Source organism: Triturus cristatus, chromosome 1_1 (genome assembly GCF_964204655.1).
Source record: "Triturus cristatus chromosome 1_1, aTriCri1.1, whole genome shotgun sequence".
Classification (NCBI taxonomy): Eukaryota; Metazoa; Chordata; class Amphibia; order Caudata; family Salamandridae; genus Triturus; species Triturus cristatus.
In genome coordinates, this window is record NC_140579.1 from 112,627,344 (window position 1) to 112,771,522 (window position 144,179).

General features: G+C 50.1%; 1 protein-coding gene across 1 annotated transcript; it reads right to left on the bottom strand.

Moving 5' to 3' along the window:
• Window positions 1–24,385: 24,385 nt before the first annotated feature.
• On the bottom strand, window positions 24,386–111,937 carry LOC146869694 (uncharacterized). The gene is made up of 8 exons (XM_085611998.1): window positions 111,567–111,937; window positions 85,981–86,037; window positions 83,984–84,241; window positions 57,335–58,042; window positions 46,776–46,832; window positions 44,323–44,379; window positions 31,362–31,486; window positions 24,386–27,832 (listed from the first exon to the last, which is right to left on the bottom strand). Exons 1-8 carry the CDS (start codon window positions 111,643–111,645, stop codon window positions 27,827–27,829), a joined length of 1,347 nt encoding a protein of 448 aa, XP_085468124.1. The 5' UTR covers window positions 111,646–111,937; the 3' UTR covers window positions 24,386–27,826.
• Between the last annotated feature and the right edge of the window lie 32,242 nt (window positions 111,938–144,179).

A 144,179-nucleotide genomic window follows, 5' to 3' on the forward strand; every position in this document is an offset into this window, starting at 1 on the left:
TCAGAAGTGTACACTTGTGGTTGATTGGGACATAAAGGACTAAGGTAATGTCTTTGACAATGACGAGCCTCGTCTGTGTATCTGACACCTGCTTTATTGTAGTCAGCGTCAAATTGCGCCTTACGTCCCAATCTACTGCGACCATTGTCTATCATTTGGACATTGTACGTCTTGGTGCTATTTTTACTTAAATCTCAAAAGAATCCTTTCTCCAGTTCCCCTAATTGGATTTTTGTCATATTAGAGAAATTTTGTTTATTGCATCTTTACTCTATTTTTCAAATTCGGTTTGAGATTGTTATTGTTTTGCTTTTCGACATTATTATTGTTTTAGTACTGCATAAACACTGTACACGTTGCCTCTTAAGTTAAGCCTGCACGCTCTGTGCCACAGTTTGCGCTCGGGTTTATTTAGTAACTTTAGTGGTCCACCCTGATGAGGGCTGTGATTATTATTTGAGGGTGGGTGCTCACCCGCGTCAGCTGATAGCCCAGTTTCTTGCAGAGACAGATTGTGGTTTACCGAGATCAAACACAGGCTTTGAGCTCATCCTTTGCTTACCATTGAGATCCTTTCCTGTCACTCTCACTTGCCTGCTTCCTATTAATGTCCCAGCTTGCCAATCTTGTGTTTGCCCCTTCCATGGAGCATTGGCTCTTTACCACCTCTTCGATCGGCTGGAATCGCTGCTTCCACAGCTTACTTTTGAAGCACTACTATTTTAGGTCTCGCCTGAGATAGCACATGCACTGTCACTTGTCAGTCTCATGTTACTAAAAAAACATAAAAAGGACTTGGAGCTTGCCCATTACTTACCATTTGCTGGCTTCTACATCACTCTCATTCCCTTGCTTCTCATTGGTCAGCGGCTCCTGCTTTCCCATTCTCTTTTTTGTTTGTCTGGTTCCATGGAGTGAGGCCCAAGTACAGCTTCCTGTCTGCAGCTATTCTCCTCTCACTGGCTGTGCACTTGCAGAGATACTTTAAAAAATTCTCTACCACTCCATAAAAGAGGATCACCTTGTAGGCTCTCTTTACTCACCACTCCCACCCCGCCTGCATTCTGTTGTTGCTTGCCCTGTCCTTTCTACCAGCTCCCTCCTGTCGCTGCTTGCTCCCTCCCCCCCTTTGCTTGCGCCGTCCACGGACCCCTTCTCCTCTGACCCCCATTGCAACCTGCCCCATTGCTGCTTGTCTCTCCCTGTTCCCCATCATAACTTGAATCCAGCTGTAGAATCTTTATCTACTGAAATTCCATTCACAACTCCAGAGCCCCAGAGCTGTTGTCTTTCCTTTTCTTGTGCACCTTGATGGTGCTAAGTCTTTCTTCCATGGGTTCATTCACACTGATACCAGTACTGAGGTAACACAGAGTATGCTGTCTCTACTGAGCCAAGCAGGAGCTGCCTGGCAGAGCTGGCAGAGAGAAGGGACGTGTGGTGGTGTGAGTGAGTGGGTAGAGCGTCTCACTAAAGCAAACCGAAGTATTAGAGCAGAGTGGGAGACAGAGCAAGAAAATAACACATTCACTGCCAAGAGGGAAACCACCTGAACAACGCCGGCAGAGCCACGCATGCCGTTCTTGCCTCAACCATTCTGTCCTTAACCACGCATGTGCCTTAACCACGCATGTGCATGGTTAAGGCAATGGGTGGTGTAGATGCTGAGATGGGCAGGCCCGGGAACAGACAAGATCGGGAGAGGACGCGGCGAGGTAAGTGGGACTGGGGCCTCGTTTTGGAAGCATGAGGGGTAGTTTTTAAGGGTTGGTTGTAGTTTTTAGAGCTCAAGATTATGGCTGGGGGTGGTTTTTCTTTAGGACCAGCAGGGTCGGGTTAATTTCATGACTCATGGGTGTGTCAGAGTACTTTGTAGGGCTTGGGTGGTCAGGGACGTTTTCAGGGCTTAGTGAGGTTGGGTAGTTTTTAGGGCTCATGGGGTTGGGTAATTTTTAGGGCTAAGGGTGGGGTCAGCACACATTTAGGGCTTGGGGGTGCTTGGTAGGTGTTAGGGCTTGGGGATCGTGTATTTTTTAGTGCGCAGGGTGAGGTCAGGGTACTTTTTAGGGCTCAAGGGGTTGGGGTAATTGTTAGGGCTTGGGGGGTAGTTTTTATGGCTATGGGGGTTATAGACGTTTTAAGGGCTCTGGGGGGTTGTGTTAGTTTTAAGGGCTCAGGGTGGGGTTGGGGTACTTTTTAGGGCTCTGGGGGGGAGGGTCAGGGTAGTTGTTAGGGCTGAGGGCAGGTGGCATAGAGTGTGCTCTTTGCCACACATCCCTATACCAGTCATGCCTTTACCACAGAATTGCATGTTACAGGCATGTGTGATGAAGAAATGCGTTGTTCGGATGCATTCGTGGTTTAGGCAGCTTAGTAGAGGCATGCGTGGTTTAGCCAGGCGTGCCTCTATCATACAACACTGCCAAGAAGTTCTGAATGCAAAAATAAACAAGCATTGGCAAATTTACTGGGTCCCACCTATGCATGATCTATTCTATTGACCTTTGTAATGTATTTTAGCCATATTAGTTAGGGAAAAAGTGCTTTGACATAGTTAGAGCTGGCCTCTTTATAGCACGTTTTTTCCAAACTCCCAGGCATGTTACTGTACAACATGGTTAAAAGCCAATAGCTTTCATACAGACGAAACCTGTTGGCTTTGCCAATGCTTGTTTTTTGTGTGAAGCACTCCATTAATGTGTGTGTGCTTTTGAGACATCTCCCTCCAGTGTACATCTCTCCCTCTGCACTCTGTGTTGCTGTCTTTTTCCCGACTGCTTCTCCCCACCCCCTCCCTTCTGCACTCGCCCATGTGCTTCACCCTACACCCTCCGTCCTGCACTCACCCATATGCTTCTCCCCACCCCTCACTCCTGCACTCACACATGTGCTTCTCCCCACCCCCTCCCTCCTGCACTCACCCATATGCTTCACCTCACCCCCTCCCTCCTGCACTTGCCCATGTGCTTCTCCCTACACCCTCCCTCCTGCACTCGCCCATTTGCTTCTCCCTACACCATCCCTCCTGCACTCGGACCATGGGCTTCTCCCCATCCTCTCCCTCCTGCACTCGCCCATGTGCCTTTCCCCACCCCCTCCCTCCTGGACTCGCCTATGTGCTTCTCCCTACCCCCTCCAGTACTTGCCAATGTGCTTCTCTCTACCCCCTCCCTCCTGCACTTGCCCATTTGCTTTTGCCTACCCCTACCTCCTGCACTTATCCATGTGCTTCTCCCTACCCCCTCCCTCCTGCACTTGCCCATGTGCTTCTCCCTACCCCCTCCCTCCTGCACTCGCCCATGTGCCTCTCCCCACCCCTCCCTCTTGTACTCACATATGTGCTTCTTCCCACCCCTACCTCCTGCACTCGCCCATGGGCTTCTCCCCATCCTCTCCCTCCTGCACTCGCCCATGTGCCTTTCCCCACTCCCTCCCTCCTGGACTCGCCTATGTGCTTCTCCCTACCCCCTCCAGTACTTGCCAATGTGCTTCTCTTTACCCCCTCCCTCCTGCACTTGCCCATTTGCTTCTGCCTACCCCTACCTCCTGCACTTATCCATGTGCTTCTCTCTACCCCCTCCCTCCTGCACTTGCCCATGTGCTTCTCCCTACCCCCTCCCTCCTGCACTCGCCCATGTGCCTCTCCCCACCCCTCCCTCTTGCACTCACATATGTGCTTCTTCCCACCCCTACCTCCTGCACTCGCCCATGTGCTTCTCCCCACCCCCTCCCTCCTGCACTCGCCCATGTGCTTCTCCCTACCCCCTCCCTCCTGCACTCGCCCATGTGCTTCTCCCTACCTCCTCCCTCCTGAACTCACCCATGTGCTTCTCCCTACCCCCTTCCCCCTCCCTCCTGCACTCGCCCATTTGCTTCTCCCCACCGCCTCCCACCTGCACTCACCCATGTGCTTCTGCCTACCCCCTCCCTCCTGCACTCGCCCATGTGCTTCTCGCCACCCCCTCCCTCCTGCACTCACCCATGTGCTTCTCCCCACCCCCTCCCTCCAGCACTCACCCATGTGCTTCTCCCTACCCCTCCCTCCTGCACCCGCCCATGTGCTTCCCACCCCCTCCCTCCAGCACTCACCCATGTGCTTCTCCCTACCCCCTCCCTCCTGCACTCGCCCATGTGCTTCTCCCCACCCCCTCCCTCCATCACTCACCCATGTGCTTCTCCCCACCCCCTCCCTCCATCACTCACCCATGTGCTTCTCCCTACCCCCTCCCTCCTGCACTCGCCCATGTGCCTTTCCCCACCCCCTCCCTCCTGGACTCGCCTATGTGCTTCTCCCTACCCCCTCCATGCCAATGTGCTTCTCTCTACCCCCTCCCTCCTGCACTTGCCCATTTGCTTCTGCCTACCCCTACCTCCTGCACTTATCCATGTGCTTCTCCCTACCCCCTCCCTCCTGCACTTGCCCATGTGCTTCTCCCTACCCCCTCCCTCCTGCACTCGCCCATGTGCCTCTCCCCACCCCTACCTCTTGTACTCACATATGTGCTTCTTCCCACCCCTACCTCCTGCACTCGCCCATGGGCTTCTCCCCATCCTCTCCCTCCTGCACTCGCCCATGTGCCTTTCCCCACCCCCCTCCCTCCTGGACTCGCCTATGTGCTTCTCCCTACCCCCTCCAGTACTTGCCAATGTGCTTCTCTCTACCCCCTCCCTCCTGCACTTGCCCATTTGCTTCTGCCTACCCCTACCTCCTGCACTTATCCATGTGCTTCTCTCTACCCCCTCCCTCCTGCACTTGCCCATGTGCTTCTCCCTACCCCCTCCCTCCTGCACTCGCCCATGTGCCTCTCCCCACCCCTCCCTCTTGTACTCACATATGTGCTTCTTCCCACCCCTACCTCCTGCACTCGCCCATGTGCTTCTCCCCACCCCCTCCCTCCTGCACTCGCCCATGTGCTTCTCCCTACCCCCTCCCTCCTGCACTCGCCCATGTGCTTCTCCCTACCTCCTCCCTCCTGTACTCACCCATGTGCTTCTCCCTACCCCCTTCCCCCTCCCTCCTGCACTCGCCCATTTGCTTCTCCCCACCGCCTCCCACCTGCACTCACCCATGTGCTTCTGCCTACCCCCTCCCTCCTGCACTCGCCCATGTGCTTCTCGCCACCCCCTCCCTCCTGCACTCACCCATGTGCTTCTCCCCACCCCCTCCCTCCAGCACTCACCCATGTGCTTCTCCCTACCCCCTCCCTCCTGCACTCGCCCATGTGCTTCCCACCCCCTCCCTCCTGCACTCGCCCATGTGCTTCTCCCCACCCCCTCCCTCCAGCACTTACCCATGTGCTTCTCCCTACCCCCTCCCTCCTGCACTCACACATGTGCTTCTCCCTACCCCCTCCCTCCTGCACTCTCACCCATGTGCTTCTCCCCACCCCCTCCCTCCTGCACTCGCCCATGTGCTTCTCCCCACCTCCTCCCTCCTGTACTCTCCCATGTGCTTCTCCCCATTGCTTCCCCCACCTCTGCCCTCCGTGTTACTTTACCCAGTGCATTAAATGGGCCGGTATTGTATGTTACTGAGTACCAGCACTTTTTTATTTTGAGAGGGCGAGCACTTGCACTTCTCAAGAGTGAGGTAATACTTTTAGTTGGAGAGTACTGGCATGTCTCAGAAATAAGCAGGTACTCTGGTACAGGGTACCTGCACTTCTCAGAAACAAGCAGGTACTCTGGTGCAGTGTACCTGCACTTTTAAGAAACAAGGAGGTACTCCGGTGCAGGGTACCTGCACTTCTCAGAAACAAGGAGGTACTCCGGTGCAGGGTACCTGCACTTCTCTGGAACAAGCAGGTACACTGGTGCAGGGTACCTGCACTTCTCAGAAACAAGCAGGTACTCTGGTGCAGTGTACCTGCACTTCTCAGAAACAAGGAGGTACTCTGGTGCAGGGTACCTGCACTTCTCTGGAACAAGCAGGTACTCTGGTGCAGTGTACCTGCACTTCTCAAAAACAAGCAGGTACTCCGGTGCAGTGTACCTGCACTTCTCAGAAACAAGCAGGTACACTGGTGCAGGTTACCTGCACTTCTATTTTTCCATTTCAAGCACTGACTTTACCCCAACCTAATGTTGCTTTCGCTCCTGCCCTCCCCCATTTTGGCTTTGCATCTCCTCCTATGGTTTCGCACTGCCGCCTGTGCCGCTTCAACGTTCCCTCTATCTACCCCTATGTTACTTTGCTGTTTGACCCCCCCACTCGCCGCCGCTGTGTTGCTCCGCTTTCCCCTCCAGCCACCCGGTGTTGTTTCACCCTTCCCCCGACTCTCCCTCATGTTGCTTCCGTACCTGTCGCATACCCGGTTAACTTTCTTTTTTGTTACCGATCCATCTCAGGTAGGTAACTAAAAAGAAAGCAACACCTGTGTTATTTTGTCGGCAAGGGCCATGGCGGGACTGGGAACAGAGCTTGCTTCTTTTAGTGTACACACTCCAGGAGAGTGCATCTCTCTCCCTCGTGTTTTCTGTTACAAAGATGAATTGTAGGAACTCCGGACGTAGCCATGAGGTATACAAATAAGTAAAGGTTTATTTAAGCTTGGATGGAAGTTGGTAGTGACAGGATGGTGATTAAGATAATCCAAGGCAGATCAAGGCCAGCCCCACCAGGAGCAGCATTCTTGCTGCTCAGCCCACAGTCTCCACCTGTCTCTCTCACACAACCAGGCACTCCCGCATTCTGCTCTCTCATCAGCATCCCCACATTCCACATCCCCATCACACCCATACTGGCTGAGCAGCAGGGAAGGAAATCAAGGTACAACATTTTCCTTTCCCTAAATTAGACACACATCTTTAACGGTACTCTGAGTTTCCGCTCTTATGTAAATATTCTTGTGCTCTGTGATGCTTTCATTTAACGCCGCCTTGACTACATTCTTTCTCTGTTGTCATCTGCATTTATAACAGTATTTTGTCAGTACACACACGCCTGTGAGCTCTGTTACTTCCTTTTTAACGAATCCACGCTGCTTTGCATTTCACAAGGCTTTACTCTTACTATCATAACCACGCTTGCTTTCCACAAACTCCTGAGATGTGCGCCTTTACTCGTCTCGCTGGGATATTTCAAGCCTTTTGCTCTCTTCTATTACTTATTTGGATTCCTACTGCCACCTACTGTCCACTTTTCTAATTGCATGACTGGATGTCTCCATTTACTGATACTATTGGCAAGTTATTCTTTTTCTTTATTAATCTTTTGCTTTCTCTTTTGTGTATAATTCCTCACCTTGCACCTCTATTAATTGACAATGCACATTCTTTATTTACTCTTTCTTTATCCTGCCTGTTCATTCTTCTCTTACCTGTTACATTACGTTTCACGCTTGCAGCCAGAGGCCGCTCCTCTGTAGCGGAGGAGCTTCACCCCCCCCCCCCCCACCAGCACCCTCTAAAGCAAGAAAAATTAAACAAGCAGAATTAAACAATAATGAAACAGGTTTAAAACCTGTTTTTTCATCGTTTTATTTTCCTTGTGCTGAGTCTTGAGGGCGGGGCCACAGTGACGACAGGCACTGAGGTGAGTTATAGTGCACTCCCTTCACTGCGCATGAGGGTTTGGCTGGCCGGCCCTATCAGGCGAGCCAAACCCTCATGCGCAGTAAAAGCTCTCTCCAACCCAGCAACGCAGCTGAGATGGAGAGAGCAGGTACAGACTCCCTGTCTGTCCCGGAGCGCACCTCAAGGGCGATCCGGCCAGTCCTGAAGCTGCATGAGCGCAGCGTCAGGATAGGCTGCAGGGCAGGCTGGGAACCTCTACCTTCCTGCCATGAAGAGCAGAGCAGCAGAAGAGTGTGACACAATGGTGGAAGGTAGCAGGTATGTTTTTTTGTTATTTTTTACATTGTCTCCTTGTCCCCTGTTCTCCCACCCCACTGCTTTTGCCTGATATGAGTCGCTCCTGCTTGCAGCCTTCTGTTACCTTTGGCCCACACACTTTCTCAAGCAGTCAATGAAGATTTATAAAGCAAATCACTCCTGAGGGTCTCAAGGCTCTGGAGTTGCTGGCTGCTCCACAGGGAAAGCAATGAAAAACGAGGGAAAAGCAGGATAAAGCATTCATTGAAAGGGGGACAGGAAGGAGAAAGCAGTACAAAATGAGGGAAACACTGGAGAAAGCACTCAGAAAAACAGGGGAAAGAAAGGAGAAAACAGTAACAAATGAGGGAAAAGCAGGAGAAAGCGCTCAGAAATCAGGGGAAAGAAAGGAGAAAACAGTACCAAATGAGGGAAACACTGGAGAAAGCACTCAGAAAAACAGGAGAAAGAAAGGAGAAAACAGTAACAAACGAGGGAAAAGCAGGAGAAAGCGCTCAGAAAAACAGGGACAGGAAGGAGAAAGCAGTAAAAAAACTACAAGAAAGCAGGAGAAGGTTCTCAAAAAAGTGGGGAGAGGATGGAGAAAGCAGTAATAAAATGAGGCAAAGGAAGGAAAAGGCACTCAGAAAAACAGGGGAGAGGAACGAGAATTCATTAAGAAACTAGGAGAAAGCACTAAACAACTGAGGGAAAAGCAGATAAGGCAGTTAGAAAAATAGGAGAGAGGAAGGAGAAAGCAGTGAAAATTAAGGAAAAAGCACGAGAAAGCACTCTGAAAAACAAAGGAGAGGAAGGAGAAAGCAGCAAGAAATAAGGGAAAAGCAGGAGAAAACACTCAGAAAAACAAGGGAGAGGAAGGAGAAAGCAGAAGGAAATGAGGGAAAAGCAGGAGATAGCACTCAGAAAAACGGGGTAAAAGAAAAGAGAATGCAGAAAAAACAAGGCAAAAGCAGGAGAGAGCGATGCAGCAGTACGGGGAGCTGGGTCTGGAGCTCACTGTAGTATTGTTTTTTTGTTTGCAGATGTCTTCAATTGGTTTTTGCACACCTTCTTCATTTCTTCCTTAGCCATCACATATAATTTTAGAACATATTTTAATAGTTTCCTTCCACACTTGCCTCCCTCTCATTTTCCCTTTTTATAACCCTGGGCGTAGTTCGCGAATGGCACTACGCGTAGTTACGCGAAGTGCACTTCGCACTACGCAAGATATGCGTAGCGCTACACGAACTGCACAGTACATTGTTCGTTTTCTGCCGCTCGAGTAGATTTTTACTCGAGCGGCAGCTTTCTCAACGCGGACTGGTAGTTTCTCATTGTGAGCGGTCGCGAGCATACGCGACCACTAGCAATGAGAAACCTGATCTCCCCGCGTTGAGAATCTCGCCGGGAGGTTTATTTTCCATGCTCGCGATCGGTAACTTGATGTTGCTGATCGCGAACGAGGAAACAGTCTCGCCGGGATGTCATTTTGCTCGCTCGCGGTCGCCAACTTGACGTTGAGGACCGCAAGCGAGCACAAAATGCCAACTACGCTACTCGATTTTGCACTGTGCTACGTGCAATTTGCGTAGCGCGAAGTAGCACAAACTATGCAAACTTCGCTAGCGTAGTTGTCCACCCAGGGTTACTTTTTTACCCTGCATTTTCACCTCACTTTTTAGGTACAGCGTCTTAAATGCTTTTTTTATTTTTTAGCTGTGCACTCCGTTTCCTTACTTATTTTTCTATATTTCCTCTATCCTTCCTGGCTACTTTTATTTACCCGCAGATTCCAATTTTCAGTGCTCGGATGGAAACCTCGAATGTAATTCCATGCACTTTACTTTTGTCCTCAATCTCCATTCGCCTTAACATTCACAAATCTTCACATTACTTCTTTTAATTAAAACAAAAAAAATGTTTCCTATTCACGGCTCCCAATTGCTTTTCTCCCACGCCTCTGTATTTTCATTTTCTTCCCTTCAGTTACTGATAACCGCTCCTCCATAAGTTTCATTCGAGGGCACATCCCAGTTTTATTTAACTTTTACTTGCCCAGCACACCATATTTTTATTTACCTAGTGAAATTGCTTTCCACTCACTGCTCTCAATTATTTTTCCCTCCCAGACTCCTACTGTAATTTCATTAACTTCTCTTGTGATCCCAGCCTTTGCTCTTCCCAAACTTACACTCGCCTGCACATCCCCATTTAAATAAATTGCTTCGGACTCACGGCTCACAATTGTTTTTTGACTTGCACACCTCCACTGTGTTTTCATTCATTTGTTTCTATTTGACCATCTTGCTCCTCCTTACATTTTACTTGCCCTCACATGATGGTTTCACGTCAAGAAATTGCTTTCCAATCATTCTTCCCACTTGTTTGTGGCAACAAACTTCCACTTTATTTGTATTTACTTCTCTTTGGGTCCCGATCCTCTCCCCACACATTCCACTTTTATTCACATGTATTCCCGCACGCTGCCCCAAGAAGTTCTGGTTGTGGCATTTTAGGCACTTTTGGCAAAGTGAGTCGCAAAAGAAAGGAGAATGTTGTCAATCCAGTTACTGACGAAATAAACTCTAAACGTGAAGAAGATGACACTCACACCTGTTTTGAGTGTGATTGTCATCACAGGTGTACTGGACATTCACAATTCTAGAAATAAGCTCACGTGTGAAATGTCTTTTGAAGGTGTGAAATGTTAATTTTTGTTGACTCAGGTTCTCTCTACACAATTGTCAATAAGAAAGTTTAGTTGGACGGATTGACAACATTACTAGGAGATTATGTGGAGCCACGAGACATTTCGCTGAAAAGTTTCACAGGTGAAGTGATAGATATTATTGGTCTTAGGAAACAAGTTTTCAAATTTAAAAACAGGGAAGCAGAATATAAAGAACATGTTTCAGAAAAGGGGCCGTCATTTTTGGGGTGGAGAGACCAAGGCGACTTAGACATGTTCTTGAACCCAAATAGTCCTGAACCAGTCTGTCAGGCCATGCTCCGCAGGGGTCAGTCGTGTAGAAAGAGCGTCCACCTCCTGATATTACCAAGTCCCTGAAGTGTCAACAAAACAGGGCATTCGAATTATCAGGCGAGGGAAAGGAAAGGGAAGGGACAGCGGGGAAAGGGAAACCTGAAACGACAAAGGCAACAGTGTTAAATATGGGAACTGCTGACTACTCTACACCCCTCTCACTAGTGCTGCAATGCCTCTACCTGCAAATGAATAGCTGAGGTCCTGGGGTAGAAACATGCCCTCCCAGCAAACATACATCCTTCTCCGAGCAGCGGTAGGAAAGGATTGATAGTCACGGAAATCTTTAGGCTCTTTCCCCCATAAGGTTAACTCCACCCTATTCAGAGCCAATTCGCCGGCAATCCTGGCATAGTTCCAGAGATATGTGGGTACCTAGAAGGCAGGAGACTTCTATAGTTCGGCACCCCTCGCACCGGGCTTAGGATGCAGGAGAACAGAGTAAAGCAAAATGAACGGGCGATCAGAATACGCGGTTGGGACCGCCTCGGTATTCTGCCGCCTACACAGTCACGGTTCGATACCTGTTTGGTGAAAATAGAGGGTCCCCATTCGTATCGTGCAGCGCTCGGAATATCCTTCTTCCGACCTGCTGTTGACGCGGAGCGAAGGGTGGCAGGGCTGCCCCTCGGGATCAAGAGGTCCGGCACTTCCCGGGATGCTGCCACCGAACGCACTCGCAGACTCACCGTCTGCTCCTGAATGCGGGACGAGCGGTTGAATCCTCCGCCTCGACCCCCTGTATACTGGACGTTCGCCTAGGAGCCGTTAACGTATCGTTCGACTCCTGGACGCTTAGGAATCAGTTTCTTCGTTCTCGCCACTGCGAGAGATCCGGGTGACGTCAATTACGCGCGCCGTCTCGGGCGCCATTGGCGCTTAAATCCTGTCATCGGAACTCCGGCCTTCTGGGAGTTGTAGTCCGCTGACGGCTAGGAAGGCGCCTCGGTGCCACGGAGGTGATCCTGACAGTAGGTCCCTCCCCCTAGCGCCTCCTAGGCCCGGGTTTGTGGGGGAAGCGGCGATGAAATGACCGGACAGCGGCCGGTGCATGCACATTGGTAGAGGGCTCCCAGGAGTCTTCCTCAGCTGAATAGCCCTTCCAGGAAACCAGATACCAGAGCACTCCTCTCCGGATCTTAGAGTCCAAAAGCCTACGGACCTCATACTCCAGGCCATCATCGGTCACCACCGGAGGCGGGGTTCTTCTGCGTGCCCCGATGGCTGGTTTCAACAGGTTGCAATGAAATACAGGGTGGATGCGAAGAGTACCGGGTAGTTTCAATTTATAAGTCACCGGATTCACTTGTCGCAGCACGGTGTAGGGTCCGATAAACTTCGGATGGAAGATGCTGCGAAGTTTAAAACGTATGTTTTTCGTGGAGAGCCACACCTTGTCTCCCACCTGATACCTCGGCCCCTCTCTACGGTGACGATCCTCCCACCGTTTATACGTCTGTTTGGCCTGGCTGAGATGTCTTTGTATCTTGCGTTGTAGCCTGTGAAGTCTTTTAACGTGATTTTCAACCACGGGTTGGGAGTCGATGTCCTTAGGAATTGTAAGGGGTAGGATTCGGGCGTCATACCCATACGTTGCATAAAAAGGGGACTGTCCGATAGACGTGTGCCAAGCGTTGTTATAGGCCAGTTCGGCCATCCATAACAAGTCTGTCCAAGAGTTCTGGGCGTCTTCAGCGTAGCATCGGAGATAGGTCTTTAAGGTTTGATTTAACCTTTCAGATTGACCATCGGTCTGAGGGTGAAAACTCGTCGACAAGGCGGGTTCTATGTGCAATGCCTTGCACCATACTTTCCAGAATCGGGCCACAAACTGGGGACCCCTATCTGATACAATGACTTCTAGCAATCCATGGATTCGTACTACGTTCGTTAATAGCAACTGGGCGGTTTGACTAGCTGTTGGTAGATTGCTACAGGGGATGAAGTGTCCCATCTTCGTGAGTCCATCGATAACTACTAGGACTGCGGAGTTGCCTTTTTCCATCGGAAACCCTGTGATAAAGTCCAGGCTTATGTTTTGCCAGGGGTACTGCGGTGTGGGCAACGGGATGAGTTTGCCTTTCTTTTTTCCTGTTTCATGTTTAGCTCGGGCGCATTCCTCACATCTAGACACCCACGCGGTGACATCCGAGCGTAACGAGGGCCACCAGAAGTGCCGCTGTACGAGGTGGATCGATTTCCGTGATCCCGGATGTCCAGCCAGCGGGGCTTCGTGGCACCAAGTAAAGGCCTTCCTTCTCAACGCCACTGTGGGAAGGAACAACTTTCCCCCATAGAAAGGTAGTCCTTGTTTCAAGGAGCGCTCCACCTCCATACTGGCCCATCTTTCCCAGACTGCCCGGGGAGAGTGGTTCTTTACCTCTTTCAAAAAAGCCTCTGCTCTGAGGACACACACCACTTTCTTAGGACTGATGATGGCCTCGGCTTTGGTTTCTTGGCCAGGGAAGTCACTTACTCCCAGACGAGACAAGGAATCCGCCTTGCGGTTCTCTGTTCCGGGTCTATAGGTGACAACAAAATCATATTCGGCAAAAAATAACATCCACCTCATTTGTCTTTGGGTTAAATGTCTGGCTTCCTTCATGTATTGCAGATTTCGGTGGTCGGTGTAAACGGTGATGGAGTGTCGGGCCCCCCACAGGTAGTGTCTCCACTCCTCAAAGGCTTTCTTTATTGCCAAAAGTTCTTTTTCGGCCACGGTGTAGTTCTTTTCCGCGGAGTTTAACTTTCTCGAGAGGTAAGCCACCGGGTGCAGTTGGCCAGTCCCCGCGTTTCTTTGGGATAAGATGGCCCCAATAGCCTCATCCGAGGCATCGGCTTCTACGATAAAGGGGTGCTCCGGCCGGGGATGTGCCAGTACCGGAGAGGCCGTAAAGGCGGTTTTCAGAATTTCAAAGGCCTCCTCCGCCTCTGGGGTCCACAGAAAGATATGTCCCTTTCGGAGCAGTCGAGTGAGTGGTACTGCGATTTGTGAGAAATGGAGGATGAATCGCCTGTAGTAATTTGCGAAGCCCAGAAAACACTGCACTTCTTTCACGTTGGTAGGGGTTGGCCACTGTTGAACGGCCAATACCTTGCGGTCGGCCATTTGCAACCCCTCAGGACAAAGCATGACCCCCAGGAACTCCACGCTTCTCACCCCAAATTCACATTTGCTTAATTTGCAAAAAAGCTTGTGAGTACGCAACCTGGCCAGTACCTGGAGAACGTGACTGTCGTGTTCCTCTCTGGAGCCGGAATAGATGAGGATATCATCTATATAGACGACCACAAAGATGTCCACAAAGTCACGCAACACGTCGTTGAGAAAATACTGGAATGCCGCTGGGGCGTTGCAGAGGCCGAACGGCATTACAGTATACTCAAAGAGGCCATACCGCGTTTTAAAGGCGGTCTTCCACTCATCTCCACTCCTGACCCGCACCAAGTGGTAAGCCCCCCTCAAATCCAACCGTGTGTATATTTGGGCTTCTCGCACTTGGTCGAGCAGTACAGAGATAAGGGGCAAAGGATACCTATTTCTGACGGTGTTTTTATTCAGTATCCTATAATCCACACAAGCCCTCAGATCTCCATTGGCTTTAGCTATGAAAAAGAGGGGGGAGGCAGCGGGTGATCTCGATGGCCTAATGAACCCTATGGCCACATAGTGATCAAGATATTCCCTTAAGTGCTTCGTCTCGGGCTCGGACAGCGCATACACCCTACAGGCTGGTATGGTGGCTCCCTCCACTAGATCTATGCGGCAATCATATTCCCTATGAGGGGGTAGTTGCTCCGCTTGTTTCTCGCTGAACACATCCTTAAAGTGTGCGTATTGTCGGGGTAAGGCTACTTCCTTTTCGGCGGCCGTGGCCACAACATACGAGGGCCTCAGGGCCACTTCCTGTGAAGGGGGGCGAGGTTCTAGATGTCCTTGACATTCTTCCAAAGGGAAGCTGACTGTCCGAGCCCGCCAATCTATGACGGGATTGTGGTAACTTAACCAGGGCATACCCAATATCACATCGTATTGGGGTGCTTCAATAATGTTAAGAGACAACCTTTCTCTGTGCTGTCCCCTTGCTAGCTGATATGTCAACTCTATGTACTCTGTCTGTTCCACCACCCGCCCTGACTTCAAAGGCTTCCCGTCCACAGTTAACACCTCTTCGGCTACGGGTTTACGGACTCGTTGCAGTCCTAATCGTTTCACCAGGCCGTGGTCTATAAAATTACCCGTCGCACCCGAATCCAACATGACTTGGACGGGGTTTAGCTGTAAATTGCGACCAAGGTGCATGGGTAGCATCAGCTGGGTTTCAGTGTCCTTCAGAGGTGACGTGGCTAACGAAGGGAGCTGTAAACCCTTTTTCTCCTCACTACCTTCTTGAGTTAGGCCCTGGGGTTCAGGAGTATGCGCGACAGACACCGCCACCCGCTTCGACCGGGGCCAGGCGTCTGTTGCCTTGGGTTTAGCCGGGCATTCTCGTACATAGTGCCCCTTCTTGCCACAATACATGCATAACCCCTGGATTCGTCGGGTTTCTCGTTCGTCTTTGGATAATGGGGGGCGAACAGCCCCTAGCTCCATGGGTTCTGCTGCGGTGTCCGGACCGGGAAGGGGTCTACGGGGTGGTCTATCGGCTCTTAGGCTCCCCCTCTCCCACTTCTTCTTCTCCCCCCCACGCTCCAACATTCTCCCATCTAAACGCAAGGTCAAACTAATCATGTCGGCACAAGAGGTAGGCTGGGGGTCTATTTGCGCCACCACATCCTTCAGTTCGTCTCGTAAACCCTGATAATAGAGGGACATCCTCTTTTCCTCTGGCCAGGAGGTTTCGGCCACGAGACGATTGAAAGAGGTCAAATAGGTGACCAAATCCCCTCTCCCTTGTTTGAGTTCCAGAAGCTCTCTATCAGCGCTAAATGTCGTGGCTCTTCGGTCAAACACCTTCTCGAATTCTGTTCGAAAAGCCATCCAATCGGATAGCACTGCATCGTTGTTTCGAACCAGCGGGACCGCCCAACTGGCCGCGTCCCCTATCAAGTACGAAATGGCGAACGCCACACGGGAGTGGTTGGTGGGAAAGGAGGCAGGCCTGCACGAAAAGTGCAACATCACTTGCGTTAAGAAGATCTGCACTTTGGAGGGATCCCCGGCATATCTTTCAGGGCTAGCCAACGGTATCGGTGGGGGCACGGTGACCTGTATTTGGGATGGCCCTGGGCTGGCATCAAAAGGGTTTCGTGCTAGTCTCTCTACCTTTTCTCTTAAGGTGGCGGTCTCCGCCCTAGATGAGGCCAGTTCTTGTTGCACCAAATGGAGTGCCTGAAGAACGTCTTCCATGGACGCCATTCTTCCCACCCCGTCTGACCCAGGCGGAGCCAAATACTTGGGCGCGTAATTCTGTCAGGCCAGGCTCCGCAGGGGTCAGTCGTGTAGAAAGAGCGTCCACCTCCTGATATTACCAAGTCCCTGAAGTGTCAACAAAACAGGGCATTCGAATTATCAGGCGAGGGAAAGGAAAGGGAAGGGACAGCGGGGAAAGGGAAACCTGAAACGACAAAGGCAACAGTGTTAAATATGGGAACTGCTGACTACTCTACACCCCTCTCACTAGTGCTGCAATGCCTCTACCTGCAAATGAATAGCTGAGGTCCTGGGGTAGAAACATGCCCTCCCAGCAAACATACATCCTTCTCCGAGCAGCGGTAGGAAAGGATTGATAGTCACGGAAATCTTTAGGCTCTTTCCCCCATAAGGTTAACTCCACCCTATTCAGAGCCAATTCGCCGGCAATCCTGGCATAGTTCCAGAGATATGTGGGTACCTAGAAGGCAGGAGACTTCTATAGTTCGGCACCCCTCGCACCGGGCTTAGGATGCAGGAGAACAGAGTAAAGCAAAATGAACGGGCGATCAGAATACGCGGTTGGGACCGCCTCGGTATTCTGCCGCCTACACAGTCACGGTTCGATACCTGTTTGGTGAAAATAGAGGGTCCCCATTCGTATCGTGCAGCGCTCGGAATATCCTTCTTCCGACCTGCTGTTGACGCGGAGCGAAGGGTGGCAGGGCTGCCCCTCGGGATCAAGAGGTCCGGCACTTCCCGGGATGCTGCCACCGAACGCACTCGCAGACTCACCGTCTGCTCCTGAATGCGGGACGAGCGGTTGAATCCTCCGCCTCGACCCCCTGTATACTGGACGTTCGCCTAGGAGCCGTTAACGTATCGTTCGACTCCTGGACGCTTAGGAATCAGTTTCTTCGTTCTCGCCACTGCGAGAGATCCGGGTGACGTCAATTACGCGCGCCGTCTCGGGCGCCATTGGCGCTTAAATCCTGTCATCGGAACTCCGGCCTTCTGGGAGTTGTAGTCCGCTGACGGCTAGGAAGGCGCCTCGGTGCCACGGAGGTGATCCTGACACAGTCTTTGTTGTTCTACCCAAAAATGAATTGATTCACAGATTTTGAGATCGGACCCAAAGGTCTTTTTGGGAAAAATCTGGAATCTCGAGGGATTCCAGCATAGAGTAATATTATATGAAGGCGCCTTGAGTCCATAAAGAAAGGAATATTCCCACCAACCTTAGGGGTGAGGTTTCTAAGGAGCTTGACAAATTGCAGTCTTCTGGCATCAATGAATCGGTAGAGTCCTAACTGGGTAGCCCCATTACTTGTAGCACAGTGCGCTAATGGGAAACTGAGGCTATGAGTCGACTTAAGATACTTAAATAAAAATATACTAATGGATCAGTTTTGATTACTTAAAAGAAACGGAATGTTGGCATTAACTAGAGGGAAAATGGTTCACGCCAGTTGATTTGACTGCTGTTTACCCCCAAGTTCCACTGCACCCGGATAGTAGAAGGTTAGCTGCCTTTATCACTCTATTTGGATGTTTTCAATTTATTAGAGTACCTTTGGGATTTGCATCAGCGGCAGTCATGCTCCAGAGGTTAGTGTGTGAATTTTTCAAGCGTATCAAAGTGTGATAATTATTCAGAGTGGTCCTCTCTCTCGTGATAAAAAGGGTAAAGTATGATAGTGATGCAAAACTCATGCACTTGGAATTCTGGAAAAGAAGTGTCTTACTGCAGAGGACAGCAAGTGTAGGTTTGCGAAAAAAGAGGATATGTATCTTGGCCAGGGGGTTACTGGGAGGGAAATGAACCCTAAAATGGAGTCGGTAGAGGCCAGAAGGAATTCACTCTCCCAAAAAGCAAAGATGACGTAAGGGCATTCCTGGGACTCGCACAGGTTCATTATAAATATGTTGACAATTTCTCTAGTAAACTTCTCTTATAGGGCAGTTGCTAAAGGTTAAAATTAAATTTGAATAGTCCAAGGAGTGTCAAGAAGCCTTCCAGGCAGTGAAGGGAAATCTTTGTAAACTCCACCATTCCATGCTTCTCATCACACACTACAGAGCATTACAACTACTGGCGCAAGTGGATAACGCTCGGGTGAGATTGTAACACAAATGAGCACCTCAGGTCATGGAAGTGATGTCACTATTGCCTCCTGCTGACTATCTCCCACAGAAGGAAACACCCCGTTATTGGACGGGAAGCAGTTCCTTGTGTCTGGGGTATGGAACATCTTAGCACGTGTAGTGTTGCGTACTGACCCCAAACCCCGGACAAAGGAACTCACAACCAAGGTCTGTCCAATGATCCCCACACCTCGCCTGCGTGTTGATCACATTGTTGGATTCTTATCATGATGTATAATAATTTCCAGGAGTAAACAACAGAATTTCAGATTTTCTTAGTCATTTGTCTTTACCTTTATAAAATGCACCCGTGGATGAATGTAAGAAATTGAGTGTGTGAGGAGGCGTGTAGTATTTCCGATGAGAAATGCAAGAATGCGCAATGTAAGGATCCAGTATTGCAAAGTCTCCATAGGATAAGAATGAAGGATGGGCAGAGAAAAAAATGGCAGGTAAGAATCTAGGCGTTTATTGGGAATTGAGGCAGGAATTTTCCCACGGTCAATGGTAAATTTATGAGGAGTTGCAGCATAATTCTAACACAAATTCTGAAGGAAAGGTGGTTAGAGATTTACCTTGAAGGACATCTGGGTATCATTAAAACTAAATGCAGATTTAAAAATCCATATTGGTGACCCGGATCAGATATGGCTATAGAAAGAATATCAAGGGAATGTATGATTTGCTATTTTCCCAAAAAAGGCTCTAATCTTATGTAATCCTTCTTTGCGCCCCTTAACACCCCAACCTGGCATGCGAGGGAACAGGCAGAGACATCACAGGATGTAGGAGAAGGTGAGTGAAGATACATCATGTTAGCATGGATTAGTTTTCAAAGTGGCCAGAAATTGAAACAGTTTCTAAAGCTGACTAAATGCCGTGGTGAGGATTTTAGATAAGGTACTATTAAAGGAAGGGTTACCAAAGCCTATAGTTACTGACAATAGTCTACAATTTATTGGTGCTGTTTTCAAGGGTTTTTGAAAAGAAATAAGACAATATCCACATTTCTCTACACCTCAACAATTTCCGCCAGCTCTCAGTCCAGGAAAGATGTGAGTTCAAGCCACTCACCCAAGCCTACGAAGCTCTGCACAGCACTGGTCCAGTTTACCTCAACCACCACCTCAACTTCTACCAACCCATCAGACACCTTTTATCTGCATCCCAGGCAAGGGCACATCTCCCTCGCATCAATAAGACCGGAAGCTGAGGACACTCCTACTCATACCTCACAGCCAAGACCTGGAACGGCCTCCAGAAACACCTCAGAACCTCCCCCTCCCATATGGACTTCAGAAGGTACCTCAAGACATGATGCTTCCAGACGAACTGGCAGGATCTCCTCCTCCCCCCTCAGGGCTGTCCCACTCAACGCCTGGATACCCTGGATGCGCTCTAAAAATTCACATAACATATCTGTGTGCTATCCTGCAGGTGATGGCACTGTTGAGTGGTTCAGTAGGGTGGTGAAAGGGACTAACATCTTTACAACAATGCAAAGCATCCCTTGATGGCTGGCGCTGCTGGGAGTAGGTTGCTCTGCTGTATGCTGCACCAGGGCTTCTACTCCAGAATAAGTTATAACATAGCGTGCTGTCTCAGACGTGATCTTTACAGGTGGCGGTGACCATGGCCACCTGAAGGCTGCTGGAGGGAGAGAGAGGAGCTTTGGCTGGATCTTGAGAGAGAAGCTAGAAGAGATTGAGATGTTGTTGGTCGCAGCTGTATTGGAGTTCGATACATGGAGCGGCCACCACGATTCATCCGGGCAGTCTAGGTGACTTTTTCAATGTGACCACTGAAGAGATCCAGGAGTTGGTCCACCTTGGTCAACCGTGGCTTAGAGAGATGTTTCTGCTAGTTCATGGTGTAGGTGGTTTGGCTTCCAGATGGGACTTCAGCGGGACTCCAGGTGCTGCAGGGTGGTCTCCCTGCGTCAGAAGGAGGCTGTGACCACTCAGTCAGAATAACATGAAGCCTTAAATGAACAACAGCAGACGCGTCCTTGGTTCTCTGAGCCGAAGAGGAGCTGAGAAGAAACAGCAGCATGTAGGACCATTCACCGATGGGCCAGGAGCCAATGGCTAGCATAAATTGAATGGGCCCTCCTACAGCATGTGGTAAGGGGGCCCTTGAGAACCACATATTTCACCGAGATCCATAGCCCTTTTCCACAATGGGGCGTCTTTGAAAGATGGAGGCCCCCTGCAGTGGAGAGGCCTGCATTACACCCCTGTTAGGAGCAGGCCGACTTGAAGAATAACTGTGTGAGCCTCTGTAATAATGCTCTTCTGCTGCCACCAACCAATAAAGACTGGTAAGTGGATGACAGGTGTACTTTAAAGGCGCGGGCTGGGATAAGAGAGGATCAGCCTAAAAGTGCCACTTGCTCAGTCAGCCATGTTGTTCATCAGAAGTTGGTTGTCCTGCAGTGATGCTAAGCAACAACAAAACAAGGCACTAGACCTGCTGAAATCAGCGAGCCGAAACATGTTGTTCGTCTCTCTTGTAGACTAAGAAGCAGAAGACCCACCAGCAGTGTGCTAAGACTGGTCTCTGAAGAGTGGTGAGTATCCATAGAGCTGCTTATGCCAATGTGTCATAAGATATCCATTCCCTTGGCACAGGCTAGTCATCAGAATTTACCAGGTGCACTTGAAGTGTAAGCCAAAAATGTATACAAGGAATGCAATTCTGTTGTAGGAGAGGTGAGAGGTCATTTGGGGAGAAGTGATCAGTCGCGGCTGACATGACTCGTGGGTGGAGGGGTAGGTGTGTCTCGCCGGGGGTGGGGGGGTTAATTTAATAAACTGCTTTGAGTCCCAGGAAGCAGGCAGCCTCCCTCTTCTCCCTTAAACCGTGATTGGCTGGGACGCCGACCACACAGGCGTCTATGGGGAGGCCGTTTTCTCCATGCAGCCTACATGGAGAAAATGGGAGCGTGCGTATGACTGGTATGGGCGGCCCTGGGGCTGACCAAACAGTCAGCGCCCACACAGTGGGTAAGCCACTCCTCCCTCGCCCTAGAGCAGGAACGCCCACTAGCCCGCCCCCAACCAGGCAATTCTGCTTTCTCGCAGTGTGAGAAGCAGAGACATAAAATGGTATTTATAATACCATTTTGTTTCTCCTTCTCGCACTGCGAGAAAGCAGTGGGGTGACGCTCCTCCACCCACATGGAGGAGCCGCCCCTTGAATTGATCCTTTCAAGATGACAGTACTACAAGCTCATGGGAGGTAGGCCAGGCCAGATGACGTTTGGTCTCTGGGTATTACGTTACAGAAAGTCAGCACCACCTGGTTCTCCTGAAAAACGTTCTCTCCAGTGCCTCGTGGTGAGAAATAAAATACATTTTCAGAACTATTGACTCTTAGATTTATTTATACAACTGACTCTGAAATGTGTCAACAGCATTAAATTGTCATTTTTTTATATTAGGCAATGAAGCTTTTCCTGTTAAATGTATTACTGAATAAAGTGCAACTTTTTATCTTTTTAAATAAATAATTATTAACTTGCCCCTTTTTATTGTTGGTGTGTGATTGTGGTGTGTGTTTAAATTAACTTGTGGCCTTGCAGTCCCAAATACTGTACAACGTGAGGTCTTGTTTCGCTCTTTCCAAGCTAGATTTCACTCTCACTGCACTTGAGACCTCTCCCTGCATCCCTAGAAGAGATCCTCTGGCCACCAGGCACCACCTATGGTCAGAAGGCACCAAGCACCACCTATGGTCAGAAGACACCAGGCACCACCTATGGTTAGAAGGCACCAGGCACCACCTATGGTTAGAAGGCACCAGGCACCACCTATGGTCAGAAGACACCAGGCACCACCTATGGTCAGAAGACACCAGGCACCACCTATAGTTAGAAGGCACCAGGCACCACCTATGGTCAGAAGGCACCAGGCACCACCTATGGTCAGAAGGCACCACCTATGGTTAGAAGGCACCAGGCACCACCTATGGTCAGAAGGCACCAGGCACCACCTACGGTCAGAAGGCAACAGGTACCACCTATGGTTAGAAGGCACCAGGCACCACCTATGGTTAGAAAGCACCAGGCACCACCTATGGTCAGAAGGCACCAAGCGCCACATATGGTCAGAAGACACCAGGCACCACCTATGGTTAGAAGGCACCAGGCACCACCTATGGTCAGAAGGCACCAGGCACCACCTATGGTCAGAAGGCACCAGGCACCACCTATGGTCAGAAGGCACCATGCACCACCTATGGTCAAAAGGCACCAGGTACCACCTATGGTCAGAAGGCAACAGGCACCACTTATGGTCAGAAGGCACCAGGCACCACCTATGGTTAGAAGGCACCAGGCACCACCTATGGTCAAAGGCACCAGGCACCACCTATGGTTAGAAGGCACCACCTATGGTCAGAAGGCACTAGACACCACCTATGGTTAGAAGGCACCAGGCACCACCTATGGTCAGAAGGCACCAGGCACTACCTATGGTTAGAAGGCACCAGGCACCACCTATGGTTAGAAGGCACCACCTATGGTCAGAAGGCATCAGGCACCACCTATGGTCAGAAGGCAACAGGCACCACTTATGGTCAGAAGGCACCAGGCACCACCTATGGTCAGAAGGCACCAGGCACCACCTATGGTTAGAAGGCACCAGGCACCACCTATGGTCAAAGGCACCAGGCACCACCCATCGTTAGAAGGCACCACCTATGGTCAGAAGGCACTAGACACCACCTATGGTTAGAAGGCACCAGGCACACCTATGGTCAGAAGGAACCAGGCACTACCTATGGTCAGAAGCCACCAGGCACCACCTATGGTCTGAAGGCACCAGGCACCACCTATGGTTAGAAGGCACCACCTATGGTCAGAAGGCACAGGCACCACCTATGGTCAGAAGGCAACAGGCACCACTTATGGTCAGAAGGCATCAGGCACCACCTATGGTCAGAAGGCAACAGGCACCACTTATGGTCAGAAGGCAACAGGCACCACCTATGGTCAGAAGGCACCAGGCACCACCTATGGTTAAAGGCACCAGGCACCACCTATGGTTAGAAGCCACCACCTATGGTCAGAAGGCACTAGACACCACCTATGGTTAGAAGGCACCACCTATGGTCAGAAGGCTGGTGTTTAACACTGCATTCTGCATCGCCTCCAGGGGGCGACAGCATCGCTCCCCATGTGTATGGAAAGTCTGCATTGTTTGTAGCCTCACTACCCCTATGTGAGGCCCTGAAGCGCTTGCCTACATCGGGAGCACACAGCAGCGTGTAGGGTGTGTGGTTTGAAGTGCCCTGTCCTTGCTTTGATCCTATGTGGGAAGAGTTTCCATGTTGGGCTGGCAGCGCTTAACAGCATGACGTAAGAAGAGATGTGGGAGACAGATCCGCGGCTTGAAATATGTAATATGCGTCATCCTCTGCGGCTGTGCAGCCCTCTCTGAGGTAGTTTGCGTCTAAACTCTACTGGATGGGTCCGCACATATGGCAGTTGTACAGACCTGCGTAGGCATGAGTCCAGGTGCTGGGTAAGTAAGGTACCTGGTAGAGTACAGGATCACAGCATGGCCTGTAATGGCTCTTCCACAGTAGGCATGGCTTGCAGCATCGCTGGTCACTTGATCAGCTGTGCCGTGCCCGGTATCCATCAGCGCCTTGCCCCTGCACCAGTGGTTTCCGCAGCCTGCTCGTCAGTCAGTTGGTTAAGCTTGTTATTTTAATAGCCCAAATAGTTCCAAGAATAAAGGGACACTGAGAACTATCTGAGGATTCTTAATCTTTAAGACCCCAGGCTATATATCATAAGAGCTCCCTGAAATATGGTTGAACCCACCCTGACCTATAGGAGTCAGGGTGACCCGATGATGAAGCATGACACCACTAGGGTGTGTGAGGGTAATTAAAACAAAAGGAACTCTTTCCTTTCCCACAAACCGCATCATCATCACCTTCATCATCATCACAGTCACCATCACTCAACTCACCCCCCCTCCTAACCACCCCGCCCATGAGCTGCACAAGGACTCTGAGGACACAGTTTATTCTTTTATTCCACTTGCAATTTGGCAAATTTAGGGACGTCTCGAAAATAACATAAATACAAATGACAAAGTGATGTGAGTGTGTGCACGTGGCGTGAGAAGGGAAACCGCTTTACAGGTGATTACCGCATGCCCAAGGGGGCACAGCTTTCACTGGTGCAGCCGGAGCAGTGACACCGGGGCCCAGATGCTTGTGGAGTCCACCGAACGCTGATCACTGCTGCATTTTACAAATAAAAGATCAGCCAGAGGGTCCACCCTCCCTTGCACCAGGGCCCGTGACACACTGGCGATGCGAGTACGCTTGTCAACAGTTATGGTTTACGGGGAGTCATCCGGGAGCTCACCATGGGCGCCGCCTTACATGTGACTGGCTCTTCCCCAGACCTACCAGCCTTTCGAAGACTCCGGCATACCTGGACATCCCATGATTTTGCCATAGACTGACAAACCCGCCCATTCTGAGGGTGGAAATGCACATGGTTCAAGACTGTGGTTTCACCATCTCTTCACCACTTAAACAAAAGCAAACAATTCTATGCATTTTAAAATAATGTAGTAACAGCGTCTGTACAATTTTAAATATTTTTATCCATGTTTTAAATAGGATTGCACATTTTTAAAACAATACTATTTTTTCCCAAAAAAATCAAGGCATTTAAATATTATTTTTACTCTCTTTTACAATACAAATAAACGTCTCTGTATTGTGTGGACAATAATTCTGTCAGTTGACAAAATAAAATCAGATTTTTGTTTCCAGTGTTGTATTTCTTTTTGCTGAAGTTTCTTAGAGATCTAATCCTAGCCTATAGGATTGTCTCTAATCCTGTCTTTTTTTTATAGACGATTCTTCATTTGTGTTCGTAGAATTCACATTTCAAGTAAGAGTCACAAAGTCTTCTTTGTGCAGAGATGTAGCTAGATCCACCTTAGTGGTTGACGATGAGTGTGAGCGAGGCGTTAGTGACCCCGTCTCAAGGGCCTCGCCTGCAGTTTAATACCCTGCCACGTAAACTCAACTCTGCCCAGCAATAACAGTGAAACAAGGTATGTTTAGAAATTACTACAAACCTTTCTTCTTTGTTTCAGTGAAGGCCAGTCATTAACTGGCAGAGAATGACCTGGGTACTTAGGTGTCAAGGAGGTGGACTCTGACCAATCAGAATTCATAAACTCCTTCCCTAGGCCAATGCCCCGTCTCCCGTTAGGACATGGCTGCCACAGTTTAAAGCTGATGCTCCTGCTTAAAGTTGGCTGGCACAGCTTAAAGATGGCTGCTACATCATACACATGGCTGCAAGGCTTAAAGATGGCTGCCATGTCTTAAAGCTGATACCAGAGCTTAAAGATGCATGCTATAGCTTAAAGATATCTGTCACTTATTAAAGATGTGTGCAACACTTAAAGATGGCTGCCCTGGTTTAAGGATGGGTGTGACACAGATTAAAGATGGCTGCTACACCATACATATGACTGTAACGCTTAAAGATGGATGCCACAGCTTATTAACGGCTGCTACAGCATACAGATGGCTGACACAGTTTAATTATGGCTGCTATGGTTTACAGATGTCTGCCACAGCTTTAAGATGGCTGCCACAGCATCAAAATGGCTGCCATGGTTTACAGATGGCTTTTACAGATTAAATGTGGCTCCCAGGTGCTCACTCCGAGTGAGCTCTTCCCTGCCTCTGATGCTTTGTGTGTAGGGTTGCCACCTGACCGGTTTTCTAACAGCACCACTGGTATTTTAATGGCCCTGCAGGTGCAAAATCATCTAAAGACGAAATTCTTAGCTTTTATCTGTACTTACTTCTTACAGCCAATATAAATATTAAGCACTTTTAAATCTGTTTTAGAGATGTTTTAATGATCCCTGACTAATAATTAAAGTAAACAAAGGCAGAAAAGTCATGTTACAAATTATTATATACGTTTTTTTTCTAGAATCCTATTTAATATTATGTCCGCGCCTTTGCAGACTCCTAAAACAACAACAAATGACTGGTATATTTCTCTTGGAAAGGTTGTGTGCTGTCATGACTTTCTTCACGGCCCATTCCACATTTTAAACGATAAAAAATTGGTAATAATAAATACATCTTAATATATTTTAACATCTATGTAACAGTTTATCTACATCACATAAGTGGAGATTGCCCCCTCTTAGCTTCATCCCAGTTTGGACGCCTTGATTCAGGAGACACAGGACTTTGGTGAACACACAGGGTGGTGCCCTAGAGAAGGTGTGGGTGCAGTGTGCCCTGCGTCAATCAGGGCCCAATAATGGGGTGGGAGTTGTCTGAGCTTCTAGGATACTTTTTTGTGGCTCACGTGGCACATCTCTCACCCCAAAATCATACATTTACGCCCTTGCCCTACATCTCGACCTGTGACTTTTGTCCTCTACCTAGGAAATACTGACAAATACCTGCACTTTCCCACCCCATCACTTTCGCTGTCCCGCCCACCATTGCTTGTCTCCCAATTCCATTGGCTACTGGGGGGAGGACGAAGGTCAGCAAAGATTCACAGTCTGCTGGCGTGAGGACCCCCAGGTGTGGTGGTGTGGTACGCATAGGGGGCCTAGGACACCTCTATTAAGGCCTAGTGTCGACGGATCTACCATAGGAGGGACATGCCCCCTACACCGTGGACACACCCCTGGAACCCGGACCTGGCTAAGGAGAGTCTGTGAGAGAAGGAGGGTCTGTGGTATCATTCCCCAGACTCAAAGCGCTTTGATATCCCAGCGTTAGATAAATATACCTCATATAAAATAATACTTATTAGGAGAAGCAATGATTTTGTCTAAAACAAGTATAGAAAGTCCAGTTCTACCAAAAATACCTCTTTTGGTTCAATCCATTTGGTTTGAAGGGGAAACAATACAAAAAACAGCATCTAAACCCAGGGAAGAGAGTGCGTGTGATGTTCTTTAGACAACAGCGTCATCAGCAGTGAGACGAGGTGGCCTTTGATGGCCTCAACAGTGAGACAAGGTGGCCTCTGATGGCCTCAACAGTGAGACAAGGTGGCCTTTGATGGCCTCAACAGTGAGACAAGGTGGCCTTTGATGGCCTCAACAGTGAGACAATGTTCCCGGCATGGTCAACAGGTGGGGTGACCTTTGATGTCTTGTGGAGTGGCGTTATTGCACCCTGTGATGTCATCACTAGGGAGGCATGGTTCCATGTGAAGTCATCAGCAGGCTGGTGCAGTGGTCTGTGACGTCAGCTGCAGAGAGGTGAGGTTTCATGTGACGTTAGCAGCACAGGCAGAGGGGCTTCCTCCCAGCATGCCTCACTTCTTGACCTCTGCCCAGAGATTAGGGGAAGATCCAGGACATAGGGCAAGTGGAGAGTGTTGTGACGCTTCAAGGTTGTGTCAAGGACGGGAACCAGAAGGAGGGCTGTGGTTAGAATCAGGCTTAGAACTGCAAGAAAAAACACAACATTATCACATCAGGAATCATCAGTAAAGTGATAACCAGGCATCACGTCAACCCCCGCCTGCCCTCCCCTCCACCTCCAGCAGTCCACCTCACTGAGGCACTCGGAGGGCGGTAGTGACATGAGGTCACCCTTCACCCCGCCATAGCACCACACTAGGGGTGGGCGGAACTCACTGAGTTTTACTCCACGGAATTCCGCTGAGTTACCAAAAAGCTCTGCGAGATTCCGTGGAGTTCCGCCAGCGGTGAAATTTCAGTCTGTCGTGCTGCTCATGCTTATTTTTATTGCAGGGAGCTTGTCCTGGGCTGTAAAATCAGCACGAATAGCACCACGCAGCGCGCCAGAGGGTGGTGCTTCTTTCTGCTTCTGTTCAAGTGGCAGCTTATGCAACGTGACCGACAACTTTCTCAACATGAGGGGTTGCGACCTGCCACAACCGCCCATGTTGAGAAATCTCACCAGGAGGCGGTCTAGCGCTCCTTGTTTCTCACTCGCTGTTGTGAGCTTCACGTTGACGAGCTGCGCGTGAATGGCTGGTGTTTAAGGGCCCTGAGAGGTTTGTAGGGTTCAGGGAGGGGTAGAGTTGGGTGTGCTGATGTGTTTTAAGGAGTATGGGATGGGTGGGGTTAGTCGTAGAAAGTGGTTTTTAGGTTCAGGAATGGATGGAGTTAGTGGTAGTGAGTGAATTTATGGTTCAGAGAGGGTGGGTTTTTGTGGTAAAAAGGGCTTTTACGCTTCAGGGAAGAGTGTAGTGTAGGTGTGGTGGGGGGCATTAGGGGACAGGGATTGATGGTTGTGAAGGGTCAGCATTGGATGGTGTAAACAGGTGGTGATGGGTCAGCGATTTAAAAGCATCCAAAGTAATTGTTTGACAATGTGAAACGTATAACTGTGAAATAATGCCCTGAAGTAAAGCACCGAAATAAATATCTCCAACAAAACTATTTCTGAAGGTAAGACCTGCAATCATTGCATTTACACATAAAAAATAACCATTCAAAGGCCAATTTCAATCAAAAGGACATTCTATGAATCAGTTTCTATGAAAGGTGAATGCCATTCATTCTGAAAATTTCCATTAACATTTTAGATGAGATGGTTTCTCAGTAATGGTATCCCATGTTATCGTTTTGCTATGAAATCCCATACAACCGCCCCACAATAGCACCACACCTCCCCGAGGTGCTGCAAGGGCTGTGGTGGCGTGAGGTCACTCCTCCCTCAGCCCCACCAAAGCACCACACCTCCCCGAGGCGCTGCGATGTCTGCAGTGACATGAACTCACCCTTCACCCCGCGATAGCACCACTCCTCACTGAGACATTCAGAGGACTGCAGTGATATGAGATCACCCTTCACCCCACCATAGCACCACACCTCACCGAGGCACTCGGATGGCCACAGCAGCGCTTTGAACAGTGGTTTCGGGATAGACATGTTGCCTCAAGGGGACTACTGAGCTACAGGAGGCGTGGGTATCGACGTTACCCCCTGGGATTGGGTGGGGCGTTATTACAAACACAGTAGTCCAGGCATAGCTTGAAGTGAGCCGGGTCCCTCCTGAACTCAGACCCGGTAGTATTTAAAAACGGACGTTGAAGCGGGTTCCTTTCGGGCCCTGTATTCATTCCCTTAACCTTTCTTGCAAAAACACTGATCGCTCTCTCAATAATAATGCTGAGGTAATCCATGTCGTTCCTGCTTATGTTTCACACACTTTACTTTGTCTTTCATTCCCCATGAGTGTTTGCTTTTTCCAGGATGTTGTGTTATTTTTTGTTTTTTAAAACAGGCAGCATGTTACTCTCCTCTGTGCATAATTTGAATTCAGTCGCATCCAGGTGTTTATAGAGGGACACAGCTGTGTTGCAGCTGAAGCAGTGCGAATTTCTCTCAGTGCCTATCAGGGGCACAAAGGAGTTCAGAATATGTGATCATCCGATCCTTGGCCTCTAAGCAACTCGTCAGCACAATGGTCATGTATACCAGTTGCAAATGTGTGGTTAAGGTGGAACTCTACGCACATTCTCGGGTTGTGAACTTTCATGAAACATCGTTTGATTTCTCTCATTGGACTCATTTTTAGAGAAATGTTTGGTGACTTAAGCATTTTAAAGCCTATGGAATCAGTAAGATTCGTGAAACAAGAAGCGCTGCATTTTGGCCAGGTGAGTGAGGTTAAATAAAATGGCCCAATACTTGATCTGGTTAGGGTTGTTTTTCTACCAACATGACCTGTATTTTAATATCCAGCCCAGTGTGAAAATGAAGAAAAACGCGAATGTCTCTATTTTTTCCCTCTGATCAGTATGTAAACAGTCAACTTAAGTTGAAAGCACTTTAAAATATGTCCTCAAGCTGCTTTACTCAACCGTGACTAATAGTTAAACAAAAAAAAGACAGAAAAGCCATGTTCATGTTAAAAATGACTATGGATATTTTTATATAAAGAGTGCTCCCTAGTCTGGCCCTTGCAGAATCTTATAACATAAATACATTTCCGTTTTTTTGTAATTACTAGAGCACTGGAGCAATTTACATGCTCACCAGTTACACTACACAAGATCACATTTATTTTTACTTTATGCGTTGGGAGATTAAGTGATATCACAGGATGACGCTGGGACTAGAACCTGGTCTCCGACTGCCAAAGTCGGCAGCTTTGGCCACAACGCCACATCCTCTCGAGTTTAATAAAAGCCTAATAAATGGTTGCCTCACAGTGAGGCCTATGCACCCTCCAGGAAGGCCTCTCTTAGTTCACTCCATTCCCAGCCCTCCATAGCCTCAGGGTGATGGCCTTGAAGAGGAGGGGTCAAGTGAAAGGACACCGCTACTGCTGCTCCAGTGGGGGCTGAGGTGTAGATGGCCCATAGCCAGAATCCCCCCCAGCAAAACCCTATGCATAGTCCCACCCTCCCCCACCCTCCATTGCCTGAATGTAATGGCCTGGCAGGGGAGGGGTCAAGGGCAAGACACTGCTTCGGGGCCCATTGGGGGGGCTGAGGTAAGATTGACCCAACATGGGCTGATTCACAAATGTAATCTTAGACAAAATCCTAAACTTACTACTGTTGGTATTCACAGAAGGCATTTAGTAGGAGTAAATATAGGAATCCTAACGTTACTACTACTAAATGCCTTCTGTGAATACCGAAAGTCGTAAAGTTAGGATTTTGTCTCAGTTTAGTAGTAGTAAACTTAGCAGTCCTAACTTTACTATTACTAAATGCCTTCTGTGAATACCAAAAGTGGTTAGTTTAGGTTTTTGCCTCAGATTAGTTCTGTGAATCGGCCCCAAATAGAGCAACACCTGGTCACCATTAAGGCAGATTGTCACACTTAACACCTTAGCCCTGTCCACCGTAGCCTGAAGAGCGATGGCCTGGGAGGGCAGGAATGATACGGCGGCCCTGTAAAAACTGGCCCACGTCACCCTTAGGCACCGGCCCATCGGCCAATGCCCGGCTGCCAGCGTCCCCAATCCAACCCTGGTTCTCTTGCCACTTACCCTGCCGATGCAGAAGAAGCAGCCTGCCCCCATCAGAAGCACAGCTGCCACCGCCACTGCGATGCTGATGCCGATGATGCCCCCAAAACCGAGCCCCGGCTGTTCCTGGGGCCTCAGGGGGACTCCTGCAGGGAAAGAGAGAGAGAAGTGAGCTAGAAACAGGACTAGTGACGTCAGCACCTTCACATGAGCTGCCGGGGCCTCTCTCAGCATCACCTACCATTGCCCCCCCCCAGCACCTACAAGTGCCCCCATCAGCTAACAGTCCTCCCCTCCCCATCAAACAGCACTCCCCTCCCCATCAAAGAGCGCCCCTCCCCCATCAAAAAGCACTCCACCCCCATCAAAGAGCGCCCCCTCCCCATCAAAGAGCGCCCCCTCCCCATCAAACAGCCCTCCCCTCCTCCATCAAAGAGCGCCCCTCCCCCATCAAACAGCACTCCCCTCTCCATCAAAGAGCGCCCCCTCCCCCATAAACAGCACTCCACCCCCATCAAAGAGCACCCCCTCCCCCATCAAACAGCCCTCCCCTCTCCATCAAACAGCACTCCCCTCCCCATCAAAGAGCACCACCTCCACCATCAAACAGCACTCCCCTCCCCATCAAAGAGCACCCCCTCCACCATCAAACAGCACTCCCCTCTCAATCAAAGAGCGCCCCCCCATCAAACAGCACTCCACCCCCATCAAAGAGCGCCCCTCCCCATCAAACAGCACTCCCCTCTCTATCTAACAGCACTCCCCTCCCCATCAAAGAGCGCCCCCTCCCCATCAAACAGCACTCCCCTCTCCATCAAAGAGCACCCCCTCCCCATCAAACAGCACTCCACCCCATCAAAGAGCGCCCCCTCCCCATCAAACAGCACTCCCCTCTCTATCTAACAGCCCTCCCCTCCCCATAAAACAGCCCTCCCCTCCCCATCAAACAGCACTCCCCTCCCCATCAAACAGCACTTCCCTCGCCATCAAACAGCCCTCCCCTCCTCCATCAAACAGCACTCCCCTCCCCATCAAAGAGCACCCTTCCCCCATCAAACAGCACTCCACCCCATCAAAGAGCGCCCCCTCCCCATCAAAGAGCGCCCCCTCCCCATCAAAGAGCGCCCCCTCCCCATCAAACAGCCCTCCCCTCCCCATCAAACAGCCCTCCCCTCCCCATCAAACAGCACTTCCCTCGCCATCAAACAGCCCTCCCCTCCCCATCAAACAGCACTCCCCTCCCCATCAAAGAGCGCTCCCCTCCCCCATCAGACAGCCCTCCCCAATCAAACAGCACTCCCCTCCCCATCAAAGACCACCCCCTCCCCCATCAAACAGCCCTCCCCATCCCATAAAACAGCACTCCCCTCCCCATCAAAAAGCACTCCAACCCCATCAAAGAGCCCCCTCTCCCCATCAAAGAGCGCCCCCTCCCCCATCAAACAGCACACCCCTCCCCATCAAACAGCACTCCACCGCCATCAAATGGCGCCCCCTCCCCCATCAAACAGCCCTTCCCTCCCCATCAAACAGCACTTCCTGCCCCATCAAACAGCACTTCCCGCCCCATCAAACAGCCCTTCCCTCCCCCATCAAACATCACTCCCCTCCCTATCAAACAGCCCTCCTCTCCCCCATCAAACAGCACTCCCCTCCCCAATCAAACAGCCCTTCCTCCCCCCTCAAACAGCACTTCCTGCCCCCTCAAACAACTCTCCCCTTCCCGTCAAACAGCACTCTCCTCCCCATCAAACAGCCCTCCTCTCCCCCATCAAACAGCGCTCCCCTCCCATCAAAGAGCCCTCCCCTCCCCCATCAAACAGCACTCCCCTCTCCATCAAACAGCACTCCCCTCCCCCATCAAACAGCTCCCCCCCCTCATCAAACAGCCCTCCCCAACCCCATTAAACAGCCCTCCCCTCCTCATCAAACAGCCCCCCTCCCCATCAAAAAGCACTCCCCGCCCCATCAAACAGCACTCCCCTCCCCTCTTCATCAAACAACACTCCCCTCCCCCATTAAACAGCCCTCCCCTCCCCATCAACCAACCCTCCCCTCCCCCATCAAACAGCCCTTCCATCCCCCATCAAACAACACTTCCTGCCCCATCAAGTAGCGCTCCCCTCCCTCTTCAAACAGCAGTGCCCTCCCCTCCAAAACAAGCAGTGCTGCCCTCCCCATCAAACAGCCCTCCCCTCCCCATCAAACAGCCCTCCCCTCCCCATCAAACAGCCCTCCCCTCCCCATCAAACAGCCCTCCCCTCCCCATCATACAGCATTACCCTCCCCATCAAACAGCCCTCCCCTCCCCATCAAACAGCCCTCCCCTCCCCATCAAAGAGCCCTCCCCTCCCCATCATACAGCCCTCCCCTCCCCATCATACAGCACCCCCCCATCAAACAGCCCTCCCCTCCCCATCATACAGCACTCCCCATCAAACAGCTCTCCCCTCCCCATCATACAGCACTCCCCCATCAAACAGCCCTCCCCTCCCCTTCATACAGCACTCCCCCATCAAACAGCTCTCCCCTCCCCATCATACAGCACTCCCCCCCCATCAAATGCACTCCTATCCCCTTCGAAGAGGCAAATGCACCTCCCAGAAATAACACAGAAAATCCCACTGTTTGTAAAATGAAAAAAGATTCAACGCAGAAACTATTCTCAAATAAAAGCTATACTGAATAACAACAACAGGTGGTAACAAGAATAACTGAAGCAATAGAAGAACTTTAGTAACTGAGGAATTATATTTGTTAAAATATTTTTTTTTTAAACAACCTTAGACATTACAAAAAAAATGGTGAGCCCAAAAAAAAGATTATCCTTAAACATAAGCAGAACAAGATAATTCTGTGAAGCAGTGGACACTGAAAAAAAATCCCTGTCAGCAGTGAGATAATAGTAAACTTTGGACGAAAAAAATACTGTTATAAAAAACAATAAAATCTCACATGAAAGCCACAAATATTGAGACATAAATTAAAATAATACTGTACAAACAAAAGTATAGAGAATATACAGACTGAAAATAAGAGTAAAACAAAAATGTAAGATCCATATTTTCAAAGAGCCGAACAACTCCAAAAATCTAACTATAATCTGTGCATAAAAAACGAGATACGCACATAAACTATAATAAATAGCAGTGAAACATAAAACAAATGCATCATGATGACATAGTCGATAGCAACATTTCTCATTTTACATTCATATCTTCTAAGATAAAAATGAGCATTGATGTACTAAAATAGATATTAAATACCAGAGATAATATTTACATCCAGTTTCAGTAAATGTTTTTGCCTCACAGATGTGTAAGTGTGGTTAGGATTCTGCCTGGCGCAGGTGAGTCACAACCCTAGAATCTTATGACACAATAGCAGACGTAAAGTTTACTCTCCTGGGCTCATTCTGCATCATCATGTGTGCTGGTAGATGATGACGTAACCGAGAGTCGGGTGTACCTGTGTAAATGCTGCATAGGAGACAAAAGTGCCTACAGCGCGTACTCTAAGGAGTAGTGAAAATAGTTCTGAGCTCTATAAACTAGTGAAAATAGTTCTGAGCTCTATAAACTAGTGAAAATAGTTTTGAGCTCCGTGAACTAGTGAAAATAGTACTGAGCTCTATCAAGTGGAGAAAATAGTACTGAGCTCTATGAACTAGTGAAAATAGTACTGAGCTCTACAAGACAGTGAAAATAGTACTGAGCTCTGTGAACTAGTGAAAATAGTTTTGAGCTCCATGAACTAGTGAAAATAGTACTGAGATCTATAAACTGGTGAAAATACTACTGAGCTCCATGAACTAGTGAAAATAGTACTGAGCTCTATAAACTGGTGAAAATACTACTGAGCTCCATGAACTAGTGAAAATAGTACTGAGCTCTATGAACCAGTGAAAACAGTACTGAGCGCTATGAACTAGAGAAAACAGTACTGAGCTCTATGAACTAGTGAACATAGTTAAGAGCTCTATGAACTAGTGAAAATAGTTAAGAGCTCTAAAAACCAGTGGAAATGATACTAATCTCTATGACCTAGTGAAAATAGTAATGAGCTCTATAAAATAGTGCAAACAGTTAAGAGCTCTATGAACTAGTGAAAATAGTAAGGAGCTTCATAAACTAGTGAAAATAGTACTGAGCTCTATGACCAAGTGAAAATAGTACTGAGCTCTATGAACTAGTGAACATAGTACTGAGCTCTATGAACTAGTGAAAATAATACTGAGCTCTATAAACTAGTGAAAATAGTTCTGGGCTCCATGAACTAGTGAAAATAATACTGAACTCTATAAGCTAGTGAAAATAGTACTGAGCTCTATCAACTGGTGAAAATAGTACTAAGCTCCATGAACTAGTCAAAATAGGTCTGAGCTCTATTAACCATTGAAAACAGTACTGAGCTCTAGGAACTAGTGAAAATAGTACTGAGCTCTATCCACTAGTGAAAATAGTACTGAGCTCCATGAACTTACTAATGAAAATAGTACTGAGTTCAATAAACTAGTGAAAATAGTTCTGAGCTCCATGAACTAACTAAGAAAATAGTACTGAGTTCAATAAACTAGTGAAAATAGTTCTGAGCTCTATGAACTAGTGAAAATAGTTCTGAGCTCTATAAACTAGTGAAAATAATTCTGGGCTCTAGGAACTATTGAACATAGTACTGAGCTCTATCAACTAGTAAAAATAGTACTGAGCTCTATGAACTAGAGAAAATAGTACTGAGCTCCATGAACTTACTAATGAAAATAGTACTGAGTTCAATAAACTAGTGAAAATAGTTCTGAGCTCCATGAACTAACTAAGAAAATAGTACTGAGTTCAATAAACTAGTGAAAATAGTTCTGAGCTCTATGAACTAGTGAAAATAGTTCTGAGCTCTATAAACTAGTGAAAATAATTCTGGGCTCTAGGAACTAGTGAACATAGTACTGAGCTCTATCAACTAGTAAAAACAGTACTGAGCTCTATGAACTAGAGAAAATAGCACTGAGCTCTATGAAGTATTGAAAATAGTACTGAGCTGTATGAACTAGTGAAAACAGTGCTGAGCTCTATAACCTGGTGAAAATACTACTGAGCTCTATGAACTAGTGAAAATAGTACTGAGCTCTATAAGCTAGTGAAAATAGTACTGTGCTCGGTGAACAAGTGAAATTAGTACTGAGCTTTATAAACTAGTAAAAATAGTTCTGAGCTCTATAAACTAGTGAAAATAGTTCTGAGCTCTATGAACTAGTGAAAATAGTTATGAGCTCTATAAACTAGTAAAAATAGTTCTGGGCTCTAGGAACTAGTGAACATAGTACTGAGCTCTATCAACTAGTAAAAATAGTACTGAGCTCTATGAACTAGAGAAAATAGTACTGAGCTCTATGAAGTATTGAACATAGTACTGAGCTGTATGAACTAGTGAAAACAGTGCTGAGCACTATAACCTGGTGAAAATACTACTGAGCTCCATGAACTAGTGAAAATAGTACTGAGCTCTATAAGCTAGTGAAAATAGTACCGTGCTCGGTGAACAAGTGAAATTAGTACCGAGCTTTATAAACTAGTAAAAATAGTTCTGAGCTGTATAAACTAGTGAAAATAGTTCTGAGCTCTATGAACTAGTGAAAATAGTTCTGAGCTCTATAAACTAGTGAAAATAATTCTGGGCTCTAGGAACTATTGAACATAGTACTGAGCTCTATCAACTAGTAAAAATAGTACTGAGCTCTATGAACTAGAGAAAATAGTACTGAGCTCCATGAACTTACTAATGAAAATAGTACTGAGTTCAATAAACTAGTGAAAATAGTTCTGAGCTCCATGAACTAACTAAGAAAATAGTACTGAGTTCAATAAACTAGTGAAAATAGTTCTGAGCTCTATGAACTAGTGAAAATAGTTCTGAGCTCTATAAACTAGTGAAAATAATTCTGGGCTCTAGGAACTAGTGAACATAGTACTGAGCTCTATCAACTAGTAAAAACAGTACTGAGCTCTATGAACTAGAGAAAATAGCACTGAGCTCTATGAAGTATTGAAAATAGTACTGAGCTGTATGAACTAGTGAAAACAGTGCTGAGCTCTATAACCTGGTGAAAATACTACTGAGCTCTATGAACTAGTGAAAATAGTACTGAGCTCTATAAGCTAGTGAAAATAGTACTGTGCTCGGTGAACAAGTGAAATTAGTACTGAGCTTTATAAACTAGTAAAAATAGTTCTGAGCTCTATAAACTAGTGAAAATAGTTCTGAGCTCTATGAACTAGTGAAAATAGTTATGAGCTCTATAAACTAGTAAAAATAGTTCTGGGCTCTAGGAACTAGTGAACATAGTACTGAGCTCTATCAACTAGTAAAAATAGTACTGAGCTCTATGAACTAGAGAAAATAGTACTGAGCTCTATGAAGTATTGAACATAGTACTGAGCTGTATGAACTAGTGAAAACAGTGCTGAGCACTATAACCTGGTGAAAATACTACTGAGCTCCATGAACTAGTGAAAATAGTACTGAGCTCTATAAGCTAGTGAAAATAGTACCGTGCTCGGTGAACAAGTGAAATTAGTACCGAGCTTTATAAACTAGTAAAAATAGTTCTGAGCTGTATAAACTAGTGAAAATAGTTCTGAGCTCTATAAACTAGTGAAAATAGTTCTGGGCTCTAGGAACTAGTGAACATAGTACTGAGCTCTATCAACTAGTAAAAATAGTACTGAGCTCTATGAACTAGAGAAAATAGTACTGAGCTCTATGAAGTATTGAAAATAGTACTGAGCTGTATGAACTAGTGAAAACAGTGCTGAGCTCTATAACCTGGTGAAAATACTACTGAGCTCCATGAACTAGTGAAAATAGTACTGAGCTCTATAAGCTAGTGAAAATAGTACTGTGCTCAGTGAACAAGTGAAATTAGTACTGCGCTTTATAAATTAGTAAAAATAGTTCTGAGCTCTATAACCTAGTGAAAATAGTTCTGGGCTCTAGGAACTAGTGAAAATAGTACTGGGCTCTATCAACTAGTAAAATTAGTACTGAGCTCTATAAACTAGTGAAAATAGTACTGAGCTCTATGAACTAGTGAAAACAGTACTGAGCTCTATGAACTAGTGAAAATAGTTAGCTCTATAAGCAGTGAAAATGGTACTAAGCACTATGAACTAGTGAAAATGGTACTGAGCTCTATAAGCTAGTGCAAATAGTTAAGAGCTCTATGAACTAGTTAAAATAGTAAAGAGCTCCATAAACTATTGAAAATAGTACTGAGCTCTATGAACTAGTGAAAGTAATATGGAGCTCTATAAACTAGTGAAAATAGTTCTGGGTTCTATGAACTAGTGAAAATATTACTGAACTCTATAATCTAGTGAAAATAGTTATGAGCTCTATCAACTGGTGAAAATAGTACTGAGCTCCATGAACTAGTCAAAATAGTTCTGAGCTCTATTAACCATTGAAAACCGTACTGAGCTCTAGGAACTAGTGAAAATAGTACTGAGCTCTATGCACTAGTGAAAATAGTACTGAGCTCCATGAACTAACTAATGAAAATAGTACTGAGTTCAATAAACTAGTGAAAATAGTTCTGGGCTCTATGAACTAGTGAAAATAGTACTGAACTCTATAAGCTAGTGAAAATAGTACTGCACTCTATGATAATGAAAATAGTACTGTGCTGTATGAACTAGTGAAAATAGTACTGTGCTCTATGAAGTAGTGAAAATAGTACTGAGCCATATGACCTAGTGACAATAGTACTGAGATCTATGAACTAGTCAACATAGTACTGTGCTGTATGAACTAGTGAAAATAGTACTGAGCCATATGGCCTAGTGGTAAACACATTGTGCCCGATTCACAAAGGTAAAGTTTGACGAAAGTCTAACTTTACGCATTTGGGAATTCACAAAGGGCATTTACTACACTTCAATTCCCTCACGTCTGAAGCTGAGGGAATCAGACTCTGAGGGTGGGGAGCTGCTCCCTCTAAAGGGGAGGAAATCAGACTCTCTGAGGGTGGGGGAGCTGGCCACTCTGAAGATGAGTGAGCTCATTCCTCTGAAGGTGAGGGATTCAGACCCTCTGAGGGTAGGGAGCCAGCCCCTCTAGGGCAGTCAGCCCCTCTGCGGGTGCGGGATCTCATCCCTCTGAAGGTGAGGGAATCAGACTCTCTGAGGGTGGTGGGGGGAGTCGGCTCCTCTGAGAGTGAGGGAATCAGACTCTCTGAGGGTTTGGAGCGGTTCCCTCCGAGGGTGAGGGAATCAGACTCTCTGAGGGTGGGGGAGCTCATCCCTCTGAAGGTGAGGGAATCAGACTCTCTGAGGGAATCAGACTCTCTAAGGGTGGGGGAGCTCGTCCCTCTGAAGGTGAGGGAATCAGACTCTCTGAGGGTGGTGGGGGGAGTCGGCTCCTCTGAGAGTGAGGGAATCAGACTCTCTGAGGGTTGGGAGCTGTTCCCTCTGAGGGTGAGGGACTCAGTCTCTCTGAGGGTGGGGGAGCTCGTCACTCTGAAGGTGAGGTAATCAGACTCTCTGAGGGGAATCAGACTCTCTGAGGGTGGGGGAGCTCGTCCCTCTGAAGGTGAGGGAATCAGACTCTCTGAGGGTGGGGAGCCAGCCCCTCTGAGGGCGAGGCAGTCAGACCCTCTAAGGCTGTCAGCCCCTCTGTGGGTGGGGGAGCTCGTCCCTCTGAATCAGACTCTCTGAGGATGGGGGAGCTCTTCCCTCTGAAGGTGAGGGAATCAGACTCTCTGAGGATGGGGGAGATGGTCGCCCCTCTGAAGGTGAGGGAATCAGACTTTCTGAGGGTGGGGAGCTGTTCCCTCTGAGGGTGAGGGAATCAGACTCTCTGAGTGTGGGGAGAGTCGGCTCCTCTGCGGTTGGGGGAGCTGTTCCCTCTAAAGGGGAGGAAATCAGACTCTCTGAGGGTGGGGGAGCTGGCCATTCTGAAGATGAGTGAGCTCATTCCTCTGAAGGTGAGGGAATAAAACCCTCTGAGGGTAGGGAGCCAGCACCTTTAGGGCAGTCAGCCCCTCTGCGGGTGTGGGATCTCATCCCTCTGAAGGTGAGAGAATCAGACTCTCTGAGGGTTGGGAGCTGTTCCCTCTGAGGGTGAGGGAATCAGACTCTCTGAGGGTGGGGTGAGTTGGTCCTCTGAGGGTGGGGGAACTGGTCAAGCTGAAGGGGAGAGAATCAGACTCACTGAGGGTGGAGGGGGGTCGACTCCTCCGAGGGTGGGGGAACTGGTCCCTCTAAAGGGGAGGAAATCAGACTCCCTTAGGGTGGGGGAACTGGTCCTTCTGAAGGTGAGGGAATCAGACACTCTGAGTGTGGGGGGAGTCGGCTACTCTGAGGGTGGGGGGGCTCGTCCGTCTGAAGGTGAGGGAATCAGGCTGGTGGAGGGGTCAGCCTCTCTGAGGGTGAGGGAGTGAGCCCCTCTGAGGGTGAGTGATCTCGCCCCTCTGAAGGTGAGGGAATCAGGCTCTTTGAGGGTGGGGGAGTCGGCCCCTCTGAGGGTGAGGGAGTGAGCCCCTCTGAGGGTGAGGGAATCAGGCTCTTTGAGGGTGGGGGAGTCGGCCCCTCTGAGGGTGAGGGAGTGAGCCCCTCTGAGTAATAGAAAGAAGCAGCGCCCTCTCACACTGTGCAAGGTGCCGTTCGCACTGATTTTTCAGCACAGGACAAGAAACCTGTACTAAAAATCTAACACCCAGGTCTAGTAATGTCACAGGCTGACCCCTGGTGCCGGTCAGTGTCCAGGCCCAGTGCAAGAGGAGGGCTCTCTATGTCCCTGCTGGGAGAGAGTGATCCAAGCCGGACAGCTGCACTTGGCTGCAGGAAGAATTCTAGAGGGAGGGGGCAGCATAGGGAGAAGGTGAGGGACCAGACATGCCTAGCCCTAGACACCAGAAAACACCCTACCAACATACGAGCTGCAGGCATGGGCATGGCGGTTCTAACATGGGAACCCCACCTCACATGTATCACATCACTTGTATGCACACATTACATACAAGAAGAGTGAACGAGAGGGCCCATTGATGACATGCTGCATGGATGTCCTAGGATCAGCCAATAGGCAGTTCTGCCATGTACCCCACTACTGTACACATTAATAGCGGTGTTTCCTGTTCTGGTCACACGGGTGATGGACACTTGCTTTAATACCAGGGCGTGGACCAAGAGATCAAGCCATCACTATTGAATCGACTCATCTGACTTAATCCTACCTGACCACTTGACTGGCACACCACCACGTGACACCACACACCACCACAAGCAACAACACAACACCACGTGGCACCACACACCACCACATGCCATCACACACCCCCACATGACACCACACACCACCACGTGCCACCACAAACAATCATGTGCCATCACACACCACCACATACCACTACACACCACCACATTCCACCACACACCACCACGTGCCACCACGTGCCACCACACACCACCACGTGACACACCCACGTGGCACCAACACACCACCACATACCACCACACACCACCACGTGCCACCACACACCACCACGTGCCACCACACACCGAATGTATGTCATTCCATCGCATGCGGTATTACAACAACAATATTGTTACAACGCGAACCATTACAACGCAAGTTGTTTCAACGACTTGCTGTAGGGAGCGCGCTAGACTTAGGAATAGTATAATTTACTATTTCATCTCCAGTGTGCACAACAGTAGGGAAGGTTTTGGAATGGTAAATTATACTATTCCTTAGTTAAGCGTGCGCCCTACAGCAAGTCGTTGAAATGGCTTGCGTTGTAATGGTTCACGTTGTAACAACGCAGTCGTTGTAATGACTGTGTTGTAATTGCATGCATTGTACCGCATGCTTTGTAACTGCTTTTCCCCCCCACACACACCACGTGACACCACACACCACCACATGACACCACACACCACCACATGCCACCACATACCACTACATGCCATTTCACACCACCATGTGCCACCACACACCACCACATGCCACCGTACACCACCATGTGGTAAATGGCTAGAACGCAACTGGGGGCACTTAAATAAATTGCAGATCCTGCAAAATGCGGCAGCAAGACTTGTGACAGGCACCCCCAAATTTGTATCTGTAGCCAAGGAAATCAAAAGACTTCACTGGCTGCCCATAAGGAAACGGATGCACTTTAAGTCACTGTGTATTGTCTTTAAGGCACTACATGGTCAGGGTCCTGAATTCCTGATTCGCCAGTTTCAATGGTACACACCCACAAGAACCTTACGGTCACTAGGAGCCAAACTAGTGAGCGTCCCACCCACAAAGAAAGCCTCGTGGCGGGGAGACGTTTTATTAAAGGTGCAGCCAAAGTGTAGAATGCACTCCAGTAGGGTTTGAGGCACTCCACTGACCTCCTCGCATTCAGGAAAGAACTTAAAACTTGGCTTTTTAGCTTAAAGTTTCCTTCAGCTACACTTCCTGTGCTACCCTGGCTCAGTAGAGTTGAGCTATCAGCGCCAGGACACTCCCAGGTAACCGCACACTCTATACATATAATTAACATAACAGAACATGTGACACCACCATGTGACACCACACACCACCACATGCCACCACACACTACAACGTGCCATCATACACCACCACGTGCCACCACACACCACCATGTGCCACCATACACCACCACATGCCATCGCACACCACCACATGCCACCACACACCCACATATGCCACCACATGCCACCACACACCACAACATGCCACCACACACCACATGCCATCACACACCACCATGTGCCACCATACACCACCACATGCCATCGCACACCACCACATGCCACCACACAACACCATATGCCACCACACCCCCACACATGCTACCACACACCACTATGCCCCATCATACACCACCATGTGCCACCACACACCAACATGTGCCACCATACACCACCACATGCCATCACACCACTACATGTCATCACACACCACCACATGCCACCACACAACACCATATGCCACCACACACCCACATATGCCACCACATGCCACCACACACCACAACATGCCAACACACACCACAATGTGCCACCACACACCACCATGTGACATCATACACAATCACATGCCATTACACACCACAACATGTCACCACACATGACCACATGCCGTCAAACACCACCACATGCCACCACACACCACCACATGCCAGTACACAGTACTACATGCCACCACACACCACCATGTGCCATCACACACCCCCACATGCCACCAGACACACCACCACGTGCCACCACACACAACCACATGCCACCACACACCACCACATACCACCATGCACCACCACATGCGACCACACACCATCACATGCCACCACACACCATCACATGCCATCACACACCACCACATGCCACCACACATGATCACATGCCATCAAACACCACCACATGCCGCCACACACCACCACATGCCCCCACACAGCACCATATGCCACCACACACCACCACATACCATCACACCCCCCACATGCCACCACACATCACCACGTTCCACCACTCTCAACCACATGCCACCACATACCACCACGCACCACCACATATGACCACACCCCACCAGATGCCACCACACACCATCACATGCCATCACGCACCCCCATATGCCACCACACACCACTACACACTGCCTCTTATACCAGCTCTTCTTCCAAACAGGCTTTCTCACTTCAGGCCTCCATGTTGTACCTGAAAACAAAACTACATGAAGGTGGTGTGGGAATACTGCCCTGGAAATCGAGACCGGAACTACTAGTTCACCACTTCCGGGCCGAGGGAATATCAGCCCAATTGCAATATGGCCCCTTGGAAAGTATGAATAACAATGCAGGAATCTTTGCTTCTGCATCAACGCTCACATATTGACACAAGCGTCTAGAGGCGCGTCCCTTCCTAGGGGGTGCACTGGAAGAGATGCACTAGGTCGGGCAGCGGCACTAATCACTTACCTAGTGTGGTAAGGATGGCTTGTGTGGTGCTGCCGGTGGTGGCGTTGGTTGCAGTGACTGTGGAGAAATAATAAGTTATAGCATCACTAGTCATTGAGTAACCACCCACCTTACCTTATGTTGCCCACCCCACACTTGTTCTACCCACACACCTTACATCACCCTACTCACAACACACCTGCTCTAACTACTCACATTACATCATGCTGCCCACCCCACATCTGCTCTAACCACCCGCCTTACCATATGCTGCCCACCCCTCACTTGCTCTACCCACACACCTTACTTCATCCTACTCACCTCTCACACCTGCTCTAACCACACATGCTGCTCACCCCACAACAGCTCTAACCACCCACCTTACCATATGCTGCCCACCCCACATCTGCTCTAACTACTCACCTTACATCATGCTGCCCACGCCACACCTGCTCTAACCACCCACCTTACCTCATGCTGCCCACCCCACAACTGCACCCCATGCTCTCAGTGTGCACCCTGCTCTCTCAATGTGCACCACTGTTATGTGTGCAGTCACCCTCTGAGTGTGCATTCCACACTCTCAGTGTGCACTCGCTCCTTCAGTGTGCACCCTGCTCCCTCAGTGTGCAACCCACACTCTCAGTGTGCACCCACTCCCTCATTCAACACCCTGTTCCCTCAGACTTGGCCTCTCTTCCTCAGTTTATGCCCTTTGCCCCCAGTCCACACCAGATTCCCTAAGTATGTGATCTGCCCCCTCGCTCTCTGCCCCTCTCCCTCACTGCGCGCTCCGACTCCTTGTTCTCTGCCCCGATCCCTCAGTGCGGGCTCCGCCCCCTCGCTCTCTGCCCCATCGCTCAGAGTGCGCTCCACCCCCTCGCTCTCTGCCCCTCTCTCTCAGTGCGCGCTCCGCCCCCTGGCTCTCTGCACCTCTCTCTCAGTGCGCGCACCGCCCCCTCGCTCTCTGCCCCGATCCCTCACTGTGCGCCCCGCCTCCTCGCTCTCTGCCCCATCCCTCAGAGTGTGCTCCGCCCACTCGCTCTCTGCCCCTCTCTCTCCGTGCGCTCTCCGCCCCCTCGCTCTCTGCACCTCTCCCTCACTGCGCGCTCCGCCCCTCGCTCTCTGCCCCTCTCCCTCACTGCACGCTCCGACTCCTTGCTCTCTGCCCCGGACCCTCAGTGCGTGCTCCACCCCCTCGCTCTCTGCCCCTCTCTCTCAGTGCGCGCTCCGCCCCCTCACTCTCTGCCCCTCTCCCTCACTGCGCGCTCCGCCCCCTCGCTCTCTGCCCCTCCCCTCAGTGTATGATCCGCCCCCTCGCTCTCTGCCCCGCTCCCTCACTGCGCGCTCCGCCCCCTCGCTCTCTGCCCCACTCCCTCACTGCGCGCTCCACCCCCTCGCTCTCTGCCCCTCTCCCTCACTGCATGCTCCGACTCCTTGCTCTCTGCCCCGATCCCTCAGTACGCGCTCCGCTTCTCGCTCTCTGCCCCGATCCCTCAGTGCACGCTCTGCCCCCTCGCTCTCTGCCCCTCTCCCTCAATGTGAGCTCCACCCCTTCGCTCTCTGCCCCGATCCCTCACTGCGCGCTCCGCCCCTCGCTCTCTGCCCCTCCCCCTCAGTGCGTGCTCCGCCCCCTCGCTCTTTGCCCCTCTCCCTCACTGCGTGCTCCGCCCCCTCGCTCTCTGCCCCTCCCCTCAGTGTACGATTCACCCCCTCGCTCTCTGCCCCGCTCCCTCACTGCGCGCTCCGCCCCTCGCTCTCTGCCCCACTCCCTCATTGCACGCTCTGCCCCCTCGCTCTCTGCCCCTCTCCCTCACTGCGCGCTCTGCCCCTCGCTCTCTGCCCCTCTCCCTCACTGCGCGCTCCGCCCCCTCGCTCTCTGCCCCTCTCCCTCACTGCACGCTCCGACTCCTTGCTCTCTGCCCCATCCCTCAGTGCGCGCTCCGCCCCCTCGCTCTCTGCCCCTCTCTCTCAGTGCGCGCTCCGCCCCCTCGCTCTCTGCTCCTCTCCCTCACTGCACTCTCCGACTCTTTGCTCTCTGCCCCGATCCCTCAGTGCACGATCCGCCCCCTCGCTCTCTGCCCCTCTCTCTCAGTGCGCGCTCCGCCCCCTCGCTCTCTGCCCCTTCCCCTCAGTGTACGATCCGCCCCCTCGCTCTCTGCCCCTCCCCCTCAGTGCGCGCTCCGTCCCCTCGCTCTCTGCCGCTCCCCCTCATTGCGCGCTCCGCCCCCTCGCTCTCTGCCCCGCCCCCTCAGTGCGCGCTCCACCCCCTCGCTCTCTGCCCGTCCCCTCAGTGTACGATCCACCCCCTCGCTCTCTGCCCCGCCCCCTCAGTGCGCGCTCCACCCCCTCGCTCTCTGCCCGTCCCCTCAGTGTACGATCCACCCCCTCGCTCTCTGCCCCGCCCCCTCAGTGCGCGCTCCACCTCCTCGCTCTCTGCCCCTCTCCCTGGGTCTTGTGGTTCAAGCCCTCACCTGGGGTGAAGTTGGAGGTGATGGTCGTGTTGTTGGTCGTTGTTTGAGTGGTTCCACCTGTAAGAAGAAGGTCAGTCTTAGCATGCGAGGTGATATTCAGGGCTCCTCACACTTAAAGCTGCGACACAGTCACGCGGCACGCCCCATCACTTATCCGCACACAGGGGGTAGATATCAGTGGTGCAGCAGGTGCAGTGGCACTGGGGTCACCGATGTGCTTTCTTGTACTGGGATCCAAGACAGACTTGCTACACCACTGCCTACGCCAAGGGTCTTGAACCTGCCCCCCCCCCCCCCCCACTCCCCCCGGATCCCAGGGGGGCCAAGCTCTGGCCAGAGGAAGCATTATGCTGACAGCAGGGCATTGTTTTGGGGGGGGGGGGGGTAGGGGGTGAGGGGCAGTAAGCCGCTCTGTAATGGGCCATCAGTAACATCTTTTGTCATTTACATCCTGGCTGGGAGAAGGTGTCACAAGGGAAGGGACTCCGAATATGCTTCACACCCACCTTCATTTCTAATGCCCACACTGGCACACTTGCACGCGTTAGTGAGGCCTGCCCGACCAGGATAGTAGGTTTGTCGATCATGTATTTGATTGCATTTTTAAAACGGTAACAGAACTTACCTGCGATGTAACTTTAAATAAATCGAAACAATGCCAATTTATTGAAATAATTGTGAACAGTTATGATGGGGGGTCCGATTTTTTGTTTTCACTGGGGGCGGGGGTTGGGGGGGGGCACAGCATAAAAAAGTTCGGAGACCACTGGCCCACACTGCGGGACAGGCGCACTCGGGGCTCAGCTCGCCCCCCTCTCTTGTGCCCCCTCCCACTCTTCCACCCTAAGATATACAGGGACAGGCGCACCCTGGGCTCAGCTCTCACTCCCCCCCCCTCTTGTGCAGCCCCCCACTCTTCCTCCCGAAGGGATACAGGGACAGGTGCACCCTGGGCTCAGCTCGCCCTCCGTGCCAACCCCCACTCTTCCACCCTATGGGTTCAAGGGACAGGCGCACCCTGGGATCAGCTCGCCATCCCCCACTCTTCCACCCTAAGGGATACAGGAGCTGGGGCACCCTGGGATCAGTTTGCCCCCTGTCTTGTGCTACCCTCACTCCTCCACCCTAAGGGATTCAGGGGTAGGCGCACCCTGGGCTCAGCTCGCCCCTCCACTGTGCCACCCCCCACTCTTCCACCTTAAGGGATGCAGGGACAGGCGCACCCTGGGCTCAGCTCACCCCCCTCTTGTGCCACCCCCAGTTCTCCACCCTAAGGGATACAGGGGTAGGAGCACCCTGGGCTCAGCTCGCCCCTCCACTGTGCCGCCCCCACTCTTCCACCTTAAGTGATGCAGGGACAGGCGCACCCTGGGCTCAGCTCACCCTCCTCTTGTGCCACCCCCAGATCTCCACCCAAAGGGATACAGGTGCAGGCGCACCCTGGGCTCAGCTCACCCCGCTCTTGTGCCACCCCCAGATCTCCACCCTAAGGGATACAGGTGCAGGCGCACCCTGGGCTCAGCTCGCCCCCCCTCTTGTGCCACCCCCAGTTCTCCACCCTAAGGGATACAGGTGCAGGCGCACCCTGGGCTCAGCTCGCCCCCCTCTTGTGCCACCCCCAGTTGTCTACCCTAAGGGATACAGGTGCAGGCGCACCCTGGGCTCAGCTCACCCCCCTCTTGTACCACCCCCAGTTCTCCACCCTAAGGGATGCAGGGACAGGCGCACCCTGGGCTCAGCTCGCCCCCCTCTTGTGCCACCCCCAGTTCTCCACCCTAAGGGATACAGGTGCAGGCGCACTCTGGGCTCAGCTCGCCCCCCTCTTGTGCCACCCCCAGTTCTCCACCCTAAGGGATACAGGTGCAGGCGCACCCTGGGCTCACCTTACCCCCCTCTTGTACCACCCCCAGTTCTCCACCCTAAGGGATGCAGGGACAGGCGCACCCTGGGCTCAGCTCGCCCCCTTCTTGTGCCACCCCCAGTTCTCCACCCTAAGGGATACAGGTGCAGGCGCACCCTGGGCTCAGCTCGCCCCCCTCTTGTGCCACCCCCAGTTCTCCACCCTAAGGGATACAGGTGCAGGTGCACCCTGGGCTCAGCTCACCCCCCTCTTTTGCCACCCCCAGTTCTCCACCCTAAGGGATACAGGTGCAGGCGCACCCTGGGCTCAGCTCGCCCCCCTCTTGTGCCACCCCCAGTTGTCCACCCTAAGGGATACAGGGACAGGCGCACCCTGGGCTCAGCTCGCCCCTCTTATGCCACCCCCACTCTTCCACCCTAAGGGATACAGGTGCAGGCGCACCCTGGGCTCAGCTCGCCCCGCCCCGCCCCCATGCCACCCCCCACTCTTCCACCCTAAGGGATACAGGGGCAGGTGCACCCTGGGCTCAGTTCGCTCCTCCTCTTGTGCCACCCCCCACTCTTCCACCCTAGGGGATACAGGGACAGGCGCACCATGGGTTCAGCTCGCCCCGCCCCCCCATGCCACCCCCCACTCTTCCACCCTAGGGGATAAAGGGACAGGCGCACCATGGGCTCAGCTCGCCCCTCAGTGCCACCCCCTACTCTTCAAAGGGATACAGCGATAGGCGCACGCATCCAAGACAGCAGGAGAGTGGTCTCACCTGGCATCCATCCAAGACAGCAGGAGAGTGGTCTCACCCGGCACCCTTCCAAGACAGCAGGAGAGTGGTCTCACCCGGCACCCACCCAAGACAGCAGGAGAGTTTCTCACCTGGCACCCACCCTAGACAGCACAAGAGTTGCCCCTCCAGGCACCCACCCAAGACAGCAGGAGAGTGTCTGACCCGGCACCCACCCAAGACAGGAGGAGAGTGTCTCACCCGGCACCCACCCAAGACAGCAGAAGAGTGGTCTCACCCGGCACCCACCCAAGACAGCAGGAAAGTGTCTCACCCGGCACCCACCCAAGACAGCAGGAGAGTGGTCTCACCCGGCACCCACCCAAGACAGCACAAGAGTGGTCTCACCCAGCACCCACCCTAGACAGCAGGAGAGTGGTCTCACCCAGCACCCATCCAAGACAGCAGGAGAGTGGTCTCACCCAGCACCCACCCAAGACAGCACAAGAGTGGTCTCACTCAGCACCCACCCAAGTCAGCAGGAGAGTGTTTCACCCGGCACCCACGCAAGACAGCACATGAGTGGTCTCACCCGGCACACACCCAAGACAGCACAAGAGTTGTCTCACCCAGCAGCCACCCAAGACAGCAGGAGAGTGTCTCACCCGGCACCCACCCAAGACAGGAGGAGAGTGTCTCCCCGCACTCACCCAAGACAGCAGAAGAGTGGTCTCACCTGGCGCCCACCCTAGACAGCAGGAGAGTGTCTCACCTGGCACCCACACTAGACAGCACAAGAGTGGTCTCACCCGGCACCCACCCTAGACAGCAGGAGAGTGGTCTCACCCAGCACCCATCCAAGACAGCAGGAGAGTGGTCTCACCCGGCACCCACCCAAGACAGCACAAGAGTGGTCTCACCCGGCACCCACCCAAGACAGCACAAGAGTGGTCTCACCCAGCACCCACCCAAGTCAGCAGGAGAGTGTCTCACATGGCACCCACCCAAGACAGGAGGAGAGTGTCGCTCCCCGCACCCACCCAAGACAGCAGAAGAGTGGTCTCACCTGGCACCCACCCTAGACAGCAGGAGAGTGTCTTACCTGGCACCCACACTAGACAGCACATGAGTGGTCTCACCCGGCACCCACTCTAGACAGCAGGAGAGTGGTCTCACCCAGCACCCATCCAAGACAGCAGGAGAGTGGTCTCACCCGGCACCCACCCAAGACAGCACAAGAGTGGTCTCAACTGGCACCCACCCAAGACAGCACAAATGTGGTCTCACCCTGCACCCACCCAAGACAGCAGGAGAGTGTATCACCTGGCACCCACCCTAGACAGCACAAGAGTGGTCTCACCCGGCACCTACCCAAGACAGCACAAGAGTGGTCTCACCCGGCACCCACCCTGACAGCAGGAGAGTGGTCTCACCCAGCACCCACCCGAGATAGCAGGAGAGTGGTCTCACCCGGCACCCACCCAAGACAGCACTAGAGTGGTCTCACCTGGCACCCAACCTAGACAGCACAAGAGTGGCCCCTCCAGGCACCCACCCAAGACAGCAGGAGAGTGTCTCACCCGGCACCCACCCAAGACAGGAGGAGAGTGTTTCACCCCGCACCCACCCAAAGACAGCAGGAGAATGGTCTCACCTGGCACCACCCTAGACAGAAGGAGACTGGTCTCACCTGACACCCACCCAAGACAGAGCAAGAGTGGTCTCACCTGGCACCCATGTAAGACAGACCGAGAGTGGTCTCACCCAGCACCCACCCAAGACAGCACAAGAGTGGTCTCACCTGGCACCCATGTAAGACCGACCGAGAGTGGTCTCACCTGGCACCCATATAAGACAGACCGAGAGTGGTCTCACCCAGCACCCACCCAAGACAGCACAAGAGTGGTCTCACCCAGCACCCATTTAAAACAGACCGAGAATGTTCTCACCCGGCACCCACCCAAAACAGCACAAGAGTGGTCTCACCTGGCACCTGCAGGAAGAGGATGAAGAGCCCCACGCTCAGAGCCGCGGTCACCTGTGCCACCTTCATGGCTGGGCGGGGGGTTAATACGTGTGGGGGGGGTCTGAGTGTCTTTCAAAGAATGCTGCCCGCTGCCCCCCTGAAGAGAAGCTCTGGGGCGGGGTGTCTGCTGGACGGGGGTCCCACCTGTCACCTGGAGGATGGTTGAGGGGGTGCTGTGTCTGGCAGAGAGTTGTCCCCACCTGACGCCTGGAGTTTGGTTGAGGGGGTGGCTCCTCCTGCTGAAGATGTGTCCCTCTTGTCACCCGCAGCTGGTCTCTGGGGTCGGGATTCTGAACTTCCAACCAGCAGGCTCGGGGGGGCTTCACTCCCGCCAACAACCTCAAAATGGTCGAGGCTGGCAAATGCAGAGGTTCCTCAGCTGGACACGTCTGCTGCTTGGATGCTGGAGGGTGTAAACTATCTTCCACACGGATGCAAGCGGAGGCGTCAAAGGATACAAAGTATCTCCTGCTCTGGTGCCACAGGGTACAAAGTATCTCCTGCTCTGGCGTCACAGGTTAGAAAGTATCTCTTAATCTGGCGCCACAGAATACAAAGTATCTCCTGCTCTGGTGCCACAATGTACAAGGTATCTCCCGCACTGGTGCTACAGGATACAAAGTATCTCCCGCTGTGGTGCTACAGGATACAAAGTATCTCCTGCTCTGGTACCACAAGATACAAGGTATCTCCCGCTGTGGTGCCACAGGTTACAAAGTATCTCCTGCTCTGGGGATACAAAGTATCTCCTGCTCTGGTGCCACAATGTACAAGGTATCTCCCGCTGTGGTGCTACAGGATACAAAGTATCTCCCGCTGTGGTGCTACAGGATACAAAGTATCTCCTGCTCTGGTACCACATGATACAAGGTATCTCCTGCTGTGGTGCCACAGGGTACAACGTATCTCCCGCTCTGGTGCTACAAGATACAAAGTATCTCCCGCTCTGGTGCTACAGGATACAACGCATCTCCCGCTCTGGTGCTACAGGATACAAAGTATCTACTGCTCTGGTGCCACAGGTTGCAAAGAGCCTCCTGCTCTGCTGTCACAGGATACAAAGTGTCTCTTGCTCTAGTGCCACAGGTTACAAAGTATGTCCTACTCTGGTGCCACAGGTTACAAAGTGTCGCCTCCTCAGGCGCCACAGAATACAAAGTATCTCCGGGTCTGGTGCTACGGGATACAAAGTATCTCCTGTTCTGGTGTCACAGCTTGTGAAGAATGAACAGCTCAGGTGCCAGCGGTTACAAAGTATCTCCTGTTCTGGTGCCACAGGTTTCTGCTCTGCTGCCACAGCTGGTGATGTCCACGGGCCCCTGGCACCTTTTCTTCTGTGCTTCTCCAGGTGTTCCGTGAGTCAGCCCCACCCCAACGATCCCTCCCTCCAATCAGCACTAAGGCCGGGTTTCTTTGCATGTTTGTCTTTCGCTGGGAAGGGCCTGAACATCAACATGCTGCTGGGTGACGTCACGGGGTGACCCAGATAGGTGTCCGAGGAGGAAAGCAAGGGGCAGCGGAAGGGTCGGAGGCTGAGAGCCCACCGTTCACTGCTCCGAGGTGGAGGAGCATAGAGTCCATGGGACCAGCCCACTGGGAGCAGGGCATTGTGGGACAGCCTTCCTTCCACAGAGATGCTCTATTCTCGCCTCCGGGTGCAGTGCAACTTGTAGTGTAACAGAACTAGGGGCAATGTTGGAGATGCACCAGCATAGCTTTCGGAATAAGCCTTTGCCCAGCCACACCGGTCCCTCATTGGCTCCTTGATGGCCAGAGCTCAGCCCACTTCATGGTAAAAGCGCACCCTTGTGCAGACCGGTGACCTGCGGAAGGCCGAGCAAGACTCCCATCGTTGCCGCCACTGGATACACAGTGGACTTTCCACCTTTTCCTTTGGGAAGAAGCTGGTGCTATTAGGTTCAGCGTATTTCAAAAGCGTCACTGCAGAGTTGTGCTTCTAGGCACTTGCTTCCTGAATTATTTCAATACAGCTCTGGTATTGCAGGAGCGCCTGTCGTGACGTGGAGCCCCAGTTGCTAGTAGTGGTGGAGCGCAGTAGTTGGTTGAAATTGTCAACGTGTGATAAGGGATGTTCTCTGGGGGAAGTGAGAACCTGTCAGACCGCTGGGCGGGTTCCTGCTCAGAACCTCCAGATGTTCCTGAGGAGAGTGTCCTGTTTGCTGGAATGTTGTTATCTTTGGTGAACGCCTTCTGAGACTGGCTCTTACGCTCCAGGTACCCAGGGTGGCCTTGGTACATCACAGCTTTCTTGTTTATTTTTGTGAACACCCTAAAGAAACAGCTGCTCTCTACTTGTGTGTCCACATATGAACCTTCATGGGTGTACTGACGCACAGCTGACTGCGTGTGCCGGGGTTCCAAAGGTAAGGGGGGAGCCTGCGGTCAGACCTCCTTAACATTAACTTCTCTGTACTCGCTGATAGCCCACCTCAGACCCAGATCGTCCACGACCCTTAGCAACCTCCAGCAACGGAGTCAAATACAGCCTTGTCACAGAACTCACATGGGCCAATCCCTCCATCATCCACGTCAACATCTACAGCCCCTGCATCGCCACCCACCCCCAAGAAGACCAGTGCCCACCACCAGAGGTGGAACAAAATCTCAGTGACCAGCTGGACGGACGCCCTCAACACCTCCAACCCCGTTACTACCCCCCCCCCCCCTCGAACAGGGAGTGAAGAACTTCAATGCAGGGATCACCAGTTGCGTCAACAGTATTGCCCCCATCAAGAGAAACATCCAGAGAAAATCCTTCAAAAAGGCCAGCTGAAACACCTAAGAATTCAGAACAGCGAAACCAGACAGCAAACAGCTGGAGAGGAGATGGTGCACCAGCAGGGACACCACCAACAGGACAGCCTTCAAGACCTCCCTCAACCTCTACCACTGCCTGCTGAGGGCCACAAAGAAGACAGCCCTTGCTGTATGCATCAAAACCAGCAAAAAACAACACTAAGGAACTTTTCAAAATCGTTAAGGAATTCTCCAACCCGGCTGCCAGCAAAAACAACATCACACCCTCACAAGAGCTGTGCAACAACCTCGCCGACTTCTTCCACAACAAGATGGCAACCATATACAGAAACCTCGAACCCAACCCACACCTACGGCTTTCCTCAACAGATGCGTCACCACCAAAATTCACAGAAACCACAGAATGACTAACTGGAACCTCCTCTCCACCCAGGACACCACCTTCACCAGTAAATCCATCGACTGAGGAGAACCCTCATGACACACCTGGAGCAGAACCAGCTACTTAATGCCTCCCAATATGGCTTGCACAGCAATCACAGCGCCGAAACCGTCCTGATCGCAGCCACCGACAACATTCGAGCCCTCCTTGACCAAGCAGAAACTGCAGCTCTGATCCTCCTCAACCTCTCGGCAGCATTTACACCCTATCCCACCACACAGGGCTGGCTTTAGGGCAGTGCGACTGGTGTGGCCTCACTGAGCACTGACCTGTGAAGGGGGGCATTGACCTGAGAGGGGTGCTGTGTTTACTAATAACATATGATTGGATAGAGGAGGGGCACTTTTGCCCGGTGGTAGTGAGAGAATTCGAGGAGGCAGGCATGGAGTGTGGGGGCCCAAAAATGATTGTCGCACGGGGTGCCACGAGCGCTAAGGCCGTCCCTGCCACCACATGCTGAACAAAAGACTCCTCCACGTCAGCATCCAAGGGAATGCGCTCAGACGGATCACCTCCTTCCTCACCAGAAGATCCGAGATGATCCACCTCCCACCTTTCACCTCTGAACCCAAGAAGATCACCTGAAGTGTACCCCAGGGCTCAGCCCCAACTCTTCAATGCATATGACCCCGCTGGCCAACATCGTCAGATCCCACAGTTTCAACATAAGTTCCTATATTGATGACACCCAACTCATCCTCTCATTCACCAACGACCCCACAACGACCCCACAACCACCAGAACCAACTTCCACAGATGCATGACAAGAGTTGCCGACTAGATGGAGAACAACTGCCTGCAGCTGAACACAGACAAGATGGAAGTACTGATCTTCGGCAACAGCAGCAACACATGGAACAACTCCTGGTGGCCATCAGACCTAGGACTTGCACCCACACCCTCTGACCATGCCAGACACCTCAAAATCATCATTGACAACAAGCTCACCATGAAATCACAGATCAACATCGTCTCTTCTGCCCGCTTCCTGAACTCTGTGCATGCTACGCAAGATCTTCAAATGGCTATCCCTACACACGAGATGCACAGTGACACAAGCCCTCATCACCAGCTGATTGGACTACGGCAACACATTCTATGCAGGAATTGCCGCACACCTTCTACAGGGACTTCAGATGATGCAGAACATCGCAGCCAGACTCAACCTCAGCCTTCCCTGACGAACCCACATCACACCCCACCTCAAGCAACTCCTCTGGATCCCCATACAGAAGTGATCCCAATTCAAGCTGCTGACCCACACACACAAGCCTCTACAGAACCAAGGAGCCACCTACCAAAACCGCCACGTGAACTTCCACCAACCATCGAGAGGACTGCACTCTGCCTCCCTTTCACTTGCCCATAATCCCTGTATCCACCGAAGCAGAAGTGAGGGAAGCTCTTTCTCCCACAACACAGTAAAGACCTGGAACAGCCTCCCCACACACCTCCAGACCATCACCTCACTTCCGGAATTCTGAATGGCCCTCAAGACTTGGCTGTTTGTAAAGTGCCTCGATTCCCAATCGGGTGATTAGCTGCGATTTATAAATCCGGATTGATTTAACCTTTTAAAACTCTCCTTCTGCCCACCTTAGCTTTAGCCTCTCAGTACTCTCTGTCAGCCCACGTTAGTGTTATCCTATCAGTACTCTCTGTCAGCCCACCTTAGCGTTAACCTATCAGTACTCCCCATCAGCCCACAGAAAATCACACTCTTTGGGCCTGTATTAAAGGGTTCACAACCTAGCAAGAAGAAATGAATGCATTAAAGTCTGAAAACACTGCATTGCCTGAAATGTTTGAGACGTGGCATAAAGAACTCGTCATTATTCCATCTGGCAGGGTATGTCCAAGGCACCTGCCCACTACTAGCACGGTGCACTTATTATGCATGCCAGGGAGAGCTGCCATTCTCACAACCTGCATTGTACTCCCACTATGATGGGCACCAAGACTAGCATCTGAAAACCCCTAGAGAGCACCCCCCCACAGAGTGACACAAGGGAGCACTACCAGGCCATGTACCACAGCTCACCGACCTTCACTTCCCTTATGAGGATATCACAATCTCTAGTGACCGATGCGTTCCTGCACCAACAGCATCGTCAGGTGCAAGACAAAGAAGGACAAGAAGGAGAAGACCAGGCAGGAAGCCTTCTCCTGAGATGCACCTGGGACAGGGTCTTACATCCCACCGTAGACCTGGCCAGAGCCTTCCATCCACATTTACAGAAGGAGCTAATGACTCCTCTCTTTTGGGAACCGGTCTTTCATATGGAAAACCATCTATTACTCTTTGGACTCGGATGATGATGAAGACCCTGCCTATACAATTGGGAGGCCTCGTCTTCGACATTGCATCCTTCCTCTACATTCTACAGCTCTGTTTTGCTTTGATGAATATAGGCTTGGGCCCTATTTACAAAGAGCTTCCGAAATCGTGGCAGAGGCCCGCAGTCATGTCGGGTCCTCCGTACCACACTTACCCATTGCGGGGCCCCGTCACGGGTGCAGCCCCCTTGCCATGACTGTGGGGCCTCTGCCATGAGTGCAGAGTCCCTTTGTGAATCGGCCCCTGGGTCTATACTAACACATACATATATACAAGTTGAGGTGACAAATAATGCAATGAAAACACATTAAATAAGCTCCCTAAAATACAAACAAATTCATCAGTGTCATGAGGGTTCTCATTGATTGCTTCTTCTGAACTGCATTTACGTACCTCTGGTGTCGTTTACAGTGCCTGTCATTGGTGTAGTTGCGTTTGTCGTTCCTGTCATTGGTGTGGTGGTGTTCATTGTGTTGCTCAATGGTGTGGTTGCGTTGGTCGTTCCTGTCATTGGTGTTGTGGTGTTCATTGTGCTGCTCATTGGTGTGGTTGCGTTGGTCGTTCCTGTCATTGGTGTGGTGGTGTTCATTGTGTTGCTCATTGGTGTGGTTGCGTTGGTCGTTCCTGTCATTGGTGTGGTGGTGTTCATTGTGTTGCTCAATGGTGTGGTTGCGTTGGTCGTTCCTGTCATTGGTGTGGTGGTGTTCATTGTGTTGCTCAATGGTGTGGTTGCGTTGGTCGTTCCTGTCATTGGTGTGGTGGTGTTCATTGTGTTGCTCATTGGTGTGGTTGCGTTGGTCGTTCCTGTCATTGGTGTGGTGGTGTTCATTGTGTTGCTCAATGGTGTGGTTGCGTTGGTCGTTCCTGTCATTGGTGTGGTGGTGTTCATTGTGTTGCTCAATGGTGTGGTTGCGTTGGTCGTTCCTGTCATTGGTGTGGTGGTGTTCATTGTGTTGCTCATTGGTGTGGTTGTGTTGGTCGTTCCTGTCATTGTTGTGGTGGTGCCGGTCATGGCAGACATTCCTGTGGTTGAGTTGGTACTGCCACTTGTCACTGTAGTTATCACGGTGCCAGGTACGGTGGTGTTTGCCAGTGTAGAACCTGCAGTGAAAAATGGAAAATATAGCGAAAGATTTGTAAATATTCAAGTTCCCTCCAAAATGTGAGAGCGTTTCATTAAATGATTTCCACAAGTGACTACCCACCTAGCCCATCTGCCTCTGGAACACTTGATGCCCCTAACGCCTAAAAACTGACACAAACCAAAGTTCCACCCATGGAGAATAAGCAGCCATTTATTTTCAGCATCATTACAATTATTATTAATTTGATCAATTAATTGACATTTGAAATGAAATCAGAAACACATTTAAGACAAAAACGAAACCATATGCACTTTGCAAACTACTTTAGTACTAAAATCAAACAAAGGTACACAATGGAAGGAAGCATTTTTTACAGTTTCATAGTGAATTTGTTGAACATGGTAGTACAAACCCTATCTACCTCACCCTGAGGTAGTGAGGCACTGCCGTCCGGTGTCCATTGCGTAAGCCCCACCCCTCATATCACCCACAGGGCATATCCAAGGACCAGTGTAAATGTGTTCCCTGAGAGTCTCTTACTGGGACTTATCGACACAATACAGTGTGGGATCTCAAAACACTGGTCTTCGCATGGCTGTGCTTCACCTCTCAAAGGATAGCTTGTCTGCATCCCATACACAACTTGGAACTTGACTTACTCAAACCTGGTCTGAGGATTCCTCATCCCTCCAAGGCCTGGACCTCAGGCAAACACAGATTTAAAGCCCTTTATATCTGGACAATTTCAATAACTTGATGTTTGTTATGATGCTCCCTCTCATTGGCAATATGTCAGAATATCGAACACAAAAATACTGTGCTGTAAAGATATCTTAGGGCAAATACCGAGAACCAAAATATAGTGGAGGTAGATACGTATAGGCACGTATAGACTTATGATTGCGCTACTCAAATCGACTCCCGGAGTATCGTGGTAGAAGAATATTGAGGACAGAATATCGAACACAAAACATACGGTGCTGTAAAGATATTTTAGGGAGAATATCGAGAACCAAAATATGGTGGTGGTAGATACATATAGGCACGTATAGACCTACGATTGTAATACTCAATATTGACTCCTGGGGAATCGTGGTAGAAGAATATTGAGGAAAGAACATTGAGCACAAAAATACTGTGCTGTAAAGATATCTTAGAGCAGATATCGAGAACCAAAATATAGTGGAGGTAGATACATATAGTCAAGTGTAGGCTTACGATTGCACTACTCAATATCGACTTCCAGAGTATCGTGGTAGAAGAATATTGAGGACAGAATATCGCACACATAAATACTGTGCTGGACAGATATCTTAGGGCGAATATCGAGAACCAAAATATAGTGGAGGCAGATACATACAGGCACGAATAGACTTAGGATTGTACTACTCAATATCGACTCCTGAAGAAGAATATTGAAGACAGAATATCGACGAAACATACTATGAAATGTAAATACATACAGGGAAATATAGATTTACCTTTCCAAACTTCACATCGACGTCACTTTAAGATATATGTACCGCATAGTTACATATATGTGAGTTAGGTATAGAAAATCTAGACAAACTCACCTGTCGACATTATTTTTCCATATTCTGTCCTCAATAATGTGTCCCATCGATATAGGGTCGATATTTAGGGTGATCTTCTAGACATACTATTGTTAACTCCACATCTTCGTACCTTTAAGACATATCTATACACTTAGTAGTAATGGTATGCCTAGGTGTGCACTCCGATAAGCACATGAAAATGTGCACGTAAATGGAGTTAACTATAGTAAACCCATACTTACCTATATATATTTACCTTCGCTATATTTTAGTAGCAAGATTTTTAAAACTTGATATTCTGGTAGTAGACCCATCTCTGTGTAATGTTGCCTTCTACATTAGTTATTTGACAAAATAGGAACTAAAATGCAAAACTACAATAGTTATCAAAACCAGATGCGTTCCTTTATCAGGAGTTATTTTTTACTGTTCATCCTACTCGACGTTTGCAGGGGGTTGTAGCTTCGGGTGCCCATAGTGCATTTGTATGTAATCCACAAACTCATTTAAGAGCTCAACTCCGGCCCCTAGTGCTCACATAGTACCTGATACTACCTGCCCCTGGTAGTCACAGGGATTTCCATACCCCATACTGTTCTAGTTCTGTCCTTACCCCTAGCACTCACATATTGACTGATATTACATACCTCTTCTTCCTCGTAGACATTTGCATACCTCATGCTGTTCTAGCACTCCTCCGACCCCTAACATTCACATAGTAACTGATATCACATACCCCATCTCCCTTATAGTGGCTTGCACACTTCATCATTCTCTAGCGTTGCTCCCATGCTTGACACTGACATAGTAACAATGCTATCTGCCCCTTCTCCCTCGTAAGTATGTGCGTACGTCATACTACCCTAGAATAGCTCCGGCCCCTAGCACTCACATAGTAACAATTCTACCTGCCCCTCCTTCCTCGTAAGTATTTGCGTACGTCATACTACCCTAGCGTAGCTCCGGCCCCTAGCACTCACATAGTAACAATACTACCTGCCCCTCCTTCCTCGTAAGTATTTGCGTACGTTATGTTATGTTATGTTAAAATAAACTTATATAGCGCACAGCTACTCTAAAAGAGTGTCCCGGCGCTTTCCACAGGCGGCTCCGTGTGCGATAACATAACAAGAAAAGAAAACGAATGCTGAAAGAAAAGAAAAGAGACAGACCCCGCAAAGAAAAACAGTTAAACATTAAAAAGCCAAGTCTTCAGGCTCTTCCTGAATTGGAGTAGATTCGAGGTGCTGCGTAGCGCCAGTGGCAGAGAGTTCCACAACTGGGGTGCCTTAAAGCTGAAGGAACGGCCCCCAGTCCGCGCCTTCCGCACACGTGGCACCACGGCAGTAAAATGAGATTCGGACCGCAGTGAGCGGGCAGGACGATAAAGGTTCAATCTACGCCGAAGATACCCAGCCCCTAAGCCAAACAGGGCTTTATGCATCAACGTAAGGGATTTGAACATAATCCGCTTACGGATAGGCAGCCAATGAAGCCTCTGCAGCAGCCCAGAGGCTCGTGACCGCCTATGCAAGCCAAAGATGGCAGTTGGACCAGGTAGTCCGGGAGGCCAAGAAAGAGGGCATTGGCATAGTCGAGCCGGGACCCGATGAGCGCCTGTACTGTAATCCGCCTATGCTCCGCAGAAAGCAATGGAAGAAACTTGCGGAGCATCTTCAGAATACCAAAGCAGGTTCCGGCCAGACCCAGGATGTGCGCTTTCAGTGATAACTTATTATCAAGTTTGACGCCCAGATTTTTAGCGACCACAGATGATTGAGCCGGAGGGCACATTTCAGATGGCCACCATTGCCGCCACTCAGGGTCGGTGACACAGCCGAAAAAAAGGACCTCCGACTTACTAGAATTGGCCTTCAGGTTGTTATGCTGAAACCAGTCGAATACCCTGCCCAAACAACCCCGAATACTCTCTCCATCAAATGGTTGATCTTTACCACAGGTGAAGAGAAGTTGCGTGTCGTCGGCGTAGGACACAATCTGGGCCCCGAAAGCCTCCACCGCCGCCGCCAGGGGGGACATAAAGATGTTAAACAGTGATGGGCTCAGCACAGAGCCCTGTGGAACCCCAACCCCCAGAGGCGGCATCTCGGCGGAGCTCTGGGAGACCCAGATCGTCTGGCGGCGGCCTTCCAGGAAAGACGTAAACCATTTGAGCACCGTCCCCCTAATGCCGATGTCGTGGAGCCTAGCGAGGAGCGCAACATGGGGGACGGTATCAAAGGCCGCCGACAGGTCCAACATGACTAACATGGCCTTGCCACCAACATCCAAGGTCTCTCTGATAATCTCGGAGACCTCCAACAATGCCGTTTCCGTGCTGAAATTGGGACGGAAGCCGGATTGGGAAGGATGGAGCAGATGGTTAGACTCAAGAAAGCTCGACAAGACGCCATGAACATGTTTCTCGGTAATCTTGGCCAGTGCCGGGAGAAGTGAAATTGGCCTATAATTGGCCAAAACCTCGGCATCAAGGCCCGGCTTTTTCAAGAGGGGGATCACCATCGCCCTCTTCCAGGTGGCAGGCACCCTTCCCTCCCTCAGGGAGGCATTGAGGATGGGGTTAACCAGGGGATTCACCACCGCCGCCATCCCGGCCAAGAATTTGGCAGGGCATGGGTCAAGTGGCGAGCCGGATTTAAGGCTGGTAAGCAGCGCCCGTGACGCCTCGCAGGTGACTGCTGGAAAATCTGTCAGCATTGCGGTAGGCATGGGCGGTAGCTCACGTTCCGCTCCGGGGCCACATCCACCATCACCGTACGTCATACTACCCTAGCGTAGCTCCATCCCGTAGCACTCAAATAGGCCTGTTTCTAGAGTCTTAGAACTTCTGTGAACCATGGTTCCGAAGGCGAGGTCCTTGGACTTTTATTGGGTTTAATGGTGCTAGCTGATTATGGGCAGAGTGGATCCATTGATGATAGGAGTTGGCTGCCAAGTTAGGGTCATTAGAGGCACCCAGAAGAGTCAGGGCTAAGACAGTTTTTAATGCAGCAGTATTAATAGTACGCAGGGGGCGGGAGGGCCTCGATGTAATGACCGTGTAGTAATGGAAATGTCCGCAATAAATTTAAGGCTAAACATGGCCGCCAGATGGTCTGACCAGACCAGATGGAGGGTTGGGAAAATGCGAAGATGAGGGTTGTCGGATAAGATTGTGACAACCAGGGGACCTGCCGAATGTGTGGGTTCCTTGACTAGCTGTTCTAAGCCCATGCTATCCATCACACCCGTGAGGGGAACAGAATCATGATTTGAAAGATTTTATAAGTGAATTCACCTAAAATAGTTACGTCGGAAGAGCCAATCCGGATGTCCAGTAGATGGGAGAGATTGATGGAGGCGGCTGCGCTAGGCCTTGGGGGGGGGGGGGGAAGGGGTGGTATATGAGTAAACAATTGAAGGAGTAGCGCTTGGTAAGCTGGACTCTAAATGATAGCACTTCGAGCTCCAAGGAACAGTAATGACTGACGAATGAGGTTTTGAACGTGCTGCGGCAGATGAAAGCTAAACCCCGTCTCTTTTCCCAATGCGATCTTGCCGGAAGACTGGATATCCTACTGGGACCGCCACTGAAACCTCAGGTCCAGAGGAGGCGTCGGCCCAGGTCTCTGTAACAAACACGATATCTAAGGATTGCGTCTCTAGGAAGTCAGCAAATAACGAGGGAGCGAGCGTTGATGAGAGTGCAGTGATAGGAACAGTGTGATGGGATGGCTTGAGGCTTATGGTCTTAATGGTTTTAAGGTTAGAGAGGGTAAGCTTACAACTAGGGCAAGCGAGAGAGTCTGAAAGACCAGTTGGACACATAATAACAACCGCGAAGGACCTGGAGCAAAGTCTCTGAGGAGCACCTCAACTCCACCCTCAACTGCGATGCCCCCTCCAACTCGACTGACGTCAACCTCCCAACCAAAGAACTACACAGATGGATCTCCGATTGCGCGAACGAACTTGCACCCATTCGCAACCCTGACAGACAGCGCCCCAGAAAGACCACCTGGTTCACTGCCAACCTCCAAGAATCCAGACGCACCTGCAGATGTCTCGAGAAGAATTGGCAAAACAGCAATACTTCAGAAGACCGCACCACATACAAGAACGCCATGACAGAATACCACCAACTCATCAGATCAACCAAACAAACATTCCTCCAGTGCAAGATCACTGACAACTCCAGCAACTCGAGGGAACTCTTCAGCATCATCCAAGAATTCTCCAAACCGACCAGTGAGACCACGGACATCACCCCCTCCCAGGACCTCTGCAACAAGCTCTGCTCCTACTTCCATCTGAAATCAAGTCTTTCTACGCCAACTTCAACGAAAAGACACCGAACTCTGAATCCACTGCCCCCTCCAACAACGCCAGCCAACCCACCATCTCCACCTGGATCCCAGCCACCACAGAAGACACCAAATCGACCATGAAAGGCATCCACTCAGGAACACCCCTGCCCTCCGCACATCTTCCACAGAGCCGCCGCCGCCATCACACCAGAACTACGCGCACCATCAACACCAACTTCGAAACCGGCACCTTCCTGTCACCTGGAAACGCGCAGAAGTCAAGCCCCTGCTCAAGAAGCCCTCAGCAGACCCTTCAAACCTTAAGAACTATGACCCATCTCCCTCCTCCCCTTTGCAGCCAAAGTCACTGAGAAGACCATCAACGCCCAACTAACGAAATTCATCGAAGAGAACTCAATCCTCGACCCCTCCCAATCCGGATTCTGCAGCAACCACAGCACCGAGACCGCTCTACTCGCCGCCACAGATGACATTCGAGACCTCCTCGACCAAGGCCACACCGCGGCCCTGATCCTACTCAACCTCTCCACATCCTTCGGCATCGTCCCCCACCGCCCACTCGCCGCCAGACTCCATGACGCCGGCATACAGGAAACTGCCCTCAAATGGCTCTGCTCCTTCCTCACCAGCAGAACCCAAAGAATCAGACTGCCACCCTTCCTCTCCAAACCCCCAAGATCAACTGTGGAGTACCCCAAGGATCGTCACCAAGCCCAACGCTCTTCAACATCTACATGGCCCCCCTCGCCACCATCGTCAGACAGCAGGGACTCAACATAGTCTCCTACACCCACGACACCCAGCTCATCCTCTCCCTTACCAAGGATCCCGTCACCACCAGACTCAACTTCCAGGAAGGAATGAAGGGCGTCGTATCTTAGATGAGGAGCAGCTGCCCGAAGCTCAACTAGGAGAAGACGGAGGTCCTCGTCCTTAGACCTTTTTCCACCACATGGGACAACTCCTGGTGGCTCACCACCCTAGGAAACCCCCCACCCCCAGAGACCACGCCCTGAACCTCGGCATCATACTCGACTCCTCCCTCTCCATGACCCGACAGATCAATGCTGTCACCTCCACCTGCTTCAACACCCTCTGCATCCTTCGCAAGACCTTCAAATGGATCCCCCCCCGAATCAAGAAAGATCATCACCCACACACTCATAACCAGCAGACTGGACTACGGAAATGGCCTCTACACCGGGATCAACAAGTCTCTGCTCCGCAAACTCCAGACCAGACAGAATACCGCAACCAGACTCGTCCTCGGCATCCCTCGACGCAAACACATCACCCAACTCCTTTGAGACCTCCACTGGCTCCCCGCTGAGAAGAGGGTAACCTTCAAGGTACTCACCAACGCCTACAAATGCCTTCACAACACCGGGCCCCAATACCTCAACAAGAGAATCTCCTTCCACGTACCCAAGAGAAACCTCTGATCCGCTGACCTCACCCTCACCAAAACCCCGCGCATCCACAAAGCCAGAACGGATGGAAGAGCCTTCTCCTACATCTCGGCCAAGACCTGGAACCAGCTCCCGATCAACATAAGGCATGCCCGCTCCATGAACATCTTCAGGAAGACCCTCAAGACCTGGCTCTTCGACTGAACGGAGCTGCTTATCCCCCCCGCCCCCAGCACCTTGAGACCCTCACGGGTGAGTAGCGCTCTTGACAATTCCCTGATTGATGGATTGATTGAATAGGGCCTTGGCATCGCTTACCAGATGGTTCATGCTGAGCAACTTGTCCTTGAATAACGAAGAGTGGCTTTGGACTGAGGCATAATGGCTGGCACTGAGCGTGGTCCAAGTGCGGACTGGTGCAGACGGACTTGCCACATGCACGCCTTAGGGGTGCTAGCAATGCGCCCGCTGCACTGACACGCTATGGAGATCAATTTGAAGGTCGGCATCAGAGGAGGCATGTCTGGGGGCATGATGACACGGCGCTTGGCAGCGCGAGCTAAAAGAAGGATTGGGTGAAACTAAAAGCCAAATATGGGTTCAGCAACCCCTTGTGTCCTGCCGCAAGCCTCCTTGCGGCCAGTGACGTAGCAAGGTCAGGCAGTACCCAGTGCGGAAAATTTCTTGTCACCATGTTTCCTTGTCTTTGTTGACTGAACTAAAAAGTTTCAATACGTACATATTTTTGCCATGTTGTCACCCCCCGTCAGTGATGACAACCAGCGCGGCCTGCCCCCACCGCACCCCCCTTCCTATGCCGCTGCTAGTAACAGACACTACTGGTAATTCCAATAAAACTAAAGTAAAACTGTGAAATCTAGTGAAAGTATAAAACAAAAATAACACGCATCACAGTACAGGACTTGAGAGCCCGTTGAAAGATGGCGCTACTAATGCGCTGAGGGGTCAGGCAACTCCAAAACGGCACTATGCGCTTTCTAGCAAAAACCACAGTTCAGTGTCAGCTACACCTCCGGCTCGGCTCTGGCTCGCATTTGTTGCTCGCCCGCCTCTCGTCTACTGCTGTCAAGGCCCCGCATGACTCCACGCCTCCACGCCCACACTACCCCTACAGTCATCGCTCGTGTTTTTGGGGTGCGTGAGGGCTCGGTTTCTGGGGCGTGATGCAATATGTCCTACTTAAGTTCGCGGCATCGCCTCACCTGAAGGACAACGCCGAGCTTCACGGCCCCGGAAGGTGACTCATGGAGGGTGGGGCTAAAGCTGGGACAGGTGGGCATCTCTGCACAGCTGGTAGATGCATAGGTCAGCGGGTTCATGCGCCTGCTGCAGACGTGTATCTGTGACCTGCAGGTCACAGGGCTGGGCTGTCTGTACTGGGATTTAATAGCACAGAGCGCACAAGGAGTCCATAAGAAGGTAACAGTCATTAGAGATGACGCGAGTTAATGTTGCAACTCCGAGCTTTCTCTGTAACCCGCCGGCCACTGCGTCTAAACATGGCTGACCCACGTCTGGGATCGGCTTGGAGTTGGGTGATGACATCACACGTTTGTAGAGCTTAGAGGCGGTCCAGGTTTCCAAGTGCCTTGTTACTGCTAAGGGAGCACCTGAACTACTTTGTCTCAAGGTATATTCCGTTTGTGCACCAGGTGGCGCTCAAACCCTACAAAAGATTCTTTCTTTGACGCTCCCAGCATCTCCAGCTCCCTGGGGTTCAACCGGCCCTGGGTCGTGGAAAGGCCACCAGGTAAAAGGGTCGATCCCTTTCCCTTGGCAGAAGCCCCTGTCTCACACCCGATGCCCCTCTGTCCTGGGGCACTTTGTCCAAGTACCCATCTTCAAGGTTTGAGTGTATTCAGGGCTGGACTGACCCAAAGCAGCCCTGGCAGATGTCAGACCAGCATAAGGGAGCCTGACCGCTACAATGGGGCTTGGGGGGTAGGAGGGTGTTGGGGGGTTCTCCCCCCAAAACAATTTGGGGGGGAAATGTGAAAATGTTGCATTCTACAACGTGTTTGTCATTATATATTCAATCGTATTATCTTCTAAAGCGTAGCAAATGATGCCCTTAATGTGCACCAGGACACGACACTCTTTGTTGTGCCTCTGCAATGATTCCCCCACTATCACCTTACAACAGTTCCTCTCATCTCCCCACAGCCCCTCTCTCTCATGTATTTCAGTTGTTTTATAGCGCCTCTCATACCAGTGAAGGCAGGGCTCGAGTCGGGGGAACACGCAGGTACACATCGTCTGCCCACTATTTTCACAGGGTGGACGCCGTCACCAGTGCCAAGAAGTTGGGCCCCACAGAAATATGCTGAACTTGTCCCGGTGTAATTTTCAGACAGCGGGACACGTTCAGCAGCGCCTGTACGTTGCCTGCTTTCCTTTCCCAGCAGCAACTTGCAGGCAGCGAGGGAGCCTTTTTTCACCTCCAGCTGGGCCGAAGTTAAGGGGCCAGCCGGCCTCCTTCTGTTTGTATTTGCTGAGTGGGGGCCGCCTGGAACCTTACATTTAAATGTAAATGCCACAGAGGTAAACAAAGGCACCCAGCTTGCCTTCTCTTCACAGGTACTTAAGAGAGGCATGCTTTTGCCTTTGTTCTGTCCCTGTATATAAATGCAGAAACTGTAAGACTGTCAGATGGGTAAGTCTGTCCCAGTATTTACACAAATAATTTAAGTAGCACTATTTTAAGTAGCACTATTTTATTTCTTTTATAGCGCTACGTCGTGACGTCATGAGGGCATTTTCATAGTGTCTTACTTGGTCAATTACCCTACTTCTTTTTATAGGACTTGTGCCCAGAGTTTAGGGTTTCTCAGCACTTTACATCACACACACATCCAGAGACAATGAATCATACGTGTGTAAATCAGTGTATAGAAAATGTTACATGATACAAAGGGGACTGCAAGGTGTAGTATTCATGTCATCCATACCGATAGGCATTTTTTAGGAGTCTGGAGTTGCACAAACTCAGGATTCAGAACATAACACAGTGGTTAGGGCTGACTTTAATAATAAGAATGTATTTATACCCAAACAAACATTTTTTGCTACATCAGGATAATGGAGGACTAGGAAAAAACATAATTTACTAACCTAGATTACGAATGTTACTTGTGAACTGCACAGTAACAAAAGGATCTCTGTGACAAAAGCAGTAACCCACCGAGCTAGGCACATAAAATACTGTTCTGTGATTTGCAAAGTAAACCCTCTTTGCAGCAGGCACATTAACCCTCTGCGCTGCCTTAGATGAGTCAACACTGCCACTAGACAAAACTCCAATCTCTCTCCAGCAGGAACATTAATAATCAGAGTTGTCTTGGCACATTTATTGTTGCCTAAAGACTGTGGGATATACAAGGAACTCTGCAGTGCTTTTAAGACTGCTGCAAAACTGGCCCCAGTAACAAAAGAGACCCCCCCCTCCCTTCCAGCGGTAATGCCCAGTATGGCCAGTCTGGCCTTAATTATAGGCCTTGGTGGTGAACTCCACTCCATTTGTGGAGTTTGTAGAGTTTTCCTCACCCTACGCTCTGCAAATCATGCGGAATTATGACAAAGTCCACAGAGTGTGTTAGACGGACCGGGAGGGTCGGCCGAGGACAAGGGGAGAGGTCTCCGGGGAGAGCCGTCTCCAGCGATCGTACAGACGAGTAACTTCCCCCCCCACAGATGTACACCACACAAGGATAGGATTTAACGTTCTTTATAAGCGATTTCTTAAGGTACGATGGAATGGTACAAGGAGGTCTGGACTCAGGGGTCCCCTCGATTCTAGTCTCTTGGTTTGGGAAAGAGGGTAGTGGGACAGTCTGGTTACCAATCTGGTAGATGCGATGATGGATAGCTCACAATCCTCGAGCTCGGTGTTCGGGCTTGGACGGGCCGCGGCAGCGCCAGCAGGTCCCGGTGAAGGTGGTAGTTCCAACGGGCCGCGGCAGCGCCAGCACGTCCCAACGAAGGTGGTAGTTCCAACGGGCCGCGGCAGCGCCAGCAGGTCCCAACGAAGGTGGTAGTTCCAACGGGCCGCGGCAGCGCCAGCAGGTCCCAACGAGGATGCAGGTTGCAGAAGGCCGCGGCAGCGCCAGCAGGCAGGACGATAGTTCACAAGGCAGGGCTACGGCAGCGCCGGTAGTCCGTCAAGGATGAGTTCTTCTCGGTGTCTCTCGACTCCAGGATAAAACTGCCTTCCTGCTCTGGAGCTGCCCCAGTTATAGGTCTGGCGCCCTTTGATGTCCGGACCCTCGCACTTGGAGGGCGGGAGGTCCGGGATGAGGGAGTCCAGACACCCAGCAGGGGGGTGGAGCCAGCGCCCGGGGGAGCTGGGGGCGATCGGCACCTGGCAGGGGAGAGCCATCGACACTTCTTGCTCCCATTGACCTGCCAAGTGGTCCGTTCACCTCCTGGGTGGATGGTGGTGCCGGGATGTCGGGGCCTGGCCAGGCCCGGGGTTAGGGTCGAGCTGAGGCCACGCGGCCTCGTGGTGCAGTGTCCAAGATGGAGGCCGGGCCGGGTGAGGGAGCCGGTAGTTAATCTTCTTCGGGTGGTTCTTGGATGTGAGTCCCGTGAGGGGCCCCACAATGCTGTCATAGTCCCTCACGAACCGCCGGTAGTAGCCGGTGAGCCCCAAGAAGGCTCGGACCTCGGTCTGCGTGACTGGGGGCTGCCAGGACTGGATGGCAGCGATTTTGAGTTGCAGAGGGGCCACCAGACCGCTTCCCACCTGGTGTCCGAGGTAGGTCACGGATCCCTGACCAATTTGGCACTTGCCGGCCTTGATTGTGAGGCCGGCCCGCTGGAGGGCCTGCAGGACCTCTCGGAGGTGGTGGAGGTGGTCGGACCAGTGGCGGCTGTACACAGCGATATCGTCCAGGTAGGCGGCGCTGAACTCCTCGAGCCCCGCCAAGACCTGGTTCACTAGTCGCTGAAAAGTAGCGGGGGCATTCTTCATGCCGAAGGGCATGACTTTGAAGTGGTAGTGGCCATCGGGGGTAGAAAAGGCAGACCGTTCTTGGGCCCGGGGTGTGAGACCGATCTGCCAGTAGCCCGCTGTCAGGTCGAAGATGCTGAGGTAGCGGGCAGCCCCCATGCGGTCGATCAATTCATCCGCTCGGGGAATGGGATGAGCGTCGGTCCTGGTGACAGCATTCAAGCCCCGATAGTCGACGCAGAATCGGAGTTCAGGAGTGGTGCCGGGGGCAGCAGCTTTGGGGACCAGCACGACCGGGCTGGCCCAGGGGCTGTCCGAGGGCTCGATGACCCCGAGCGTGAGCATCTTGGATACTTCCTCTTGGATGCAGGCCCGCACCCGATCTGGTACGCGGTATGCCCGGTGTCTGATAGGGGGACTGTCCCCAGTGTCCACGTCGTGCAAGCACCAGGGGGTGACCCCGGGGGTGAGGGAAAACAAGGTAGCAAACTGCAGCAGGAGGTCCCGGCAGCCTTGGCGCTGCTCTGGGGTGAGGGCATCGGAGAGCCGGACCCCGTCTACAGAACCATCTTTCTCCTGAGTCTTCAGGAGATCAGGGAGAGGCTCGGAGTCTTCTTCTGCTCCACTGTCTGTAGCCATCAGGAGGCTGAGTTCCGAGCGCACAAAGTGGGGTTTGAGTCTGTTGGTGTGGAGGACCCGGAGGGGGTTCCGGGAAGATTCCATATCGATGAGATAGGTGACGGGGCTCTTGCGTTCGACCACTTTAAAGGGCCCCGTCCACTTGTCCTGCAAGGCACATGGTTCGGTGGGGGACATCACCCACACTTGTTGACCAGGTTCGAACTCAACGGAGGAGGCATTCCGATCGTACCATTTTTTCATGTCCTCCTGACTGGCCTCAAGATTCGCTTTTGCCATTTCCCTGAATCGCCGGGTCTGATTGCGTAGTGTCAGGAGGTACTTGAAGACGTCTGGAGGGGTCTTTAGGGGGGCCATCTCCCAACCTTCTTTGACTAGGCTGAGGGGCCCTCGCACAGGGTGCCCGTACAAGAGTTCAAAAGGGCTGAAACCGAGGGACTTCTGGGGAACCTCTCGATAGGCGAAGAGGAGGCACGGAAGTAGTACATCCCACTGGCGACGGAGGGGCTCTTCCAATCCCCCAATCATTCCCTTGAGCGTGCGGTTGAATCGCTCAACCAGTCCGTTTCCTTGAGGGTGATAGGGGGTCGTGAATTGGTAGGTGACCCCGCACTGTTGCCAGAGGGACTTCATATATTTTGAAATAAAGTTTGTGCCTCTGTCGCTGACGACTTCTCGGGGGAAGCCCACCCGGGAGAAGATCCCCATTAAGGCCCGGCCGACCACCGGGGCTGTCACAGTTCGCAGGGGCACAGCCTCGGGGTAGCGGGTGGCGTAGTCCACCAGTACCAGGATGAACCGATGTCCTTGTGCTGTGCGGGGGTCCAGGGGCTCCACAATGTCGATTCCCACCCTCTCGAACGGGGTGGTGACAACTGGGAAGGGTTGCAGAGGGGCTTTGAGTTTGCGGCCGCTCTTCCCGCTGGCCTGGCACGTGGGGCAGGACCGACAGTGGTTGAGGACGTCGTTTCTCATCTTCGGCCAGAAAAAGTGGGTCACCAGACGACTGTAGGTTTTGTCCTGGCCCAGGTGTCCAGCCAGAGGGACATCGTGGGCCAAATTTAACAGGAAGTCTCTGAAACGGAGGGGCACCACCAGCACTCGACTGGCCCCTAACTCCGCGATTCTCTGTTCACTGTCTAACAGGTCGTTATCCCAATAGATCCAATGGGCTCCGGTGGTGTCCCCGGCGCTCTGGGCGATGGCTTGCTGGCGGAGTCCCTCGAGGGAGGGACAGGTCTTCTGCTCTTGACGGAACTGTTCCTGGGTGGGCCTCCCTTCTTGACGCCACTGAGCCAGGTCGGGAAGGTCCTGGGGCTGGGCGACCCCTTCGGGGGTTTGCTCTGGGGGGTCGGCATAGTCGGTGTCCTCTACTGGAGCGATCGGGGGAGGAGGTGCAGGCCATTCTGGTTCTTCTGGTCGGGGGATGGCACGGGCGGCCATGGACCGGGTGGTTACGCAAGCCCAGTCCGGGAGGCCCAACATCCCCAGGTGCTCTCTTCTTTCGACGGCGGCCCACGGGGAACTCTCGAGATCATTCCCCAGGAGACAGTCCACGGGGACATCATCTCGGACCGTCACCTTCAACATGCCGGAGACCCCTCCCCATTCGAAGGGGACGCAGGCCATTCGACATAGGCTTTCTGAATTGTCGGCTGAACGTACGGGGCAGAGAATGTTCGGCAGGATCTGCTCTGGTTTTACCAGTTGACAGCGGACGGCCGTCACACTGGCCCCTGTGTCACGTAGTGCTTCGGCCCGGCGCCCATTAATGTTCACCCACTGGCTATACTTTCTGGTGTTGGCGGGTAGGGGGGCCCGCAGGACCATGTCTTTCCCCCCTAGGCACGCTAGAACCATGGCGGCCGGTTCACACTCTTGTTGTGCCTGCTCGTATTCTTCTTGTTCTTCGGAGATTTGTTCTCCCCCCAGGGCGGCGGCAGCTACCTGGCGGGGTTTTGGGGTTTGGTTCTGTGGACAGTTCGGGTCATTGGCGTAGTGGCCGACTCGCTGGCATCGGTGACACGTGACATTGGCTCGGAACCCCGGGCGCATCGGGGGGTTGCCCCGGCTGGCCGGGGGCGGGGTGCTGGCAGCGGGAGCGACCGGGACGGTGTCTCTTCCTCGTCCCTGGCCTCCTCCTCCTCCTCGGGGACGGTGCTGACCTTGGGTGTTCCGGTTCTGTTCGTGCGGCCCTCTCCGGCCCACTCGGGTGCTTTCCCACCGGTCAGCTTCGGCGGCGAGTTGCCGTGGGTCAGTCAGTTTACTGTCGAGGAGGTGCTGCCTGAGCTCGACGAAGCAGTTGTTAGAGAGGTGCTCCCACACCATGAGATTAAAAAGTTGTTCGTAGGTTGTTACGTGGCTCACCTTGATCCAACCCTCGAAGGCTCGGCTGAAATAGTTGACATATTCCACCCAAGTTGTACCCGGGATCCGGGTGCAGTCCCGAAACCTCTGGCGGTACATTTCGGGTGTGAGCCCATATCGGGTGAGGAGGGCAGCCTTCATGTGGTCATAGGATGACATCTGATGGTCTGGGAGCTGTAGCAGTGCATCGCGGCCTTCGTTGACGAACCTCCCCCATAGGCCGGCTCCCCAGTCACTTCGATCGATTCGGTGGGAGGTCATGGCGATCTCGTAGGCCTTGAACCACTGTTGTATGTCGTCCTCTCGGACATACTCTCGAACGACATCCTTGGGGATGTGGACTTTCTTTTCTGTCGCTCCCGGGGTGCGCGCTCGCTCGGGCACCTCCGGTTCTTTGTTCTGCTTTCGTAGGTCTATTTCTGCCAGTTTGCGCTCGTGTTCGTATGCTAATCTCTTTTCTTCGAGTTCTCTCTGCCTCTGTTTTTCTTCCCGTTCTTCTCGGAGCCGCAGATGTTCTAGGTTCAGTTTTTGCTCGGCTAATTTTAGTTCACCGTCCATTTTGAGCCGTGCCATTTCTAACTCATGCAGTCTGTTTTTTTCTCTTTCTTGGATCTCTTCCTGTGAGAGGCCCGTTCCTCGCTCCTCGGGAGCCGTGGCGTTCCTCTCTGCTGCTGCACTGTTTCGGTCTGGGGATCTGGCGACCCCGGTTTCTGCCCACGACTCAATGGCGTGCTTGAAATCGTCTTTGGTACTCAGGCCGGTGGTAGCAATGCCTAGTTCCATGCAGAATTGTTTCAACTCCCGATGGCTGTACTCTTCCAATTTCTCCATCTGGAATTTCTCGGTGGATCCGCTCTTTTTGGTTGACATTGTGGTTTTGTCGTGGGGTGAGCTACTCTCTGTACGATTACGCGTTGATTCGGATCGCGCCGCTGGCCACCAATGTTAGACGGACCGGGAGGGTCGGCCGAGGACAAGGGGAGAGGTCTCCGGGGAGAGCCGTCTCCAGCGATCGTACAGACGAGTAACTTCCCCCCCCACAGATGTACACCACACAAGGATAGGATTTAACGTTCTTTATAAGCGATTTCTTAAGGTACGATGGAATGGTACAAGGAGGTCTGGACTCAGGGGTCCCCTCGATTCTAGTCTCTTGGTTTGGGAAAGAGGGTAGCGGGACAGTCTGGTTACCAATCTGGTAGATGCGATGATGGATAGCTCACAATCCTCGAGCTCGGTGTTCGGGCTTGGACGGGCCGCGGCAGCGCCAGCAGGTCCCGGTGAAGGTGGTAGTTCCAACGGGCCGCGGCAGCGCCAGCAGGTCCCAACGAAGGTGGTAGTTCCAACGGGCCGCGGCAGCGCCAGCAGGTCCCAACGAAGGTGGTAGTTCCAACGGGCCGCGGCAGCGCCAGCAGGTCCCAACGAAGGTGGTAGTTCCAACGGGCCGCGGCAGCGCCAGCAGGTCCCAACGAGGATGCAGGTTGCAGAAGGCCGCGGCAGCGCCAGCAGGCAGGACGATAGTTCACAAGGCAGGGCTACGGCAGCGCCGGTAGTCCGTCAAGGATGAGTTCTTCTCGGTGTCTCTCGACTCCAGGATACAACTGCCTTCCTGCTCTGGAGCTGCCCCAGTTATAGGTCTGGCGCCCTTTGATGTCCGGACCCTCGCACTTGGAGGGCGGGAGGTCCGGGATGAGGGAGTCCAGACACCCAGCAGGGGGGTGGAGCCAGCGCCCGGGGGAGCTGGGGGCGATCGGCACCTGGCGGGGGAGAGCCATCGACACTTCTTGCTCCCATTGACCTGCCAAGTGGTCCGTTCACCTCCTGGGTGGATGGTGGTGCCGGGATGTCGGGGCCTGGCCAGGCCCCGGGTTAGGGTCGAGCTGAGGCCACGCGGCCTCGTGGTGCAGTGTCCAAGATGGAGGCCGGGCCGGGCGAGGGGGCCGGTAGTGGTTCGGCCCCATGATACAGAGATGTCCGGGGGCAGGAGTCCCGTCTTGAGCCGGGGTGCGGGTTGCTGCTGTGGGTAACACCTGGAGGGCCGGGGCTCGGGCCTGTCATGCGGGGAGGGAGCAAGCCCTTCATGTGGCCTGTCCAACAGAGCGGAACACCATTTTTTCCTTGCTTACGCTCACCAACATTAAGATGGAGAGCGCGAGCAAGGAAAATCTTACTACAGACCACCTCTGGCCTCTGGGCGAGATTTCTCATCTAGGGCAGTCGTGGATGGTCGCTGCCGCTCGCGTTGGGAAACCTTCCATTCGCGTTGAGAAAGCTGCCGATCACATAGAACATCTACTCGAGCGGCAGAAAGAAGCAGCGACCTCTAGCACTGCGCATGGTGCCATTGGTGCTGATTTTTCAGCGCGGGACAAACACCTGGTGCTAAAAATCAGCGCAAATTGCACATCCTAACATACTCCGTCTCTTGCGGAGTTTATTGGTCACTGCGCCAAGTGAAATGACCACTTCACTCCGCAAACTCTGCCCAGGCCAACTTAAGTACACTGCCCGTGACCAGTGCGCCCTTTGTGCGGAAGTGACCTCCAGCTACAGTGATGACAACATGGGCTGGGGAGGAGGGAGAAGCAGGTGAGACCTGGAGGGCAGGGCTTTGTTTAACCCCTTGGGAAGAGCCGTAGAGGAGTAGGGGAGAATGTTGCCTCATATTTGTTGCTTACTACAGCACAAAGAACTCTGGAATAGCATTTTCAGTAAAGCGCCTTCATAAAACAGGAAATAGATCACACTACCGCACTTTTTAGGTCAGAAAAATGAGAAATGTAGGTTGTCACCAATCAGAGCTGCATTTTCTTTTTTAAAAAATGCTGTAAGGAAGCTCTCAGGGAGAGGGCTGGCTTCCACACAAGAAGAGGAGACACATCCACATCTCACTTTGTATAGAGCAGCACTGTCACCCCTAGGGGTATCTATGCGCTGTGGATGCAACGTCCGAATGCAGGTCAGAAACTAGCAGAAGGAGGCAAAACAAAGGTCAGAAATGCGCAAAAAGAGGCAAAATAGATGGCAGGAGTGAGCAGAGAAGAGTCAGAAAACTAGCAGAAAACGAACAGAGGAGTAACAAAACTGAAGGCAGCAGAGGGTAGCGGACTGTGGGCTAGCCGTACAGGAGAACTGTTGCAGGGGGTCTGGCACGAGGACCTGCTGAGAAAGACACACTCTTCCTCAGCAGCAACGACAAAAGTGTCTGATCCTGTCCAGGGCAGCCTGCTTGCCTGTTGTAATGTTTCTCCAAAGACTGAGAGCGTACAGGCATTGCTGGAGACAGACGGACATGCGCCTGCCTGGGAGAACACCAGTGGTCCAGTGGCAGATGGAAATTTGTTCAGCCAGCCCATGAGAAACTCCTTCCTGGGGCTAGGGAGGTCGAGAAGGTCCCCTGGTCGGAGATAGTTGAAGATGCTGCAGGGGAAATCCAAGAATAAGGGGCCGTATTCCAGACAGTGCCCTGGGGGCGCAACGGGTATGTGCACCCGCTTTGTGCGCCCCATGGGGCACTTTAGTATTACAGAAGAGGCCAAGAATGGGCTACACAGGCTTGTGCGCCCCTTCTGTAAAACAGATAGCACTGGTGCAAATGTAGTGCTAGCACCATCTCAAGAGAGCATTCCCTCATTTGCATGAGGGCGTGGCCTGATGCAAATTAGGGAATCTCTTTACCTCTGCGCCCATGCTGCATTAGGGATGTGGGTGAAAAGACAAATAAACTGTCAGGAGGCGCAGTTAAAGTGTGTCACAAAAAGCGATGCACTGTTAGTCCGCCTCCTAATGGCAGCCCTCTCACAGGATGAAAGGGGTCCCAAGGACCCCCATACGCCCCCTTGCAGGTGGGTGCAGTTACTCACTGCACCCACCTGCAGAGTGATCTCTAATTCCTCTTTAAGGTGCAGGTGGGTCGCCACCCGAACAGCGAAACACGGAGCCCCTTTGAAGCAGCCGCTCTGTGTTTCACTTGCATGTGCTGCACCCAGGGCAGCACGAGTTCACGGCTGCCCTGGGGGCGCACATTTACTCTAATAGGGCACACTTTACCTGTCTGCACATGGTGCACCTATTAAAGGTGTAAGTAATAAGAGAGAGATGGCCCAAAAAGTTCCAGGGAACAGGGCTCTTATAACTATTAAACAAAGAAATGGATCCCTGGAATTTAATCTCAACCAAACTTAATTTGAAACCATTCACCCTACACACACTGTATTTTCTCCTTAATTTAAAAACAATCAAACACTTTCAGTCATAAACCTGTTCAATAGACCCACACCGAAATGTAATGCTTATGCAAATAAATGTATTACAAATATTTTGGTATCTTAAAATTGTATCCATAAAAACATCTACACAACCATGAATCAATGTACACAAGGACAGCAGCAGTGAATTAAAAATCACAAATCACAAGACTTGCAATCCAATGTCTTAAGTCTAAATATCTGAGAACACACAAGGGTTGACTATGCAGAGTAGCACCTAATTAATTATGATAATAGAATGTGGGTGACACTTCCTTGGCAGCTAGACTTACTGCATATAGGATAAATCTACAGTATAAGTAAGGGTAATGACTATTAAAGGTGTGCCGCAGCTCAAACAGGAAAAGTGTGCCCTGTGTGTAATAGAGCCCCTGTGCATCTGGACACTTTGCTGTCAACCTGAACTGTTCTTGTTGGAACCTCCAGCTCCTATTTAAACAAGAACGTTTGCTGCTACAGGTGCGTTGAACTGTTTGTGACACACACTCGTCTCTCATGAACAAATTCCATCGGCGCGATTGCTTTCTGTGCTAAAACTAAAGACACTGCTGCCTCCTAGTGGCTAATTTCGAGTATCATACACAGCACAGTTCTATGTTAGGTTTGGCGTTAGTCAAGACCTTTTGACTTTACTAAAATATATGGGTAATATACTTACTTAAAGGGGCTTTCAGCCACCTCTCTTCATTCATTGGGCTGTTGTCTCATTCCCATTTTGATTCTGCCCACTACAAGATACACCATGGGGCAATGGGTCCGCCTACTTAAGCCTCTGGTTAGCGTCACTTTAAGTGACTGCATTTCTCTCTTTCACAAGGTGCACATCCGCACACAATGTAGGTGGGGTGTAATTTGGGTTTAGTATCCAATATTTTCTACTGTGAACCCTCTTTCTTTTTTTCTTTCTTTCCTTTTGTCTTTCCTAACTTCTTTCGTTTATTTTATTTATGCCTTCATTTTTCCTTTTCTTCTTTTCTTTGTTTGTTCCTTCGTTTCTTCTTTCTTTTTTACCTTTCCTTTTCTTTTCCTGCTTCCTATCCTTTTTGGCTTCTTTCCTTTTTCTTTCCTACTTTTTTCTCTTTATTTTTTGCCATCTTTACTTTTTCTTTCCTTCGTTACTTTTGTCTTTTTTTCCTTCTTTCTCTCATTATTTGATTTTTCTACCTTCTTTTTTTGCCTTCTTTCATTGTTTCAATCCTTACATTGTTTTTTACTGACTTTCCTTTTTTCTTTTATTCTTTCTCTCATTCCTTCTTTTCTTTGTTGCCTTTTTTCCCTTTTCTTTCCTTTTTTTGCCTTCTTTCCTTTTCTTTCTTTTTGTCTTTCCTTGTTTGCATCTTTATTTCGTGCCTTTCTTTCCTTCTTTCTTTTTTCTCTTCTTTCCTTCTTTTTGCATTCTTTCCCTCTTTTTTCTTTTCTGACTTTTTTCCTTTTCTTATTCCCTCCTTCCTTCTTTTATCTTTCTTTCTTTCTTTCTTCCTTCTTTCGCTTGTTTTCTTTTTGCCATCTTTTATTTTTTGTTTCCTGTTTTCTATGTGTTTGTCTTCTTTCTTTCATTCTTTCCTTCTTTATTCTTGCCTTCTTTTCTTTTTCTTTCCTCCTTTCTTTTTGTCTTCTTTACTTTTCTTTCTTTATTCTTCTTTCCTTTTTTCTTTCTTTTTTTCTTTAGTTTTTTACTTCTTTAATTATTTTTCCCTTCTTGCCTTTTTCCCATCTTTCTTTCTTTTTGACTTCTTTCATTTTTAATTTTTCTTCTTTCTTTTTTGTTTTCTTTCTTTCTTTCCTTCATTCTTCTTTTATTTTTTATTTCTTGATTTTTTTTCTTTCTTTTTTCCTTTTTTTGCCTTCTCCCCTCCTTTCTTCCTTTTTGTGTTCCTTCCCTTATGGTCTCCCACCCTTCCTTCTTTTTTGCCTTCCTTTCTTTTTTTGTCTGCCTTCCTTCCATCTGTGTTTGCCTTCCTTCCTTCCCCTTCCCATTTCCCTTCCTTTTGCCTGTACTTTTTTCAATTTTTTCGGCGAAGCTAACAGCCAATGCTAGCCCAATGGCATTTTTAGGTCTGTGTTAGCCAAGACCTTTTGATTTTATTAAAAGTATGTATAACATAGCTACTTATAGGGATTTTCAGCCAGACGTCATCCATTAGTCTGTGATTGTGTCATTCACATTTTAGTGCCACCCTCTCTAGCATGCATCAAGGGGCAGTGTTAGCACACTTCAGCCATTGAATAACTTCACTGTGCGTTATGGCATGCTGCCCTTTTACAAGAAGCACATCCACACACATGGTAGTTCGCTGCCGGGTGTACCGTTGTGATATGTACTTTTGTGAGACCAGAAAAACACTTTTGTATTTAGTCAGTGTTTTTTTTTAGATTTAAGTAGGACCCAGCAGGGTCAAAAACAACAACATTTTGTAAAAAAACCATGACAAAACAAAAAAAGAATTGTCAAAAGAGTGGCGGCCAACTCCAGACCTTTTGGCTGTGCCAGTGCTTGTTAGGTTTTGCTTTCTAAAAATAAGTATAGCAATCGGTTTTTAAGTGGGTTAATAGCCTTTAATTTTTATGATCATTTGTGTATGATCTTCCACCTGGTTTGGATATTTTACTTTCTCTATTTTCTTAACTGTGTTTCTATTTTGGTCATTGAAAATATTTTGCTGAGGGACGCCCTGCTTCTCAGCTGCTCCATGTGTTCCTCTCATAATCAGTTTAGCTGCAGGGAGCCGGACGGTTTGGGGTTTGTAAGTGGTCAGGCACAAACCTCTCCCCCCCCTAGCTTCACAATCCCATATCCGGGGCCAAAGGTATTATGCGATTCTGCAGCCCCTGTGCGTTCCACTCAATTATGGAACACCTGCAGTTGAGGAATCTACTATCTTCATCCAGATGTGGTAATGCCAACAAAAACATGTTTCCTTTCTCAAATGGATTAAAAGTTTTTTAAAAAAGCATCACAGATGGTGCAGTGCAGTGCCAGACAATTTGCAAAGATCAACTGGACACCTTTCCATTGCTGATGTCTGTATTCAAGGGCCAAGCTGGTGAAACTTGTGCCCACAGAAAAATAATGTGTGTTAAAATGACAAAATAGTGGCACATTACTGGCAGAGAAAGTGCCCTTCTATGCCGTATGATTTGCCTTTTCTTACCGCATAATTCAGTCAACCATGCCACAGAGCGTGGTCGCCCATTGCCCCTGCTCGTATCCTACAAGGTCCAAGTCTGTTCTCAACATTTAAGTGTATTCTGAAAGCTGAGCTAACTGATTCTGCAGAAAAGTGTGGTATAACGCAGCACTATATAAATGACCAGTAATTATTACTGCTGTGTGTCACCCAGAGCTGCCTTGCAAAGCTTGACGGCTGAGGTGGAGGAAGACAGGATGAAGAGAATGTGAAATCACTAGGCTATAGCGAGGAAAGCTGTTTCATTGCCCAAGATGACACAGTGTATGTGTGAAGGAGCCAGGATTCAGTACGTACCATTCTGAATTACCTTTACCTTGTGCACATCATCTTTCTTAGACCTGGTGGTCACAACATAGATTCTCTAAGTCTAGAAGCTTCTTGAATATTTCCCATCCGTGCTTCTGAAGGGGTGTGTGAGGGTGTGCGGGGCATCGGGGGAGGGGCTATGGCCAGAGTTTAGTAGAGTGTGTGAAGATGGGGCATCAGAAGAGGTGCTGACCAGGACCTTCATCAGGTGAGGGGTTTCTGCCTTCAGAGAGCCCTCATCGTCGGTTTAGAGCCGTCCCAGGACAGTGTTTTACGCTTTACCCATCACTACTGCGGAACTTGCACTGGCGAAAACACAGCTGTAGACACGATCGGCTTTCAGCCCTGATGAAGATGACTGTGAAGAGACTATATTCTTGAACGTCAGTGTATCAATGTGGTCTGTTTTATGTTCTGATGGAGCGATTTTTACTGTTACTTTCCCTGTACCACAACGAGTGTCATCATTCACTGCATTTACCACAATGCATCTGGGCGAATTGTGTGCTGGTATGCCAGGCAGTGTGCTCCCTCCTCTTATTTGATTACCACACACATTGCCTGCAGCAAGTTCTAATGCATGCAGTCACTCATAACATGCAAAATACACATACAGCGTGCGTATCTTTACAAGTTGAAAACTGCCAGAATTTGCTAATATGGGCCACTATTAGTTTTCTTATTCAGTAATGGGAGCCACTTCTGTTTTGCTGCCTGGGTCTATTTTCTGTCCCACCCCAAACCTGGCCCTTCCTCTGAGTTTATGGTTAAAACACAGCCACTAATTGGCGTGTTCTGGCCCCCTAAGTTCCCCGGGCCTCAGTGCCACTGGAGTTGCTGCACTATTGATAGCTCACCCCTACTCCGTCCTTGTCTCTAGCATGCAGCTGCTTTGAGCCTAGAGACCTCAGAAAGGATGATTTCCAACCTGCAACCACTGGCCCATGAGATAATCCTCAGAAGTAGATCAACATGGTGTCTTCCAAGATTTTCTAACCTTCAACCACTGGCCCATGTGATAAGCTTTAGAAGTGGATCAACATGGTGTCTTCCATGATTTTCTAACCTTCAACCACTGGCCCATGTGTTAAGCTTCAGAAGTGGATCACATGGTGTCTTCCATGATTTTCTAACCTTCAACCACTGGCCCATGTGATAAGCTTCAGAAGTGGATCAACATGGTGTCTTCCGTTATTTTCTAACCTTCAACCACTGGCCCATGTGATAAGCCTCAGAAGTGGATCAACATGGTGTCTTCCATTATTTTCTAACCTTCAACCACTGGCCCATGTGATAAGCCTCAGAAGTGGATCAGCATGGTGTATTCTGTTATTTTCTAACCTTCAACCACTGGCCCATGAGATAAGCCTCAGAAGTAGATCAACATGGTGTCTTTCATTATTTTCAACCTGCAACCACTGCCCCCCCCATGAGATAAGCCTCATAAGTGCATCAACATGGTGTCTTCCATGATTTTCTAACCTTCAACCACTGGCCCATGTGATAAGCTTTAGAAGTGGATCAACATGGTGTCTTTAATGATTTCCTAACCTTCAACCACTGGCCCATGTGATAAGCCTCAGAAGTGGATCAACATGGTATCTTCCTCTATTTTCAACCTGTAACCACTGGCCCATGTGATAAGCCTCAGAAGTGGATCAACATGGTGTCTTCCGTTATTTTCTAACCTTCAACCACTGGCCCATGTGATAAGCTTCAGAAGTGGATCAACATGGCGTCTTCCGTTATTTTCTAACCTTCAACCACTGGCCCATGTGATAAGCCTCAGAAGTGGATCAACATGGCGTCTTCCGTTATTTTCTAACCTTCAACCACTGGCCCATGAGATAAGCCTCAGAAGTAGATCAACATGGTGTCTTTCATTATTTTCAACCTGCAACCACTGGCCCATGAGATAAGCCTCAGAAGTGGATCAACATGGTGTCTTCCATGATTTTCTAACCTGCAACCACTGGCCCATGTGATAAGCTTCAGAAGTGGATCAACATGACGTCTTCCGTTATTTTCAACCGGCAACCACTGGCCCATGAGATAAGCCTCAGAAGTGGATCAACATGGTGCTTTCCATGGTTTTCTAACCTGCAACCACTGGCCCATGTGATAAGCCTCAGAAGTGGGTCAACATGACGTCTTCCGTTATTTTCTAACCTTCAACCACTGGCCCATGTGATAAGCCTCAGAAGTGGATCAACATGGCGTCTTCCGTTATTTTCTAACCTTCAACCACTGGCCCATGTGATAAGCCTCAGAAGTGGATCAACATGGCGTCTTCCGTTATTTTCTAACCTTCAACCACTGGCCCATGTGATAAGCCTCAGAAGTGGATCAACATGGCGTCTTCCGTTATTTTCTAACCTTCAACCACTGGCCCATGTGATAAGCCTCAGAAGTGGATCAACATGGCGTCTTCCATGATTTTCTAACCTTCAACCACTGGCCCATGTGATAAGCCTCAGCAGTGGATCAACATGGCGTCTTCCGTTATTTTCTAACCTTCAACCACTGGCCCATGGGATAAGCCTCTGAAGTGGATCAACATGGTGTCTTCCATGATTTTCTAACCTTCAATCTCTGGCCCTCATGATAAGCCTCAGAAGGCATGGTATTGGTTTTCCCACCACCCTCCTCATGTGATTCTATGGTTATTAGTGCAGCCAAATGTGATGTGTACTTGTGTTTGTGTAAATCCAGCTAAACCTGTCAGCATATAGCTCAGCTTGGTGAAGTGTTCAGTTTGACAGCGGAACCAACCTGCAGATAGCGCCCGTGTGTGGCAGGGCCCCAGCACACAGACTGGCACTCTGATGCGGCCAAATATAACTATTTATTTGTCAAGAGTTTTTAAGGTACAGTCTTTCACCTTACAGCTACTTCAGATCGTAAAAACCACAGGAAATACTCACCAGTGCCTGCAGTGGTTGTGCTGGTCACCATGGTTGCAGTGGTGGGCGTGGCCATGCTACTGCTGGACATCATGGTTGCGGTTACAGTGGTGGGCGTGGCCATGGTAGTGCTAGTTACCATGGTTCCGGTCGCAGTGGTGGTCGTGGCAGTGCTAATGCTGGTCACCATGGTTGTGGTCGCAGTGGAGGGTGTGGCAGTGCTAATGCTGGTCACCGTGGTTAGAGCAGTGGTTGCTGTTGTGGCACTGGGGGTGACTTCTAGATGGAAATGGAAGCATAAAAAATTGTCAGCAAAGCACATGCCCAACAGGAGGTACACACTGGCTGCCCGGGTGTGCACCTAGGCTTTGAGGAGGGGTGGGGGAGGCGTGACTCCCTAGGCCCATGCTACCTCAGGGCCTCACACTTTTGCAGCAACATTTACTTATACATTTTCACACGAGCTGCACTGTTTATTAATGTCAAGGCAGCTAACACAGCTTCTGCCACGAGATGGCACCTGATGCTGGTGCTCCCTTGTTCATTTATGTGTGCAATTTTATGTTGCGCGTACTTTACCCAGAGGTGTCAGAACGCTTTACAATAGAGCAAAGTACTTTAGATCAGAAATTGCAGGTAACATGGTAGAGGTGACAAGACGTATAACTACTAGAGTTCTGCAGAGTGATGGTTACTTTACTAAATAGAGCTTCACAAAAATGTACACTTTGCAAACTAACATTGGAGACATTTAACGTGTGCAAAGATGTATAATTATTAACAGTTACGCAGAGTAATGGTTACTTATTTAAAAAATATAGATTCACCAAAGATTACACATTGCAAACTAAAGTTGGATTGATTAGGGTTTCAAAAGTAAATATTCTACCGCCCCTTACCCTCAGTGTGTGCCCCTCCCTCTAAGCCTCTGCCCCTCCCCCTCAGTGTGCTCCTTCCCCTAAGAATGTGCTCCTCCCTCTCAATGTGTGTGTCCCTCCCCATCAGTGTGTGCCCTTACCCCTCAGTGTGTGCCCCTCCCTCTAAGCCTGTGCCCCTCCTCCTCAGTTTGTGACCCTCTCTCTCAGCCTGTGCCCCTCCATCTCAGTGCATGCCACTCCCCGTCAGTGTGTGCTCCTCTCAGTATGTGCTCCTCCCTATAAGCCTCTGCCCCTCCCCCTCTGTGTGTGCTCCTACCCCTCAGTGTGCTCCTCCCTCTCAGCCTGTGCCCCTTCCCTGTCAATGTTTGTGCCCCTCCTCCTCAGTGTGTGCCTCTCCCTCTAAGCCTGTGCCCCTCCACCTCAGTTTCTGACCCTTCCTCTCAGCCTGTGACCCTCCCCTTCAGTGTGGGCTCTTCTCTCTCAGTGTATGCCCCTCCCTCTCAGCCTGTGCCCCTCCCCATGTGACCCTCCCCTTCAGTGTGGGCTCCTCTCTCTCAGTGTGTGCCCCTCCCTCTCAGCCTGTGCCCCTCCCCATGTGCCCCTACTCCTCAGTTTGTGCCCCTCCCCCTCAGTGTGTACACCTCCCTCTCAGCCTGTGCCCCTTCCTCTCAATGTTTGTGCCCCTCCCCCTTAGTGTGTGCCCCTCCATGTGTGTCCCTCCCTCTAAGCCTGTGCCCCTCCCCCTCAGTTTGTGCCCCTCTCCCTGTGTGCCCCTCCCTCTCAGCCTGGGCCATTCCACCTCAGTGCATGCCCCTCCCCTTCAGTGTGTGCTTCTCCCCCTCAGTGTGTACTCCTCCCTCCCAGACTATGCCCCTCCCAGTTTGCCTCTCCCCCTCAGTATGTGCTCCTCCTCCTCAGTGTGCACCCCTCCCCCTCAGTGTTTGCCCCTCCCTCTCAGACTGTGCCCCTCCCCCTGCCTGTGTGCCCCTCCCCCTCAGCCTATGCCCCTCCCCCTGCATGTGTGCCCCTCCCCCTCAGCCTTTGCCCCTCCCCCTCAGTGTGCGCCCCTTCCCCTCAGCCTTTGCCCCTCCCCTCAGTGTGTGCCCCTCCCACCTTCGTCCTCATCGTTCCATCTCTCACCTGAGGTGATGGCGGAGGTGGCGGTCGGGCCAGTTATGGTTGATTGGGTCAATGCACCTGTGGGGAGAAGAAGATCACACGTGTAAGATATGGACACCCACCCTCAGCGTTGGGACACATCCTGACCCTCCACACTCACTCACCCTCTGAGACAGCCGCAGCAGTGCCATCTTGTGGCGTCTCACAGACCTGTCAGCACAAGACTTGGCATTCAATGACCTGTAAGTGTGGGTTCTCTTAATGGTGGTCTTAGTCCCCAGCTTAGGCCTGAGTCCAGGCCTGAGCATCTTTGCATCCTGGACTGCAGCATGTCAGGGGCAGTAGGGGTCACAGGGGGGGACGGTGGGGTCTGTTGGTAGAGACGCGTTAGCTCTTCAAGCCGAGGTCCAGCGGCCAGACCAATTCTGCTCTCCAAGGACACTGTGTAAGAGTCTTTGTGTGTGTGTGTCTGTGGGGGGGGGGGGGTAGGCAGGCTCACACCCTCCTTCAGTGACGCTTCTACAAACCAATCAGCGCCATCCAGGAGCACAGCTTAAGGGGGGGTTTGGAGTGTAACACCCCCTAAAAATGTATTCTGTAGCAAATATTTGGTCCCAGGTGCTCTCAGTTGGGTCTGGTGAGGTGTCTGTGTGATTTCACCTGGGATTTTTACATAGACATGCAGACAAACACACACACACACACACAGGCACACGCACACACACACACTTCTTCGTCTCTGCCTTAAAAATTGGTTAGTCTCTTTCCACTGCCTCTTAAGGCCCTGTCGTGTCCTGCTTCTCATAATGTGTTTTAAGAAGGTATGCCATTGTGACTGTTGGGAAATCTGAAGGTCACCCCCCCATCTTACTGCCCATGCTACGCCCCGGCCACCATCCCAGGCCCTGACGTCACTGGCCCCTCATCCCACTGCTGCTTGTCGCAGTCCACCCAAAGCTGGACAAAGCGAGCCATAGAAAGTTGCCCGGCGGCCTACGAGGGATGGGCTTTGGCTGTTCTCTTACTCTCAGCCTTTTCAAATGGGATTTGTATAGCGCTGCTTTCCACCTGTGAGGGTATCCAGGCACTCTTAAATTTACACAACACCTATCAAGAGGCACCTTTATCTATTCTTCACGTCACATTGGGTGATGGGGTGAACTGGGTATCTGCAGCCCTATGACCCCACTATGCCTGCCAAAATCCTGATCATAAGCCAAGCCCCACAAAAACCTGTGTGGGGCTCTTGGCAACTCCGTAGTGACTGCAGCACCCCCAGAGCCTTTAACAATCTCCCAGTTTCTCTCACCTTCAACAACTCGCCCACAACCCCTCGGACGTGGACAGCATCAAGCTAAGTGAGATTCTGGAGAAAACCTTCGTACGACAGCACCAAGAGGTGGTACCTGCCCTCGAGTAGCACCTATCTGGTGCTTACCAGGACTACAACTCCCTCTCCCATTGTCCACTGCAACACCTCGCCTGCTCTGTGCCCAGACCCTCCGACCTCAACATCCATAAACTAGGACCCAACCGCACTGACCTGAGAAAGCACGCGTACGACACCACCAACATCTGATGCTCAAGGAAGTTCTCTCATGGCCTCTAGAAGGACAATCAAGTGAGTAGTTTCTGCTCCAATACATCTATCAACCTCCAGTCACCCCTGTATTAAACACCCCCATCAAACTTTCCAACCTCAACTACTTCAAGCTAGGACCCAACCACACACGACTTGTGGGATCTCAGAGAAGGCCCTGGTGCAACAGCACCAACACCTGGTACATGACTTGGGGCACCGCTAACCTGGGAGCAGCACCCCCAGAGTGCCCTCTTCCACTCTCTAGTAACTGATCTGCCCCTTACCCTATCCTCTGCCTGCCAATGAAGTGCCTAAGACTAAGGGGTGGGCAGAACGTGCAGAATTCAGTGTACCGTAATCAGGCGGAATTACCTAAAAATTACACGAGATCACGCTTGAATTACGCGAGAAGAGTAATTCTGCCTTTGGAGCTATTTCTTAGTGCAAACATGCCACCTCGTGTCCAAAATAGAAGCAAGGTTGCATTTTGCGCTAAGAAATAGCACTAAATGCAGCATAATATGAAAAGCGAGCAGGAGCAGCCGCTCTTGCTCACTAAATGTGATCTTGTGGTAGAATTTTCCCTCAAATTACTACCGACATTTAGTGCTATTTGGACGCGAGGATGCATTTTGTGCAAAGAAACAACGCTAAATGTAGGAGAACACAAATAGCGAGCATGCGCGGTTGCTCGTGCTTGCTAAATGTGCAACACATTAGGATTGTTTCCCTTAAATTTACTCTTAATTACACAAGGAGGAGTAATCACATAATAATTGGTAATTCTGCTTTAAAGAGTAATGCGCAATTACCAAAAGTACTCCTATTACCCCGGCTTAATTGAAAGCACGTCCAGGCCTACCTAAGACCAAACATGCAAAATAAAGGTTCTGGTGAAGAGCACTCCTTGGACTAGACTGCTGTTTCTCTCCCTTCAGCTAGACCCCGTTCTCTTCTCTCCTAGATCCTCTCTTTGCCATCTTTCCTGTGCTTTTCAGTGCCTCCAAGACCATTAGCGTGGCATAAAATGCGACATCAACCATCCACTACCCATCCTTATTTCCTGTCAGTTTTTGACTTTATCCTTGTCTTTGACCCAGTACAGCGCTCCACTTCCTTTTGGCTAAGTTTGCGCTGTAGAGATTCATAGGCATGCAGATATGCCTACGTACATATGTGCATACCTGTTGACATAGATAAATGCATACGTGCCTATGTACATACATACCTGCAGACATAGATACATGCATACATGCCTACGTATATACATACATACCTTCAGACATAGATACATGCATACATGCCTACGTACATACCTGCGGACATAGATACATGCATACATGCCTACGTACATACTTGCATACCTGCAGACATAGATACATGCATACATGCCTACATACATACATGCATACCTGCAGACATAGATACATGCATACATGCCTACATACATACATACATACCTGCAGACATGGATACATGCATAACTACCTACATACATACATATCTGCAGTCATAGATACATGTATATATGCCTACGTACATACATACATACCTGCAGACATGGATACATGCATACCTACCTACCTACATACATACATACCAAGATGACACAGCACATGATAATACTGAGGGAAGTGGTGAGAGGGTGGTTAAAAGTGCACTCACTCACTTACTCCCTCCCTCCATTCCTCCCTCCCTACAACCCTCCCTCCCTCACTCACTCACACTCACTTACTCAATCACTCACACACTCCCTCACTCACTACCTCACTCACTCAATTCCTCACTCACTCACACTCACTCAATCACTCCCTCCGTCCGTCCCTCCCTCACTCACTCACTCAAAGTCACTCAATCACTCACTCTCTCACTTAACACATATTGAGTAGCGTTGTGAGAAATTGTGCAACATCTTTCCATGAAATTCAATGAAAATCACACAAAATTATGCAAACTGCACTTTCAGTGACAAATGTAGTTTTCTGGGATCCCATGTGGAATTTCTTTTTGGCCTGGACGGAGTTTGCACCATAAAAAACTCTGCCGCGCTAAGTGGAGTTTTGCAAACGGCGGAGTGCATTCGGTCACGCCGTTTGTGCTGATTTTAGCACCAAGTGTTTGTCCTGCGCTGTAAAATCAGCATGACTGCACCACGCGCAGTGCAAGAGGGCGCTGCTTCTTCTACCACTCAAGTAGATATTCTGCTCGAGTGGCAGCTTCCTCAATGCGAACGGATGGTTTCTAAACGCATGCGGTCGCGACCATCCGTGACCGCCTGCATTGAGAAATCTCACTGAGAGGGGGTCTAGCATTGGATTTTCCTCATTCGACAACTTAACATTGGCGAGCACGAGCGAGGAAAAGACTCTGCTCCAAGTTTTTTGGAACTCTGTGTGCTCCAGAGAGCACAGAGTATGGAAAACTCCGCAAACGGAGCGGATTTCACCGCCCAGGCCTAATTTTTTAAGCAAGAGCACAACATGTATAAAAAAGTCCTGTGAGATACCAGCAGGAGACTGGTTCAAACAGGAAATGTTTCTCTGTGAGGCAGACACTCCCTTTAAAAAAGTTACTCAAAATTGCATAACGTAAAATTTTGAAAAAATTCACATATTTCACATTGTAAATAATTCAGTAATTTCACAAATGTCACTTGCACCATTACAATTTTTGTCAGACCTAACACTGAGGATAAAAGAACGCTTGACATCTGCTGAATCAACAATACCTCATTAATACTGACCAGCAGCCTGGACATACTGGATGGTCCAGCTGGTATTGTGGGAAGCATTCATTCACATTATGCAGCATCCTGGCAGTGCACCTGGCATAGTGAGGAGGATCCGGGGAAGGCGAGCATCACTATAGGCATTGAGCAGGTTTTTGGCAGACGACCATCATCGTAGGCGTTGAGCAGGACTTTGGCAGGCAAGCATCATCGTAGGCGCTGAGCAGGACTTTGGCAGGCGAGCATCATTGTAGGCTTTGAGCAGGACTTTGGCAGGCGAGCATCATTGTAGGCATTGAGCAGGACTTTGGCAGTAGAACATCATTGTCGGCGTTGAGCAGGACTTTGGCAGGCGAGCATCAGCGTAGGCGTTGAGCAGGACTTTGGCAGGCGAGCATCATTGTAGGCGTTGAGCATGACTTTGGCAGGCGAGCATCATTGTAGGCGTTGAGCAGGACTTTGGCAGGCGAGCATCATCGTAGGCACTGAGCAGGACTTTGGCAGGTGAGCATCATCGAAGGCGTTGAGCAGGACTATGGCAGGCGAGCATCATCGTAGGCACCAAGCAGGATTTTGGCAGGTCTGTGTTGGTGAGCTTTTCTTGGATGAGAGGTCTGTGTTGGTGAGCTTTCCTTGAATGAGAGGTCTGTGTTGGTGAGCTTTTCTTGGATGAGAGGTCTGTGTTGGTGAGCTTTGCTTGGATGAGAGGTCTGTGTTGTTGAGCTTTCCTTGGATGAGAGGTCTATGTTGGTGAACTGTCCTTGGATGAGAGGTCTGTGTTGGTGAGCGTCTGCTGGGATGAGAGGTCAGTGTTGGTGAGCTTTCCTTTGATGAGAGGTCTATGTTGGTGAGCTTTCCTTGGATGAGAGGTCTATGTTGGTGAGCTTCTGCTGGGATGAGAGGTCTGTGTTGGTGAGCTTTTGATCAGACGATAGGTCTGTGTTGGTGAGCTTCTGTTTGCATGAGTGGTCGGTGTTTGTGAGTTTTTGCTTGAAGGAGAGGTCTGTGTCGGTGAGCGTCTGCTGGGAGAAGAGGTCTGTGTTTGTGAGCTTTTGCTTGAAGGAGAGGTCTGTGTTGGTGAGCGTCTGCTGGGATGAGAGGTCTGTGTTGGTGAGCTTTCCTTGGATGAGAGGTCTGTGTTGGTGATCTTTCCTTGGATGAGAGGTCTATGTTGGTGAGCGTCTGCTGGGAAGAGAGGTCTGTGTTGGTGAGCTTTCCTTGGATGAGAGGTCTGTGTTGGTGAGCTTCTGCTTGTATGAGAGGTCGGTGTTTGTGAGTTTTTGCTTGAAGGAGAGGTCTGTGTTGGTGAGCGTCTGCTGGGATGAGAGGTCTGTGTTTGTGAGCTTTTGCTTGAAGGAGAGGTCTGTGTTGGTGAGCGTCTGCTGAGATTAGAGGTCTGTGTTGGTGAGCTTTCCTTGGATGAGAGGTCTGTGTTGGTGAGCTTCTGCTTGTATGAGAGGTCGGTGTTTGTGAGTTTTTGCTTGAAGGAGAGGTCTGTGTTGGTGAGCGTCTGCTGGGATGAGAGGTCTGTGTTGGTGAGCTTTTGCTTGGATGAGAGGTCTATGTTGGTGAGCGTTTGCTTGGAGGAGAGGTCTGTGTTGGTGTTCTTTTGTTCAGACGAGAGGTCTGTGTTGGTGAGCTTTTGCTGGGATGAGAGGTCTGTGTTGGTGAGCTTTTGCTTAGAGGTGAGGTCTGTGTTGGTGAGCTTCTGCTGGGATGAGAGGTCTGTGTTGGTGAGCTTTTGCTAGGAGCAGAGGTCTGTGTTCGTGAGCTTTTGCTTGGATGAGAGGTCTGTGTTGGTGAGCTTTTGCTTGGAGGAGAGGCCTGTGTTGATGAGCTTTTGCTTGGAGGAGAGGTCTGTGTTGGTGAGCTTTTGCTAGGAGCAGAGGTCTGTGTTGGTGAGCTTTTGCTTGGATGAGAGGTCTGTGTTGGTGAGCTTTTGCTTGGAGCAGAGGTCTGTGTTCGTGAGCTTTTGCTTGGATGAGAGGAATGTGTTGGTGAGCTTTTGCCTGGATGAGAGGTCTGTGTTGGTGAGCTTTTGCTTGAAGGAGAGGTCTGTGTTGGTGAGTGTTTGCTTGGAGGAGAGGTCTGTGTTTGTGAGCTTCTGCTTGGAGGAGAGGTCTGTGTTTGTGAGCTTCTGCTTGGAGGAGAGGTCTGTGTTTGTGAGCTTTTGCTTGAAGGAGAGGTATGTGTTGGTGAGCTTTTGCTTGGAGGAGAGGTCTGTGTTGGTGAGCTTTTGCTTGGAGGAGAGGTCTGTGTTTGTGAGCTTCTGCTTGGAGGAGAGGTCTGTGTTTGTGAGCTTTTGCTTGAAGGAGAGATCTGTGTTGGTGAGCTATCCTTGGATGAAAGGTCTATGTTGGTGAGCATTCCCTGGATGAGAGGTCTGTGTTTGTGAGCTTCTGCTTGGAGGAGAGGTCTATGTTGGTGAACTTTCCTTGGATGAGAGGTCTGTGTTGGTGAGCGTCTGCTGGGATGAGAGGTCAGTGTTGGTGAGCTTTCCTTGGATGAGAGGTCTATGTTTGTGAGCTTTCCTTGGATGAGAGGTCTGTGTTTGTGAGCTTCTGCTGGGATGAGAGTTCTGTGTTTTGGAGCGTTTGCTTGGAGGAGAGGTCTATGTTGGTGAACTTTCCTTGGATGAGAGGTCTGTGTTGGTGAGCGTCTGCTGGGATGAGAGGTCAGTGTTGGTGAGCTTTCCTTGGATGAGCGGTCTATGTTGGTGAGCTTTCCTTGGATGAGAGGTCTATGTTGGTGAGCTTCTGCTGGGATGAGAGGTCTGTGTTGGTGAGCTTTTGATCAGACGAAAGGTCTGTGTTGGTGAGCTTCTGCTTGCATGAGAGGTCGGTGTTTGTGAGTTTTTGCTTGAAGGAGAGGTCTGTGTTGGTGAGCGTCTGCTGGTATGAGAGGTCTGTGTTTGTGAGCTTTTGCTTGAATGAGAGGTCTGTGTTGGTGAGCGTCTGCTGGGATGAGAGGTCTGTGTTGGTGAGCTTTCCTTGGATGAGAGGTCTGTGTTGGTGAGCATTTGCTTGGAGGAGAGGTCTGTGTTGGTGAGCGTCTGCTGGGATGAGAGGTCTGTGTTGGTGAGCTTTCCTTGGATGAGAGGTCTGTGTTGGTGATCTTTCCTTGGATGGGAGGTCTATGTTGGTGAGCGTCTGCTGGTAAGAGAGGTCTGTGTTGGTGAGCTTTCCTTGGATGAGACGTCTGTGTTGGTGAGCTTTTGCTTGGATGAAAGGTCTGTGTTGGTGAGCTTCTGCTTGTATGAGAGGTCGGTGTTTGTGAGTTTTTGCTTGAAGGAGAGGTCTGTGTTGGTGAGCGTCTGCTGGGATGAGAGGTCTGTGTTTGTGAGCTTTTGCTTGAAGGAGAGGTCTGTCTTGGTGAGCGTCTGCTGAGATGAGAGGTCTGTGTTGGTGAGCTTTCCTTGGATGAGAGGTCTGTGTTGGCGAGCGTTTGCTTGGAGGAGAGGTCTATGTTGGTGTTCTTTTGTTCAGACGAGAGGTCTGTGTTGGTGAGCTTTTGCTGGGATGAGAGGTCTGTGTTGGTGAGCTTTTGCTTGGAGGAGAGGTCTGTGTTGGTGAGCTTTTGCTGAGATGAGAGGTCTGTGTTGGTGAGCTTTTGCTAGGAGCAGAGGTCTGTGTTCGTGAGCTTTTGCTTGGATGAGAGGTCTGTGTTGGTGAACTTTTGCTTGGAGGAGAGGCCTGTGTTTATGAGCTTTTGCTTGGAGGAGTGGTCTGTGTTGGTGAGCTTTTGCTAGGAGCAGAGGTCTGTGTTGGTGAGCTTTTGCTTGGATGAGAGGTCTGTGTTGGTGAGCTTTTGCTTGGAGCAGAGGTCTGTGTTGGTGAGCTTTTCCTTGGATGAGAGGAATGTGTTGATGAGCTTTTGCCTGGATGAGAGGTCTGTGTTGGTGAGATTTTGCTTGGAGGAGAGGTCTGTGTTGGTGAGCGTTTGCTTGGAAGAGAGGTCTGTGTTTGTGAGCTTCTGCTTGGAGGAGAGGTCTGTGTTTGTGAGCTTCTGCTTGGAGGAGAGGTCTGTGTTTGTGAGCTTTTGCTTGAAGGAGAGGTCTGTGTTGGTGAGCTTTTGCTTGGAGGAGAGGTCTGTGTTGGTGAGCTTTTGCTTGGAGGAGAGGTCTGTGTGTGTGAGCTTCTGCTTGGAGGAGAGGTCTGTGTTTGTGAGCTTTTGCTTGAAGGAGAGGTCTGTGTTGGAGAGCTATCCTTGGATGAAAGGTCTATGTTGGTGAGCATTCCTTGGATGAGAGGTCTGTGTTTGTGAGCTTCTGCTGGGATGAGAGTTCTGTGTTTGGGAGCGCTTGCTTGGAGGAGAGGTCTGTGTTGGTGAGCTTTCCTTGGATGAGAGGTCTATGTTGATGAGCTTTTCCTTGAGTGAGAGGTCTATGTTGGTGAGCTTCTGCTGGGATGAGGTCTGCGTTGGTGAGCTTTTGATCAGACGAAAGGTCTGTGTTGGTGAGCTTTTGCTTGGATGAGAGGTCGGTGTTGGTGATATTTTGGTTGGATGAGAGGTTTGTGTTTGTGAGCTTTTTCTTCGATGAGAGGTCTGTGTTGGTGAGCTTTTGCTTGGATGAGAGGTCGGTGTTTGGAAGCGTTTGCTTGGAGGAGAGGTCTGTGTTGGTGAGCGTCTTCTGGGATGAGAGGTCTGTGTTGGTGAGCTTTCCTTGGATGAGAGGTCTGTGTTGGTGATCTTTCCTTGGATGAGAGGTCTATGTTGGTGAGCGTCTGCTGGGAAGAGAGGTCTGTGTTGGTGAGCTTTCCTTGGATGAGAGGTCTGTGTTGGTGAGCTTCTGCTTGTATGAGAGGTCGGTGTTTGTGAGTTTTTGCTTGAAGGAGAGGTCTGTGTTGGTGAGCGTCTGCTGGGATGAGAGGTCTGTGTTTGTGAGCTTTTGCTTGAAGGAGAGGTCTGTGTTGGTGAGCGTCTGCTGAGATGAGAGGTCTGTGTTGGTGAGCTTTCCTTGGATGAGAGGTCTGTGTTGGTGAGCTTCTGCTTGTATGAGAGGTCGGTGTTTGTGAGTTTTTGCTTGAAGGAGAGGTCTGTGTTGGTGAGCGTCTGCTGGGATGAGAGGTCTGTGTTGGTGAGCTTTTGCTTGGATGAGAGGTCTATGTTGGTGAGCGTTTGCTTGGAGGAGAGGTGTGTGTTGGTGTTCTTTTGTTCAGACGAGAGGTCTGTGTTGGTGAGCTTTTGCTGGGATGAGAGGTCTGTGTTGGTGAGCTTTTGCTTGGAGGTGAGGTCTGTGTTGGTGAGCTTCTGCTGGGATGAGAGGTCTGTGTTGGTGAGCTTTTGCTAGGAGCAGAGGTCTGTGTTCGTGAGCTTTTGCTTGGATGAGAGGTCTGTGTTGGTGAGCTTTTGCTTGGAGGAGAGGCCTGTGTTGATGAGCTTTTGCTTGGAGGAGAGGTCTGTGTTGGTGAGCTTTTGCTAGGAGCAGAGGTCTGTGTTGGTGAGCTTTTGCTTGGATGAGAGGTCTGTGTTGGTGAGCTTTTGCTTGGAGCAGAGGTCTGTGTTCGTGAGCTTTTGCTTGGATGAGAGGAATGTGTTGGTGAGCTTTTGCCTGGATGAGAGGTCTGTGTTGGTGAGCTTTTGCTTGGAGGAGAGGTCTGTGTTGGTGAGTGTTTGCTTGGAGGAGAGGTCTGTGTTTGTGAGCTTCTGCTTGGAGGAGAGGTCTGTGTTTGTGAGCTACTGCTTGGAGGAGAGGTCTGTGTTTGTGAGCTTTTGCTTGAAGGAGAGGTATGTGTTGGTGAGCTTTTGCTTGGAGGAGAGGTCTGTGTTGGTGAGCTTTTGCTTGGAGGAGAGGTCTGTGTTTGTGAGCTTCTGCTTGGAGGAGAGGTCTGTGTTTGTGAGCTTTTGCTTGAAGGAGAGGTATGTGTTGGTGAGCTTTTGCTTGGAGGAGAGGTCTGTGTTGGTGAGCTTTTGCTTGGAGGAGAGGTCTGTGTTTGTGAGCTTCTGCTTGGAGGAGAGGTCTGTGTTTGTGAGCTTTTGCTTGAAGGAGAGATCTGTGTTGGTGAGCTATCCTTGGATGAAAGGTCTATGTGAGTGAGCATTCCCTGGATGAGAGGTCTGTGTTTGTGAGCTTCTGCTTGGAGGAGAGGTCTATGTTGGTGAACTTTCCTTGGATGAGAGGTCTGTGTTGGTGAGCGTCTGCTGGGATGAGAGGTCACTGTTGGTGAGCTTTCCTTGGATGAGAGGTCTATGTTTGTGAGCTTTCCTTGGATGAGAGGTCTGTGTTTGTGAGCTTCTGCTGGGATGAGAGTTCTGTGTTTTGGAGCGTTTGCTTGGAGGAGAGGTCTATGTTGGTGAACTTTCCTTGGATGAGAGGTCTGTGTTGGTGAGCGTCTGCTGGGATGAGAGGTTAGTGTTGGTGAGCTTTCCTTGGATGAGCGGTCTATGTTGGTGAGCTTTCCTTGGATGAGAGGTCTATGTTGGTGAGCTTCTGCTGGGATGAGAGGTCTGTGTTGGTGAGCTTTTGATCAGACGAAAGATCTGTGTTGGTGAGCTTCTGCTTGCATGAGAGGTCGGTGTTTGTGAGTTTTTGCTTGAAGGAGAGGTCTGTGTTGGTGAGCGTCTGCTGGTATGAGAGGTCTGTGTTTGTGAGCTTTTGCTTGAAGGAGAGGTCTGTGTTGGTGAGCGTCTGCTGGGATGAGAGGTCTGTGTTGGTGAGCTTTCCTTGGATGAGAGGTCTGTGTTGGTGAGCATTTGCTTGGAGGAGAGGTCTGTGTTGGTGAGCGTCTGCTGGGATGAGAGGTCTGTGTTGGTGAGCTTTCCTTGGATGAGAGGTCTGTGTTGGTGATCTTTCCTTGGATGAGAGGTCTATGTTGGTGAGCGTCTGCTGGTAAGAGAGGTCTGTGTTGGTGAGCTTTCCTTGGATGAGAGGTCTGTGTTGGTGAGCTTTTGCTTGGATGAAAGGTCTGTGTTGGTGAGCTTCTGCTTGTATGAGAGGTCGGTGTTTGTGAGTTTTTGCTTGAAGAAGAGGTCTGTGTTGGTGAGCGTCTGCTGGGATGAGAGGTCTGTGTTTGTGAGCTTTTGCTTGAAGGAGAGGTCTGTGTTGGTGAGCGTCTGCTGAGATGAGAGGTCTGTGTTGGTGAGCTTTCCTTGGATGAGAGGTCTGTGTTGGCGAGCGTTTGCTTGGAGGAGAGGTCTATGTTGGTGTTCTTTTGTTCAGACGAGAGGTCTGTGTTGGTGAGCTTTTGCTGGGATGAGAGGTCTGTGTTGGTGAGCTTTTGCTTGGAGGAGAGATCTGTGTTGGTGAGCTTTTGCTGGGATGAGAGGTCTGTGTTGGTGAGCTTTTGCTAGGAGCAGAGGTCTGTGTTCGTGAGCTTTTGCTTGGATGAGAGGTCTGTGTTGGTGAACTTTTGCTTGGAGGAGAGGCCTGTGTTTATGAGCTTTTGCTTGGAGGAGTGGTCTGTGTTGGTGAGCTTTTGCTAGGAGCAGAGGTCTGTGTTGGTGAGCTTTTGCTTGGATGAGAGGTCTGTGTTGGTGAGCTTTTGCTTGGAGCAGAGGTCTGTGTTGGTGAGCTTTTGCTTGGAGGAGAGGTCTGTGTTGGTGAGCGTTTGCTTGGAAGAGAGGTCTGTGTTTGTGAGCTTCTGCTTGGAGGAGAGGTCTGTGTTTGTGAGCTTCTGCTTGGAGGAGAGGTCTGTGTTTGTGAGCTTTTGCTTGAAGGAGAGGTCTGTGTTGGTGAGCTTTTGCTTGGAGGAGAGGTCTGTGTTGGTGAGCTTTTGCTTGGAGGAGAGGTCTGTGTGTGTGAGCTTCTGCTTGGAGGAGAGGTCTGTGTTTGTGAGCTTTTGCTTGAAGGAGAGGTCTGTGTTGGAGAGCTATCCTTGGATGAAAGGTCTATGTTGGTGAGCATTCCTTGGATGAGAGGTCTGTATTTGTGAGCTTCTGCTGGGATGAGAGTTCTGTGTTTGGGAGCGCTTGCTTGGAGGAGAGGTCTGTGTTGGTGAGCTTTCCTTGGATGAGAGGTCTATGTTGATGAGCTTTTCCTTGAGTGAGAGGTCTATGTTGGCGAGCTTCTGCTAGGATGCGGTCTGCGTTGGTGAGCTTTTGATCAGACGAAAGGTCTGTGTTGGTGAGCTTTTGCTTGGATGAGAGGTCGGTGTTGGTGATATTTTGGTTGGATGAGAGGTTTGTGTTTGTGAGCTTTTTCTTCGATGAGAGGTCTGTGTTGGTGAGCTTTTGCTTGGATGAGAGGTCGGTGTTTGGAAGCGTTTGCTTGGAGGAGAGGTCTGTGTTGGTGAGCTTTCCTTGGGTGAGAGGTCTGTGTTGGTGAGCTTTTTCTTGGATGAGAGGTCTATGTTGGTGAGCTTTCCTTGGATGAGAGGTCTATGTTGGAGAGCGTCTGCTGGGATGAGAGGTCTGTGTTTGTAAGCTTTTGATCATACGAAAGGTCTGTGTTGGTGAGCTTTTGCTTGGATGAGAGGTCGGTGGTGGTGATCTTTTGCTTGGATGAGAGGTTTGTGTTTGTGAGCTTTTTCTTCGATGAGAGGTCTGTGTTGGTGAGCTTTTGCTTGGATGAGAGGTCTGTGTTGGTGATCTTTTGCTTGGATGAGAGGTCTGTGTTTGTGAGCTTTTTCTTCGATGAGAGGTCTGTGTTGAAGGTGAATCCCAGAGACTCTGTATGGTCCGTCAGCTGAGGGTGAAGGCTGGTAGGTTTGAGTCGGAGAACCAGTTTGGAGCTGACTTTCTTTGGTGCTAGTGGCTAACAGGAAGAATTCAGTCTTTGTGGGGTTTAGCTTCAGTAAGTTAGTTGAGATCCAGAGCTGGATGAGTGTGATGCAGGATTAGAGTGTTTTTGTGTCACTGAGTGAGTATATTTTTAGCAAGAGATAGTAATCATGGACTCAGGTCTATGTCTGGTCCTATGAGGTCGCCTGGAGCACCTTCTACACTGAGGCTGCAAACCATCTTCAAGTACATCGGATGCCACACAAAATGTTAAACGATCTTCACTATCACACTCTCCAAGCTCAACTATGTCCATATCCTATATGCTCATTGTCCTTTCATCATACGGAAAATACATTGAATCCAAAATACTGCAAAAACTCCTGCTCCACGTTCACCCCAGAGGATGTATGATACCAGTCTGGCAACCACTCCACTGACAATGTTCAAAGCACTTTGCACTCACCGAGCCTCCCAAGGCAAAGACCTCCAATACAAATGTAAGCGTCACACACCCAACAGAAGTCTCTGCTTTCGGGTAGCACCTCAGGTCATCAATCTATCAATCAATCAGCATTTGTAGAGCACGTCTCCGTCGACAAGCCAGGTCTAGAGTTTCTTCCTGAAGTCTGCCAGGGAGGGTGCTGTTCAATGATGGAGGGGTAGGTCATTCCAGGTCTTGGAGGTGATGTAGGAAAAGGAGGGGCCACAGGGCAGTAAAGTATCCAATGGAAGATCTGTTTTTATTTTCCAAATGGCCAGGCTCTTGCACTCCGTGCTTCCCACAGGTCGGTGCATTCAGTAACATGTAAAGTTCAGACGAAAGGTCAAAATCTGGCTGTCGCAAGACAACTACATCAACCACTGACCCTGGAGTAAACCAAGGAACAATAACTCATGCATGCGTGCAAGTGTGAACCCACGCTATGGTACAGTCCCGGCCGGCAGACCACATTGAGCAGGCGGACACGGGGACACCTTCCACAATGAAGATACATGCACATGCCCCACAGCCAGCACTTACCTGACATACAGATGGGACACGATAAGTAGCCACGTCATCCGCGAGCCACCTTCCACCCATGCATGCCGTCCACACCTTATTTGCAGTACCATCCAACACCTGACTTCTGAAATCTGCTTACTGATTAACAAGATCCTACCCTTACCCGCAGATCAACACCATAGTAAGTAAAGAGTGCCTACTCCTACTTCCAACTACATGAAGAATAACAGAAACTTTAGTCATTCAAACCACCCTCCCTCTCTCGAGCTGATGTAATCTCTGTGTCATCATAGGAGATCATAGAACAACCCAGCTCCAGGATACCTTCACAGGTGACAAGTAGCGCTCCACAAATCTACTGATTGATTGATTGAACTCAATACTTGATCTGCATCGTTAACGGGACAGGCATATAATCTATAAAAAGACATTATAACAATCAAAGGGCACTGATCCAATGAGTAACTCAACAGCAACTGCACAGGTCTGGAATTATTGAAGAGATCTGCTGCACCGCTCTTCACCTGAGGACTCTAGCATCATCCTGACTGAGGAGTTCTGCTGCACCGCTCGTCACCTGAGGACGCTAGCATCATCCTGACTGAAGACCTGAGGACGCTAGCATCATCCTGACTGAAGAGTTCTGCTGCACCGCTCGTCACCTGAGGACGATAGCATCATCCTGACTGAGGAGTTCTGCTGCACCGCTCGTCACCGGAGGACGCTAGCATCATCCTGACTGAGGAGTTCTGCTGCACCGCTCGTCACCTGAGGACGCTAGCATCATCCTGACTGAAGACCTGAGGACGCTAGCATCATCCTGACTGAGGAGTTCTGCTGCACCGCTCGTCACCTGAGGATGATAGCATCATCCTGACTGAAGACCTGAGGACGCTAGCATCATCCTGACTGAAGAGTTCTGCTGCACCGCTCGTCACCTGAGGACGCTAGCATCATCCTGACTGAAGACCTGAGGACGCTAGCATCATCCTGACTGAAGAGTTCTGCTGCACCGCTCGTCACCTGAGGACGATAGCATCATCCTGACTGAGGAGTTCTGCTGCACCGCTCGTCACCGGAGAACGCTAGCATCATCCTGACTGAGGAGTTCTGCTGCACCGCTCGTCACCGGAAAATGCTAGCATCATCCTGACTGAGGAGTTCTGCTGCACCGCTCGTCACCTGAGGACGCTAGCATCACCCTGACTGAAGACCTGAGGACGCTAGCACCATCCTGACTGAAGAGTTCTGCTGCACCGCTCGTCACCTGAGGACGATAGCATCATCCTGACTGAAGACCTGAGGACGCTAGCATCATCCTGACCAGTGGCGCAACTAGAGCCAAATTTCGGGGGGGGCTGAGCAAAAATTTCGGGGGGGCTGAACTTAAAGCAATAGGCAGAGTGGAGCTGCAGGGGCTCTTAGAAGGGGTGAAACAACAGCAAGGCCTCATTAACATGCAAATGGTCTTTCAAAGACCTGTGAAGTGCTCGGGTGCGGCTGCTTTCTTGCCCAGGAAGGTGTCTCATCCCGGGCTGCCACACAAGGCGGGGGGGCTGAAGCCCTTTGAGTCCAATGGGTGCTGCGCGCCTGATCCTGACTGAAGAGTTCTGCTGCACCGCTCGTCACCGGAGGACGCTAGCATCATCCTGACTGAAGAGTTCTGCTGCACCGCTCGTCACCTGAGGACGATAGCATCATCCTGACTGAGGAGTTCTGCTGCACCGCTCGTCACCGGAGGACGCTAGCATCATCCTGACTGAGGAGTTCTGCTGCACCGCTCGTCACCTGAGGATGCTAGCATCATCCTGACTGAAGACCTGAGGATGCTAGCATCATCCTGACTGAAGAGTTCTGCTGCACCGCTCGTCACCTGAGGACGATAGCATCATCCTGACTGAGGAGTTCTGCTGCACCGCTCGTCACCGGAGGACGCTAGCATCATCCTGACTGAAGAGTTCTGCTGCACCGCTCGTCACCTGAGGACGCTAGCATCGTCCACCCTGCCAGTCCCAAATAATCACATGCTCTATACACTGATATCCTATAGTGTCAATGACGTGTCTGGGTCTATTGGCTTAGTGGAATAATGCGTCCACTGTAAGGGCTTGTGTTTGACCTCATGGACACAGGTTCAAATCCTGGTGGGTCCACTCAGCCTTTTATCCTTCTGAAGTCGACAAAATGAGTACCATTCCATTGAGTTGGGTAACAATAAACATCTGTTCTTCAGCGTCACTGTACTTGTTTGAGTGAACGTACGCTTTACAAATACACCAGTTATGTTATGTTACAGGTGAACATAAAGTAGAGCCTCTTGCACGTAGCACCACTTGACACCCATATTGTCAATCGTAAAAAGGAGAACTTTATTGTAGTCCTTCTGGGCAGATCTTTGTCCCACATCCCCCCTTCTCTACACCTGATACCTCCTCGCTAACGATAAGGTCTCAGAGTTGATGGTCTCATGCCACAATCAACAGAATACACTGAATTGTGACCATGAAAGAGACCGAAGGCACACATATTAACAGGACCTCAGCGATGACTATGAGATTATAAAATGCACATGTATCTCTCACTTTCCTCTCCTACCACGCTTCCAGGCGCTGCGTCCAATAACTCTATAACCTGCCCTTGGTGCTCATCATGCACAACATGAAAACACTTCACACATAGGCTCAAAACAAAGTCAACACCCTATCCATGTGGGCAAGCCCACACAGGTGTAGTAAGTACTGTGTAGTAAGTACTACACACATGTCAAAATGCACAATCTGCAGGCCCAGGGGCTGAGAGAGCATCCTTCCTGGACTGCTGTCACTGGGCACCATGTGCCAGAGAAACACTCTTTCTGGCACACAAATACTCCACTGTTTGCTCACAGATACATCCTGGGTACAAGCAACTATTTTCTGCTGCAGGCTCCCTTCTCGCTGACATTAGGGCCGGCCTTGCAGGTAGGAATCGCCCCAGGGCACCCTTCATAAATGTTTGTAAAACCAATGGTTTTCCACAAGACACTGTTCGACCCCATACACAACCTGTTCTTGGGGTAAGACCCCTCTTAAGTGGTTTGAGGTCACACCTCAGTTTCCAGAGCTACCCAGCGTGGAACGCAATGGGGGCAGGTAGAGACAGACCTATGGTATCAGTCTGGAGAGCACCCCTCAGAACCTCAGAGACGCCAGCAATGATGAATCCCACCATTCTTAGTATGGGCCTGTCATACCTCCTCCCCGGGGTGATGCACTGTTGAACTGGATTATCACCAACACACCACCCATGTCTGCCCCACTCTTTCTGAAGGCCTGTTAACCCCATTTCTTGGGGTGATAACCTGTGGAATCAGTCTCTCAATTAGACTCCAACCATGGTGACCCTCGTTCTCTCTAAGGGCATGTCACTCCCCACCTTCTTAGGGTGAGATGTCGCTGACCCTGTGTCACCCAGGCACCAGCCATGGTGGCCCTTACTCTCTGTACGGACATGTCAGCCCCCACCTTTGGATAAGATGCCGCTGACCCAGTGCCACCCAGGCACCAGCTATGGGGGCCCTCAGTCTCTTAAAGGGCGTGTAAGCCCCCACCTTTGGGTGAGACGCAGCTGATCCAGTATTACCAATGCACTAGCCATGGGTGCCCTCAGTCTCTGCATGGGCTTGTCACACCCCACCTTCTTAGGTTGAGACACTGCTGACCCTGTGTCACCCAGGCACCAGCCATGGTGGCCCTTACTCTCTGTAAGGGTATGTCAGCCCCTACCTTTGGATGAGATGCCGCCCCCGCCCAGGCACCAGCTATGGGGACCTCAGTCTCTTAAGGGCATGTTACCCCCTACCTTCTTAGGGGGAGACACTGCTGACCCTGAGTCACCCAGGCACTAGCCATGGTGGCCCTTAATCTCTGTATGGACATGTCAGCCCCCACCTTTGGACGAGACACCCCTGACCCAGTGGCACCCAGGCACCAGCTATGGGGGCCCTCAGTCTCTTAAAGTGCGTGTAAGCCCCCACCTTTGGGTGAGACGCAGCTGGTCCAGTATTACCAAGGCACTAGCCATGGTGGCCCTTAATCTCTGTATGGACATGTCAGCCCCCACCTTTGGACGAGACGCCCCTGACCCAGTGCCACCCAGGCACCAGCTATGGGGGCCCTCAGTCTCTTAAGGGCATGTCAGCCCCCACCTTTGGGTGAGACGCTGCTGACCCTATGTCACCCAGACACCAGCCACAGGGGCCCTACCTCTCTGTATGGACATCTCAGCCCCCACCTTTGGATGAGACGCAACTGACCCAGTGCCACCCAGGCACCAGCTATGGGGGACCTCAGTCTCTTAAGGGAATGTGAGCCCCCACCTGTGGGTGAGACACAGCTGATCCAGCATTACCAAGGCACTAGCCATGGGTGCCCTCAGTCTCTGCATGGGCATGTCAGCCCCCATCTTTGGGTGAGATATCGCTGACTCAGTGTCACCCAGACACCAGCCATGGGTGCCCTCAGTCTCTGTATGGGCATGCCAGTCCCCCAACTTTGGGTGAGACGCTGCTGACCCAGAGTCAAACAGGCACCAGCCATTGTGGCCCTCAGCCTCTGTTTGGGCATGTAACCTCCCCACACCTTTCTAGGGTGACACACTTATCAGCTGGTTTCACCCAAGCACCAAGTTTTTATAGTTCATTCACTTCAATATTCATATGTCACCTTCCTTTTCGATAATCTGTGGAAATACATAATTGCCTTGATTTGCATACAGTTTTAAGGATAGCCACGAGGCGTTGGCCTCAGAGTAGGGTGACGTCATTAGAATATGTCTCAGATAAGGTGCCTACACGTACTGCTGGCCGCCTGCCCATCCAGTCTCAACCAGTCTTTTGGGAGGAGCAGGATTGAAAACTCCCTCAACATCTCCAGAGTGAGAGATCTCTGTGGTGACAACCCTCCCTATAGAGAAAGATTCAATATTGAAACCACCCTCCCTTTAAAGAAAGAGTCAATAGTGATACCACCCTCGGCCTTATAGAGAAAGAGTCAATATCTCTACCAACCTCTGCCTTACAGAGAAAGAGTCAATATCTTATCACCCTCAGCCTTATAGAGAAAGAGTCAATATCGATACCACCCCTGGTCTTATACAGAAAGAATCAATATCAATACCACCCTCAGCCTTATAGAGAAAGAATCAATATCTATACCACCCTCAGCCTAGAGAAAGAGTCAATATCTATACCATCCTCAGCTTTATAGAGAAAGAGTCAATATCTATACCATCCTCAGCTTTATAGAGAAAGAGTCAATATCTTACCACCCTCAGTCTTATAGAGAAAGAGTCAATATCGATACCACCCTCGGTCTTATAGAGAAAGAATCAATATCAATACCCCCCTCGACCCTGTAGAGAAAGAGTCAATATCGATACCACCCTCAGCCTTATAGAGAGAGAGTCAATATCTTTGCCACCCTCAGCCCTATGTTATATTTAATATTATAATGTCTTGAAAAGTGCATGGCTACCTTGGTAGATTTCCTAGTACACAGAACGAGTTGATATTGATACCACCCTCTCTTTAGAGACAGATTCAATATCAATACCAACCTCGGCCTTGTACAGAAAGAGTTGATATTGATACCACCCTAGGCCTTAGAGAGAAATAGTCAATATCAATACCACAATCTGCCTGATAGATATAGAGTCAATATTGATACCACCCTCAGCCTTATGGAGAAAGATTCAATATTGACACCACCCTCGCCCTTATAGAGAAAGAGTCAATAGCGCCCTCGACCTTATAGGGTAAGAGTCAATATCGATACCAGCCTCTCTTTAGAGAAAGAGTCAATATCAATAGCACCCTCTGCCTTATAAAGAAAGAGTTAATATTGATAGTGCCTCCAGCCTTCTTAAGAGTCACAGTCGATACCACCCTCAGTCTTATAGAGAAAGAATCTATATTGATACCACCCTCAGAGTTACTGCCAGTAAGTCAATATGGATAGTGCCATTGAGATTATAGAGAAAGAGTTACTATTGATATCGCTTTCCGCCTTCTTAAGAAAGAGTCACTACGATACCACCCTCAGCCTTATAGAGAAAGAACTAATATCAATACCACCCTCAGACTTACTGAGAAAGAGTCAATATGAATACTGCCCTCGAGATTATAGAGAAAGAGTCAAAATTGTTGCCCCATTGGCCTTTCTATAGCGAGGGATCAATATCATCATCACCTTCAGCCTCTCTGTGTATAGTAGCAGCCTCAGCACCTCTATAGAGGGATTGATGTTGATAGCACCCTTGGGGTCCCTCTGTAAGAGAGTCATCGGTGTTGATACCGGCCTGAACCGTCTTTATCTATAGATAGGGACAGGTGTCTATAGAGAAGTAGAGGTATCCATAGAGATGATAGGTATCTATAGAGAGGGACAGGTATCTATAGAGAGGGACAGGTGTCTCTAGAGAGGGACAGGTGTCTATAGAGAGGTATAGGTATCCATAGAGATGATAGGTATCTATAGAGAAGGACAGGTATCTATACAGAAGGACAGGTGTATATAGAGAAGGACAGGCATCCAAGGGTATCTATGGAGAGGGGTTGGGTAGCTATAGTGAAGGATAGGTATCCATAGGTATCTATAGAGAAGGAAAGGTATCTATAAGAAAGGAAAGGAAGCTATCGAGAAGTATAGGTATCTATAGAGAAGGCCAGGTGTATAGAGAGAAGGGCAGGTATCTATAGAGAAGAACAGGTATCCATAGGTATCTATAGAGAAGGAAAGGAATCCATAGGTATCTATAGAAAAGGAAAGGTATCTATAGAGAAGGACAGGTATCTATTGAGAAGGGCAGGTATCTATAGAGAGGGACAGGTATCTATATAGAGGGACAGGTGTCTATATGGAGGGACAGGTGTCTCTAGAGAGGTATAGGTATCCATAGAGATGATAGGTATCTAAAGAGAGGGACAGGTATCTATAGAGAGGGACGGGTGTCTATAGAGAGGTATAGGTATCCATAGAGATGATAGGTATCGATAGAGAGGGACAGGTATCTATAGAGAGGGACAGGTGTCTCTAGAGAGGTATAGGTATCCATAGAGATGATAGGTATCTATAGAGAGGGACAGGTATCTATAGAGAGGGACAGGTATCTATAGAGAGGGACAGTTGTCTGTTTCTAGAGAGGTATAGGTATCCATAGAGATGATAGGTATCTATAGAGAGGGACAGGTATCTATAGAGAGGGACAGGTATCTAAAGAGAGGGACAGGTATCTATAGAGAGGGACAAGTGTCTCTAGAGAGGTATAGGTATCCATAGAGATGATAGGTATCTATAGAGAGGGACAGGTATCTATAGAGAGGGACAGGTGTCTCTAGAGAGATATAGGTATCCATAGAGATGATAGGTATCTATAGAGAGGGACAGGTATCTATAGAGAGGGACAGGTGTCTGTTTCTAGAGAGGTATAGGTATCCATAGAGATGATAGGTATCTATAGAGAGGGACAGGTATCTATAGAGAGGGACAGGTGTCTCTAGAGAGGTATAGGTATCCATAGAGATGATAGGTATCTACAGAGAAGAACAGGTATCCACAGGTATCTATAGAGGAGGACAGGCCGGGGTGGATTTTGGGGTATGAAGAATAAAAGTCCTTTGAAGGTTCAGCGTGATGACTCTCGTGTATCAATGGATCGAGTGAAGCATTTTCCATCTTGGGGGACCCACTGGTACCATTTAATTGAATTACTCGTGTGTTCTGCTGACACTTAGTAGCGCACCCTGGATTGGTGAGAATTGTTTTCATAAATGACAATCCGACTGACATCCAGGTGTAGGGAAGGACTGAGATCCAGGTGTAGGGAAGGACTTAGATCCAGGTGTAGGGAAGGACTTATATCCAGGTGTAGGGAACAATTTAGATCCAGGTGTAGGGAAGGACTTATATCCAGGTGTAGGGAACGATTTAGATCCAGGTGTAGGGAAGGACTTAGATCCAGGTGTAGGGAAGGACTTATATCCAGGTGTAGGGAACGATTTAGATCCAGGTGTAGGGAAGGACTTATAGCCAGGTGTAGGGAACGATTTAGATCCAGGTGTAGGGAAGGACTTATATCCAGGTGTAGGGAACGATTTAGATCCAGGTGTAGGGAAGGACTTATATCCAGGAGTAGGTAACGATTTAGATCCAGGTGTAGGGAAGGACTTATATCAAGGTGTAGGGAACGATTTAGATCAGGTGTAGGGAAGGACTTAGATCCAGGTGTAGGGAAGGACTTAGATCCAGGTGTAGGGAACGATTAAAATCCAGGTGTAGGGAAGGACTTAGATCCAGGTGTAGGGAAGGACTTATATCCAGGTGTAGGGAACGATTTAGATCCAGGTGTAGGAAAGGACTTAGATCCAGGTGTAGGGAAGGACTTATATCCAGGTGTAGGGAACGATTTAGATGCAGGTGTAGGGAAGGACTTATATCCAGGTGTAGGGAACAATTTAGATCCAGGTGTAGGGAAGGACTTATATCCAGGTGTAGGGAACGATTTAGATGCAGGTGTAGGGAAGGACTTATATCCAGGTGTAGGGAACAATTTAGATCCAGGTGTAGGGAAGGACTTATATCCAGGTGTAGGGAACGATTTAGATCCAGGTGTAGGGAAGGACTTATATCCAGGTGTAGGGACCGATTTAGATCCAGGTGTAGGGAAGGACTTATATCCAAGTGTAGGGAACGATTTAGATCCAGGTGTAGGGAAGGACTTATATCCAGGTGTAGGGAACAATTTAGATCCAGGTGTAGGGAAGGACCTAGATCCAGGTGTAGCGAAGACTTAGATTCTGCTGTAGAGAACGACTTAGATCCCAGACCGAGCAGTGCTGGCCCCCTTGTTCTGGGTAGGCCCCCTCCAGCTGATAAAGTCAAGTCACTGAGTCCTCTTCCACCACCTCGCCTTCAAATCTAAGAAGGAGGCTGTTTCATCAAGTCTACTGTATCAAATGACTAATTTGATCTCAGAGGTCTCCTGCTCCAGGAGCCTCAGCCTCCATTCTGTCAAGAAGATCCTGACCCTGTTATACCCCAGTGGGCCAGAAGCAAATTTACATCAACTGCAAAGACCCCGAGCCAGGCAGTTCAAAAGTGTCTTAGCTTAAAGTGCCAGAGCATGTCTCCAAAGCCAGGCTCCAAGTTCATTTGCTCCCTGTGAAGCACAGAGTTTCTTTCAAGCATCCCTGCCTCAGACACAAGGTTTGCTACACACTGAGGGGCAGATTTACAAGCCCCTTGCATCATTTTTGCGCCACTGTTGCATCACTTTTTGTGATGCAGCTGCAGTGTATAAATGCGGCCCATTTACAACGTGAGGCATCTAGGGAGATGCGTCACATTGTAAAGCCCTGCGTCACAGTATACCTGCGTCAGGTATAATGTATGCAGGGTGGACGTTCCCCTGCAGGAAAGCCTCGTAAAAGTGCCTGAGTGAAATCGACAAGATTTCACTGTGCCACTTTTAAAACGACACTGCCTCGAAACCTTACACCTGGTTGGAGAAGTAGTAAGGAGTGACGCAGCACAATGAGGCTAGGCCTCAACATGCATTGCTGGACTTGCGTCGTGCTTGCGTCACAACTCCAGCAATGAGTGACTTTTGCGCCAACAGATGCGTCAGACTTTCTGACATATCTGTCAATCCTTGTGCCATGGTGGGCCGTATTGTAAATACGGTGCATCCATGGGGCGCACAGGTTTCTCAGGGTGGCGCAGGGAGAGTGACGCATCTTCTTGTAAATCTTCCCCTTCTCTTGCTGTCCCCAGACCTAAGTGAGTGAGGCTTCGAAGGCGGTGATTGGCTATCTAGGCTCCCAATTCTGGAGCAATAACCTGGTGGTCCAGGGCTACACACTTCCTGTGGCTTTTACGAGAGCCTCCAAAACTCCTACTAAGTCCCTCCAACTCCTGCTGGAGACTTTTACAGACCTACCTCTATAAAAGAGAGTTCCCACAGTTACAAAAACACCATCTTTCTCTCTCAGACATTTCTCTTCATGCCCACCTGGCACGAATAGACACACAACACGCCTTCTCTACCAGAGACTGTCCACAGACTCACCACCACCATCCTCCCTAAGAGACTGACGGCAAATCCTCCGGCACCTGGAGGCACACCACGGCCCTTCTCTGCCACATACTGTCCACAGACCCATCACCACCCTCCTTCTCTATCAGACACTGTCCACAGACCCACCAGGGGCCAGTTACACAACACAACCGTTCTCTGTCAGAGACTGTCCACAAACCCATCACCACAGTCCTTCTCTCTCAGAAACTAATGGCAAATCCTCCTGCACTTGGAGGCACATCACAACGTTTCTCTGCAACATACTGTCCTCAGACCCATCACCACCCTCCCTCTTTATCAGACATTGTCCACAGACCCACCAGGGACACACCTCAACCCTTCTCTACCAGAGACTGTCTACAGACCCATCACCACCCTCCTTTATCAGACACTGTCCACAGACCCACCAGGGACACACCACAACCCTTCTCTACCAGAGACTGTCTACAGACCCATCACCACCCTCCTGCATCAGACACTATCCACAGACCCTCCAGGAACACACCTCAACCCATCTCTACCAAAGACTGTCCACAGACCCATCACCAGCCTCCTTCCACATTAGACACAGGCCACAGACCCACCAGAGAGCAGGAACACACCACAACCCTTTAGTGCCCAGATTCTGCCCACAGACCCCTCGCTACACTCCTCCTTTTTCAGACACTGACCAAAGACCCTCCAGGGAAACACCTGAACTCTTCTCTACCAGAGACTGTCCACAGAACCATCACCACCCTCCTCCATCAGACATAGTCCACAGACCCACCAAGGACACATCTCAACCCTTCTCTACCATAGACTGTATACAGTCCCATCACCACCCTCCTACATCAGACACTGTCCACAGACCCATCACCACCCTCGCCCTTTATCAGACACTGTCCGCAGACCCACCCGAGACACACCTCGACTCTTCTCTACCAGAGACTGTCTACAGACCCATCACCACCCTCCCCCTTTATCAGACACTGTCCACAGACCCACCAGGGACACAACAACCCTTCTCTATAAAAGGCTGTCCACAGTCATCACCACCATCCTTCTTCATCAGACACTGTCCAGAGACCCATCAGGGACACACCTCCACCCTTCTATACCAAAGACTGTCCACAGACCCATCAGCACCCTCTTTTATCAGACACTGTCCACAGACTCACCAGGGACACACCTCCACCCTTCTATACCAAAGACTGTCTACAGACCCATCACCACCGTCCTCCATATTAGAAACTGCCACAGACCCATCACCACCCTCCCTCTTTATCAGACACTGTCCACCGACCTACCAGGGACACACCTCAACCCTTCTCTACCAAAGACTGTCCACAGACCCATCACCACCCTCCTTCTTTATCAGACACTGTCCACAGACACACCAGGGACACACCACAACTCTTCTCCACCAGAGACTGTCCACAGACCCACCACCAGCTTTCTGTCTCAGAAATTGTCCACAGACCCATCTGGTACCCGGGGTACACAAACCCCTCTCCATCAGAGATTGTCCACAGACCTACCTGGCACCCCTAGACACACGAAGAGCAGGAGGAGGGCCATCGGGAGGGGCCCCACGGACGGTCTCCGGCAGGACGTCATGTTGGCGCGGGCAGCCCTCAGTTCTTGTACTGTGACCTCTGGTTATCCACAGACCCTCGTCCTCTGGTATGGTGGTCTTCCAATCAGCTGAAGACACAGGGGTCAGCAGAAGCTGCTGTCAGGCCTCGACCCTTGCCTTGTCCCTGTACCTGGTGAAGGCCTTGAGGGTCAGCAGCTACGCAGCGCCTTGAGGCGGCACTTCAACGAGCTGCTCCTGGTCCCAGAATGTGGCTCCCGCAGGGCTGGCGCTGCTGTTGATCTTGCAGTTATCCGACGTGTAACTTTCTCCTGTGTAAGCATCGGTGCTGTTTTAACAGGTGTGCTGTTTCCGAGGCCACGCCCACCCTTGCACAGAGCCCTGTTTGAAGGGACCCAGGAGTGGCTCTTGGGTGACAGATAGAAGGGAGGGGAGGGATGTTACCTGTTAGGTAGAGAGTGAATCACGAGGGAGGGGGCAGAGATGAGAGGCAGCAGGGCGAGGAGGCTTCCCGGAGGCACCCTCCTGCCTCCTCCATCACAGCTCTTCATTTTAATACTCGCTCATCTACCGAGTCATCCATCCCTCCCCAGAGATCCCATCACTGCTCCTCCGTTATTCAACTACCCATTCACCCTTCCCCATAAACCATTCCATCTGATTTCAACGTTACTTATTCAACCATTCACTTAGGCCCCGCATCTCTTTGTATTCATCCGCCGATGAAAGCACCCCCACACCTCTCCCTCTCCCTCTCCAAACCATCTGTATCTACCCCCATACCCCTCCTTCGCCAAACCTCTGTATCTGTCCTCCTCACTCCTCCTTCGCCAAACCTCTGTATCCGTCCCCCATACCCCTCCCTCACCAAACCTCTGTATCCATCCCCCACACATCTCCATCGCCAAACCTCTGTATCCACCCCACACCCCTCCCTCTCCAAACCTCTGTATCCAACCAAGACTCCACCCTCACCAAACCTCTGTATCCGTCCCCCACACCACTCCCTCGCCAAACCTCTGTTTCCATCCCCCACACCCCTTCTTCGCCAAACCTCTGTATCCATCCCCCACACCCCTCTATCGCCAAACCTCTGTATCCACCCCACACCCCTCCCTCTCCAAACCTCTGTATCCACCCCACACCCCTCCATCACCAAACCTCTGTATCCACCCCTCACCCCTCCATCGCCAAACCTCTGTATCCGTACACCACACCCCTCCCTCGCCAAACCTCTGTATCCATCCCCCACTCCCTCCCTCGGCAAACCTCTGTATCCGGCCCCCACACCCCTCCCTCACCAAATTTCTATATCAGCCCCTCACACCACTCATTCGCCAAACCTCTGTATCCGTCCCTCAAACCCCTCCCTCGCCAAACCTCTGTATGCACCCCTAGCCTCCTCCCTCGCCAAACCTCTGTATCCATCTCCCACACCCCTCCATCACCAAACCTCTGTATCTATCCCCCACACCCTGTACTTGCCAAACCTCTGTATCCACCCCACACCCCTCCATCGCCAAACCTCTGTATCCACCCCACAACCCTCCATCGCCAAACCTCTGTATCCATCCCCCACACCCCTCCCTCTCCAAACCTCTGAATCCACCCTAGACTCCTCCCTCGCCAAACCTCTGTATCCATCTCCCACACCCCTCCATCACCAAACCTCTGTATCTATCCCCCACACCCCTCACTTGCCAAACCTCTGTATCCACCCCACACCCCTCCATCCCCAAACCACTGTATCCACCCCACACCCTCTGTCGCCAAACCTCTGTATCCATCCCCCACAGCCCTCCCTCTCCAAACCTCTGTATCCACCCCACACCCCTCCATCGCCAAACCTCTGTATCCACCCCACACCCTCTGTCGCCAAACCTCTGTATCCATCCCCCACACCCCTCCCTCGCCAAACCTCTGTATCCATCTCCCACACCCCTCCATCACCAAACCTCTGTATCCATCCCCCACACCCCTCCCTCTCCAAACCTCTGTATCCACCCCACACCCCTCCATCGCCAAACCTCTGTATCCACCACATACTCCTCCTTCGCCAAACCTCTGTATCCACCCTAGACTCCTCCCTCACCAAACCTCTGTACCCGCCCCCCACACCCCTCCCCCGCCAAACCTCTGTATCCACCCCATACCCCTCCATCGCCAAACCTCTGTATCCAACCAAGACTCCACCCTCACCAAACCCCTGTATCCGTGCCCCACACCACTCCCTCGCCAAACCTCTGTATCCATTCCCCACACACCTCCATCGCCAAGCCTCTGTATCCATCCCCCACACCCCTTCCTCGCCAAACCTCTGTATCCATCCCCCACACCCCTCCATCGCCAAACCTCTGTATCCATCCCACACCCCACCCTCACCAAACCTCTGTATCCATCCCACACCCCTTCCTCACCAAACCTCTGTATCCATCCCCCACACCCCTCCATCGCCAAACCTCTGTATCCATCCCACACCCCTCCCTCACCAAACCTCTGTATCCATCCCCCACACCCCTCCATCGCCAAACCTCTGTATCCATCCCCCACACCCCTCCCTCTCCAAACCTCTGTATCCACCCCACACCCCTCCATCGCCAAACCTCTGTATCCATCCCCCACACCCCTCCCTCTCCAAACCTCTGTATCCATCCCATGCCCCTCCATCACCAAACCTCTGTATCCATCCCCCACACCCCTCCCTCTCCAAACCTCTGTATCCACCCCACACCCCTCCATCGAGAAACCTCTGTATCCACCCCATACTCCTCCATCGCCAAACCTCTGTATCCACCCTAGACTCCTCCCTAACCAAACCTCTGTATCCGCCCCCCACACCCCTCCCTCGCCAAACCTCTGTATCCACCCCATACCCCTCCATCGCCAAACTTCTGTATCCAACCAAGACCCCACCCTCACCAAACCTCTGTATTCATCCCCCACACCCCTCCCTCGCCAAACCTCTGTTTCCATTCCCCAAACCTCTGTATCCATCCCCCACACCCCTCCCTCGCCAAACCTCTGTATCATCCCCCACACCCCTCCATCGCCAAACCTCTGTATCCATCCCACACCCCTCCCTCACCAAACCTCTGTATCCATCCCACACCCCTCCCTCACCAAACCTCTGTATCCATCCCCCACACCCCTCCATCGCCAAACCTCTGTATCCATCCCACACCCCTCCCTCTCCAAACCTCTGTATCCACCCCACACCCCTTCATCGCCAAACCTCTGTATCCATCCCCCACACCGCTCCCTCTCCAAACCTCTGTATCCACCCCACACCACTCCATCGCCAAACCTCTGTATCTATCCCCCACACCCCTCCCTCTCCAAACCTCTGTATCCATCCCCCACACCCCTCCCTCTCCAAATCTCTGTATCCACCCCACACCCCTCCATCGCCAAACCTCTGTATCCACCCCATACTCCTCCATTGCCAAGCCTCTGTATCCACCCTAGACTCCTCCCTCACCAAACCTCTGTATCCGCCCCCCACACCCCTCCCTCGCCAAACCTCTGTATCCACCCCATACCCCTCCATCGCCAAACCTCTGTATCCAACCAAGACTCCACCCTCACCAAACCTCTGTATCCATCCCCCACACCCCTCCATCGCCAAACCTCTGTATCCACCCCACACCCTCTGTCGCCAAACCTCTGTATCCATCCCCCACACCGCTCCCTCGCCAAACCTCTGTATCCATCTCCCACACCCCTTCATCACCAAACCTCTGTATCCATCCCCCACACCCACACCCCTCCCTCTCCAAACCTCTGTATCCACCCTTCACCCCTCCATCGCCAAACCTCTGAATCCACCCCATACTCCTCCATCGCCAAACCTCTGTATCCACCCTAGACTCCTCCCTCACCAAACCTCTTTATCCGCCCCCACACCCCTCCCTCACCAAACTTCTGTATCCACCCCATACCCCTCCATCGCCAAACCTCTGTATCCAACCAATTCAATTTTATTTATTATGTTTTGGCACTCCGAAGAGGGCCACATAAAGAAAATACACAAATACAAATACATATTCCCAAAGAATAAAATAACAATTACGACACTCTCCGCTGAAAAAGACAGATTACGACACAAACCTCCATATTTCATCAATAAATAGCTAAAAAACCTTTAAAAAAGTTAAAAATATTGAAGCAAAACATTTCATTTGGAGGAGTACATAAAGCCTGCAGAAAAGAGTTCATATCCAGGATACCCAATTGCAAACATATTGATCTTAACCACTTTAAGCGAAGTGGACGCAATACTGGGCATATAAACAATACATGATTACGATCCTGTACAGACATATTACATAAGTTGCATAAAGGAGAGGACCCATACCATTTTGCCAAAAGAGTATTAAGTGGCAATAGGTCCTGCCTCAAGAGGAACCAAAATCTCCGAATACCATGAGGTAAATTCCAGATGACATAAGGTTGGACAAACTTCCTTAGATATGTATTAGTCAGAAGAACACCTCCCTTCTTAGCTACCATGGACTTTTTGTCCAACATAAAACAAAGAGCCCAGGAAGCCTGTTTCAGAAGAGATTTTAGCTGGGAAGGAGAAATAGTAAAAATAGTACTCTCATCTAATTCAAGAAGAACCACAGCCTTTCTGAAGTTTTTAACAATTTGGGAGTACTCTTTAAAACTTCCCAACAATTCCCCCTTGAGAAGGGATCTCAGAGTCCCCATTTCACCTCTAGCGAGGCTGGCAACCCATCGTATTAAGGCAGATAGGCCCTGCACCCAACTGCTACGGAGACCGAACTCAAGTCTGCAGGAAGCTACAGAACAAGCAGAATTAAGAGAGGTTATAGACCTTAATAATTTTCCTTCAACCGTCTGTAGAAAACCCCAATGCTTTAGATCGACCACTTCTATTCCATACAGGAGGGTTGATGGAATTTTTGCCCTATAAACCTCAAGTAAACAAGCAAAGTGTCTTCTCCCTGTGGCGGAATAAAGAGCACTCAAACTTTTACCTTGGGAAAGGGCTTTACGAGAATTGTTATCGATATGAGGTTTCTCACTGCAGAAATTATTTTTCCTAAAAAGGTATATGTTTTAACCACCTCCAATTTCTGACCACCGACTGACCAGCCAAAATTCTCAGATTTAGATTTTTTCCTCCCTGTAATGCACATCATTTTACTTTTTGTGGCATTTATCCTCATGAAGTGGGTCTCTGCAAAATGATGTAAAGCCTGCAGACGATTAGCTAAACCTTTAGGAGTTAAATCTAGGATAAGAATATCGTCTGCATATAAAAGGCAGGAAATAGAAGAGCCCCCCACTACCGGGGCTATGCCAACACAAGATGCAAGAGAAGCTGGAAGCTCAGCAATATACAGGGAGAACAGTAATGGTGCCAGAAGACAGCCCTGCTTTAATCCATTAATAGATGGTATAGCCCGTGGTAAGCCCCTTTCTCCACCCTGTAGCACTCGACACCAAGTGTCTGTATGTAAGGATCGAACTAGATCTAATAGAAGTGGGGGCATACCCAAAACTGCATACCTAAAACTGCTAACTTTCTCCACAGCAACCAAGACTCCACCCTCACCAAACCTCTATATCCGTCCCCCACAACCCTCCCTCGCCAAACCTCTGTTTCCATCCCCCACACCCCTCCATCGCCAAACCTCTGTATCCATCCCACACCCCTCCCTCGCCAAACCTCTGTATCCATCCCCCACACCCCTCCATCGCAAAACCTCTGTATCCATCCCACACCCCTCCCTCACCAAACCTCTGTATCCATCCCCCACACCCCTCCATCACCAAACCTCTGTATCCACCCCATACCCCTCCATCGCCAAACATCTGTATCCATCCCACAACCCTCCCTCACCAAACCTCTGTATCCATCCCCCACACCCCTCCATCGCCAAACCTCTGTATCCACCCCACACCCCTCCCTCACCAAACCTCTGTATCCATCCCACACCCCTCCCTCACCAAACCTCTGTATCCATCCCCCACACCCCTCCATCGCCAAACCTCTGTATCCACCCCACACCCCTCCATCGCCAAACCTCTGTATCCATCCCCCACACCTCTCCCTCGCCAAACCTCTGTATCCACCCCACACCCTCCCTTGCCAAACCTCTGTATCCACCGCACACCCCTCCCTCACCAAACCTCTGTATCAATCCCCCACACCCCTCCCTTTGCCAAACCTCTATATCCGTCCCCCACACCCCTCCCTCGCCAAACCTCTGTATCCACCCCACACCCTCCCTTGCCAAACCTCTGTATCCACCGCACACCCCTCCCTCACCAAACCTCTGTATCAATCCCCCACACCCCTCCCTTTGCCAAACCTCTATATCCGTCCCCCACACCCCTCCCTCACCAAACCACTGTATCCACCCTAGACTCCTCCCTCACCAAACCTCTGTATCCATCCCCCACACCTCTCCCTCGCCAAACCTCGGTATCTACCCCATACCCCTCCATCGCCAAACCTCTGTATCCACCATAGACTCCACCCTCACCAAACCTCTGTATCCGTCCCCCACACCCCTCCCTTGCCAAACCTCTGTATCCATCCCCCACACCCCTCCATTGCCAAACCTCCGTATCCTCCCCACACCCCTACATCGCCAAACCTCTGTATCCATCCCCCACACCCCTCCCTCGCCAAACCTCTGTATCCATCACCCACACCCCTACATCGCCAAACCTCTGTATCCTCCCCACACCCCTCCATCACCAAACCTCTGTATCCAACCCACACCCCTCCATCGCCAAACCTCTGTATCCATCCCACACCCCTCCCTCGCCAAACCTCTGTATCCATCCCACAACCCTCCCTCACCAAACCTCTGTATCCATCCCCCACACCCCTCCATCGCCAAACCTCTGTATCCACCCCACACACCTACATCGCCAAACCTCTGTATCCATCCCCCACACCCCTCACTCACCAAACCTCTGTATTCATCCCGCACAACCCTCCATCGCCAAACCTCTGTATCCACCCCACACCCCTCCCTCGCCAAACCTCTGTATGCATCCCCCACACCCCTACATCGCCAAACCTCTGTATCCACCCCACACCCCTCCATCGCCAAACCTCTGTATCCATCTCCCACACCCCTCCCTCGCCAAACCTCTGTATCCACCCCACACCCCTCCCTCGCCAGACCTCTGTATCCATCCCCAACACCCCTCCCTCGCCAAACCTCTGTATCCGTCCCTCACAACCCTCCCTCGCCAAACCACTGTATCCACCCCACACCCCCATCGCCAAACTTCTGTATCCACCCCACACCCCTCCCTCGCCAAACCTCTGTATCCATCCAACCTGCCACGCACATACTGACACTGAGACATGAAACGTAATGACACTAGGACAGGAACAATACTGACACTGGGACAAGAAAGTACTGACACTGGGACAGGAAACATACCGACACTGGGACAGGAAACGTACTGACACTAGTACAGGAAATATACTGACACTGAGACATGAAACATACTTACACTAGGACAGGAAACATACTGACACTGGGATAGGAAACATGCTGACAATGGCACAGGAAAATACTGATACTGGGACAGGAAACATACTGACACTGGGACAGGAAACTGACACTGGGACAGGAACATACTGACATGGACAGATAACATATTGACACTGGGAGAGGAAACGTAATGGCACTAGGACAGGAAATATACTGACACTGAGACATGACACATACTTACACAAAGACAGGAAACCTACTGACACTGGGACAGGAAACGTATTCAGAGACTTCAAAAATACTGTCACTGGGACAGGAAACATACTGACACTGGTACAGGAAACATACTGACACTGGGACATGAAAAATACAGACACAGGGACAGGAAACATTCTGACTCTGGGATAGGAAAGATACTGAAACTGGGACAGGAAACATACTGACACTGGGACAGGAACATACTGACATTGGGACAGGAAACATACAAACACTGGGACAGGAAACATATTGACAATAGGATGGGTGACATACGGACACTGGCTGGGACAGGAACATACTGACATTGACACAGGAAAAATACTGGCACGGGGCAAGAACATACTGACATTGGGACAGGAACATACTGACACTGGGACAGGAAACATACTGACACTGGGGCAGGAACATACTGACATTGGGACAGGAAACATACTGACACTGGGACAGGAAACATACTGACACTGGGGCAGGAACATACTGACATTGGGACATGAAACTTACTGACACTGGGACAGGAAACATACTGACATTGTGACAGGAAATACACTGACACTGGGAGAGGAAACATACTGACACTGGGATAGGAAACATACTGGCACGGGGACAAGAAAATACTGACATTGGGACAGGAACATACTGACACTGGGACAGGAAACCTACTGGCACGGGGACAAGAAAATACTGACATTGGGGCAGGAACATACTGACACTGGGACAGGAAACATACTGACACTGGGATAGGAACATACTGACATTGGGACAGGAAACATACTGACACTGGGACAGGAAACATATTGACAATAGGATGGGTGACATATGGACACTGGCTGGGACAGGAACATAGTGACACTGACACAGGAAAAATACTGGCACGGGGCAAGAACATACTGACATTGGGACAGGAACATACTGACACTGGGACAGGAAACATACTGACACTGGGGCAGGAACATACTGACATTGGGACAGGAAACATACTGACACTGGGACAGGAAACATACTGACACTGGGTCAGGAACATACTGACATTGGGACAGGAAACTTACTGATACTGGGACAGGAAACATACTGACACTGGGGCAGGAACATACCGACATTGGGACAGGAAACATACTGACACTGGGGCAGGAACATACTGACATTGTGACAGGAAATACACTGACACTGGGAGAGGAAACATACTGACACTGGCATAGGAAACATACTGGCACGGGGACAAGAAAATACTGACATTGGGACAGGAACATACTGACACTGGGACAGGAAATATACTGGCACAGGGACAGAAAATGCTGACATTGGGGCAGGAACATACTGACACTGGGACAGGAAACATACTGACACTGGGGCAGGAACATACTGACATTGGGACAGGAAACATACTGACACTGGGACAGGAAACATACTGAGATTGGGATATGAAAGTTACTGACACTGGGACAGGAAACATACTGACACTGGGGCAGGAACATACTGACATTGGGACAGGAAACATACTGACACTGGGATAGGAAACATACTGACATTGGGAGAGGAAACATACTGACACTGGGACAGGAAACATACTGAAACTGGGGCAGGAACATATTGACATTGGGACAGGAAACTTACTGACACTGGGACAGGAAACATACTGACATTGTGACAGGAAATAGACTGGGACAGGAAACATACTGACACTGGGATAGGAACATACTGACATTGGGACAGGAAACATACTGACACTGGGACAGGAAACATATTGACAATAGGATGGGTGACATACGGACACTGGCTGGGACAGGAACATACTGACACTGACACAGGAAAAATACTGGCACGGGGCAAGAACATACTGACATTGGGACAGGAACATACTGACACTGGGACAGGAAACATACTGACACTGGGGCAGGAACATACTGACATTGGGACATGAAACATACTGACACTGGGACAGGAAACATACTGACACTGGGTCAGGAACATACTGACATTGGGACAGGAAACTTACTGACACTGGGACAGGAAACATACTGACATTGTGACAGGAAATACACTGATACTGGGAGAGGAAACATACTGACACTGGGATAGGAACCATACTGGCACGGGGACAAGAAAATACTGACATTGGGACAGGAACATACTGACACTGGGACAGGAAATATACTGGCACGGGGACAGAAAATACTGACATTGGGGCAGGAACATACTGACACTGGGACAGGAAACATACTGACACTGGGGCAGGAACATACTGACATTGGGACAGGAAACATACTGACACTGGGACAGGAAACATACTGACATTGGGACAGGAAACTTACTGACACTGGGACAGGAAACATACTGACACTGGGGCAGGAACATACTGACATTGGGACAGGAAACATACTGACACTGGGATAGGAAACATACTGACATTGGGACAGGAAACATACTGACACTGGGACAGGAAACATACTGACACTGGGACAGGAAACATTCTGACTCTGGGATAGGAAACATACTGAAACTAGGACAGGAAACTGACACTGGGACATGAAACATACTGACTCTGGGACAGGAAACATATTCTGGGACATAAAAAATACTGTCTCTGGGACAGGAAAAATACTGACACTGGTACAGGAACATACTGACACTGGTACAGGAAGCATACTGACACTGTGACATGAAAAATACTGTCTCTGGGACAGGAAACATACTGACACTGGTACAGGAAACATACTGACACTGGGACATGAAAAATACTGTCTCTGGGACAGGAAACATACTGACACTGGCACAGGAAACATACTTACATTGGGACAGGAAACATACTGACACTGGGACAGGAAACATATTGACAATAGAATAGGTGACATACGGACATTGGCTGGGACAGGAACATACTGACACTGGGATAGGAAAAATACTGGCACGGGGACAAGAACATACTGACATTGGGACAGGGACATACTGACACTGGGACAGGAAACATACTGACACTGGGGCAGGAACATACTGACATTGGGACAGAAAACATTCTGAAACTGGAACAGGAAACATACTGACACTGGGACAGGAACATACTGACATTGGGACAGGAAACTTACTGACACTGGGACATGAAACATACTGACATTGGGACAGGGACATACTGACACTGGGACAGGAACATACTGACACTGGGACAGGAACATACTGACATTGGGACAGGAAACTTACTGACACTGGGACAGGAAACATACTGACACTGGGACAGGAACATACTGACATTGGGACAGGAGACTTACTGACACTGGGACAGGAAACATACTGACACTGGGACAGGAACATACTGACATTGGGACAGGAAACTTACTGACACTGGGACAGGAAACATACTGACACTGGGGCAGGAACATACTGACATTGGGACAGGAAACATACTGACACTGGGACAGGAAACATACTGACATTGGGACAGGAAACTTACTGACACTGGGACAGGAAACATACTGACACTGGGGCAGGAACATACTGACATTGGGACAGGAAACATACTGACACTGGGACAGGAAACATACTGACATTGGGACAGGAAACATACTGACACTGGGACAGGAAACTTACTGACACTGGGACAGGAAACATTCTGACATTGTGACAGGAAATACACTGACACTGGGACAGGAAACATACTGACACTGGGACAGGAACATACTTACATTGGGACAGGAAACTTACTGACACTGGGACAGGAAACATACTGACACTGGGACAGGAATGGTCTGACATTGGGGACATGAAACATATTGACACAGGGATAGGAAACATACTGACAATAGGATAGGTAACATATTAAAGATACCGAGACTGGGACAAGCTATCTAGATATATATATTTATTTCAGTTAATTAAAACCTTTACATTTATGCAGTACAAATAATGTATTAAAACAATCGAAAAAAGGACAACAACAAAAATAATAGACCGTGTTATCCAAGGACTCTAGATAAGCCTAAACTTTAATTTTAAAATAACGCCCAAAGATCTGTTTGGGACAAATATGGTATTCAGTGCAGAGAGCGGATGAGGCTCAGTTAAGGAATGACTCCCCAGTCCCTACTCATCACGTGGGGATGGGGACCAGTGTCGCATCGAATACCCTTCACCCTAATGAGTGATCCTTTCTAACCACGCCTTGAATGACCTCTTCCATAATACCAGATGCAAAGTGCAAGTGTGACAGTGCAAAACTCGCTGTAAAGTGCAAAGATGAAACTAGGCGGCATCCGGCAGGACAACATGCTCGTCGGTCCTCCTTCGGCAGCAGCGTTCTCTAATTTCACATTATTTCTCATCATATCTGATATTGTCTCTTCCATTATGGTAAGTATAAAATGCAGATGTGACAGTGCAAAGTTCACTATACACTACGAGGATGGCATACAGCGGCATCAGACGAAGGACGTGATTTAGATCTCGGCGGACGGGTTACTCCATCACAACGGTGACGGCTATCCCATTCCCTGAAATATAAACCTCATGATATCTTGTAGGATTTATATTTCAGAGCAGTGGCATAACGAAAGTTGAAGGCGCCCCCTGCAAGGTACACAGAAGGGCCTCCGCTCTGGATTTAATCCGGAGCTCTCTTGCGTGAGTACAGTGATGAGGGGGCCCCCTGCAGCTCGGGCCCCCCGCACTGCGGGGGATGCAGGGGCCCCTGTTTCAGAGGACAGGATATCCATCACCGTTGTAACAGAGTAGCGCGTCCGCCAAGATCTAAATGAGGCCCTAAAACATTTAGTCGTACCTCCTTCATATTGCTACATCTGTTATTGGGCTTTTGTCTGGAAGTAACCCGCCGCTTTTATCATTAATTTAACAATGGCTGTAATCACTTGGGGACATTCACCCTTTGAACATAGAGTACCGCGTGGCGACATGTTCTGATGCCGTTCTGATTGAAGAGTTTTGGCAGCAAAGCCCTACGTTCACACAGAAGCCTGGGGCAAATTGATACAATGCGAGTCAAACTTTCCCCGTGTTGACGACAAAGTCTGCACTCGGGTGAGAGAGGTTTCGACCACCATTTTGGCAGGGATCTGAGTCTGACTCGGGGCACCGCGGGTGTGGCTGCCGATTTTATAGAAGAATCTGAGTAAGACCTTTAAGTAGGGCTGCCGACGGGTTGTTTGTAGGAGCCAATGACATTCCATGCATGACTTCTTTTGCTAAAATCTTTCTTGTCCCGGTTCCATGAGATCCTCTTTATTTGTTTGTTTAGAGATGCTTTAAAGAGGTCATGCGATGGTGACGAATGCCTTAACTCACTCGCTTCTAGCTCATTCAAGGCCAACTCCAAAGCATGCGTCCAGCTATTTGTTTCTGTCGGGTTGGCAATTTGAATTTCTTTCCATATCTGAAGTGGAATGTCACCTGGTCGGACGATGCTAATAGTGACATATACTTAAATAAGGAACCATGTTGAACTAGTGCTTGGTTAAGCAAGCCAAATTCCAGACACATCTGGGACAAAGATGCGTTTTGCGGCAGTTGAAAGAGTAGGCGAACGCCTTACCTTGTGCAGAATTGAGAAAGGGCCCAAAGGTCCCCGGAAAGGCTTCCGTGCTAAAGCTGATCGTTGGAATGAACTTGGCCTTTGTCACTGTAAGAAGAGGCACCAAAGTTGGGCTTTGCAGTTTGTGGTTTGAGGACTGAAGGACAGCAACTATGGAAGGGATCTTTGTCTTTACTGAGTTAAGATGTAAACGATAAGACGGGCGACCCTGCAGTCAGACACAAGATATTTACAGCTAGAGCTTCCTGGGGCCGACAGCCCCACCAGGAACCAGCTCCCTCTCTTTTCAATCTCCTTCCGAACCCCACGATCTGAGTCTTTGAAAGAGTCACAGCCATTTATTTCCAGCAGTGTAAGCATGGAGATTGTTTAAGAGCCCCTGTAGCCCAACTCCAGCCAGGTTCATCAGAACTACGTCATCGGCGTAATGTAAAGAACAATGCCCCAGTCTTGGGGACGTGATTTGTCTCCGTCTAAATATGGACTGAAGTCTGGGCCATGGACACACCCTAGTTTAGAGCCCCTCTTGACTGCTATTTAGGATTACAAGCCTTTATGAGTGTCAAGTTGGACCTTGGCCCAATTGTTTGAGTATAAAAGTTGGATGGCGCATTGTAAATTTGCTGGCATGTTCCAACCGGCCAGCTTTCGCCATAGAACATTCCGATGAACATGGACAAAGTCCTTAGACAAATCCACAAAGCAGGTGTATAAAAGCTGTTTTTTGTTGATGACATATCTCTCGGCAATGATTGAGAGCACGGCCAAGTTATCTGTTGCACTAGATTTAGCTCTGAACCCTGTTTGATTGAATGTTATTACATTTTCTGTTTCTGCCCTATCTTCCAACTCAGACAATAGTAAGCTAGCGAAGATCTCGGAGTCCACCTCCATAAGGGCGATCATACAATAACTGTCGGGGGAGGTATAGGGCTCTTTCTCGTCAATTGGTTGAACAATAGAAGCGAACCACGATTCTGGTATCACCTTTTCAGATGAACAGAAATTGAATAAAGTGTGCAAACGGGCACACCAAAATTCACAATCTTGTTTGTAAATAGCTGCAGGGACCCTTTGGGCGGGTGTGCCATTTGCTCTGCTTTTCTGAACTTCATACTTGATTTAAGTCACGGATGAAGACAAAGGTGTTATAGGACAGCCTTATCCATCAGGACTGGCTTTAGATCATGGTATCACCCATGATTCTTGCGTAACATTATTGCCATTTATGGGTGTTGAATCTCTATAAAAATTGTTAATTAAAGACCAGAGAGCTTTACCATTATCCCTTTTGCAACTTTGCACAATGTCTATCCAACCCTGATCGACTTGGGATCTTTTTCCTGACCAAACAGCCTTTTTTATATGCTTTTTGTAACTCCCTAAATTTTTCACACTGAGATGCGGAACCAGGATGGTGATGAATGGCTCTCTTTTTGATTTCCATTGCTCGACGTCGAAGCTTTAGGGTATTCGAGTACCATTTTTTATGTTTTCTTGGTTGAGATCTCAGTGAGGGCTCTTCATCAGGTTTTACGGTCTTTGGTCTTTTGCGTGCCGTAACTGGGTCTTCAAGGTTCCAATTTACTGCTGTCCTTGTCTGCTTCCACTCCTTGTAACAGGCGATGAGAAGGGGTTCCACATAACCCTTTGACAATGACAGCCTGCGTCTTGTGTGTCAATAACACTATATGGTTGTACCACCTTATTGGAGTTATTAATCCCCATGATGTGAGGGGAGTGGTCACTCTCGCATCTTGGGGTTACCTCGAAACTCAGCATTTTGTTGAAAAGAGAGTGCTTCACAAAGTTGTAGTCCGAGACAGGTTCAGCTCTGCGAGAGTTTCTTGGGACAGACATTGGAATGCCCCCATGGCAGCACCCATTGAGTGCCCGAAATCCAAGTGCCTCTAGGGTGCGAAGGAGTCCAGGGTCTAATGCATTGATAGAGCTGTAATTAGAGATTTGTCTTGGCTTTCCCCACCGCATATTCTGTTCTTCTCAGGCCGCCCCTTCTTATGAGATGATTTGCATCTGAAATAAATAAAATTACTGGTAATTATTTGAGTGAATCCAATAAATGAGGCTTCTGATTCCAGACGTCTTGTTCCAATGCCCTGCTGTGCTCGCTGGATAGTTGGCGCCCCTAGGGCCCTATTATATATAAGGGCGCACTTTCCCTGTTTGTGTCGGGTGCACCAGTTTTAATGTGCACCCGGCACAAACAGGGATTGTGTGCCCTATCACATGGAATGCACAACCAGCCTGCACTTTGAAGGGGGATTAGAGATCCTGTTGTGGGCGGGTGCAGTCAGGGACTGCACCCGCCTGCAAGGGGATGTCTGGGGGGTCCTTGGGACCCCCCTAACTCCCCTTCAGAGGTCTGCCATCGAGGGCGGTACTGACAGTGCACCACCTTTTAGATGGTGTAATGTCAGTGCGCCTCCTTAGAGATTCTTTGTCTCTGCCCACGTCTGTAATACGGGGCGGGCGCAGAGGCCATGGAATTCCCTCATTTGCATGTGGCATGCCCCCAGGCAAATGAGGGAACGCCCCCTGAAGATAGCACTGGTGCTTTACATGCAGTATTACAGAACGGGTCGCACAAGCGCCTGTGGCCCCTTCTATAATACCAAAGTGCCCCGGGGTGCACAAAGCGCACTTATGTAATACGGCCCCTGGTTGTTGCAGTGCAGCAGTGAAGCGGAGAAACGGTCAAATGAAGGACCCGGGCGGGCAGAGCTGGGAGCCCAGAGGCTGGTAAGGCTGCTTCGAGGTGTGTCTTCGAGGAGCGTGGTGAGTGGTGTGCAATGATATCTCCTCCTCTCCCCTCCGGAACCGGAAACACACCAGCGGCAGCCACATTGATTAGAAAATGCATTTGAAGAGGAAAGAAGCGTGTCTGGCACTTGGACCAAGAGTACACTGGGAAAGTAACATACTGACCCTGGCACAGTAAACATTCTGACTCTGGCAGAGGACACACTCTGACACTGGGACAGGACACACACAGACTCTGGCACAGGACACCGACACTGCAACAGGACACATACTGACTCTGGCATAGTAAACATATTTACCCTGGTACAGGACACACACTGACCCTGGTACACTAAACATATTCTGACACTGGCACAGGAAATAAACTGACACTGGGATAGGAAACATACTGACCTTGGGGCAGAAAAAATACTAACACTGAGACTGGAAACACAATGACAAGCTGGACAGGAAAGAATTGGCTTTAAGAAGAAATACACTAACACTGGGAAAGGAAACATACTCACACTTTGGCAAAGAGTACATTGACACTAGAGTATGGAACATACTGAACCTGGCTCACAAAATACAGCAACAGTAGGACAAAGACAGGAAACACGCTGGGTCTGGGACAGGAACAGAGTGACCTAGGGATGCAACTGTCCTCCTATTGGTGAAAAAATTAAACAGGACCCCTTCAACTCTCGTCAACTACAGACAGACCTCCCAGCTACCATTTTTGGCCATGGTCTTAGAGAAAATCATTGACAGACACCTCTCCTAATGCCTCAATGACCACCAACTGCTTGACACTACTAAGTCTGGTTTCAGACACAGCATGGAAAGTACACTCATTGCTACCACGCTTGACATCCGCATGATTCGGGACAGAGAACAGACGGCGACCCTTATTCTTCTGGGTCTCTAGCCTTCCACCCCATTCACTCCAACGCCTACACAATATCGGAATCCAAGGGCAAGGCATCCTATGCGTCTGCTCCTTCCTGACTGGAAGGACCCAGTCTGTCAGTTTGGCACTGTACACCTTTGACGCCCACAACCTCATCTGCGGAGTTCAGCAGGATCCTCCCTGAGCGGACCCTCTTCAACACATACATGATCCCTCTAGCCACCATCATCCACTCTCACAATATCAATCTCCTCTCTCACACCGATGACACGCAACTCATTCTCTTCCTCATGGACAAGACGGACAGGACTCGGATTAAGTTCAACTCCTGGATGATTGAAATCGCCCACTTGATGAAGACCAACTGTCTAAAGGTGAACATCGACAAGACAGAAATAGTGATCCTCAGAAGGAGCACATCACCGTGGGCCTTCACCTGGGGGTCAACACAGCTGGGACTGGCACCCACCATGCACGCCATGAACCGCAGGATCCTCATTGACAGCAAATTCAAGATGTCCGTCCAAGTCAACACTGCCATCGCCTCATGTTTCCCTATTCTGAAGATGCTCAGTAAGATCTTCAAATGGCGCCCAATCAGCACACACATTCCCGGCTAGCAAGTGAGCTGGACTATGGGAACACCTCCTATGCCGGGATGAAAGAAACCTCACCAGAAGGCTGCAGACCATTCAGAACTCGGTGCCCAGAATCACTCCCACGCTGCACTCACATCACACTGCACCGAAGGAGCTCCACTGGCTCCCCATTCACACTCTCCACCTCCCACACCACACTCACATCACACCACACCTGAAGGAGCTCCACTGGCTCCCCATTCACACTCTCCACCTCCCACACCACACTCACATCACACCACACCTGAAGGAGCTCCACTGGCTCCCCATTCACACTCTCCACCTCCCACACCACACTCACATCACACCACACCTGAAGGAGCTCCACTGGCTCCCCATTCACACTCTCCACCTCCCACACCACACTCACATCACACCACACCTGAAGGAGCTCCACTGGCTCCCCATTCACACTCTCCACCTCCCACACCGCACTCACATCACACCACACCTGAAGGAGCTCCACTGGCTCCCCATTCACTCTCTCCACCTCCCATACCGCACTCACATCACACCACACCTGAAGGAGCTCCACTGGCTCCCCATTCACACTCTCCACCTCCCACACCACACTCACATCACACCGCACCGAAGGAGCTCCACAGGCTCCCCATTCACTCTCTCCACCTCCCACACCGCCCTCACATTACACCGCACCCGAAGGAGCTCCACATGCTCCCCATTCACAAACGAGCACAACTCAGACTGCTCACCCACACGTTGAAGGCACTACATAACACTGGCCAGCGTAACCTCAACCATCGCATCTGCCTTCACAAACCTTCCGGACACCTCTGCTCGGACAGACTCCTACTTGAACACATTCCGCACACGGAAAACCAAATCCGGCGGTCGAGCCTTCTCCCACATCACTCCTAACACATGGATCGACCTTTAGCTACACATAAGAGTGTCCTCCTCACTTCTTGAATCCGGCAGGAAGCTGAAGACCTGCTTTTTGAGCAGCCCCGCTAGGCCCTACGTGTGCCTAGAATCACAATGCTCAGCGCCAGGATACCCTCTCGGGTGATGTAGGCGAATCTGCATCATATAACATAATATAACAAACACCCCGACAGTGGAACAGGAAACAACTGATACTTTGTCAGATCCCATTAGACAGGCAATGGGGAAAGCAAAAGCCACACACTCTTGAACACAATTCATGTACCACACAAGGCACATAAATGCACACGTGCACCATACACATTGGATGTTAGCACAAGGATCTGGGTTAGCGCATCGCAGGGGACCTTTACATGAGTGGGTCAGCAAATATGCACTCCAGTGACCAAGATAAATAGGTCGGGTCACAGTTGCTGATTTACGGGAAACAACCTTTACAACGCAATCATTACATCGCACTACCTTTACAATGCAGTCATTACAACACATCATCCTTTACATCACATGCCATTACAACGCAGCCACTACATCGCATATCACTACGACGCATGTCATTGCAACGCATGCCATTACAATGCAATATAAGGTAAGTAATGGGAAATTGTAATTTTTACCCCTGCACTATCCAACACTTACCCTACTGTTGCACTCACTGGAGTGGGAATAGTAAATTTTAACACTACACTATCCAACACTTACCCTACTGTTACACTCACTGGAGTGGGAATAGTAATTTTTAACACTACACTATCCAACACTTACCCTACTTTTGCACTCACTGGAGTGGGAATAGTAATTTTTAACACTACACTATCCAACACTTACCCTACTGTTGCACTCACTGGAGTGGGAATAGTAATTTTTAACACTACACTATCCAACACTTACCCTACTGTTGCACTCACTGGAGTGGGAATAGTAATTTTTAACACTACACTATCCAACACTTACCCTACTTTTGCACTCACTGGAGTGGGAATAGTAATTTTTAACACTACACTATCCAACACTTACCCTACTGTTGCACTCACTGGAGTGGGAATAGTAATTTTTAACACTACACTATCCAACACTTACCCTACTGTTGCACTCACTGGAGTGGGAATAGTAATTTTTAACACTACACTATCCAACACTTACCCTACTGTTGCACTCACTGGAGTGGGAATAGTAATTTTTAACACTACACTATCCAACACTTACCCTACTGTTGCACTCACTGGAATGGGAATAGTAATTTTTAACACTACACTATCCAACACTTACCCTACTGTTGAACCCACTGGAGTGGGAATAGTAACTTTTACCCCTACACTATCCAACACTTTCCCTATTGTTGCACTCACTGGAGTGGGAATAGTAATTTTTAACACTACACTATCCAACACTTACCCTACTGTTGAACCCACTGGAGTGGGAATAGTAACTTTTACCCCTACACTATCCAACACTTTCCCTATTGTTGCACTCACTGGAGTGGGAATAGTAATTTTTAACACTACACTATCCAACACTTACCCTACTGTTGCACTCACTGGAGTGGGAATAGTAATTTTTAACACTACACTATCCAACACTTACCCTACTGTTGCACTCACTGGAGTGGGAATAGTAATTTTTAACACTACACTATCCAACACTTTCCCCAATGTTGCACTCACTGGAGTGGTAATAGTAGTTTTTACCCCAACACTATCCAAGACTTTCCCTACTGTTGCACTCACTGGAGTGGGACTAGTAATTTTTACCCCTACGCTATCCAACGCTTTCCCTACTGTTGCACTCACTGGAGTGGGAATAGTAATTTTTACCCCTACACTATCCAAGACTTTCCCTACTGTTGCACTCACTGGAGTGGGACTAGTAATTTTTAACACTACACTATCCAACACTTACCCTACCGTTGCACTCACTGGAGTGGGAATAGTAATTTTTAACACTACACTATCCAACACTTACCCTACTGTGGCACTCACTGGAATGGGAATAGTAATTTTTAACACTACACTATCCAACACTTACCCTACTGTTGTACTCACTGGAGTGGGAATAGTAATTTTTAACACTACACTATCCAACACTTTCCCTAATGTTGCACTCACTGGAGTGGTAATAGTAGTTTTTACCCCATACACTATCCAACACTTACCCTACTGTTGCCCTAAAAGTAATATGCGTTGTAATGGAATACATTGTAAATGTAGTTTCTAAAACTGCGTTGTGATGGCATGCGATGTAAAATCATGCGTTGTAATGGATGTTGCGATGTAAAATCTGCGTTGTAAAGGCATGCGTTGTAAATGTTTGCGTTGTAACGTCATACATTCCTGATTTACAAAACATGCTACACTGTCACTACTGCTAAACATGCTAAACCCCACAGCAGAGACAGAAATTCACTTCCAGCTACATGGAGACATGCACAGTACACCCCTTCAAGTTCCCAAGATACGTACCGGACCCCACTCATGTCAAATCACAGCCCTAGGCCTCTGTGCGCACATTACATTAGTGTGAGGTAAGGTTACTAGATACTTGCAGTCAGTCTGCATTCCAAAGGTTCATTCCGGATTAATGTTCCACTGTGAAATTTAGACCTTGCAGTGAGACAGACCATCTCAGGGGTTCTTACCCTTTAATGTCATCAACGACATGAGTAGTTAGTGATGTATAGGGACCAAAAGAGGTACCAAACAGATACAGCTGGAATCTTCTCAAAGTCTACACAATGGCCAAGCATCCTCTTTCATTGCTCCCCCAGTTCTGCTCTCTGGGTAGTAACCTAAGGCTAGTACAGGCCTCTGGGTGCTTTCTACACTTGTCAGTAAGTGAAGTCAGTACCGTGCTAACTCCCTTGTCTGCGGCATCTGTCTATACAATGAAGTGTTGACTGTAGTCAGTGGCATTCACTACTTGTCCATTGCATAGCTCTCTCTTCAGGAATTCAAATGCTTGTTGGCATTTCTCACTCCAATTACCTTTCAGAGAGGCTTTTTTGGATGTCAAAGCTGTCAGAGGGGCCACGATAGTCCCATAGTTAGCTACAAAGTTTCTGTAGTAACCTATGAGTCCTAAAAAGTCTGTCACTTGAGTCTGGGCAGTGGGCACCTCTCACATTAACACTGACATAATCTTGGCATCCAACGGGTGAACGTTCCTATTGCCCACCTGGTGCTCAAAGTAGACTACCATGGACTGCCCCACCCGGCGTTTGGTTGCATTGGTGGTCAGTTTCACAACCTGTATCCTGACAAACATCTCTTCCAAGTGCTTCAGGTCGTCCTCCCATGATTTTTAAATACCATAATATCCTTCAAGTAGCTTGCACAGAGTCTTCTATCCCTGACGGAACAAGGTTCATTAGGAGCTGGAAAGTGGCAGGAGCATTCTTCAACTCAAAGGACATTACCATACATTACTCAAAGGACATTACCATGGAATGTCCCCTCTGGTGTAGAAAATGCGGAATTCGGCTTGGCACTGGCTGCTAAAGCTATCTGCTGGGGACCACTGGTCAGGTCAGAGGTGCACAAGTACTCTGCAGTCCCCAACCAGTCCTCAAGCTCATCACCTCCGGGGATTGGATACACATCTGTCTTAGTGACTTCATTGAGGGCCTGGTAGTAAACAGAAAACTGCACGTCTGTGCAAGCTTGCTTGGGCACGAACACCACTGGGCCGGAACAAGGACTATGAGATCTCTCCATGATGGACGGTTCCCACACCTTGGCCGCCTTTGCCTTAATGCATTCCTGGATTCAGTCATACAAGTGATAAGTCCTGCATTTGACAGGTACACTATCTCCTGTGTACATTTTATACACAAAAACAGGTGTCAATCCTGGAATCAATCAGAAAATGGGGGTAAACTGCCCCTGCGCCTCTCTACCTTCCCTCCTCTTCTCTGGTGTCACCGTAAGGACGAGCTGTCTCCCTTCTTCAGGTCCATCTTTCATGTCAATGTGCAGTAAGCCAGGAAGTGGATTGTCGATGTCCTGAACTTCGTCTGCCTTATCCATGAAGTTTACAGTGTAATCTCTCTGGAGGTAAGGCTTAAGCCGCTGCACATGGACCACCCTTCTGGACTCTCCTGTGACACCTATGTCCACCAGGGAGTTAACATCAGGCCCTTTCTGCACTGCCGTGCATGCAACACCACTTATCCTCCAACGCTCTAGGACGAATGGGCTTTACCACCAATACTGCTTTACCCACCTTGTATCCAGTGAGCACCACTTCTGGTCATATCATTCCTTCATCGGCTCCTGGCTAGCCTAAAAGTTGTTGTTCGGCTGACTCATGTATTGTGCCCTCAATTTCTGGGGTGAATTGGAAGTTTTTTCTACCCTTCTCTGCTCAAGGGGGGTGGACCATGCACTGGTTGCCCCAACAGAACTTCAAAGGCATTGAAACTCACTCCCTTCTGTGGAATCTCCTGGTAAACAAATAAGACACTTAGCAGGAGAAAACCTAATTTAGTCCTGGGATTCTATGGTAGAGTTCCCATCATGCTCTTAAGGGTCCTGGTAGACTTCTTCACTAACCCATTAGTTTGCGGATGTTACCCAGTGCAGAGGTGTTATTTCACACTGGCTTGCTCCCACATTTCTCTCTTATAAGAGGAGATGAAATATGTTCCCCAGTTTGAAATCAATCTTGGAAAATCAAACCTTAGAGAAAATCCCTAGAAGAGCCCTAGCTACCACCATTGCAGTTGTGCTCCTCAGGGGTACCGCTTCTGGATACCCAATGGGATGAACCCCTACCACCAAGATATTCCTGCTTCCTGACATAGTAAGGGTTGTCAAATGGGTAAACAATATCTATTTCCACCATTTCAAATGGAACATCTGCAACTGGCAGAAGCACTAATGGTGCCTTGAAGTTACCTTTTGACGTGATACTAAGTTGGCAAATAGGGCGGGTTCTACCAACTCGCTCTGCATCTCTGCGCATCTCCAGTGAGTAGAACAGAGGGCCCAAACTATACTGGGCATTTCTAATACCCAATTGTGATGCTAGTGACATGTTTTGGGCCAGTGAGAACAGGAAGCTTTTGGAACCACTAGCCTCTTGCAAGCATCTCGCTCATTATTAATGGAATGACTATACAGAAAGCATCCTCCGAGATAGCATCATGTTTTCCTACCACTGCTTGGCTGATCTCTTCTGGGTCTTCCTTGCAAAGTCCCACAATCAAGCAGCACTTACCCTGCACCTGTGCAGAATTCCTCCTGTGTAGGACGTGCCCACCCTCGTGCAGGACTCAGATTCCAACACTTGGTTGACTTCAGGTTTCACATTATCTGCTCCATCTGGAGAAGGGGCAACCAATGCCATGGCCAGTGCCTTCTGCCTACTACATCACTCTTTCCTCTGCTAACTACCTACATCACTCTGGCCTCTGCAAACTACCTACATCACTCTGGCCTCTGCAAACTACCTACATTACTCTGGCCTCTGCAAACTACCTACATCACTCTGGCCTCAGCCAACTACCTACATCACTCTGGCCTCTGCAAAGTACCTACATCACTCTGGCCTCTCCAAACAACTTACCTTACTCTGGCTTCTGCAAACAGCCTACCTTACTCTGGCCTCTGCAAACTACCTACCTTACTCTGGCCTCTGCAAACTACCTACATCACTCTGGCCTCTGCAAACTACCTACATCACTCTGGCCTCTGCAAACTACCTACATTACTCTGGCCTCTGCAAACTACCTACATCACTCTGGCCTCTGCAAACTACCTACATCACTCTGGCCTCTCCAAAGTACCTACATCACTTTGACCTCTGCAAACTACCTACATCACTCTGGCCTCTGCAAACTACCTACATCACTCTGGCCTCTGCAAACTACCTACATCACTCTGGCCTCTGCAAACTACCTACATCACTCTGGCCTCTGCAAACTACCTACATTACTCTGGCCTCTGCAAACTACCTACATCACTCTGGCCTCTGCAAACTACCTACATCACTCTGGCCTCTCCAAAGTACCTACATCACTTTGACCTCTGCAAACTACCTTCATCACTCTGGCCTCTGCAAACTACCTACATCACTCTGGCCTCTGCAAACTACCTACATCACTCTGGCCTCTGCAAACTACCTACATCACTCTGGCCTCTCCAAACTACCTACATCACTCTGGCCTCTGCAAACTACCTACATCACTCTGGCCTCTCCAAACTACCTACATCACTCTGGCCTCTCCAAACTACCTACATCACTCTGGCCTCTCCAAACTACCTACATCACTCTGGCCTCTGCAAACTAACCTACATCACTCTGGCCTCTGCAAACTACCTACATCACTCTGGCCTCGGCAAACTACCTACATTACTCTGGCCTCTGCAAACTACCTACATTACTCTGGCCTCTGCAAACTACCTACATTACTCTGGCCTCTGCAAACTACCTACATCACTCTGGCCTCTGCAAACTACCTACATCACTCTGGCCTCTCCAAAGTACCTACATCACTTTGACCTCTGCAAACTACCTACATCACTCTGGCCTCTGCAAACTACCTACATCACTCTGGCCTCTGCAAACTACCTACATCACTCTGGCCTCTGCAAACTACCTACATCACTCTGGCCTCTGCAAACTACCTACATCACTCTGGCCTCTCCAAACTACCTACATCACTCTGGCCTCTGCAAACTACCTACATCACTCTGGCCTCTCCAAACTACCTACATCACTCTGGCCTCTCCAAACTACCTACATCACTCTGGCCTCTGCAAACTAACCTACATCACTCTGGCCTCTGCAAACTACCTACATCACTCTGGCCTCGGCAAACTACCTACATTACTCTGGCCTCTGCAAACTACCTACATTACTCTGGCCTCTGCAAACAACCTACATTACTCTGGCCTCTGCAAACTACCTACATCACTCTGGGCTCTGCAAAGTACCTACATCACTCGGGCCTCTGCAAACTACCTGCCTTACTACATTACTCTGGCCTCTGCAAACTACCAACATCACTCTGGCCTCTGCAAACTACCTACATCACTCTGGCCTCTGCAAACTACCTACATTACTCTGGCCTCTGCAAACTACCTACATCACTCTGGCCTCTCTAAAGTACCTACATCACTTTGGCCTCTGCAAACTACCTACATCACTCTGGCCTCTGCAAACTACCTACATCCTACCTACATCACTCTGGCCTCTGCAAACTACCTACATCACTCTGGCCTCTGCAAACTACCTACATTACTCTGGCCTCTGCAAACTACCTACATCACTCTGGCCTCTGCAAACTACCTACATCACTCTGGCCTCTGCAAACTACCTACATCACTCTGGCCTCTGCAAAGTACCTACATCACTCTGGCCTCTGCAAACTACCTGCCTTACTACATTACTCTGGCCTCTGCAAACTACCTACATTACTCTGGCCTCTGCAAACTACCTACATCACTCTGGCCTCTGCAAACTACCTACATCACTCTGGCCTCTGCAAAGTACCTACATCACTCTGGCCTCTGCAAACTACCTACATCACTCTGGCCTCTCCAAAGTACCTACATCACTTTGACCTCTGCAAACTACCTACATCACTCTGGCCTCTGCAAACTACCTACATCACTCTGGCCTCTGCAAACTACCTACATCACTCTGGCCTCTCCAAACTACCTACATCACTCTGGCCTCTGCAAACTACCTACATCACTCTGGCCTCTCCAAACTACCTACATCACTCTGGCCTCTCCAAACTACCTACATCACTCTGGCCTCTGCAAACTAACCTACATCACTCTGGCCTCTGCAAACTACCTACATCACTCTGGCCTCGGCAAACTACCTACATTACTCTGGCCTCTGCAAACTACCTACATTACTCTGGCCTCTGCAAACTACCTACATTACTCTGGCCTCTGCAAACAACCTACATTACTCTGGCCTCTGCAAACTACCTACATCACTCTGGCCTCTGCAAAGTACCTACATCACTCTGGCCTCTGCAAACTACCTGCCTTACTACATTACTCTGGCCTCTGCAAACTACCTACATCACTCTGGCCTCTGCAAACTACCTACATCACTCTGGCCTCTCCAAACTACCTACATCACTCTGGCCTCTGCAAACTACCTACATCACTCTGGCCTCTCCAAACTACCTACATCACTCTGGCCTCTCCAAACTACCTACATCACTCTGGCCTCTCCAAACTACCTACATCACTCTGGCCTCTGCAAACTAACCTACATCACTCTGGCCTCTGCAAACTACCTACATCACTCTGGCCTCGGCAAACTACCTACATTACTCTGGCCTCTGCAAACTACCTACATTACTCTGGCCTCTGCAAACTACCTACATTACTCTGGCCTCTGCAAACAACCTACATTACTCTGGCCTTTGCAAACTACCTACATCACTCTGGCCTCTGCAAAGTACCTACATCACTCGGGCCTCTGCAAACTACCTGCCTTACTACATTACTCTGGCCTCTGCAAACTACCAACATCACTCTGGCCTCTGCAAACTACCTACATCACTCTGGCCTCTGCAAACTACCTACATTACTCTGGCCTCTGCAAACTACCTACATCACTCTGGCCTCTCTAAAGTACCTACATCACTTTGGCCTCTGCAAACTACCTACATCACTCTGGCCTCTGCAAACTACCTACATCCTACCTACATCACTCTGGCCTCTGCAAACTACCTACATCACTCTGGCCTCTGCAAACTACCTACATCACTCTGGCCTCTGCAAACTACCTACATCACTCTGGCCTCGGCAAACTACCTACATTACTCTGGCCTCTGCAAACTACCTACATTACTCTGGCCTCTGCAAACTACCTACATTACTCTGGCCTCTGCAAACAACCTACATTACTCTGGCCTCTGCAAAGTACCTACATCACTCTGGCCTCTGCAAAGTACCTACATCACTCTGGCCTCTGCAAACTACCTGCCTTACTACATTACCCTGGCCTCTGCAAACTACCTACATCACTCTGGCCTCTGCAAACTACCTACATCACTCTGTCCTCTCCAAACTACCTACATCACTCTGGCCTCTGCAAACTACCTACATCACTCTGGCCTCTCCAAACTACCTACATCACTCTGGCCTCTCCAAACTACCTACATCACTCTGGCCTCTCCAAACTACCTACATCACTCTGGCCTCTGCAAACTAACCTACATCACTCTGGCCTCTGCAAACTACCTACATCACTCTGGCCTCGGCAAACTACCTACATTACTCTGGCCTCTGCAAACTACCTACATTACTCTGGCCTCTGCAAACTACCTACATTACTCTGGCCTCTGAAAACAACCTACATTACTCTGGCCTCTGCAAACTACCTACATCACTCTGGCCTCTGCAAAGTACCTACATCACTCGGGCCTCTGCAAACTACCTGCCTTACTACATTACTGTGGCCTCTGCAAACTACCAACATCACTCTGGCCTCTGCAAACTACCTACATCACTCTGGCCTCTGCAAACTACCTACATTACTCTGGCCTCTGCAAACTACCTACATCACTCTGGCCTCTCTAAAGTACCTACATCACTTTGGCCTCTGCAAACTACCTACATCACTCTGGCCTCTGCAAACTACCTACATCCTACCTACATCACTCTGGCCTCTGCAAACTACCTACATCACTCTGGCCTCTGCAAACTACCTACATTACTCTGGCCTTTGCAAACTACCTACATCACTCTGGCCTCTGCAAACTACCTACATCACTCTGGCCTCTGCAAACTACCTACATCACTCTGGCCTCTGCAAAGTACCTACATCACTCTGGCCTCTGCAAACTACCTGCCTTACTACATTACTCTGGCCTCTGCAAACTACCTACATTACTCTGGCCTCTGCAAACTACCTACATCACTCTGGCCTCTGCAAACTACCTACATCACTCTGGCCTCTGCAAACTACCTACATCACTCTGGCCTCTGCAAACTACCTACATCACTCTGGCCTCTGCAAAGTACCTACATCACTCTGGCCTCTGCAAACTACCTACATCACTCTGGCCTCTCCAAAGTACCTACATCACTTTGACCTCTGCAAACTACCTACATCACTCTGGCCTCTGCAAACTACCTACATCACTCTGGCCTCTGCAAACTACCTACATCACTCTGGCCTCTCCAAACTACCTACATCACTCTGGCCTCTCCAAACTACCTACATCACTCTGGCCTCTGCAAACTAACCTACATCACTCTGGCCTCTGCAAACTACCTACATCACTCTGGCCTCGGCAAACTACCTACATTACTCTGGCCTCTGCAAACTACCTACATTACTCTGGCCTCTGCAAACTACCTACATTACTCTGGCCTCTGCAAACAACCTACATTACTCTGGCCTCTGCAAACTACCTACATCACTCTGGCCTCTGCAAAGTACCTACATCACTCTGGCCTCTGCAAACTACCTGCCTTACTACATTACTCTGGCCTCTGCAAACTACCTACATCACTCTGGCCTCTGCAAACTACCTACATCACTCTGGCCTCTGCAAACTACCTATATCACTCTGGCCTCTGCAAAGTACCTACATACATTACGCTGGCCTCTGCAAACTACCTACATACATTACTCTGGCCTCTGCAAACTACCTACATCACTCTGGCCTCAGCAAACTACCTACCTTAGTCTGGTATCTGCAAACTACCTACATTACTATGGCCTCTGCAAACTACCTACATCACTCTGGCCTCTCCAAACAACCTACCTTACTCTGGCTTCTGCAAACAACCTACCTTACTCTGGCCTCTGCAAACTACCTACCTTACTCTGGCTCTGCATACCTACATACATTACTCTGGGCTCTGTAAACTACCTACATACATTACTCTGGGGCCCTCTAGATAAGGAGTTGACTATGGCGTCTAAGATGCCTGGCTTTCAGAGACGCTCGAGCTGTTGAGCATGTGTCACTACCCCAACAAGACCAGTTCAAGAACTCCAGACACAGGAGAGACTCAAAAATATGAAATTCACGACTTTTAACTCCATGCACTATTTATATTTTCAAAGCTCATGTGCAAGATGGTACCTTCTTTCAAAAAAGGAGAGGAACCCTTGGACACCCAAAGGACTAGGGTTAAGACAAGAAGTTAAAAATTACGTCCTCTGGGATTATTTTTTACTTCACACTTTGTCTCATACAACCAAACCCGGCTACATACGCACACTAACCACTCATAAATGTCACCGCTCAACTGGTGGCTACAATGTATTGGCACAAACACTTGTTATTCATGAAGTAATGAATGTAATTTATTAAAACCATTTAATATTTTTTAGAAAGTTTTTAAAAAAGAATTTTTTTTCTAAGTTAAAACCATTTATATCCATAAGGTCATCATGAACATTGTATTACAATGTTCAAAACAATGAATCCCATTAACAATACTTCAAAAAATCATAACACGAGAGTTCAAACAGACAGTAATGTTTGTCATAAATCGCCAAAATCCCCAGTTTAACTTATACACATACACCCCGATGCCTTGTTCATCGTCAACACCTGGGGCGATGTGCGTGTAGATGGATCTGAGGCAACAGCCTTCTTCTGGATTAGAAAAAAGCTCTCATGTGTGATCTCCGCCGGGAGGGTATAGTAGGACTTTATTGTGTAATATATGTGATTATGTTCCAGATTGCAAATATAAGCAGGCTCTGGGATGAATGAATACCCCTGTTATTTTCTCTGTCCTGCATTCCATTCCGTTGTTTTGAGCTTGCTTCTATCATCACAGACACTTACTAACTGCATTCAATCAACCTTGGCGTCCCCACATGGGGCTGTCGGACCAGGCTGTCAGGTCACTTCTCCTCTGAAGGGACCCCAGGCAACCACAGAAGGGTTTCATCCCCAGGAGGTCTCATGAGTGACGTGCAAGTCGAGATCTGTGGCACAGTGAGCACAGGGCCATATCTGGATGTACCCGTCACACCTAGGGCATCACCGAGAAATCACAAAGGTGATTGGTGGAATTCTTGAATAAATCCAAGCCCTAATTATTCCGAACTGCAGCCCATTCCATCATTTTTAGTTCACCTGTGCCCTTACAGGGACCACCCACACGCATCACAGCAGTCTGTGCGTAAAACGAGAATCAGAAAAGAAACCAGGAAGTGTCCAGCTGCTGAACACTGCACCTCACATCTGCCAGGCCTTGAAGTACCTCAGAAGGTGACGCACAGACACGAGGAATGCACAGAATGTGCTCATTTGCACCCCAAAGAGGCGGGACTGAGAGAGTTGCCACTTGTGATCTGAAGAGGTGAAACTGTGCTTCTCCAGAGGGGAACGCCCGGAGTTGCCCAATTCTCTGCAATACTCTAGAGAGCTCGCCTCGTGCCCCGGGGCACGTGCTGGCACCATTCCAGGTGCACTCTCCTCTTCTTTCCTCTCAAAGAATGAGTCACCCACTCACTGACAAGCCCCGCACTGAGACTCCCGCCTTTTGTTGGCAAGTCCCAAGGCTGTGATGTGGGACATTCCTTGAAGTGTTTGCAGGGACTGTCCCCTGCAGGAGCAGGCTTCCTCTGGGACCACTGTGTGGGAGCTTCACTGGAGGGGGAACTCCCCTGAGAAGGGGCGCAGCCCCCCCCCCCCCCACACACAACAAGGGCCAGCTTTATAAAGTTATTGGCGATGAGCCGGGCATATAAGCAGCTCCGTGGATGGCAGAGGCTCTGTTTATGGATACTGATGCCCTGACCATGTGCCCGGTCACTGATACTCACCTGTGTGCCCCGCCACTGATGCTCCGCTGTATGCCCGGTCACTAATACTCACCTGTGTGCCCTGCAACTGGTTCCCCCCTGTGTGCCCGGCCACTGATTCTCACCGTGTGCCCGGCCACTGATGCCACCATGTGCCTGGCCACTTATGCTCACCGTGTGCCCGACCACTGATGCCCACCTGTGCACCCTGCCACTGATGCTCACCGTGTGCCCGGCCACTGATGCCACCATGTGCCTGGCCACTGATGCTCACTGTGTGCCCTGCCACTGATGCCCCACTGTGTGCCCAGCCACTGAAGCTCACCGTGTGCCAAGCCACTGATGCCCACCTCTGTGCCCAGCCACTGATGCTCACCTGTGTGCCCGGCCTCTGATGCCCACCTGTGTGCCCGGCCACTGATGCTCCCATGTGCCCCGACACTGATGCCCCCCTGTGTGCCCGGCCACTGATTCCCACCTGTGTGCCCGGCCACTGATGCTCACAGTGTGCCCCGACACTGATGCCCCCCTGTGTGCCCAGCCCCTGATTCCCACCGTGTTCCCAGCCACTGATGCTCACCTTGTGCCTGGCCACTGAAGCTCACCGTGTGCCCTGCCACTGATGCCCCACTGTGTGCCCGGCCACTGAAGCTCACCGTGTGCCCAGCCACTGATGCCCACCTCTGTGCCCAGCCACTGATGCTCAGCTGTGTGCCTGTCAGCTGATGCCTAATTGTGTGCCCGGCCACTGATGCCCACCTGTGTGCTCTGCCACTGATGCTCACCTTGTGCCTGGCCACTGATGCTCACCGTGTGCCCGACCACCGATGCTCACCGTGTGTCCTGCCACTGATGCCCACCTGTGTGCCCGGCCACTGAAGCTCACCGTGTGCCCTGCCACTGATGCCCACCGGTGTGCCCCGCCGCTGATGCCCCGCTGTATGCCCGGTCACTAATGCTCACCTGTGTGCCCTTCCACTGATTCCCACCTGTGTGCCCGGCCACTGAAGCTCACCGTGTGCCCTGCCACTGATGCCCACCTGTGTGCCCCGCCACTGATGCCCCGCTGTGTGCCCGGCCACTGAAGCTCACCGTGTGCCCTGCCACTGATGCCCACCTGTGTGCCCGGCCACTGAAGCGCACCGTGTGTCCTGCCACTGATGCCCTGACTACATTCCTGTCACTGATGCCCTGACCATGTGCCTGTCAACTGATGCCTAATTGTGTGCCTCTGATGCTCACCGTGTGCCCGGCCACTGATGCCCTGAACATGTGTCCGGCCACTGATGCTCTGACCAGGTGCCCGGCCACTGATGCTCACTGT

What these genes read in the sequence shown, in the direction of transcription:
- LOC146869694 (XM_085611998.1), bottom strand. Translation starts at nt 111,645, where the DNA reads ATGACGTCCTGCCGGAGACCGTCCGTGGGGCCCCTCCCGATGGCCCTC. An exon ending in CACCTCCGCCATCACCTCAG is followed by an intron (nt 84,242 to 85,980) that starts GTGAGAGATGGA and finishes ATTTCCATCTAG; the next exon opens with AAGTCACCCCCAGTGCCACA. An exon ending in CACCTCCAACTTCACCCCAG is followed by an intron (nt 44,380 to 46,775) that starts GTGAGGGCTTGA and finishes ATTTCTCCACAG; the next exon opens with TCACTGCAACCAACGCCACC.